This window comes from Chelonoidis abingdonii, chromosome 8 (genome assembly GCF_003597395.2).
Source record: "Chelonoidis abingdonii isolate Lonesome George chromosome 8, CheloAbing_2.0, whole genome shotgun sequence".
NCBI lineage: Eukaryota > Metazoa > Chordata > Testudines > Testudinidae > Chelonoidis > Chelonoidis abingdonii.
In genome coordinates, this window is record NC_133776.1 from 46,479,062 (window position 1) to 46,623,240 (window position 144,179).

The following is a 144,179-nucleotide window of genomic DNA, read 5'->3' on the forward strand; positions in this document are numbered from 1 at the left end:
TAAATTGGATACCCAGAAACCGAGGAACTCAACAAACACTTTTGAATACTTAGGCCACAGTACATTTTTCTGTAGGACAAGAAATCTCCAGGATCAGCGTATTTCAAACTTCAAAACCCATTTTCAAGTGTTTTTCTTAAATATAGCAGTCTTGTTGTAATGGCACACTACACCTCTGAACAAAAGCAGGAAAAACATACAGGCGACAGAGTAATATATTGCCACTTTCCCATCCCCAGGTGAGTTCAGCTTTCAGTGTACTCCCAGCATTGTCTCCTGCCTCTCAGCGACCACACTATCCCATGTATCATGGATGCTTCTGCTATTAATGAAAAGAGGCTGCATGTTAAGAAAAGCCATCTATAACATTGTAGTATAGGCTAAGCACCACTGAGCCAGAACAGATGCTCTGAAAGCATTAATAATCAGCTGTCAAAAAATCAAACCCAGGGAGAGATGAGTTTGCCATTGTTACACAGTGCCTTGGAGCCTGCAAGGCTGTGAATGGGTACAAATAGCAATGCTCAGCACATCATCCCAGTCTAACTGGCCTGCCAGCTGGAAGGCTCATAAAATACCGTATGTTAATACCTGCTGATAACTATGGTAGCTCCAACCCCAGTGCTGACCTGGGAATTGTCAATAACCATGATACATTAACCAAATGTCTCTTAGCAAGCTCAGTGCCTTCAGCTTCACTGCTTATTTACTGTAACCGTGAAAACATCTTTGGCTCCTTCCTGAAGCATTCTCCTGCAGAACAGGTCTGTCTGCCTCTGTTTCCCCTTTCAGAATCCCCAGCAACTCCACTTCAGGCTCTCTTGCTTAAATAACACCTCTCCTTAGGGTTGGTTTATTACCAAACATTGTTAAAATAATCCCCAACAAAAATATCAAATACAGCCCATTTCCCATACCAAGTGCATGTGGTCCTTGAAACCCCACCTCTTCCCAGCGGAATTCCCCCTCATTTCCCCCAAAGGATCTCTGCTGGGAGTCCTTCCATACCATACTTCAGTGTCTTCTGCCACAATTAGACTCTTTTCCAGTCTTCTGTCCCTCTGCTAGGACAGCCAGTAGATGGAACCCTGGTCTTCCCAGCCAGAATCCCCACAGTCTCTCTGCTGGGAGAACATCCTCACCCAGGGAGCATCCCTCACTCCCCCTGGCCTTTCCTCTGTCCCCCTGGATTCAGCTTTCTAGTATGGAGACATTAGCGGGTAAGACCCTCTGCTGCCCATCCCTTCCACCCTCTTCATGCCTCTGTGGTGACCAGCTTCAGTTTTCCAGCTTAAAAGTCAATAGGCAATGCCTTCTGCTACTCTCTGGCCCCCAGCCTTCTGGCTCTGGATCTCTGGCTTGGGGAGGTCAGCACAAACCCCTTTTGCTGCTCTCCTGCCTTCAGCCTTCCTCCAGGAACCAACAACCACTTTCATCTGGAACCTTCCACAGTCCCTCTCTGGCCTCTAGCAGATCTCACATGCTGTTTTCCAGACTGACTCAGTCCATGCTCTAAGGTGACCCTCTCTCACCCTGTCATGTGGTGGGAACCCACATGGGCTCAGGTCCCCTCTTTTAAGACCATCTGGAGGTAGCAGATGAATCACAGTTGCGCTGGCTCTATTCTCTCTGAGAGTGTGTTTTACACAGCCCATGGCAGCGAGCCTCCTAGCACAGGCTGACAGGGCTCATGCTGGTGCTCTAAAAGTAGCTGTGTAAACAGCATGTTGAAGTTGTGGCTTGGGACCTGAAGCCCACCCCAGAGCCTGAGCCCACAACTCCAAAGTGCTGTCTACACAGCAAGTTTTAGAGTGTTAGCCCCACTAGCGTGAATCTGTTGACCTGGGCTGTCAGGCTCACTGCCATGGGCTATGTAGACAGACCTTTAAAGAGTCAGCATCACCCTGTGACATGATCATGTCTAAACTACGCCCTGTGGAACATCAGGAATGAGACAGAATTCTAAATATGGGCCTTCTATTTGTATTTAGTATTTATGTGGCTGTGCCTATATAGTCACATGGGCATTGCTGTTGTATGTGTACTGTGTAATTTGCTACTACTGTGCTACAGGGTCCTGTGAATGTTCATGATTACTTTTATTAGCCAGTTGTAAAGTAATTTGGGGGGTTTCTGGTGCAGCTGTACATTTCTGAAGTAGAAATATTGCAGGCTGGCTTTTAAAAGTTATTGATTGTGATTAGAGCTGGTCAAAACATTTCTGTTTTAAAGTAAGTTTGATGAACTTCAAAAAATGTATGAGAAGTTTTGGAGAAAAAAAATGTCCATTTTCTTTTCTCCTCTCCTAGTGACAGTTGCCAGAATCACACCACTGAAAATGTAATAACTCCGGCCTGGAGTCACCAGCACCCCTTTATGTTCACTTAGTCCACCATTATTGGCAGACTGAGGTCTGTCTGAAAGGCAGGAAACCCCCGAGTTCTAGTTCTGATGTCAGCAGTGACTCCAGCTTAATCACTTAACCTCTCTGCCTCAGCCTCCTTCACTGCAACATGGAGATCACAGAACCTTACAACTGATGAGAGGAAACAGGAGATTTTTGATGTAGTTGTTTGTAAAATCCCGTGAAGACAAACAAGTCGATATGTAATTGCTAAGCGTTGTTTCTGTTAGTAACAATGTGTGATTGTAATTTGTGCAACAGACATTTGTTCATTAACTACTGAAATGAGACCAGCAATTAACCTCAGGTAAGCTGCTGAAGAGTAGTTAGCTAGTAACAATGACTGTTTGCTTCCAGCCTCAGTCAGACTCATGCTAGTGACCTGGAGGTGAAGGGCTCTATATCCCATTACCAATACTCTAAGGGCTAGTCTACACTGACAATGTTAAAGTGCTGCTGCAGTAGTGCTTTGACATGGCTTATGTAATCGCGGCAGAGCGTGGGGAGGGAACTCTCCCAGCGCTCAAACAAACGCACCACCTCCATGAGGGGCATAGCTCCCAGCCCTTGTGAACTGTTACACTGGCGCTTTACAGCGCTAAAACTTGCAGTGCTCAGGAGGGTGGTTTTTCACACCTCAGAGTGAGAAAGTCGCAGTGCTGTAAAGTGCCAGTGTAGACAAGCCCTTAGACACGCAAAAATCACTGAATACTGATAAGAATGTATGAATAATTAAGTTTAAGCTGATGTTAGCAGATAACTCAGCTGGGGATCATTATAGTCTCAGTTTTTCGAGATTTGATATGTTGGCAGGATATATCATGGTTCAAATTCATCCATGGTATAATTCCTTTGTCTTAAACTGAATTATTCCAGTGATTTTTTTTTCTGCCCCATAGGTCTGTTGTACTGAAATACCAGCTGCCTACTTCTGCCGATAGATGATTTTGAAACAGCATAGTTTGCCTTTGGTGAGTTATAATGGACTGACAATATGGTGCAATATCCTGGATAAATCTCATTGAATAAAGTTTAATACCTTTGAATCACAGAACATCAGAGTTGGAAGGGACCTCAGGAGGTCATCTAGTCCAACCCCCTGCTCAAAGCAGGACCAATCCCCAGACAATGGGGGTCCATTGTATTTGGGATCCATTGTATTAAAAATGCAATTGTGTATGTGTTATTGTACATAACTTCTCTAGGAGACTGAATAATGCAATTTCTGGAAAATATTAGGAATTTCAAAGCACTTTTTTGGGACAATATGCATGAAGTGGGTTCCCTAGGAAGTACTTGGGAAGAAGGAAATGCAAAAATTCTCCCTTCCAAAGCCAGCCTTTTGAAGCTATGCCCTGGGGAGAGAGACCCACAGTTTACTATTTACCTGTTCCTGGAAACTCCAGATCAAAGCCCCCCAAACTGTATAAAGGATGGACCAAAATTGTCATAGTGTGCTAGTTCTGAGCTGAAGCTGTTATGAACTCGTGACCGTAAAAGAGGCTTTTGGGTTTTTTGAAGGACTAACATAGGCTGTGGCAGGAGCAGAGATGGTGGATGTGTGATTACCGGAAGCTTATTAGCATACATGTAGGTTCTTTTATTGTTTTGAATGTTTTCTCTGTAATGCTTTCACCCAAAGAATAAGCTTGCATAGAAAGAGCTGTGTGGTAACTATAACTGAGGGCAGTTACACTGTTATCATCCTCTAAAGAGAAAGCAAGAAGGTCAGTTTAGGCAGCCTGTTTGTTGCTAGGACCAACACAGTGAAGGCAGGGAACTGCTCAGCCTGGGAATATCCCAGGCAGGAGGGAGTGAGATGTGGGTCTCTCCACCCAAGAAAAGCAACAATCCGGGAGCCAGAAGCCTGGGAGTGGAAGCACTTGCTAGATCATAGAGGGGAATACAGTTCCTCTGCATGGTGACATATAGCAGTGGTTCTCAACCTTTCCAGATTATTGTACCCCTTTCAAGAGTCTGATTGGTGTTGTGTACCCCCAATTTTAACCTCACTTAAAAACTACTTGCTTACAAAATTAGTGATACAAATACAATGGTGTCACAGCACACTATTACTGAAAAATTGCTGACTTTCTCATTTTTACCAAATAATTATACAATAAATCAATTGGAATATAAATATTGTACTTACATTTCAGTGTATAGTATACAGAGCAATATAAACAAACAATTGTCTATGAAATTTTAGTTTGTACTGACTTCTGTAATGCTTTTTATGCAGTCTGTTGTAAAACTAGGCAAATATCTAGATGAGATGATGTACCCCCTGGTTGAGAATTACTGACATATAGCAACCTAATAACTACCCTCAATAATTTGGCTTCAGTGTTCGCCAGTAGTTTATGATCTACAGAGAAATATCTTCGGATTGACAGTTAAGCCGTGAGGTGGTGATGGGAAAAGAATAGTTTATAAAACTGTGAAATATTTCACAACTTTTTGAAAAAGTGAGTTATATGGCAACATATAAAGGCCCGGATTTTGCTGCCATGTAGCTCAATCGGAGTTTTACCTATGGGAGCAGGACTGGGCCCAAAATATCACTATGGCAACACTGTATTTAACTAATGTGCTTGATAATTCATAATTCCCATTTCCTTCCCTCTACAACAGGGACCTGACAGGCCCTGAAGAAGGCACTCCTAGCGAAGCTTGAGCGAGAAAGCAAACTCCCCAGGAGCTGAAATCCCCTCATCTCTGGAGCTATCTATCTGAGCCTTGGATCCATCCCAAATGATTCTGAGTGTGCCCAGGACAGCCCCTGGAATGGAGATTCTGAATTAGGAGACTTGAGTCCATCCTCCAGGTCTGAAGAAGGATCTCCACTGCTCCCTTGAGGGCAGAACGGGCATCAGGTGGAAAATGAAGGGGTGACTATTGAGAGGCCTACCCCAACTCCAAAAGAAGAAAGAGCCAGATTTCATCCTAGGAACTGACAGTACTGGAAAGGCCCGAGGGGCTACTCTCCTGGAACCAACACCATGTGTCTGCTCCGCTCTCCCTACATCCATGGTGAGGATTTGTTTTCCTCTCCTGTGACTGCACATGTAGTATTGTCTACTTTGTGCTTTTACAAACTTAAGACTGCAGCTTTGTTTCCTGCTGCCTCTGTGTGGTGGATGGTATTACACACCCAAATACAGACCTTTAGAATTGTATGCACACCATTGCATGTGTAAAAATGCATTTCAGTAATCATGCATGCTGATTTTATGCAGACACAAATCTAACCCCCCTAATCTCTGTCGGGGCACTGAGAACCTTGAACTTCAGCAGAGATCAGCACTCATGAAGCATGTGATCTCTGATTGATCTGCAATATCTGCCAGCATTTTAACACGCACTAACTTCGTTTAGAGAAAGGGCTTGAAAACCCTTTAACGTTTTCTCATACCTCATTAGAACACACTCAGTGAGGGTTCCTCAAAGCCAACATCATCTGTGTAGCGAGCTTTCACCATCTGAAATCAGAACTCAATACATATTAATATTTCATGCTAAGTCAAAAATATCAGACCATGTAAATCCATTCCTATTTCATATGGCTTTCTTCACAATTGCTCTTACCCCGATTTCCAGAGCTATTAGTGTTCCAACACAGTTTACTCATTCACAGGCCAGCTCCTGCTAGCTGATCTTTCTGTGAAATCATAGCCAGGGATTTGGAATCAGTGCAAGTCTGAGGCATTGTCTTGTAGGGTATTTACCCTTATGGGGTAACATGCAAGGTATCTACAGAAATCATATGCCTTATCAAGACAATATCACTGTGCATAGGTGCTGAATTCCTCTCTACCTGAGGGTGCTTGACTCCCCCCGCCCCAGCGCCACCCACGCTCTACCTCTTTCCCCAACCCTGTCTCTTCCCATCCCCGCTCTGGAACCCTGCCCTCACTCCACCCCTTCCAAGGTCCTACCTCTTCCCACCCTACCCCAGTCCCACCTTGCCTCTTCCCCATCTATTTCCACCCCATCCCTGCTCCTCCTCCCTCCCAGCACCTCCTGCACACTGCTGATCATAGTGGGTGGGTGGCGATGGGAGGGATGGGGAGGAGTTGATTGGTGGGGCCGCCAGCAGATGGGAAGAACCAGGCAGGAGGGAGGAACTGGCTGCCAGTTGGTGCTAAGCACCCACTAATTTTTTTCCATGGGTGCTCCAGGGCTGGAGCACCCACAGAGTCAGTACATGTGTCACTGTGAGATGTATGAATGGGTAATATTTAAGGAGTAATGTTGCCATATTGAAAGTATGCAGTTTTGTTGAAGCTGTGTCAATCCCAAGACATTAGAGAGACAAGGTGGGTGAGGTAAAATCTTTTATTTGACCATCTTCTGTTGCTGAGAGAGACACTTTCAAGCTATACAGAGTGCTCCAGGTCTGGGAAAAGTACTGAGAGTTTCACAGCTAAATACAGGATCAAACAGATAGTTTGGCATAAGTAGTTGGCATTGACTTTGAATGGTTCCTTGAAACATGTGCTAACTACTTATGCTAAACTATCAGTTCAATCTTGTATTTAGCTGTGACACTCTCAGTACCTTTCCCAGGCCCAAAGAAGAATGCTGTGTGACTTGAAAGCTTGTCTCTCTCACCAACAGAAGTTGGTCCAATAAAATATATTACCTCACCCACCTGGTCTATCACTAAAAGCTTTGTTATCCATCATGTTGGGAGAATGGGGGTTCTGGTAGGTGAAAAATTCTGGTTTACTAAGAGGGAGGGAGTTTGGGTGCAGGAGGGGGCTCAGGGCTGGGGGGCAGGAGGAGGCAGCATGCAGAGATGCTTAGCCATGCCTCTGCCTAGGAGCAGCAGGGAAATGTCACTGCTTGCAGGGAGCCGCCCGAGATGAGCACCTCCTGCACCCCAACCCCCTGCTCTGAACCCCCTCCCACACCCAAACTCCCTCCCAGAGCCCGCACCCTTCACCCTCTCCCAGGCCGCAACTCCAGCCACACACCAATCAGACTATAAACCAGACTTTCAATTAAGATCAGAAATGCCATTTTATGGAGCTTTCTGGTTGGTAAAGTGACGGATAACACAGCTTTTACTGTATATTGAAAATATTTTGGGGGGATACTTGGAGTAAAAGCTAACCACCAGGGGACACTGTATCATGGTGATGGTCCATTCAAACAGGAGCAGGTTGTCACCATTCCATTTAGCAGGCAGTGTAAAGCAAGTCTCAGTTGTCCAGTCTTGCTCCATTCCAAGACTTGCAATGGAAAACCATCAGAGACAATTGCAAATGATTGAAAGCACCTGGGGGAAAAAAAGGAACATTACAAAAGACAGAGCACCGTGTCTCTGAATAAAGACAAACAATTGTTTCCGTCTGACACAGGATGCAGACAGACACTCACACTCTGTATCCGTTCACTGGAGAAACGACTTGCAGACTGGGAGTGTTTTTCATGGAAGTTTGGATCCTGGTTCGTGTGAAGCCATCTAACTGTGCAACTGACTGAATTTTGAAAGGAAAACCTAGTGTATTAGATAGGAAAGGTAGCTATTAAGCGTAGGCCCTACATTGTGCTTTATCATTTTGTTTAGCATTGTAACCATTTATTTCTGCTGCTCTCTCTTGGCTTTTGTTGAATCTCTGTTCTTAAATAAGCCTTCTCTTGTTTTATTACAGATGCTGTGGGGTTTAAGGTAAAACAGGGGCACACTGCTCCTTTGGGGGCAGAGGATCTGGGATTCCTGTGAGCAGCCAGTGTTAGGGGCTGGATATCATAGGGGAATGATTCAGAGGGACTTGGGGATTGGGGCGCACCTCTTGTTAGCCTGTAGGGTGAAGACAGGGCTGGCAAAGCCCAGAGGAGGGCACTTGGAGTGGCTAATAGTCTGGTGGTGTTAGGGAGCTAACATCCAGCCATCATGGGCAAGGCTACCTCTCCCTAGAGGCAGTGGTAACAAGGTACACTGAGAACCGTCACACCCACATATAAAGTATAGTCCCAAGCTACAGCTCACACTAGTGTTATCGGAGTGTTTTAGTGTATCGGAATGTATAAACACTGTTCTGTTTTTAGGAGAATCCTCATATGAGAATCCCTATCAGGCCCCAACCCAGGGAACTGCTACAACCAAGGGGAGAGGAGATGGGAATGGCGAAGGTGAAGGCCAGGAGCAGAGGTACAAGGTCGCAAAATTAACCTCCCTTAAAAATATGGGATTCTGTCCCATTTTCAACCCCTCCCTGGCTAGAGTATTTTGGGGGGGAGGGGCAGAGGAAAGAGAAGAAAGGAAGAGGATCTAGTTCAACACTGACATGGAATTTAAGCCCCGATATTCTGATATTAAATTTATTTCCACAAACAGACTGTGATATGATACGTAGGTGCTGGAAGTAGAGGTGCAAGGAGTACTGCAGCACCCCCTGACTTGAAGTGGTTCCACTATATGCAGGGTTTACAGTTTGGGTCAATGGCTCTCAGCACCCATCACTCTACTCATTATTCCAGCACCCCTGATATAACCCCTAATTTTGCCTTCACTGCAAAATCAGGCAAAAACTGGACTGACTTACTAAGGAAAGCTGGTTAAAACAAAACATGTTCAGTGACTTAAAAAACCCACCTAAGACAAATACTAGCCAATTACATTTTTTTGGTAAAAATATTCCCTCTCCTCCTGTCTCCAGTTTGCTCCAGTGTGAGATTCCTTCTTTAATACCAGAAGTAGTATATGTGAAGGCACTGTCTCTCTCCATAACAGTCCCCTTTAAATCACTTCTTCAAAGGGTGATACACTTCAATAATCTTAATACATGTTGAACAGCGATGCATTGCAATAACCTACAAGTATCTGTTCACGCTGGTATTTTTGTATTCCAGTCAGCTATGAAAATTGATGGGAGAAATACATTTACAATAAATGTGCTCCTGAATTATTCCAAACCTGTTATGGGTGTAGTATAACGAGGATGTTGGTTGTGAGCTCTCTAGTTTACCTTTAATTTTTGCCCCTGAGCAACGGAGGTATTTACTTGCTACCAAGCAGAAGGCTGAAACAAACATCTTTCCTAAATCAAGCTAGACGGGGAAATCTAGAATCTATGTAGGGTACAGCAAGCTACAAGCTGGAAGGATTGGAGGGTGGGGGATGAGGGAAGGAGGAGGAGGAAAAGATAGGAGGTGGAGAATACCAGTGGAGAGCAGCAGTAGTACAGCCCCTCAGAGTCTGAAAAGCATCACAGGAGCCTCTGGATAAAAGATTCTCAGCCTCAGCAACAAGGCTATAGTAGAGAGGATTATGCTGAATGGTGAAACATGGTGAGTAAGATTTTTGTCATCTGCCTTATTGTTAGTCGTTCGTGCAAAGGAATTCCTTTTGCTCTGACACCTACAACGAGACTCCAAGGGACAGACTATTATTTTGGGATGATTGCTTGTTTTGACACTAGCATGGAGCACTGATTTTCCCTTATTTCTTTTCTTATCTCTTTTAAAGCAATAAATAACCGAAAGTGACAAGGGCTGGCCAGGTTAACACTTCGCTGTCTGATACAACTGGCTGCTGGGCACAGCAAGTAATAAATGCACAGTTTCCCTTTCAGGTACACAACAGAGATTTCTGTGCAGCTATTTTCTCCCTGGAAATAGGCTAATGGTTAAACAGCTCGTTGTGCTGGAGTTTATGCTACTCTCCCACAAAGTGTAAGGAAAAATGTTTCGAGCCAGTACCTTTCTCTCAGCTTCAGGCGCAGAAGAAAAACTGAGCTGTGCAGGGTAACGCAAAGGTTTTGCCAGGCAGGTTTCCTCCTTTTGTAATGAATTCACCCCTCTCCCATGTTCCTCAGTGTAGTTTTCTCCCTGTTCTCCCTTGGCAGAGAGCTGCAAGTGCTAGTAATTACTGACACTGTTCAGATGACTAATCAAGGGAATGAAACTGGTGGCTAGGAGCTAGCCATTGTGCTGAACATGTAGAGATTCTACAGCTTACATGCCCTGTACAATGAACTGGGGGAAAAGAATGCTTGTTTTTCTTCACCCTTTTTGATCTTTTATATGTACCCAGCACGGTAAACACACAAAACTGCAGAGCTCTGCATACCAAGGGCTTTAATTTTACTACTGACATCTCAGCTTTAGTGAGCAGTTGGCAGTGATTAATTTAAGGTTCAGACTTCCCTGTAGCACATTGCTAATAAGATTAAACATTTAATTACAGATCCTTATAGTATTCTGATGTGATGTGTAAGATTTTATTGTGCACACATGATGGTGTTTCTCTTTAGGTCTTTTACTGAGAAAAAGCAGAGCCTGACCTAAATGTATATGCAAATTATTAGGTATTCTGGGTTACCCAAGAGAGGCAGGTGATAAAGAGGAACGATAGCATTTTAACCACTAATAATGATGACAAGAATACTCCAAGCAGGTGGTATGATCCCAGCATAGGTCTGCATGTCAGAGGTTTATTTAAAAATAAACCTCCCTTTGTAACATGAATCATTAGTGTCGTTTTTAAAAAGGAGAAATGGAATAAGATACTGGCAGAGTAATCCATCTAAGAAGTGAGAAGATGAGCAATGCTTTAAGAATCTTCTTTGGTTTACACTTTGAGGGCACATTATATCTGTCTGCCTTTAAGGAACAGAATTGTGTATCATAGTAACTGCAGAGAGAATATCATTGTGGTTCAGCAGGGAACTTCCTTGGATGTTTTTAATTATCAATAAATAGTGAAAAAGAACTGCATGTTCCTATTAATAGTAGGAAAATTCTCCATTGGCTTTGTTTTGTGACCTTTAGTAAAGGGAGTTAAGTGTTTGTTTGGGAGAATAGAATTTAGTTACTGTCACAGAGCCCCTTCAGGAAATGATATACTCTGCTTTACGCTCTGTTAATTGATCTAGAACAAGTGCTAAGCATTTATAATACCCATTGATTTTAATAGAATTATGGGCACTAAGCCCCTTACACTTCTTTGTTAATCTTTTTTAGGGTTTTGGATTGGCATCCATCACCACAGTAGCTCAGCATATCCCTAAGTTAATTAGCCAGCATGGCAAAGTCTCTAGTAGGCTTCCTGAAGCATTCAGTTCTTTGTCATTTCCTATTCTTCAAATTCTTCATTAAAAATTTGAGAATAAGTTTCACTTCAGAGCGTTACCTGTTTAAAAAACCCTCAAAATAATTTTTTTAAGCATGTACATTTTCCATTATATTCTTGTCAAAAAATTTCATCATACCACAGTTTTTATTTTGGAGCAAGGAGTACATTTTGGAAAGCATCCAAGACCCATTTTCAAAAGTGACTTTGACACTCAGACATGTAAGTCCACTGTGCTGAAGTCACTTTTGAAAATGGAATTAGATACCTCAAACATTTTACCCTAAAAACATGCATACTGGATTTTTCCTTTCAGTTTTAAAAATATCAGTAAGTAGAAAGAATATTGTCCATAAAAGTTTGTCAATGGATTTAATTAATAAGATCAAACCCTAGGAAAGGGGCAAGTTTAGACACTATATAGTATGTGGTTGGGTAGGCACCTCCTTCTCATGGTGTTCCTGTTTAAGAATAACCTATTACATTAAATGTAACAAAAGAGAAATAAAAAATTCCCATAAATACCTAAAAACTCTCCCTAACTTTGCTCATTTGTAGTCTCCAGTGAAAACCCGTGAAAACCCATCACAATTATACATATGACCAGAGTCTCCAGCTAGACAGCTAATAAGATTTTGGAACAAATGCCTGTAACAATGCTGCCTCTGGCGGGACACAACAGAGTATCAATTCAGGACAAATTGCTTAGGAGCAGGGCAGTTGCAGCCCAAGGCTGGGTTTACTTTCCCAATAGGGCACACCACACCAGTCTAACAGAGAGGACTTCGGTCTCACCCCACTGGCTAACCATAAGTCATACAAGCAATTCCCTTAGACACTCCAGTTTCCCAGTATCATTATCAGTGCCACTCATTATGGGGACAAATGGTTATGAAAACCAATACTCCAGTAAAAGGAAAAAGGTTCTCTCAATCCCAAAGGACCAAGCCCCAGACCAATATACAAGTCAGAACTTACCCACAAAACAAGCTGTTGCCAATCCTTTAGAATCTAAAATCCAAAAGTTTATTTATAGAAATAAATAAATAAATAAATAAATATAAATGAGAGTTAAAATTGGTTAAATGGAATCAATTGCCTACAGTAATGGCAAAGTTATTGGTTCATGCTTGTAGCAGTGATGGAACAAACTGCAGGTTCAAATGAAGTCTCTGGAGTATATCCAAAGCTGGGATGGGTCATTCAGTCCTTTGTTTAGAGCTTCAGTTTGTAGCAAGTTTCCTCCAGAAATAAGAAGCAGGATTGAAGACAAAATGGAGGAGTTTCCAGGGCCTTTTATATTCCTTGCCCTGTAGAAGGATACCCTTTTGTTCTTACTGTGGAAAATCCCAGCAGCAAGATGGAATTTGGAGCTGCATGGGCAAGTCACGTGTCCATGCATGACTCAGTTTGCAGGCGGCAGCCATTGCTCACATGCTATCTTGAACGTTCCCAGGAAGACTTCTTATGTGGATTGGAGTCTCCAAAGATCCATTGCCAGTTAAGTGTTTCTTGATTGGGCACTCAGTTTGCAAATTCCTTTCTCAAGAATCTGACCAAATGCTTCACTAATGCTATTTAGAATCAAACACATTGAGATACAAGTACATAGCCGATATTCATAACTTCAGCTACAAAAAATGGTACACACATACAGACAGCATAATTATAAGCAGAAAATCATAACCTCTTCATAGACATCTCGCATGAGAACCTTTGTACAATATTTGCTGCAAATATATAACAGTGGTTGCAACCATGATCTGTATGGTTACAGTTCATGTCAATAACGTCACAATGCCACATAAGGCTAATTCTCCTTTTTCCTTGTCTAGGAGAAGCAGCATTGATTCAAGCTTTGATTTAAAATTTCTAGTTCCTAAGCCAGTTTCTGCTATTAATGATAGCCATGCAACCTCACTGATGTCAACACTCATTCTCCAAATGGGTTGATTTTCCCAGGGTTGCACCGCAGAATATTGAAATTTTTGCCAAAACTTTTGTGGCCCTCAGGAATAATTTTTTGTTTCTGTAGAAAATGCAAGGCAGAAATATTTTCCAATAGGAGAGCAACTAAAAGTAATTGACATCCACCCTTAAAGTTAAAGCAATTCTAAAATCTCTACAGAAAGGCAATGTGCTGGGATTATTCCCAAACCATGGGAACACTAGTCATCCTCACACTTCCAGCATCTCTCTTGTTCTAGTTCTCAAGGAATAAACCCATTAATATCCATTATGCCTAAATCATAAGAGATCCAACACTCAGCATGAACTGGTGCGTAATAGATGGTTCTTATAAGTTTGATGGAGTGTCTTTGAATTTTAAAAACAATATTCTCCAACTCCAGAATGGTGTTTACTCCAAGACTTTATTTGTATTATACTTGCCAGCCCAACCTTTGGATTTAATTGCTTGTTTAGAAGTCTGTGAAACCTTAAGACTAAGTGGTGTGGTCAAGACCAGTAAGTGTGTGTCACTCTAGCAATCTCATAGATGGGAAAGGCAGTTTCCCCACAACAGTAGCGTAACATTTCTTTGGGGCAGAAAGGTCTGCAGCCGAGACCATGGTAGATAACAATGTAAGTGTAGTCCAGCAAAGATTTATGGCTCTTACTTAAATTAGTTTCATAAGTAATCCACTGATGCCAGAAGAAAGGAGATGGGGCAGTTTGAAGGAAAAGTACACACAGAGTCTTATTTGAAACCATAATGGATTAATTCTTAGTGGGCTGGCAGCCAGTTCCAAAGATTCCTGTCATTTTGAGTGAATTTTAATTGCAAAAACATATTTCCTTTACAAAGATGAAAATCAGTCCCCAGACATAATTGTTTTTTATTCTAGTAGGAGTAAAAGATAAACAAGTGGAAATTAAATGCAATGGGAAAATAATGGAAAAGGACTGGCGACAGGCAATGCTGCAGTTGAATACACAGGTCAGGACAACCCACAGACAAAAACAAATTTACAGAAGTCTAGAATCATTTTACAGAAGTTTGATTAGGATTCTATAACCACTGGAGGCATATACTGTAACTTTACCTTAAAAATTTCTTTAACCTTTTAAGCTCATTTCCATGGTACAGTTTCCATGGTATTGTCACAGCCTCACAGGCAGGAAAAGATAAAAATGGTATGGTCATTACCAGACTGAGATGGTAGAATGAATAATGATGCATAAAAAAAGTGTTCAATTCATATTGCTATTCTGTATTTGGAAAGAAGCAGAATGACTTGTATCACATAAGGATGAAGAACTTTCCAGTCTGTTAGTCAGTCAAAGGAGGATGTTAGAAAACATCTATGAGGGATAAATGTTTTTAAATTACCAGGGCCAGATAATTTATACCTAAAAGCCCTAAAAGAGTTCGCTAAGGAGATAAATGGCCCACTGACAGTAATTTTTAATAAATCTTGGAATACCAGGGAGATTCCAGAAGACTGGAAGCATGTTAGGATTATGCCAAATGACCCAAATGACAAGCAGAATGACCCAGCTAATTAGTGGGTGCTTAGCTTGTCATCAATCCCAGGCAAAATAAAGGATGTGGGATTCAGTTAATAAAGAATTAAGGACAGAAATACAAGTAATGCCAGTCAATGTGGTTATATGGAAAATAGCTTTGGTCAAACAAACCTAATTTCATTCTTTGAGATTACAACTTTGGTGGATAAACGAAGATGTAGTCTACTTAGACTTTTATAAGGTGTTTGGCTTGATACTGTATGACATGCTGATTTCAAAAGTAGCACTACAGAGAATCAATTAAATGCATTAAGAACTAGCTGATAGATCTCAAAACAGAATTGTCAAAGGAGAATTTTTGAACAGGAGTGTTTCTAGCAGTGTTCCGCAGGGATCAGTAGTAGGCCTACACTATTTAACATGTTCACCTATATCCGGAAGCAAATATGAAGTCACTGTTGGTAACATTTGCAGATGACACAGATTGGCAAAATAGTAAATAATAATAAGGGTGAGGCAGTCATGCAGAGAGATACAGATGACTTGGGAGACTGGACCATTCAAACAATATGCCTTTTAACACAGCCAAATGCAAAGTTATGCATCCAGAAATAAGGACTGTGGGCCATAGCCACAGAATGGGGGACTAGATCCTGGAATGCAGTGCCTCTGAAAAGGATGTAGGAGTCAGAACGGGCAAACAACTCAACATGAGCTCTCAGTGTGATGCTGTGGCCAAAAGAGATAATGTGATCCTTGGATGTATAAACAAAGTATAGCAAATAGGACTAGGAAGAGGACCTATCTTGGTTTGTGGCATTAGTTAGACTGACACCAGATTATCATGTACCGTTCTGATGTCCACATTTTAAAATTGGAGAGGGTACAGAAAAAAGAGCCACAAAAATTATTTGAGGACTTTACAATGAGAGACTTTAAGACCTCAATCCCTTTAGCTTATCAAAAAGAAGACTAAGTGGTGATTTCATTGCAGTGTATTCTTTGCTTCAGGAGGAGCTAGTATCAGGTGCTAGAGGATTTTAAGCTAGCAGCGAAAAGCATAACAAACAAAATGGATGGAAGCTGAAGCCAGAAATAATCAAATGGGAAGTTAGGCACAAATTTTAACAGTGAGAGTGATCAATCATTGGAATAAGCTACCAAGGGAGGTGGTGGATTCTCTGCCTCCTATGTCTTCAGATCAGGACTGGATTCCTTTCTGGAAGTTATGTTTTAGTGAAACAAGTTATGGGGCTGAATACAAGGGTAAATGGGTGAAATTTAATGACCTGTGATATACAGGAAGTCAGACTAGATGATGTAATTGTCCATTTGGCTTCAAATTCTACGAATCTATGAAAACCTTTCAGCATTTCCTGTCCTGGTTACCAGACCAATCATGCCTTAGACCCCTTTTGTCCCTCTCAGGTGTGTTCCTTTGCTACCATCCCTCTCTTTGGGTGCCCACATGGTTCTAACACTCTTAACCTGAAAGGCCCAACTAGGTTAAGCCCTTTAATTAGCTGGAGACTCCTGGAGGTAAAGTGACTCAAAACCAGCTTGTCCAAAACATTCCTTGTGCTAGACACAGTGAACATGTATGTAGTGAGTGCATCTCTGCCTCCAACTTAATTCAACCGGCACCTCTGCTTACCTTAGTTGCTCTCTGGCCACCAGTCCGGGTAGGACTTACTCTAATACTCCAACCGATGAGCAGCTTCAAACAGCTACCTTCCTTAACATGCTAATCTGCAGGGGGAAAAATGTTCCTTTCTTCCCTAAATGTGGCATTTCCTCCAAAAAGTACCCTGCCAAGGCTTAGGACAGGCAAAATCTGTCCTGGGAGAGCCACAGTTTTCCTAGACATAAAAATAATACAACATTGAAGTCTTCTACAGCCCAGCAGGGAGCTTCAAGCCTTTGAGATTTGCGTTTTCCCTTGGAGACCCAGCATCTACTTCTAGCACTAGAAGAGTCTGAGATCTTGGAAACCTCAGGTTCATGACATTATTAAGTTGCAGGAAAGCTTGCTTCAGCTATTTCTAGCAGGTGTTTATGGCTTCTTCTCAATTCTGCACAATTGGATTCATGGTAAACACCACTGCTCTTTGCAGCAAAGGGATGCAAAAACATCCCAACAGCCTTTTCCTAAAAACTCTAAAACATCTGTAAAGTAACTTTTCTGTAGCATCAGTGAGATGTACAAATATGCAATGGTGTAGTGCGGTAGAAAAGTATTTATTAGCATTCATTACAGATGATCTGAAGAACTCACATTTCCATCTACGAGTAACATGGCTACATCAAAATCATGCTGATAAAACCTTTATCTATCACCACAACATCATGTATTCCATATTCTACACACTGTGCATATATACAGTCACACATCACCCTAAAGTTTGCCACCATTTCCTGCCTTCCCCCGTGTTATAAATATGCTGAGTATAGGCCATACCAGAGCCTCTACTAAAAATTGCTTTATGCTGCTGGATGGCCATGGATCTGGCTGCCTGAAGATTCCCTTCCCCACTGTGGGTTCCAGGACTAGCTGATCCAAGAAGCAGTCATGTAAGGTGTCAAACTTTATCTCTGCATCCCATCCTGACATGACATGTACCAGTCAACATGGGGATAGTTGAACTCCCCCATTATTATTGTGTTTTTTATTTTAATAGCCTCTCTAATTTCCCTGAGCATTTCACAGTCACTATCACCATCCTGGTCAGGTGGTCAGTAGTATATCGCTGCTGCTATATTCTTATTATTCAAGCATGGAATTTCTATCCAGAGAGACTCTATGGTACAGTTTGATTCATTTAAGATTTTTATTTCATTTGACTCTGCTTTCATTCATATATATTGTGCCACTCCCCGACCTGTTCTGTCCTTCCAATCTATTTTGTACCTTGCTATTACTGTGTCCCATTGACTATCCTCGTTCCACTAAGTTTCTGTGATGCCTCTTACATCAATATTCTCATTCAACGTGAGGCTCTCAAGTTCACCCATCTTATTATTTAGACTTAAACTTGTCACTTTTTAGCTGTCTGCCATTACGGGATGTAATTGAATGGGACTTTTTTTTAATTTGATTGTTTCTCATCAGTTCTTACCTTTATTTTATCACCTTCCATCCTCTCCTCCTTACTAGGACACAGAGAATCTCCATTAATAAATCCTCCCCTAAGGTATGTCTCTGTCCGAGCCATGTGCTCCTCCACACCTGCCTGTCCATTCTGGGAGGATGGTCAGATTCAGCTGACAGAACATCCTCTTAGAGGCCATGGGCAGTTGCTACAATTTAGAGGAGCCCTAAGACTGCTCTAAGTTATGTCTTCAGATTGTGCCAAGCTCACGACTGGGGGGAGGGTGCAGGAAAAGCTGGTTTAAAAACCACCTGCACCTAGTACAAGTCAGGAAGGAAGAGCTGGATCCGAGGCTGGCCCCATGTTTATACACCTCCTTTGAAACACTGGCAGTTATTTATTCTGCTAGTGTAGCTGTGGCATGGTTTATCAATGAGTGTTGGATGTAACAGTGTGCTGCTAATGCATCTTTTAATGTGCAGTAATTCATTCTCAATTATTGCTGACTTTCAGGGCCCAGATGATTTTAGTTTTAGTGTATGTGTAAATGATGCAGAAGTAGAGAATTTAATTCTAAACTGAGGTTTAATTCAGTGCAGATCTGAAGGGATTTTTTTTTTTTAAAAAAACAGGCCTTTGAATAAAAATCTGGGCCACTCTTTTTGTCTAATAAGAATTTTGTTTGCACAGGAGCTTGCATGATGAGTTTGATTCTGTTCTGAATTATGCAGCTATAATCCCATTGCTTTACTTCTGATTTACACTGGCGTAGGGAGGAGGAGAAACAAGTGCTGTCTATTTATGAAATAATTCCAGGAGAGTTGACTGTGGCATAACACTTTTATGAGTATTTTAGTTAAGTGTTTATGCACTGCATGCAAACATCAACTGTACTGAACACTGTATCATACAAATGTAGACCCCAAGTTTGCAATGAACTATGCAATGCATTTGCATTTAAAAGTAACCAGTGTGCATATGTTTTGCCAATGCATCTATGTACTATAGTTGGTCATTGTACACTTAAAAAGGTTTGTCAAGCCAGTCCGACTGTCCAGTGATATTTAGTGGTGCCTTTTATAAAAGCTACTATTGATTTTTTTTATAATAAAAGTAGCACTACAGAAAATTATAGATTGCAATTTGTGATAAGGTGTACAAATCTCTCACTGGAAAAGTAGGGGTTAGAGAGCTGCTCTGCACCCAGGTTGCCTCACTCACCCCACCATACCTGCTATGCCTGCACAGGCTGGAGAAGGAGCTTTAAAAGGGAAGCAGAGCAGCTCAAAAGCAGGCAGATGAGCTGACCTACATGCTGGTCTTCTAAGAAGGAGCAACCTAGGAGCTTTTGCTGCCTGAGGCCTGAGTGTAGTGACCTGTCCAAGCCTACAAAAAAGGACCTGACATACTCTGGAGGTTAGAGACTTTATCCTTGTGTTTCTCTTTTTTGCTTTACCCTGGGGGAAGAAAAGGGACTGGTGGGAAGTGATCCAGAGAGGCAGCTGCATAGCACCCCAGGATTTAGGATGTAGCTGCCCACCATTGGGCCCTGGATCTTAGCCTGGTGGAGAGAGTGGGCCCAGGCTCCTCTACTAACCTTTAAGTAGGGACGACTACAGAAGTTTATCCTTCGGGAGGGAACCTATTTGTGGGGAGAAGACCCTGATGATAAAAGGATCTGGGCTGTGAGATCTCAACCCAAGATGGAGGGGAGTCCTGAAGCCTCCTGCTTAATTGCAAAGACTCCTCCTCCCACTGCTGGACTCTTTACACATACCCCAAAAGGCATAGACTTGTGAATGTGACCTGGCCAGAGGGCAGCGTCAGTGGAAGGACAGACCACCGCAGCGCAGATTTGTGGTAATAAAAGGGGACTCCCGACAGGAAAACAACCTGCCATACTCCCACCCAACCAGTAGGTGGTGCTAGTGCTGGCATGTCCCTTTCACACACTTCAGCAGAAGCAAGAACTGTAATTCAGTTTCAGCATGCATTCCAATAAAGGAACAGTTCAGGATGTACAGGCAGGGATTTACAGAGATTTTCCATGTAAAACAAAAATCTCCTGTGTTATATTTTACACCCCTGGAGCTTTCCCCACTTGGGATCTTCCTCACCTCTTGACCTAATCAAAGGCATACGTTAATGAACAATCACCTCCCCAAAGTAGGCCTTTTGCATAAAAGTTCCTTGGGTATCCACCAATCCTCCTTGTTCCCCAGTGCCACTTCCACTTTTAGAATAGCATCTCTTCCCTTTGAGCTGCTCTATCATGGCCTTGATCCTGTATCTGAAAGCTCAGCAGCTTGACAGTTTCAAAAGCAATCAGGCCAACTAGCTACCAACCTAGAGTGACCTGTTCTCCCTGCTGATTCTTTTAGACCTTTGCAAACTTTACAAGCAACACCCTCCCCCCCCAAGTTTCACTTGAACTCTTTTTCAAACAACACCATGAGTTATTGACTGAAGTCTCTCACAAGAAATAAAATCAGTTCTAATATTGCTGATTTCCCCCTGTCCTTTTCTCTAGATTTTCTTCGAAATATACAAAGTTCAAGTGGGGTTCTAGTTGTTTGGGAAACATACCCCAAATCCATATGGGTCTTTTGTTAGCTGAAAGCACACTGCTAGCCAGATTTTAAGATTTTGTTCTGCTGTTTCGTCTACAGAAACAAATGTGATGAAGCAGCATGGAGCTAAGGAGAGGAAAGACCTTCATAAAATCAAGTTTGCAGCTGACTTCTGAGAAAACGCCATTGGTGGATGAGATTCCTGCAGACAAGGATGATCTAGGAAAAGACAAAAGGGTAGCAGTCAAGGGGAGCAAAAGTGAAGTGGTCCAACCAGCAAGTTTAGCCACACACAAAAATGAACGATTTTCTAATACAACGACAAGGAGCGGGGCTAGTGAAAACATCTTAGTGCCATCTGGGTCTTCCTACAAACTGGTAAGAAAGAGTAAAACCCATGATTGTGTGATAGGGGTAGACAAAACAGAACAATGCAACCACAGCGATAAAGCTTACAAGGAGGGCTCCTCAGCTCCAGGAAGAAGTAAAGGGCGACTTGTCAATAGCATCAGCTTTTCTGGGGTGGGGAGCACCCTGAATTCCAGTGATAAGAAAGAGTCCGTAGTCAGCCCAAGCCAGTCCACTTGCAGCAGTCAGCAGATGATAGATTATAGAAACTTTGTGCCACAGATGCCTTTTGTACCAGCTGTAGCAAAAAGCATTCCCAGGAAGAGGATTTCCCTTAAGAGGTCTAAAAAAGGGCTCCGGGACATATTTCACATGAAAAAAAATAAACCAGAGAGCCTAACCCTGCTAGTTGAGAAGGGCAAGAGGCTGCCTTCTCCAGCGCGGAAGGGCGAGCTCTCAGGCAGGCTTGGGAAGTATCTTTTCAAACCCAGAGAAACCTTTGCAGCTGACTGCTTGGCACAAGACCTCTCTGACAGCGAAATGCAGTCCGACTCCTCCTATGACTACTGCAATGCTCTGTGTGAAGATGTCGCTTCTCTGAAGAGCTTTGACTCGCTCACTGGATGTGGGGAAATCTTTGCAGATGAGAGCTCTGCTCATTTGGAGCTGGAGAGCAGCAAAGAAGTGCTGATGAGGCGATCCAAGCACAAAGAGAGCCCTGCCCTGGGGTCTTTTCAAGGGGGAGTGGAACAGCTGGCGTCCCCTGCCCAAAACGAAGCAGCTGACTTTGCAAAATTTTGGGATAACATCAACAAGTCAGTGCGATTACATCAGAGCACGTTATTTGATAGGAGGTTGTTGAAGATACCCAGTCCTGACCTGGGAAAGACTAAACGTGAAGCTGCTGCTTCAATGACTGACCTGCTGGTGTCACCTGATAAACATCCTGACAGTTCCAAAGAAAGCTCCGTAGATACAGGGACACCAAAAAGTGACCACCAAGAATCCACCTCCACCAGTGATGAAGGATACTATGATTCATTCTCTCCTGGGCAGGATGATGAAATGAAGGAGGCTCAGACTCCTGAGGTTCCAGGTAGATTTCCCAGAGACAGTTACAGTGGCGATGCCCTTTATGAACTATTCTATGATCCCAATGAAACCAAAATAAGCCCAGTCCTAGACGATGACCTGTGTATGTCAGAAAGCATTTCAGACCAGGCCATTGAAATCCCTTTGTCGATTTATAGCTTTCATGTGGGAGCAGAGGAGAATATGGCTTCACAGCCAGCTGTTGACATCATTAGCCAGGGGTTTCTTCAGAGCACATGGAAAGGTAAGGAATGCTTGTTAAAGCTCTGTGATACTGAACTCTCACTGACCATGGGGATAATAAACTGGCTACGAAAAAACCCAGGATTGGTTTCCCCCACAGACCCAATTAGGAGTCCCGAATTACAGCTGGAAAAAAGTGGCGATCCATTGGTCTCCTGTAGTCCCAGTCTATGCCAGAGTGAGCACATAGCAGCTGAGGAGGAAAAACCAACCAAGGGAGAAACTGATATTTCTAATCCAAAGTCTTCTTTGGTTAATGACAATGACATGGTCCAGACATGTTTAGGGGGCGTGGCTGAAAAAGACCAAAGGGAGTTTTCTTGGCCTCACACAGCTAACGGGCATTCTCAGGTGAGGGAAGGAAACTGCCCTGAGGACTCATGTACTGTGTCTGGCCTTCAGGAAGCCAACAGCACATCAGGTAATGGGCCAAGATCACAAGCTACTGGAGACACTTTAGGGACCTGTTTGTTTGAAAAAGAGAAGATGCCAGTTTTAGGAGAACGCAAGGGACCTGGTGATAAAGCCCCATTAATAGGCAACCTGAACATGGAGCCTGCTTGTCAGAGCTCTCAAAATCCTTCGTTAAATGATAGCCAGGAAGTAGAATCCTGTTATTCTTATATGACTGCAGCAACTTCCCCAATGGATTCCCTAGAGACAGCAGATGGCAATAAAACAATATATCATTCCTTGTCTATTTCCTGCAACAAGCCAATGCAGCCTCTTACTCTGAGACATTTTCAAAGCTACATCAGCCCCACACAACAGGACAGCGACACTACTATAGTGCAGCTTCTGGAACGTTGTGTCACTCAAGTTGCATCCTTAAAAATCAGCTATGAAAATAAACATCTGGAAGACAAATGCATCGGGAATGAAATGAACAACATAATTTGTAAGATGTCTCAATACAAAAACAAAATATTGTTGCAAAACGAATGCAACTGTATCACCCAGAGTTTAGAATACCCTGGTCTCCCTCACACAAACCAAGATAATTATGAGACAAGCCTCAAAGCCAGTAATCCATATCAGTTGAAACAAAATAAGGAATTAATTTGCTCTAAAGATCAGAAACACAGAACAAATATCCTAGATCATATGAGTCAGGTCACCAGGAGCAAGATAAATTTTGAATATGCCCAGTTAAATAATCAAGCCCTCTCTTACATAAAAGACTTTACATTTGAACCTAGACCAAGTGACTCCAACAGCATGACATCCCTTAGTAGGCCAACATTTTTACCTCTCTTCAAATCTGTTTGCTCAGCTGTACCCAATGATTTTTCACAAGCTTGCACAAACAGTTCACTGGACAAACCATTGCAAAGTAATGAATCTACGCAGTGCAGCACAACCTCATGCAGTTACACAGAAGAATACCACCAAGGACTCTCTGAAGGGGCCACTCTTCCTAATAACCCAGAGCTGACTATCACAGACAGAGCAGTGACTGGCAAGAACCATCAATGACACACTAGTGTCATAGGGTAAGTTCTTGTAGAGAAGATTGAAATAAAAATGTGAAAAAATGAAATGTTAGCCATTCCCTTTAAACAGAATTAAGGCCCACTACACCTGGTTCTACTGAGTACTTTGTGCTCCTCACAGTTTGACCAGGTTCTTAACATCTGCTTTATAGAGATAGACAAAATAAGAAGAAAGGAAATAGAGTAAAAATTGCACAGACTCCTGAAGCCAAGGGCCATATATTGCTTTAGGTAAGTGTCAAGTTCATGGAATGAATGAGAGCTCCATGTGAAGGTGAAGGAGAAACTGGTTCTGATTCTTCATTCAGTTAAATCACGTTCACTCTCATATAACTCCATCAAAATCAACAATGCCTAATCGTAGACTGTATTATAGGTGTACATTGGGTTGTTAGTGTAATATATGGGTACTAGTGAGTATTTCACAGGGATTGTTGCACATATTTACCTAGCAATTTTCCAGAATGTACAGAAAATTCAGGAACATTCCTGATCACAACTGCAGAAACTGACATATTTGATACTGGATGTCAAAACATGGCTGCCATACAGTAAGTGTACAGAGAACCGCATCCAATCACATAATGCTAGATTTTACAAAAGTTCCCTCCAACAGTGATAATACAGTTTTATTTGCAGAATCCGTCCCCACCCCCGCGTCACTGCAAGAAGTTAAGGTAGTCTGGATATCTTGCTTGCAAATGGAACCTTAACTGCATTTTGTGAGTTTCTAACTTTTTTTTTATTTAACTCTAATGTCCTTGAAAAGTAACATGCCCTCAAAACCACAGATTATTTATCATATTTAGAACAGCAGGGCTTAGGGGCCAGAGAAGAATGGGCCCCATTGTGGTAGGTGCTGTAGCAAAAGGAGAGACAGTCCCGGTCTTGAAGAGCTTACTGTCTCCTGCAACCTGAACTCCTCAGTAATGACAATTTGAGAGTGTATTCCTTAAATAGCTATAAAATGGGACTGGGGAGGGAAGGAAGTTTTGGAGAGGGATTGCCTTCTTCAGATCAGTAAAGGGGGACCTCACTAAATGTGCACCTCTTAAGATCCTTAGGAGAGAGCCTGTCTCCCAGGGACCCGAGGTGTGCATTGGAACAGGCTCTGCCTGGCACTGACCTTCTGAAGAGCTTTATGATGCTTGTTAGGACTGCACAATCTATGCCTTGCAACACGCTTTTACAGGGTTTATGCAAGGGGCAGGGAGTCTTGTGGGAGCCTTCAGAGCCTGTGCAGTATGTGGAAGGGGGCTACAGAGAGACAAGAGGGCCAGGGGGAAGAGCAAAGGAGAAGCTCAGTGCTTCAGGAGAAGGAACTGAAGAAACCCTACCACTTCTTTGGCTTCTGCAGCAGGCAAGCATTCTGTAGCTCACAGCAGCATAAGTCCCCTCTGCTTAACCCCAAGTGGTCTGTCAAGTAGAGAAGGCAAGGAAGGGAAAGTGCTCCTTCATGTACAAGCCCTAGACTTGTTGAGTTCCTACCCCTCCCAAGCCTTTGGAAGCTCAGCCACACCTTGCTACCGTTTTGACAAGCATCCCAACAGTAGCCAGTGGTTAGCACCTTTTGAAAGCTCTCAGCAAAGAATAGGGCCGAAAACTTTCCCCCTACCCCATACTGTGAAAACCTAGGTCTCCAGCAGTCATTTGATGCACTCTGTGACTATGATTGCTAGTTAATACCTTCTGAAAGTATAATTAATTCTACAACATTTTGGTGATGGGAACTAGATCTGAATCTAGTACAGGAAGGCGCTTTTTAACTCCTTTCTCCAATTATTTTTACATTTTGTAGAAAATTTTTAACTCAGGTCCAGGGCTAAAACTGCTGATTTTGAGGCCAGTGTGACTGTGGATTCTGAAGGGGGCTAAAATCCGTTATGTAAAGCATCCTAACTATGGACCTACCATCGTCACTCCAATACCCAAAAAGAAAAAAAATCCTGTATCAACTAGCTCACCTCATCAGCTGCAAAGTGTTCTGCTCTCTACTATTGGACTTATAATGAAAATCCAAGATGGCTTCTTTTTCCACTATAGTTCACATAATTTCAGCTTGCACCTTGCCATGAAATAACAGATTGTAGCTCTTGGAACTAGCTGCTGCTGTGAGATTCATAATAGAATAAAAAAGGAAAGATTAGCAGTCACAGTTACTACAAGTAAGTCCCCAATGCTGACCACATCTGCCTAGCGTTAGATCAGTGGACTAATATATATGTTTGCTTTTTGTTTCTACTTTATAGTTTAAATTCATTCATAAGGCTCTGCTATGCAGATCTGTTAGTTCTCGAGCTTGGATGGCTTGAAGAAATTCTATTTCTTTTTACTCTCTGCTAGAAAGGGAGGGCAGAATTGTAGCTGATGTAACTGTCAGAAGTGGTAATATACTGCATCATAACACGGTATGAGATTTACTGCAAGTAGACATTATTGGTCTCAGGGCATTTTCTACTGCATCATATCAAATGGCAGCTGCTATATGCCACCACTTGTCAGTGTAGATACCTGCAGTGTTAGGGATATAATAGAGTTCATATACCACAGCACATGCCCCAAAGAGGTGTTAATATTTGCTCTTTGCAAAAGGGATATGCTAGTTTGTGACAGAAGATTTGTCTAAAAGTAAAAATGAATAGTACAAACATTTTACCAATTTAAAATGTAGATGGAATTTGTATATTTGTGGGTTGTGTGCTCAGAAGCATCATTTCAGGGAATCATTTTGCTACAGCATCCTTCATTGTTATTACACTGTCTTACTGAAAATGAATTTACACAAAATTATTAAAATGGTATTTAGCATGGATGTTAGAAATAGCGGTGGTGGTAGCTATTAACAGTGTAACATGTAGTTTTCCCATCTGGACTCATCTTCCCTGGTCATTTTTGAGCCCACATTAACAGATGGCTTATAGGTTCATTTTGGATTTAATATTTTGGAAGATGACTGAAGATCCTCTACCATATTGATGAAGGTGGGAGTGGGAGAAGGGCAGAAAATACATGGGGCACCTACTCTAATGCTACAGAGAAATACAACAATAAGAAAGTACACCTGCCCTGGGCAGGATTGCTTAAACCTAGAGAGTTTACACATGACAAAAGCTCTAAGGCTGTGATGATCTCACTATTTTAAAATGTCATGCTTGAGAAAGGCTCTGTAATGACAGTCATAGAGACTGCAGTCCTTGGTTTAGCCACAGAACAAACGCCGCACTGGCAGCATCAGTGCAGGCTTCCTACCTGGAATCTTACACCCTGTCCTGCAGGAGGGGTGGAAGGGCAGTGAAGCCTCCATGCATCCAACAGGGAGGGAGGTGTTCAAACCTAGCGGAGATGTGCTTGTAGCTGAAGATCTCAAGTACCTAGACCTCCACATCTTCCAGTTTCCCCAATGACAAATGATGCCATTGCTCCTCCCTCTTGCCAAACTGGCACATGCTTTCTCCTCAGCCACGTGACCAAATACACAGCTAGTGCTCTTCCTGAGTTCTCCAACCACACAGACCACCCCTCTTGACTTTCCTGTACCAGCTTCTCTCCTTTCACCCTCACCTCCCAGCCACTGAAGCCTGATGACTTTGGCAAGTAGCATGGCGACTGGGAGAAACAGCTCCAGATCCTCTTCATTTTCCCCCTCCCCTTCAATTCATGGGGTGAATTTGCAAATCCCATTTGTAAGTTACAGATCCGTGGAACATGACCAGTAATTCCCAGCACAATAGGTCTGTACCTAAAGCAGGAAAGGAATGGTTTAACATCCTTGTTCTGAGATGTAGAACATGGGTGTGCACCAGCGGAAGTTACTAGTAAGAAATACTTGGTAAAAGATTGACAAAAGTATTAAAACAGTTTGTGGGGCAGTGAATAGACACAACCTTACATGGCACTCTAAATTTATGTTCCGATGGATCACGAGAGCAGGTGGGTTCTAGACAATTGGGCCTTCCTCTGAGAATACCCTGGCATTGGAGGTTCTGAAGCAGCAATCCCTCAGTTTGAACAGGAGAAGCTGCTGGGATGGCTGTCTCCTGGAGGGGAGTTCTCCCTGGAGACCACACCCCAGGAACTGACAGCAAGAACAGATTATATCACCATGACTGGACAGAGGTAGGGAGAGAAGGTCTCAGATTACTGGGCCCACATTCATTTTGGGATTCAAAGATCTTAACTGATATTTTGAACTGCCCTCTTAAGTGAAGAGGTAGATAAGGCACAATACCAAGCACTTATAAGTGCTCATAATAGCTCATCTCATTCAGATGTGAGCCCTTGCATCATCTGACATGTTTGGGTGCATTTCAGTGATAGCACTAAACAGAGTGCATTGCAATAATCTAGCTTTAGGATTAGAAAGGAAGAGATGATTGAGACAAGGTCCATATCAAAAAGGAATGGCCGTACATCTTGGCCAAATGTAGATAAAAGAAGACAGTACAGTGCAGGCCATAGCTGTCATCTAGCAACCGAGAAGTGGCAATGGGTATAATATGACCCAGATACAGCAGAAAGATATTGTAAAGGTCAGATATAGATCTCCAATAAAAGGCATATTCATGGCCAACTCTAGTGCTTTCCCTTACCTATCATCTTCACTTCCATCCTGTCTACCCTAAACTAGGCAGTTGGCTCCCCTGTGTGCGCGCACCCCCCGCACCCCAAGGCACAGGAAAATCAGAGATGCAATATTTGGGTTTGACAGAAAGGGGATGTAGATTTGAGTCTCACCTAGATATTGGCTATGCTGTGGGCTAAAATATATCATTATCATCCCTAGTGGCTGTAGCTACATATTTAACAGGTGGAAAGAAAAAGATGGAACCCTGTAGAAATGCACTTGAGAGCCCTCGAGTGAGAAGAGAGCATAGTTACCCCTTCAAAACCCAGGGAAGTCAGTGCATTCCACTTCCTTCACTAGAGTTTGGGTCAAGCCCTAATGTCTTTTGGGAACTCTCAGAAGCAAGTAGTAACTAACTCACTGAAGGGGCCTTCCCCTCCATTTCCATATGATTCCACAACTGAGTAAACTGAATCTTGTGGAAGACAGCAGTATCCAACTTGGCTGAGAGAGCTAACAAAATCAGTATGGATATATGTTAGCCATATCCATTACCAGGAGAGACGGGGAGAATGAGATGAGAGATGAGCCCCACTCACAGAGAATGCCATGCCAGCAATAGCCCCCTGCTTAAAATGATAGTTCTTTTACTTGAGAGCCCTCATTGATGGTAGCATGGAGCAGGGAAACAGGTGATCTAAAAGAATGGATCTATGCTCCAATTATGGCAAGAAGAATGTGCATTTCAACAGAAATGCACCCTTTTCTGAGACTTATGGATTTATAAATTGAGCTGCCCAAGCCTGCCTGCAGGTAAGAAGCAGATTCTAAAATCTCATTTGACAGAATAAAACACACCCTACTCAGACAAAATGTATCATCAGGTACAAATTTACTGCTAGAGACATATGGTACCATGTAACAAGAGACGATGAAGAGTAAGGTGATGGGCCACTGCCTTTACTAGTACATTTGAATGTTAGTCACCATGTGCCCAGACACTAGGGCTAGATGCTAAATTAACAATTTTCTTCTTCATTAAACATTATGGCTTCCGGACTCGGCTCTGTATCACGGTACTGTCTGCATCTGACTTTTTCACTGATTTTTACTGTGTGTAAAATCAGAGCTTTGTCAGAAAGAGGGGGAGAGAAGGATTTCACCGGCATGTTTACCAGGGAAGATTTTTAGATGTACAGTTGTCAACAAAGATGCTCTCTCAGAGGACAGATGCTCTATAAACAGTGTTAAATTTGTTTCATTTTGAAGCAGAGGAGATTGATTTGCCATTCTGCCCGCTATTGCAGTAGCAGGGTTTCCATGGATACGGTCTGATAGCGGTTGTTTTTTCCCCCCTGGCAGCAGTAGAGGGCTAAATTCTGATCTCAGCAGCATCACTATAAATCTGAAGCCACGGGAATTACTCCAGATTTGCACAGACAGCAGAATTTAGCTTCTAGTGTTTTGCAGCCCTGTAATCAGGATTTTCACTGGAGGGAAACCAGGTTCTGTATTCAGCAGGTGTGCTTAAGGCACAGCGCAAGCACAGCAAACCACCATGTGTTACAAGTGAGAAGTGCAGATGAGCCAAAGCCCAAAATACAAACACATCAACTTCCTGTTCAGTGGCTTAGTAGACCCTCCTGCCAGTTAACTGCAAAACTTCAGGTCTGGTTTTGGCTACCAAATGAATTACCTCATAATATCTGCCTTGGATTGGATCAAATATTGTTTCATCCATATTAAAAATGGTTGCTGTAGTGTGAAGAACACTTACCACCACCCCGCCCCCCGTTCTTTTTCCCATGAAACCCAGGAAGGCACAGAGGAGGAAAAACAAAGTCAGTATCTAATCTATGGAGCAGATATTTTAACCAATACCAGTATATAAGAGGATTGAACAAAGCAGCTGGCTCATAGAGTAGAGCAGAGCAGAAGGACTGACTGAGGCATATTCTGTAGCTGTTTGATTTTGTATTTACCAACCAGCTAGTAGCAAACAAAGGAATTTTGTTGTTTTTTTCTTGGGGAGGTAGGTGAGGAGAAGGAGAGTTTTCAGTCTCTCCGTACTCATCTGTAGAACCCCTACCCTGCCTCTATTTTTAAGTTCCTCTTAAAAGCCCACTTCCATTGTGCTCTCTATATAAATTTTTGTTGATTTGTACTGACTTCCCATCTGGAGGTCCTGCCCTTTCCCAACCTCTGTCTGCTTGTCTGTCCGGTCATCCTTAGACTGTGAGCTCCTCGGGGCAGGGGCTATGTTTCAGCATAACTGCACCTGTATTTCCCCGCAGTCCTCCCTTGAAGACACCCACTTAAGGTTTCTGGCTCCCAGCTATCACCACTTTTGGGCAGAGACCTGCATCTTTTGCTCTCCTGGCTGGGTTTTTTTTTAAGCTGCACAGCTCCCTGGCTTACATTGTGGTAACCCCAGCAAGCCCTTCTGCCTAAAGGCCAGTGCCTGTGCTTCGCTTTCTCTCTGAAGGCAGTGAGCAGTTGCAAGTGACCATACAGTTCTTTCTAAGCAAACTCCTTTATTCTTAAGGAAAAAACAGAGAAAACACGTTAATAACCAATTACAGGTCCTATACACATACTGAAAGCTTACCAGGACTCACCCATCAGTCTTATGGGGTCCCAGTAGGCCAAAATCTTTCCAACGGTTACCCATTTGTTGGATCAGAGAAGGCCCTGAGTCAGTTTAAAACAGACTTTTTATATCAAAAGCCCTTTCTTTGTTTTTTCCAGCAACCAACAGACAATCAGAACCCCATATGAAGGCTCCCCAGGGGGAGGTACCTCCCTGTAGGCATTTATTACTTAAGTGCTTCACCTTAATCATCTCCTATTGTTCCTAGTTCCTGGAGGAGCTGTGGCAACCTTCCCCATCTCCCCTTGTAAGTTACATGTAGTCCCTGGCTTACAGTGGTACATAGGCCATTCATGCACTCAACACAAAATGGTCTCCACAGATAATTGCATGAGGTTGTAATGTGTGTCACAGGCCCTATCTTGTTGTGTATCTGGCATAGCAGAGGCACTACCACAGATGTACGCTGTTCAGAGTGGATACCATCTTGAAGTGATTAGCAGAATACTAATGTAATACAATACAGAATACCATCACAAATTAATCAGACTGGTGGTGGTGTTTCAGAGAGATTGCTTGCACAAGAGTCCTAGGGGACACTGGATAATACTGTTAGCATTTTTCTTGGGGGAGGAGGAGGAACAAAAAACAAAAAAACCACCAAACCCCAATAAAGACAACATCTTAAATAAAACCAAACTCCCTAGGCCTCCTTCAAAGGTTTAGTACTGCTCACTGAGAAACCTCCTCTATCAACTTTTCCTCCCCACCCCTGAGGGTCTGATTGCATTGCAGTTGAAGCTTGGCTAGGCATACTGGCGTTAGCTTTACCTGCACCAGCATGGCTAAAAATAGCAGCGTAGTTGCAGCAGTGCAGGCTTCGGCACTAGCTGTAAAAGCGTGGCATGGACCCTGGTACGTACTTGTGTTACTGAACCCTGTGCTGCTGCATCAACACTGCTAATTTTAGCCATGCGAGTGCAGGTACATCTATCCGAGCTGCAATCACGCCTCAGATCTCAGCATAGATCTACTCTGAATCACTATTCTAGTCTCTGCTGGTCTTCTTTAGCTGTGTTTGAGGTTCTCCCGCTGAAATTTGGGGAGCACAAGTTTTGTCACATGACATTCCTCATTTTCATTGTTTGGTTATTGCCTTTAAAAGCATGTCACCTCTGGTTGAGAGCTAGAAAAGAGGAGATCATGTGGGAGTAGAGAACATACTACCTCTGTCTGCAATGGGAAAGGTTTGCTGGCAGGTTGCAGTATAATTCAGTGGGCAATTTCCTTCCTGAACATGTAGCTATTTTATTCTAGAAGTTTCAGTAACACATAAGTCAGGATGTATCTGAAATGGTATGTGTCATAACTAGAGCGATGAGGCATTGATATAATCATGAGTCAGTGGTGGCCAGCTGTAGCACAGGAAGCATGCATAATAAACTGTACTTAGTAGGCAAATTCCCATCTCAAAGGAGCACCCAAAATTGAGCATAATTCTCCATCACTTTTATTAAGAAAGGATTCTAGTCAGTCCCTTTAGCAGCCACTTAAGAAAGCTTTCACTTTGTGTATATATATCGCTGTGGCTTGGCAAGTCTTTCTCTATTCTGTTCCAAATCAAGGCATGTGTCTCATTTAGTAACATCTATGGCTGTGGAGACAGGTTCTAAGTCCTTTATCTTATACCAGCACTTGGACTCTGATGTTGACAGTACGAGGAGCGGATAGTGCGTGACTGGAGAGTCTCTTTACTGCGTGATGCATTAAAGCACGGCTCCTCTGTCCCTCTGTGAGCTCTCTGGATGAGGGTTAAAAACGTCATGGCACTTACTGAAAATGACAGGAGACAGTGATGGCTGTTGCCTAAATTAAATAGTGGGTCTGCAGGTAACAAGAGGCCCTTTCCCCATAACCTCTTCTCCTCCCTTGAAGGCTGATGTTTATTTTCAAAGGAAAAACTGGGACATTATGAGGGGGCATCACAGGGAAGCATTTGGGGGGCATATGGGAGATGTGGGGAGGAAGAGGCTTCAATTTGTTCTTCCTATTTCCCCATTCAGAATAAAAACAAACAAACAAACAAAAGAAATTAAAAAACAAAAGAACACTGGGACACTTTACAGTCAAGGACAAGGTATAAGAAAAAATATTTATCCCTCTGTTGCCTCTTCACTGATCTCTTAGCCTCAACCTTTCCCTCCATCTGGCTCTAACCCTTCTGTCTCCTCCATGCCCACCAGTTCTCCCCCTCCCATTAACCAGCTGTGCTCAGCTCTCCCATCTCACAATCTGCCAGTTCCCTCAGCTCCCTCCTATCCTGCCTATCCCCTTAAGGCTCAGAAAACACAGCTTGGAAAACACCCCCTCAGCCCTGGAGCATCTCCCAGAAAACCCTCCAGGACTCTGACAAATCATCCCTAGGCTCAGAAGCCTTCCCTCTCCTACCTGACACCCACCACCACCAGGCTCAGAAGGCCTCTCCATCCCCATTCCTACTCATTTCTGAGCCTGAAGTTGCACAGGCAGCAGGGAAAAATTGTTTTGCACAGGGTTGGAAATGCATAAAACTAAACTGTACAATCGCTAGAACAGGCCAGCTGTAATAGATGCATGGTTCTTTTCTTAAATTATTATTACACTAAAGATGTGTGCTGACTTTGTGGAATTCCACCCTGCAGCAAACTGCAAATGATTATGCATGAAATGAAAATGCAGTGGCCTGCTTAGGGTGACCAGATGTCCCAATTTTATGGTGGGTGTCCCAATTTTTGGGTCTTTTTCTTATATAGGCACCTATTATACCCCCCCAATCCCAATTTTTCACATTTGCAGTCTGGTCACCCTAGGTCTGCGCACAAGGAGAATACAGCTAGCCCTGCACAGTAACTACAGCACTGTAGCCACAAAAGCCAACCAAAGTTCAGACAATTAAACCCCAAAAGGCAACAACGAAACCAAACTCTGCACTGTGTTCTCAGTTCACATTTGCATAAGGGGAGATGACTACACGAGGTGCAAGGCAGTGGAGAATCAGAGCCCAAGATTCAGCAAGACTAAGGGTTATTTTTCCTCCATTGCTGTGTATTTAATGTGTCTCGGGCACATTTTTTTCCTTATCAGAAACAAACCAAGGTGGCCTCTGGACTACACTATTCAGGAGATCAGATGATAAAAGAACCTACGTTCTTTAAGATGCATTTCTTTAAAGAGTAGCTATAATATGAGGCACTTACACAGCAAATTATTCTTGAACTGTTAACTAATGAATTAACATGAACAGTTTGTTACTTGCAAAGTCTAGAAATATTGGTATGTGGCACTATATTGCTAATTCCAAAACCTTACACAGGAGAAGCATCTGCTCTGTGCTACTCTACTTATAACAGTTAGTTGAATCAAACAATGTGTTGGGCATTGACTGGTGACCTTCTTATGTTTGATATATACTTGGTTAAAAAACAGTAAATGTTTTCATGAAAACTGAACATAATGAAATTTTTCCTTGACATTTCAAAATCTGGACATTTTTCACAGCTCTAGTTTGCAGTAAATTGTACTTTTCCATAGCACTTCAGCCTGTTTGTGGTACGGAATGGTATTGATTGTGCTCTCTGATCGAAAGGAAACCCATCAATAATTTTCCAAGATGCCTGACATTTGCATTAAGCGATCATTCAAATTCATGCATTTCAGACATGTTCTTTTTCCACAAAGGATTTCTGCAAGTGAATATTTGCTCACAGGAAAGCTCACCGATATAAAGCAATTTATTTTTGCATATTCACAGTACTTTTCTTGCAATTTTTCCCAGCTCTAATCATTAACATAAAAAGTGTAAGGCATAAGCTTATTTAATACTGCAGCCTGATCCTGCTCTCATCAAACTCAATGGCAAAACAAACTATTATTGACTTCACTGGAAGCAGGATAGAGCCCTGCTTATAATTGCAGACATTCACTGTAAACAATACGGCAAGAAACTGCACTAAAAATTGTCACAACTGCAACTTTGAAAGATGTTTTGTATTTTGCATTCTCAACTCTGCTTGTAAAGAAAATATTCCCTGGGTTATTAACTCTGCTTGCTGATGCTGCACCTTGGTACTGAGAAATGCTAGCACATCATCCTATATTTTGTTTTCTGTAAATGTAAAAAAAAAAAAGCCCATTTGTGGCAGAAAATAGAAAACAATTCAGGAAATAGCTGCTGTTTAGTCCACTACTATTAAATACAGGATGCTGCAGTTCACAGCACTCAGACTGACAGAGATTGGATTTCCTTTCCTTTCCCATTCTTTCTTGCTTTGAATGTACAATGAAGTTGGTTTTTGCTCTGAAAAGCATTAAGTAGACTGTTGCTATAGCAACCAACTCCCCAAAACCCTTTATAATAAGGTTGGTAGTCTAACAGCCCACAAAAATAGGTCTTAAGAAAAACAAGTCTTACAGCTTCCTGGCTAATATTCTTAAACTCTTAAAATAATTTTTATCAGAACTGGGCAAGGTTGTTTAAGTTCTGCGACAGCAGAGATTTTTATATTAATAAGTAATTTACTTAATAGCTGAGGTGATAAAAATATACAATAACCCACCTTAACTGTATTTGCCAAGAAACAGCAGGGATGTCATTTAAGATTTCTGCTTGATTTTACCAAGTCTCGATCAATAAAGAGATCGTCAAATAATTAAAGCACTGTCTCAAAAGTGCTCTTGGAATATCATCAGTAAAATCGCAAGACATTAAATCAGTCCTCTATTGACTAATTTAACAATATTTCTAGCTTCTTTCAGAATTCAAAAGCTGCTTGACTTTCAGTTCATGTGAAAACACTGATGGCCCAATTTTCTGTTGGAGAAAGGAATTATAAGGATATGAAATTGATTTCTCTCCCCCCGCACCAGTGTTTACTTAAATGGATGCCAGATAGATTCTAGGGCAGAGTGTCACAAGGGAAACACCAGTTAGAGGCAGATGATTCTAAATCTTTATTTAAAAATAATGTTTAGTGAAGATCCAGGGCTATGCCAGGTAAAAATGAAAGATTCCAAGGATTTGCTGGTACAAATGTGAAAGTTTAATATTGTGATGTATATAAAGATTGAGGCTTATTCTGCCGTGATCTATATTCTGGGGTTTGATAGAATGGTGATCAGATAATAGGACATTTATTCTTTCTGCCTATATCATAGGTAGGTTTGTGCCCCTTAGAAGAAATTTGTCAAATACCTTGTTGATAGAAAGTCTATAACAGAAATAAGTGGCACTAGTAAAATATACACAAAGAAGGGCCAGCGCTGCTGCCTAAGGGGAATAAAAACTGCTACGCCCTGAAGATCAGAGATTGGGACAAAAAAAAAATAAAATCAGCCTGTAGCTCCCCAGATCATGAAAAGATGGAGGTACTTTATGGGATTAGATACTCTGCTTCTGCAAGGGAAACACTGTGCATTGCTTTAAAGCATCCCTTGGCTAACCCAAAGCTATTATTAACAAGCTCCAGAATGAGCCACATTCACCCTTTCATCAGGAAGATATAGCTCAATAACAGACCTTTTGAATGGTGGAAAAAGGGGACAATAGAAGGACCGAATCCTACTTCTCTCATATACCCTACATTACAAATAGTTATGTCCTTAGTCTGGTGATTAGCATATCTCAGTAGAGTTCTGCAGATAGTCTCAGTGGCCTTGGCAATATTGCTGGAGTCTTATTTTCATACAAATACACTGCTCTTGAACAATTTCTGCAGTAGAGTGGCATAGATAGGCTGTCTCTTACTGTCAGATATGTAAAGAATGCTTCTACCTACCTATTGGTCCTTCAACAAACATTATGTCATAAAAATATAAACCTCATGATATGGACATTTCTTCTGCTATTCAGCCTACCCATCTCCTTTTCACCTTTCTTCTATTACTCCTGAGGGCATTCTGCTCCAAAAAATTAAAATTTCTGTGCATAATTTTTGAAAATTCTGCAAATGCGTCAAATGTGGAGGCTCCAGCATGGCACTGGGAAGCACAGACCACTGGCTGCACAGAGATGGGACATCACTGTGCAGCTACCCTGTCTCAGGACATGGACTCAGCGATGAGGCTGCATCCAACCCTGACACAGAGGAAGGACTGGGCTTGCCCCAGAAACACCCCAGAGCCCTGCCCCTCCTTGCCAGGTGCACCAGGTGTGGGTAGGAAGGCTCAGCAAGGCAGAATCCAACTGTGGAGGGAATCCAGGTGTGGGTTGAGAGGGTTCTGTGTGGGGCAATCTGGGTGCTGGTGGCTCAGTGGGGGATCTGGGGGCGGGAGAGATCTGGATGCACAGGATCTTGTTGCGAGGTTCTGGGCAGGCTTACTGGGGGGGGGGTCCAGATGCTGGGAGAGGGGGATCAGTGGGGTTGGGACTCAGTAGGATGGGGATGCGGGTGTGGGTGGCTCCTCGGGGTGGTCCAGGTGCAGGCGGAGTGGGGCTCGTTGGGGGAGGTTCTGGGTGTGGGGGCGGGGAAGGCTCGGTGGGAGGGTCTGGGTATGAGGGGGTCTGGATGCATAGGGGTTGGACGGATAGGAGAGCAACTCCCTGGACAGTGATCTCTCCCCCTGCAGCTGAGGAGCAATGGGTGCAGGAAGGTGGGGGAGTTTGCAGAGCTTCCTAAAGCCGGGGGAGAAATCTGGGGGTGCATCTGACCTGGCCCTGGATGTTGTGCAGGGGAAGAGGAAGTTCTGTTCTCCCCAGCCCAGCTGGGACTAGCAGCTGAGCCCGGCACAGGATAGGAGCTACCAGCTGTGTCCTCCCCAGTCCTGCCCCCGCCCCACAGTGATTTACCTCTCTGCTGGCTGCCCTTGGCACCTCAAACATACTGCTGGGGAGGGTTGCATGACCACTTCCCTTTGCTTCTCTGTCAGAAAATCATTTTTCTGTGGGGAAACAAAGAAATCTGCAGGGGACAAATTCTGCGCATGCGCAGTGGTGCAGAATCCCCCCAGGAGCATTCTATTACCCCTTGTTACTGAAATCCACCTTCAGAATGTCTCTTCCTCTCATCACGCATTAGGGAAAATATATTTCTATAGGGCCAAATCTTGCAGTCCCTTTTCAGCCAAACACCCTTAAAGCCAACAGAGATTTTGACTGATTAAAAGTCTGTAGGATATTGAATTTCTTTCCTCATGAAACCAAACCCACCAGCTTCCCTCATTCATATTGCCCCCCTCTGAATTTTTTGTAATTTGTTATCTTTCTGATACTGACACACACAGCACAGTAGTCAGCAATCTAGGTTAGACTGAGCTGTGGTGTATCAAGTTGTACAATCTTCTCTCTGGTCCTACAGTGAAGGATTCCTTGTGGTGAAATACCACAAACTAAAAGGTGCACTACATTCCCTTATGTCGCTAGAAGAAAGCAAAGGAAGTTTCCTCTGCCTGTATCAGATATGAAATGCTTTATTGGGCTAACCCGACACAGCAGATGGTGTGCAGTGATATTTTGGCAATCCTTCAGGTAGACAGCTGAGTAGCCAACATGCCCATACTGTCAAAGTGGAAGTGTTTTGGCAAAAGACTCAGGGCCTGTTTCTCCAGTCCCTCAGGGTATGTCTACATTACCTGCCTAATCGGCGGGTAGTGATCGATCTATTGGGGATCGATTTATCACGTCTAGTGTGGACGCGATAAAAATCGATCCCCAATTACTCTGCTGTCGACTCTGGAACTCCACCGCGCGCGAAAGGCAGAAGCAGAGTTGATGGGGGAGCAACAGTGGTCAACTAGCTGCATCCTCACAGCCAGGTAAATCGACTTAAGATACACAACTTCAGCTATGCGAATGGCGTAGCTGAAGTTGGCGTATCTTAGGTTGACTCCCTCCCCCCGCCCTCAGTGTAGATCTAGCCTTAGACTAGTGATATGTCATTTGACTGCCATGAGGGAGTGGAGAATCAGGCCCTGGGTATGACAATACATAAATCAGCTAGGCAGAGTATAGACCATAATTATGATTTTTGAACTAGCAATGAATGAAGACAATGACTTCTAACTAGCTAGGCCAAAAACTTGTTATATTTACCAATCAAGCCCTTCACCTCTATTTTATGCACTGAGGTTTAAAGAACTATTCTAAAAAGAATGCAGCCAGTCTCTTGAAGGACTGGGCTAGAGAATCAGACACAAGTGACTGGCAGTGAAGAAACGGCTTAGTAATACTTGAGGACCCAGAGAGTGAGAGAGAAGGGGACTAACCCCAGCATCACTGGGCTGTTCTTTGCTTGTACTCTGATGCAAGCATGGTGTCCATGAGCATGACACAGAAAGCTATGCACATTCTCCATGTAAGCGATGCATCCTTTGGCTTAGGCAGGACAAAAGTTTTATCTCTAGTCAGTAAAGAAGCCACTTGTCAAGTTCCAACACAAAGAATGGTCACACTTCCTGCTGCCAACTATAAATACCTCAACAGCTCACTTTTACAGGTGCAATTAAAATATAATGCAGATTGGAGTAAATTTAAAGGGACACCCAACTGTATAATCCTTTTCAAAGTAACTTTACCGTCCTAGCACCTGGAAAGCTCAAAATTGAAATCTGTTCAAATCAGTTTTGCATGTTTTTAAATTAATATTTCTAAAAACAGAAGCAGCTTCAATGCACTTGCTGATTCGTCGGCATTAGCACGATAGTCCCATTTGCAGCACAAATTTTGCAATTATATGTGCACTCCTGGAGGGCCAAAGCCTGTTTTCCTGCACGTACCCAGAACAAATGGGCTATCAGCAGGGGATTGCCTCAGAGATTTTTGGAAAGAGAATCCTCCCCAGTCTACAGAGCAATAGCCTCCGTGCTCTCCCAAGGTTCGGGTTTTAGTCAGTGGATCCATGTACCTGCAGACCCCCTGGCATTTCCATATCTTTCGCCTGACCCACTGAGACTTCTTTTTAGCACTGTTGTGGCAAGCTGCCACAGAGTGCTGTGGCCTAGAATGTGTAGGATGTGCACAGTCCCCTTCTTGCCCTTTCCATAGCCTGCTCCCCCACTCCCCAGCTGTTCTATTTCTTTTTGGTTCTTGTTTATCCACACAATGGAGGGAGCACAGGATTTGGCCCTAAAATAAGTGTTACATTCAACTGAGCTGACAGGTCTTTGGAGCTGGTATTATTAATAAATGTACTGTTCGTTGTTGTGATTTATAATGGGATGTGTCACGTATAAAGAGAATAAGGGCTCCATGTATCCTCCAATTAGTTTGGAAGCATTTTCTGGTTCTTTGCCTGGGAGGTTTCAGACAACAGTAGCATTGTTAGGAATGAGTTGCTACTCCTTAATGTTCAGTTACAAGCATTACTGGCTGAGTAAATTATTACTGACCTTTGTCTTACTAGTTTCTTTTTAAAGATGCATGAAACTTTTGAAAAATTCAATTGAAAAAAGGTGTCTGAAAGTCTGACAGAGAATGAATCAGAAGAGAGTGTGTGTATGTGTGTGCATAAGTGTAAAATGGACAAGCTGACTTGCGCTACCATACTATTATTGTACTGCTGTTTAGAGTAAGGGGCAGTACCCTACCTGGCATGTCCATACCTTGAAGATCTGCTCCACGACTGTTCTGCTAAAGGCTAGTTCAGCAAAAACAGGCTTTTTGCAACCATTCCCAGTCCCCGAGGCCTGTCCGTTAGAGTGCTGTGCCAGGATTCCTTACTTATGGGCATATAGTTGTCAATTGTCTGCTGCACATACAGTCTGAGGACGCTGATTTATAATCTTTGTGCTGCTAAGAAACTGGCTGGCTTGCACCCTGCTCTGTGTCTAGTTTAATCAGGCCATCCACAAATAGGTGGATACTGAAAAGATGTAATAAAGATGTTTCCGACATACATCCTTGCCCACATTGTACATTCTTGACACGGCAAATACTTGTTTACACAGTAAACTATACCTCAGGAGTCAACAGGACAAATCATTTAATTTTTCTAACACAGGAGTCAAATGAATATTTTTTTTGGGTTGGAAATCCGAATAGATGAGCAAGAATAGAGAAACTTGTATTTATTTGCCTAATAACTATACTTCACAATTATATCTCCATTCATCCAAGGATTTCAAATCACATTTGAAACACTAACAAATCTTCACAGCTAGAAAGTAGTTATTCAGTTTCATTCCCAGGACATTGGAAACGCAGGCCCTTAGTGTTTCAGCTAGTCACCCCAGAACTGGAGGCGCCAAACATTCATGGACATTTGAGAATTTAAGGCCTATATTCCTTGCTCATGAGGAGACAGCAAGTCAGTAGCAGAACCAGGAACAGAAGCCAGAACTTTTGACTCCTGCTTCCACATTCTAACCAGTCGACAACAATCCATGAAGATACCTTAGGTGAAAATTACTACCCACATAATCTGCTACAACTCCATTGGTTACATATTGTATTGTGCTGGTGGTAACACTGGCCCTTTATTTGTGCTTAAGCTGGTTAGGAGAAGCTACTTAAATTATGGTTCAGAGTCTCCATATTGAAGTAGAAAATGTTGCTGGATCACGTGGCCTGCTCATATCTCATAGGTTAAAAGGACCAGCTAACAATATAGAACTTTTACCTAATGTTACTGAACTCCCAGTAACTCACTATATCATAAAACTAAGACCTTAAAGTTAATTGGTAAATATTAGAACACAGGCAAGATGTCAAATTGCAGAAGAGGCTTCAGAGATGACTGTGGCAATTATAGGCCACTAACCCTAACCAGGAAAACTATAGTAAAAAACAAAAACAAAAATCAGAATTATCGGACATGTAGCTGAATGTGATATGTTGGGGAAGAGTCAATACAACTTTTGTAAAGGGAAATCATGCCCCACCACTCTATATGAATTCTAGAGTTGGCGGCAAACAAACACGTAGACAAGGGTGATCCAGTGATATAGTATATTTGGACTTTCAGAAAGCCTTTGACAAAGTCCCTCACCAAAGGTTCTTAAGCAAAGTAAGCAGTCGTGGGATAAGAGGGTAGGCCCTCTCATGGATCAATAATTAGTTAAAAGATAGGAAAACAAAGGGTAGGAATAAAAGGTCAGTTTTCAGAATGGAGAGAAGTAAATAGTGGTGTCCCCCAGAGGTCTGTACTGGAACAACAATATATTCATAAATGATCTGGAAAAAGGGGTAAACAGGGAGGTGGCAAAATATGCAGAGGATACAAAACTGCCCAAGAGCTAGTTAAGTCCAAAGTTGACTGTGAAGAGTTACAAAGGGACCTCACAAAACTGGATGGCTGGGCAACAAAATGGCACATGAAATGCAATGTTGATAAATGCAAAGTAACGCACAATGGAAAACATATGCCCAACTATACATACAAAATGATGGGGTCTAAATTAGCTGATACCACTCAAGAAAGAACTATCCACAATGACTCCTATATCTTTGGAAACATCTGCTCAATTTGCAGCTGCACTCAAAAAAGGAACCATGAGAAAAGGGAAGATAAAAAGAGAAAAATATCATAATGCCTTGATAGAAATGCATGGTACATCTATACCTTGAATACTGTCTGCAGTTCTGTTTGCCACACCTCAAAAAGAGTTATTAGAATTGGAAAAGATACAGAAAAGGGCAACAAAATGATTAGGGAGTATGGAACAGCTTCCATATGAGGAGACATTAAAAAGATAACTGGGACTGTTCAGCTTAGGAAAGAGACAACTAAAGGTTGGATATGATAGTGGTCTATAAAATCATGAATGGTGGAGAAAAAGTGTTATTTACACCTTCTCCTAACACAAAAACTGGGGCTCACCAATGAAACTAATAGGTAGCAAGTTTAAAAACAAACAAAAGGAAGTACAGTGCATTGCGTGAAGAAGTCAGCTTGCGGAACTCATGGCCAGGGAATGTTGTGAAGGTCAAAAGCATCAGTGGGTTCAAAAAAGAATTAGACAAGCTCATAGAGATAGCTCCATCAATGGCTATTAGTCAAGATGGTCAGAGATGCAACCCCATGCTGTGGGTGTCCCTAAACCTCTAACTGCCAGAAGCAGGGACTAGACAACAGGGGGAGGATCATCTGATAAGGTCATTCCCTCTGAAGCACCTGGAACTGGCCACAGTCAGAAGACAAGGTACTGGGATAGATGGACCACTGGTCCAACCTAGTATGGCCATTCTTACGTTTTTACCAAAGGCTCACCTCAGGGATTTGGGGGAAGAGGACATGTCCTCCAGCGCTTGAGGATTCATGAAGAAAGGAAGTTCCAAATACATAGAGAGACCATCCCTTCCCAACTCTGCCTTGCCTCCCCTGCTCCCACTAGCTCCTCCATCTGTGCCTTTTGATGTTTCCTGGGGCAAGGTTGCTGCAGGCACAGAGCATAGACAGTGTTGCTAGAAGCAGCATTAACCTTCATGTGGATAGCTGTTCATCTAGGAGTGGAATATGTTGTGGAAAGTGGTGGCTTCCTGCTCCACTCCCCACATCACTTCACACATATACTAAGCCAGAGATGCTTGATTGCTATGAAGGGTAACTCCCCACCTTCTGCTGCTTTTGGTGCTTTTAACTCTTCTCTCTCTCTGTTCCTTGGAGCTGAAGAGAGCACATGCATCCCTTACAGGGGACATGTGCCCTTCAGGTGATGTAGGCTCAACCCTGATTCTATTAAATCAGCCTAGTAAATCAGTAACACTTATTATCTAATAAAAGTCATGACAATAATCATAAATCAAACTCCTCCAAACAGCAATTGTCATGTCATTTATCATTTATATTTCCTGTCTAGTGCTATAATTAAATGGAGGCCACAAAAATTAAGTGAAAACAAACAATGAAAATATGAATAGCAACCCTATTTGAACAAAATCTCATAATGATGAAAAAATCCTACCCCAAACAGAGCTCTAACAGAGGAAGAAGAACTAGACAGATCATGAAATCCACCAGGGACTTGGTTATTATCAACCCTAATTCATATAGATGGCACTCACATGAGAGCAAAGGGCAGCATTATTAAGCCATCAGATAGACGTCTGACAGTTATAGGAAAGATTTTCTTGAGGCTGTATCATGGAAAGAATCTATTCCATTGTAAACAATCAAATTAATACAATAAAATCTAATATAAAAACTAGTTTACATAGCTATGATTTTACACATTTGGATCAGTATGAAGGACCCTCTCTCTTTTTGGTAAACATGACTGAAAATCCATTCCAGTTTAGTCATTTTGGATTAACACACGAGTATATGCAAATATAAGAAAAAAGTTTAGGGTAACAATTTCATTCTGTTTCTTTTCCTTTTCACTTGCTCAATTCCCATAAATTGTACAATCAAACTGGAAGTTTATTGTGTTAATATCTTATTAGCACATTTGTAAAATTCCTGTGAGTGTATGTTCATGCTTCCTTTCTGCTAGGTGGTAAAATGCGTGAACTTTAATTAGCCATGATAGCAACCATAACTGAAACACAGAGAAGTATATGATTCTTTTGACAGGCAGTATTGCTGTACCTACATCTTTGCTGAAAAAGCAGTTTCAATTTGCAAGCTTTCAAGTAAACATTATTTGGTTTCTTTTCACAGATTTCTACAGTTTGAGTTTTTCATGTTTCAGGATTAGACAACCCTTGCCCAGCCCCAACCTCTCTTGGTTTGCCGTGAAAGCATAAATCACCCCAATTTAGGTTGCAATGGACCCAGTTTTGCTTGAAAGACTCAGACAATTTGACAGATCTTCTCCCTGGTTAGCCACTGCTTCACACACTATAGTCATTTACACTATAAAGTCAGAATTCTCCACGTAGTTACATGATGGGTGACATTTCACACCCACTTTTCCACATCACAAATGACTGCACAAAAAAGTTCTAAAAAGCTGGTGCCCATTCATTCCTTTTCAATAAAATATCACATCCATATGCTATATAGATTTCCAATGAAAATTTAATGATCCTTAATTGAACCATCTGCATGAATTAAGTTATTGACCCATCATAACAGATGTTAGTCATGTTTTTAATTGATCAGCACTTCCTTTCCCGCCCCCCTACTGATAGTCAATACACACAAAGAAAGTCACGTTTAGATAGGATGTGTCATTTAATGGATGTCCAAGGTTACACCATGAAATGCCAGCTTTTTGGACTGCCAAATTTAAAAACCAAGGGGACTGCAAAACACTGGGTTCTGATTAACTGGGTGCAAACAGACCTGCTCAAATGGATGCACTGTAATGGGCCTTTAAGAGGTGCTAAGTGAATTCTGTTAAATGGTGCAGTCAAGAGGATTATAAATCATGGGCTAGATTCTTGTCTTTGATGTGGTACAGAGCAGCTAGAAACTCTGTGGACTCAAGTCCTTCAAGATTGCCTATCTGTACTGGAAATCTCCAGGTGGCGTAGAGCCAGAGAAAAGGGATGTTCCTAAAAAAAAGGGGGCATACCTGGGGTAAACTTATACTTTGGTGATCCGCCAGCTGCCAGAATGGTCTCCTATGATCTTAGCCAGCAGGGCATAAGAATAGCTTTCACTGGCTGCAGAAACGGAGGAATCTAAAGATGGCATAACACTACCTTTCCTTCACCCTGGTCCTGTGGTGAGCACAGCTTGTCTGGATCAGAGAATTTGGGCTCAGAGTATTTACACTATGTACAGGGGCAAATACAGCAAAGGAAGCATGTGAAACAAAAGTGTATTACGCAGAAATCACTGAAAACTTGTATGGCAAAGAATACTTAGCAGATTCAAAGGCAGTTTCCACAACCCCTACTGGACAAACCACCCCCTTTTATTTTTGAATTTCAATGTGATATTTCATAAAAACATTATAATGAATCCTCAAGAAATTGTAGTTTTGCCTGGTAACATTCATTACTTTTTGTGGGTGGTCAGAGCATCTTGTTTATATTGCCCTGAGTTTCTTTAGCAGAAAGAAGCGTGCTCTAATAGTCAAAAATACTAGAAAAATCAGAAAAATTGTCAACATTTGAGGGTGGCTAGGTTTTTTAGGGGAGAGGGGGGAGGAGGTGAAAAACTGTCAAAAAATCAAATTCCAGAAAGTTTTGAGCCGCTCTAACTTAGAGCTAGGAACTCCTGAGTCTGGCTCTATCAAAATCTTCCTCTATCACCTTCACCAAGTCATTTAGATCAAAATGTTTAGCCTTGGGTGACTAAATCCACATTTTAAACCCATATCCAAAATTCTGACCTCAACCTGTCTGCCTCAATATGCATATTCAGTAGGCTGGGATATCAGATTACAACTTCAGACAATATCCCTGTTTTATAATCACATTAGTCCAGAAGTCAAAGAATAATTAAAAAAATCACAATCTTATTGACCTAATTACATACAACACTGAGGGGGATTAAGTAGATCAGGTGATCAGTAATGGTATAAGGAGCCTGCTGAAAGAATGTGCTATGCCTATATTTTTATGTATTAGTGTTGTACTAATTTAGACAGAATATGTGGGCCCAAAGAGTCAAATTTGTTAACATGACCCTGAAATGGTCCAACATTAAAGAGTTTTAAACAAGGTTCGGGGTTTGGTATTCAGGGACCTCAGCCTGCTTAGTACCAGGGCAAACACACCAGTAACAAAATGTTTTAACCTTTTATTAAAGATACAGAAAAAGGAAAACACAGTAAAAGCATTTCAAATTTAAAGAATGAAGTAATCATGCAGTGTTGTTGAAGCCATGTTGGATCCAGGATATTAGAGAGACAAGGTGGATGAGGTAATATCTGTTATTGGACTGACTTCTGCTGGTGAGAGAGACAAGCTTTGGAGCTTGCCCAGAGCTCTTCTTCAGGAGTTTATTAAGTATGGCTTTCACTTTAACAACATCCCTTATTCCCTTTAGCTAGAGAAATTTTTTGCATATGACAGTCTCTTAGAAGGTATTAAAGATATTAACTGTCTGTTTGGGGAAAAGAGAATAAGTTAGTTGAAATGAGCTGCAGCGGTGGTTATTGGTATCTGATTCTTTTTCCTAGAAGACAAAACAAGACCTATGCACACAAAAGAGGAAGGAAGAGAACAGCAAAGATTTAAAAAAATGCAGCTTCCGACTCTGGTGTTGACTTTCATGCACGGCCTCACTGCTGGAGAAAGACAGGCATGGCATATGATCTTATCAGCCACTCTGAGACGTGGCAAACTTGTACCAGCATTGGGCTGTTAAGGCATTGCTTTTAGCTGCCTCTTTCTGGTCACAGTCTTACAGCAGCATTGCAAAATATGAAAAATGTGCAGACTTGGCTGGCAGAGCCAGACTCATGTCACACACAAGGAAAAACGAGAGGGACAAGAAAGTGAAGAAATAAAGGTGGGGAAGAAAAAGGATGCATGGTGGCGAGGAGTGACAGTCTCACATCCCTGGTTGTGGATGGGATTTAGACAGAGCCAGTAGAGATAGTGATATCATCTGGGTCCCTCTCTTTGGCCTAATCTGGAGAACATCTCCCTTGATGAGGACGACAAAGACCCAGCAGTGTTACAGTGCATCCCAGGGTCCCAAGAGAAGGCAGCCATGATGGTGAAGCTTGTTCTTTTCTGTTCTCCTGTCTTTCAGTCAGGCAGTGTTTGCCAATTTCCCCTCCAAAAAGTCTCTTTTTGAGGATCCCAAAGGGAGTGGTGTGTGAAATAGCCCCTCCCCTCATTATTTTATTCACCAATTAGGTGACATTTCTGACACCAATTTTGGTCCATTGATTTCTGGTCCCACACATCTGCTGTTTACCAGGCATGATCATAATAAAGTCCTTGAACTAGATCTGTAAGCCTTTTTGTTTGGACTAATTCAGTCTTTCTCCCTTTTGCACCTATCCCCCATCAACATTTATTGTTATGTGTTATTGTGACACTGTGGAAAAGTGGATAGAAGTTTATAGTTAAGCTCACAACTGGGCTAAGCCTACTAGGTCCCAATTACTACCCCATATTCATATTTTATTAGGGAGTAAGCTATTACCTTCTGATAACAGTCCAGTGGCCTATATGAAATGAGTTGGGGGCTCTGTCTTTTTCCTCATAGACAGGTATCTATGTCACAAAATTCAGGATCACAATTGTCACCCCTTTGCGAAGTCTCAGACTCAATGGACATGGACATGGAACCTGTGTAGTTCAGGGCTGAGTCACAGAGGTAGATAGGGTGGAAACCTGCATTGCTGTTGCACATGCTGTACCTATTATGTGGATAAGGATGACTTAAGTCTGTATGGCACTTAACAAGCAATACATTCAGTATACGCCTGAATCCAGAGGTTGCTAAAGTCAGGCCTGGCAAAACTCAATTTTTATTTTTTGCATAATTTTGACAGGTAACATCAATGTATATTTTTAAACATTTTTAATTTTTATTCATTTACATTTTCACAGTTGAGACAGTTATGGCTTGGTGAGAATTATTTTTATGACATGCTGAGATTCAAGGAGTTAAACCCATTAAAACACAAGTATTTTTCAGCATGTGATGTTGACATAGTAAATGTCTATAAATCAAACTAATAAGTTCTCAAGGAGCTTTTGTCTTACTTCACCTATCTGTAAAGTTTTTATTATTAATGAAAATATTGTTTTGTCAGTATGTGTGGGGGGAGTGGGGGAGGTGAAAAAACTCAATGTCGACTGACATTTAGCAATAAAAATCTAATCCTTCCAAGGCTAGTTAAAGTCATTGGAAAGATTTCCATTGACAGACTTCATTGCACCTGATGCAAAGCTCATTCAAGTCAGTGGAAAGACTTCCATTCACTTGAATGAGCTTCATCTCAGGTGCTATAAAGTCTTTCAATTGACTTTAAGGGGTTTTGGATCATGCCCTAAAATGTTTAAAAGACAAGGTTTTGAGAATCATATATGAGGAAATGCCTATAACTGCAGTACTTTTAGTTTTTTTATTCAAAAGTAAAAACAGTGGAATGGAAAACATGTAAACCATTCTTGAAGACCCACTGTTCTAGCCTGGCTGTAACCAGTGCTTTTTGATCTACTGGTGTGGAACTCTCAGTTCAAGGAGGATTTCTTTTTTCCTTTTACTAAGTTACTGCTAGCCAAACAGAAATTGAAAGCTGTCCAAGCATCCTCCCAGATACTTGCTGAGGTTGCACTGTGAAAAGTTCAAAGCCAGTAGGGGAAAAAAAAGTTGTCTAATTCAAAGTCAACATCAGTCTCAGTGCTGCAGGACAGAAGCTGGACTCATTTCTATTTATGCACACGTCAAATGCAAAGGTGCTTCACCCTATTCAGAATTTAGGGCTGCTGTCTTCAGCAAGGATGATTTTGATTAATACTGCTCCAGGGCAGGACCTCTACTGAGGATTAATGACTAGCCAGAGAAGCCGATGGCTAGAGGCACTGCTGAAGGCCATTTTCCCAAACTGATTGTTAATCCCTAGAAATGCCCTGCACAGACATTTTTATTGCTATCTAACAAAATATGAGACGCAAAACATCCTAAATACTTTTTTCATGCTGTTTTTAAAATGGCATTGATACCTCTACCTGGGGTGTAGCAGCCCAGGAGGTCTGAGACTTAAAAACTAGGCAGTGTTAAAGAATGAATACCCTGGAATTAGCCTGGCTATTTTAATTTTTTTTTATTTAGCTTATGATTGGTCATTAGTTATAATATATATAAAACTTTCCTGCTCCCTCAAATCTGTTACCTTGTTTTGCCCAATTGTATTTCCTGATCTTCTGAATTATATGAAAATCCCTCTGTTACTTAAGTTAAATCTAAATGATTTTTGGAGAAGGCTCCCAAAATGGCTAAACATTCTAAGCCCTAACATTTTAAGCCAAATTCATTTCCCACCCCAAGGCATTTTTTGTTTGTTATTTTCACTCTTCTTAAATCGAACAGGTCATTTATGTGAGAATGAAAATAATCTTACCATTCAGCTTTTAATCTATTATTCAGCAGCAAAACGGAAAGTAAAAATTGCTATCACTATCAATAATTCAACTCCAGCACAGTTTTAGTGCTAATGCAGCCACTCAGCTGAATCCTAGACTAGTGCCTCATCCATTTTTAATTCCTAGGCAGTCTGCATCATGCGAGGTCAAACATGTGAAATGTGATTAAAAATATGATTGTGAAGTGTGATAAGGTCAACTAAAGTTATTTACCTATTTGACAACATCCAGCTAATACAAATTAGAACTTGAATATATGTTAATGAGATTGAAAAAGAAAATTCCATTGCAGAATAGCAGGTGCCTGTCTGACTTAGCTAAGAGCACAACTAAGAAGATCTTGAAGAAGCTTAAAAAAAACCAAGGCAGCACTGAGAGTCTGAGCTAGTAAAGACAAATCAGGAGCTCTCTACATTCCCACTGCATTTCTAGCAATTTTATTAGATGGCAGAGGTGGCCACATGTTGTAATCTCTTCCCAGCTGTTCTCTTCAGTTTTACTTCAGGAGAAGAGTTCTTAAAGCGCTGCTCAAACTTCATCAGAACCTTTTAAAAATATCCTATGTTTCTCTAGGCTACATTTTCTTTATTTTTTTTAGTAGGGTGTTGGCAAGGAAAACAGAGGTTTGCTACCAAAGAGTTTTCATCAGCTTCCGCTGCTAATTTCCCTCTTGAAGTCAATCATTCTCTCTGACATCACAGTTGGTTGCTATGGAAGTCATCATTATGTCATAAACATGGTTAAGGAACCCTGAGGTAATCATACCCTATGACCTTGACAAGAAAGGAAGGGCAAGAGCCCCAAAAAATCCCATATCAGTCTCTTCCCAGAGGTGCCAAAGGGGTCTTTCTATCCTTCTTAGGCAGTGGCAGAGCTGATCTATTCATCCTGCTTCCCTATAGGTGGTGAGCACTGGAGGATGAGTCACTTCATCACTGTCTCCATTGGTAATGTGACCAGGGGGCTGCTGGCATCTTTGCTTGCCTTCCCATTGACAGAAGGGGAAGCATTGGAAGGATATAGACCCTCTTTCCCTCCCATGTCCTGGAGAAATAGAAAAGCACGTCCCCCTTTATTCTTTCTTTAGGTTGTTTGATTGGAACTGATAGTCCCAATCAATGTGAGATCATACATATGCTTACTGGCCAACATGTTAACCGCAAAGGTTTGGGGAATTTGAAATTGTGCTAATTTATTTTTTCCTCTGAAAATTTCACATGCTCCCATGCTGACAGAAGCCTTGGGAATTGCCTTATTTCTTCATGGCTAAAAGATGCAGCCTGTGAAATTATATGGACTATCTTGCAGTCTCTCTTCAGGTTTATTTCTTGCTGCCTGACCTTTGTCAATGAAACAGACTGAAATTCATTTGACCTGGGAGTGAAAGTGTTAACTTAAAATTAACTGTTCCAGAATGAAAAGTGGGCTGGACAAAGGTTTCTGCATGGGTCAGGGCACTACAGCACTTCATTCCTATTGCCTGTTCCTCTGATGTTTACAAAAAACTATTCATACATAAATTTGTCTATATGGAGGCTTTATAAATGTACTGAAAAGGCAAAAATGGATACAGCCTTGTATAGTACAATATCCGGGCTAACAAACCAGAGGGCCTACAATGGATTTGGTTTTTAAAAATGCTGCAGTAGAGATTATCCTAGTCACACCTATCCTATTTGACTATCTCACATATTATTTGCATTACTATACCACCTTAGGAGTCCCAGTCACGGATAGGACCCCATTGTGACAGGTGCCATACAAACAAAGAACACCCCCCAGGACTTATTATCTCAGTATAAGAAAAAGAGACCACAGATGGATATAGAAACATAGATGGAGAAGTACAGGGAAACAGAGAGACAGTATTGGTCAGCATATTAGTCAGAGGTCTTAGCCATAGGCATCAAGTTTCTAATCTGCCAGGGGGTGCGCCCCCTGGCTCCACCCAGGCCCTATCCCCACTCGACCCCCTCCCCTCAAAGTCCCACCCCTGATCCGCTTCCACCCTGCCTCTTCCCTGCCCCTATCCCTTCTTCACCTGGAGCAAACTGTGCCCCTGCTCCTCCCCCCTTTCCCCAGTGCCTCTTGACACCATAGAACAGCTGATCTGCAGCAGGTGGTAGGTGCTGGGAGGGGGAGATTCTGGTAGGGGAGCTGCCGATGGGTGCTCAGCACTCACCATTTTCTTCCCTGTGGGTGCTCCAGTCCCAGAGCATCCATGGAGTCAGCACCTATGGTCTTAGTGCACCAGGACCCTAACTGTTGTCCAGTTTTTTGTAGGCCTCACAGCAAAAGAGTGTTTTAAGGAGGGATTTGAAGGAGAACAATGAATTCATTTTGCAAAGATTTATGAGGAGCTCCTCCCAAGAAGGAGGGGCAGCATGAGAGGGGCAGCATGAGAGAAGGCACAAAGGTTTAACAAGTGAATTTAACAAGTGGGCAGTGGAGGCTGACATCAGCCGACTGGACTTAACATTTTTATAGAGGATGAGAGACGGTAGATGCAGTGGGGATAAGCCATGAAGGGCCTTGAAAAGTGGAGACAAATAAGCAACTTATGTCTGACATGATAGAGAAGGAGTTGTCAATGGAGGGATGGCAAGCCAGGAGTGATATGGTCAAAGCAACAGACTAGGAAAGCAATATTTGCAGTAGCATTCTGAATGGATACAAGCAAGGCAATTCTGCATCTGTCAAGGCCACAGAAAAGGATGTTTCAATAATCAAGACACAAGGGAGCCGGGACGAGAATTTTAGGTAGGGGTGTGTGTGGATAGATAGATAGGAAAGGCCATATCTTCAACGTGGTATGGAGAAAAAGAAAAAGTCTGGGTGTGAGGACCTAGAGGAACACTTGAGTCAAAGTTGATGTCCAGGTTATGGGCATCAGTAATGGCAGAATAGTGACATTTTCCACAGTGATTGAGAAAGCAGGGAGAAGCAGGGAGAGCTTGGTTATGAAGCTTATCCTCAGATGGACTTCTATCAGCTTGGCACATATAACTGATTGCCCGTCATGTCTGCTGACCCTAATTTTCACATTTAACCAAACACGCCTTATCCAATATTATCCAAGCTGGCATGACATTGTAAACGTAGTTAGGTCGTATTTAACATTAAATACATTACTGCCTCTAGGCTTGATTTTATTGAAAATTGGAGAATCTGGGTTACCACTTAAAATTTAATACGATTCACATCAAAATAGCAAAAAACTCAGCAGTGACATCACTCACATCAACATTAAGTACAAGTATTACCTGTAAGGTTTAAAACAGATATGGGAAGAGATTATTTACCATAATTTTATTGCAGGTTTTACTGAGTCACATTCACTCAGTTGTAGTGACAAAGACTTTGAGCATACGAGTTAGTCCCATCTTACAAACACAGGCTTGTGCAAGCAACTCTCTCACACAGACAGATAGGAAAAAAACAATCAGGTTGAGGAAGATAGGATGGAGAGGTTGAAAATCGATTTCTAGACTGTCAGTGACCTTGAGACTGTGAGATTCACTGTAAATGCTAATGCAGACTGATGGTCAGCACAACCTGCAAACCCCACAGCCAAACTGACAGAGTATGTTTAGATCCACAGAGCAGAAGGTGCAATCTCCGAGATTGTGACGCAGTACACATGAAATCATTTACAATCAGAAAGCTGTAAGATATTTTAATTTATAGGACCCCCATTCCAAAGACCTTTAAGGCACCTAACAAAGTACACAGGCTCCAAAACTACACTTTTTCCTTTGGGTACCATTTTATAGCTATTGCCCTCCAAGCTGCTATGATCTCATGTATTTATTAATTACAATTACATTAGGATTTTCCGGGAGTCTTTCTTCAGTACCAAACTGCCTGAAACTATACCGATAGCTACCACCTCCATTTCTCCTGCTGCAACCCATTGGTTGATCACTGGCTGCTACTATTGCTCTGACTGCTCATGTAGCATTAACTGTGACCAGGTAATATGTTGGCTTATTATGCAGGTCAAACTAGGTGACTATATCTGTTCCTTCTGGCCTTAAACTCTATGGTTCTATGATGATAAAGATGTTAAACCCTGTCTACATTAGAAGCTAGCATATCTTCCAGCTGCACTTAAAACACATTAGCAAAGATGTTTTATAATGCAACTCCTGCACCTGCAAAGCCAGGGGGAGACAGGAGGGGCTTTGTCTGGACTGACTTAGAGGGAAAAAAAAAAGAGGGACTCCTTTATGGCTCCCACTGGACTTGGAGGAGCACCACCTGAGCTGGTGGGCAGGGGGTAGGGTTCAGGTTAGCCATTGGTCCTTTATAGAACTGCTGAGTGTTATACAGGGTCACAGTCTGACACAAGCACCTGCATGAGTATTCAATATCCTGAGAACCCAGCAGAATAAGTCCAAGAGAAAAAATAATTCAAATAGCTAAAGAATACCTTCAGCTTTTAAGTTCCCTTTTCCAACCAAAATCACTTAGTTCTATTCTGGGAACACTAATAAGTTACTGACTCTGGGAGTTTCAGGTGCCACTCCTCTGTAGTTAGTAGAAATGGCTGGAATATGGCTAAGAAGTTGTCTGTACTCGCCAGAAATAATCTGAGAGTTGATCTCGAGCGTTCACTTGATGAATTCATTAATTCAGTGTGCTCAGCTCCAGCAATCTTGGCATACAAAGGCAACCCACAGGAAAACATCTGTCGGAAATGTGAGTGTTGCAGCAAGGACCAATTGTCCAAGTAAGGCTCTACAACTCAAAAGATGTACTGTAAATGTATATCCAGCAGTTTGCAAAACGAAATGTGAATAAAAACAGATGGAGCATGAATCACTTTTTCAGCCATTAGATGGCAGAGTTTCACAAGCAGGGTTTGCACTTTTGACTTTGTGTGCTGTGCATAATTCACACATCAATGAATTCTTAACAGTTCCAGCAGTTAATGGACTAAATTTTGAAGTGCTGGATAGTGCAGATGGTTTATTCGTTATCATGTAATCCCTGGAAAACAGTGTTCAAATCAACAACTAAAGTGCAAAAGCTTCAGAATGTCACAAAGTCACTGCTTTCGCTGAATGAGTGTTGCTGCAATGTGTGTGCAGTCTGCACAGACTGGCCACGGGTTAGCACCCCTCTCCATTTAGGATGGGCACCTGGCTCTGACAGCAGTTCTCAGGGGGGAGTCAGGAATATATCTATTCCTCACCTCTTTCAATCTGTGTAATGAGCAGCAGCACAAGCAGTAAGGCCATTTGTGCCCTCTCCTAAAAAACCCTGGCAGGTTAGCAATGCAGAGGTGCATCATAGGCATGTGTCAATGCACTGGAAGGCTAAGAATAACTCTTTGCCCCACTGAGAAGGGTCACGACAGTGTGTCCCAAATGTATGAATTTGACATGCTAGTAAAAGTCAAGAAAAGAACATTACTCACCACACGGAGCTCAGAGAGGTGGGAACCCTGTGGACGTTCCCTTCAAAGGAATCCCCCCCACCACATCTCTCTTCTCCAGCCCAACATACCTGACAAGTTATCTTCTGGCTCCCTCCAGGGGAATAATTCCACACTTCCTTCCATACCTTTCCCTGCTACATGGAAAGATTAACACGTGACAAGAGGAAAAGGAAGCTGTAAATTCTCCTCTACACTTAAAAAATATCTCAAAGGGCCAAATCTCCAAATAAGCCAGGGCCCTGGGAGCCATGAAGGGTGTATACATATATATACACTGGCCAATTTTAATGATATCTGAATCATCATAGCCTCAAAAACAGATCTACCCACACAGAAAATGGAAAGCTTGAGAATAATCTCTCCTGTGACCCCGCAGCCATCTGCTAATATCCAGGCTTCTCTAGATCATTGGGAAAAGCAACAATATCAAATATATTTTTTTAAAATAAGGAAAAAAATATATCCTTCTCTTTAGGTGGGCCTGGACAATGATGGCATTCAAGGATTGGCTTCCCTTTTTCCTACCCAGGCTGTGTTCCCTTTTCTGGTCTATTCAATCTCTCTCTCACTGTCGTGGTGTGCATTCGGCCATGGGGCTTGTAGCAACCATGGCCCAGGCACCACACAAGTTCTGAGATTTTAATAGGTACTCCCAATAGCTTGAATTCATCCAAAAGCCTGAGACAGGCAGCCATGTTCCAGAATGAGGACTCAATTTATTAGCCCTTCTCCTACCAGTGACACTTCCTGAGATTTAATAAGCACCATCACATCCTATAGAAATAGGAAATCTTTTTATACTTAGAATTTTCCCTGCTCAGTTGTGGATTCAAGCTGAAGTAACAGGTCTATCCCCTTTTCATTAAGTTTTGTTCCAATTCTAGGGCTACCAAGGGAATAAAAAGTGAAAAAAATAATGGAAACCCAGCACCAGAGCAAACACAAAACCAGGCAAATATGCTGTAAAAACATACAGTGACGGAGGAATTTCATAAAGGCTGGGGCTTGGATAAACATTCAGAAGTTTCGATACTTCATTGAATCAACTGAGGTCTCCCCCCAGGCCCAGCCATCCTCCATCTCTTCACAGAATCCCCTGCCAAATGGAAGATGAGATAAGATAGTGGCTTGTGAGAGAATGTACAATGGCCAATGATGCCACTTTGGTATGGCTGAAGGATGGCTAAAATACCTATACCTCATCTGGCATTTTGAGAAGATTATGGATAGGTCTAATCTCCACACCCAGTAGCTAAAGGGGGATTTGTCCCTCTACCTCTCTTCAGAAGTCCAATTGTTCCTGTCCTCATCAGTATTTTGTCCTCCACTCATCTGTCCACCTAGACCAAGAGTGCTATAGGAGAGGTGGTGGGGGTTAACTCAATCTCCCACCCCAATCACTACAGCATTAAGCGGTGTTGTGTGTGCTGTACGGTGGGAAATTATGCTTGTACATTTTAAGTGGAAACAGAGCATCCTGGCCACTCTCTGCTTAGTTCTACACAAAGCCACCTGCTTCCTGGCCAACTCGGTATAGGGTTGTGGTGGGGTGGTCACCCTGCCTTGCCTTGAAGGGCTTAAAACAGCCTTGGGAGAGGCCTGTGGCTGGGGAAAAGCTGGGCTGATTTAGAAAGCAGCCATAGCTGCAGCCAGTGCAAGCAGGGCCCAGCTGGCCCTTAAAAGAGGGTGGTGGGCCAGCAGGAAGGCACACACTCTCTTTAGCTTTCTTGAGAGAGAGGATCTGGCTGCCTGGGAACCTGAGAAGGGTACCTAGGATGGAGCAGTGCTGGGGAAGGGCAGAGGGAGCTGGGGAGCACCAGCCTAACAAAAACCCCAGGCTGCAAGCCTAGTTAAGGGCCTACAAAGGGTACTGGGCCTGCAGAGGGGCAGCCCAGAGATAAGCAGGGGCAGCAGGTCCAACACCCCCTTGGCGATAATGAGTGGTTTATAGACTGCAGTCTGCCCCAGGGAGCAGGGGCTAGATCAGGGGTCGGCAACCTTTCAGAAGAGATGTGCTGAATCTTCATTTATTCACTCTTATTTAAGGTTTTGCGTGCCAGTAATGCATTTTAACGTTTTTAGAAGGTCTCTTCCTATAAGTCTATAATATATAACTAAACTATTGCTGAATGTAAAGTAAATAAGGTTCTTAAAATGTTTAAGAAGCTTCATTTAAAATTAAATTAAAATGCAGAGCCCCCTGGACTGGTGGCCAGGACCTGGGCAGTGTGAGTGCCACTGAAAATCAGCTTGCATGCTGCCTTCGGCATCTGTGCCATAGGTTGCCTACCTTTGGGTTAGATGATGACTGGCAGTAGCCACTGAGGCAAGGTGGGGGTTGAGGGTTCCCCTAGGTGGGGAGACCCTGATTGGGAGTTGCTGCTGGGGGGCAGAATGCCTGGACAAAGGGCAATGTGGTCTGGGAAGGACATGGGGGCCAGCAACAGGCAAGACACCGTCCTGCAAAGGACACTCCAGGCTGGAAGAGCCAGTTCCCCAGAGGACCTGCAGGAGGTGCCCTGCCAGCAAGCCGCATCCCTCTACAAGAGTCTGCTGGGATGGAACACACACTGCTGACTTCCCATTGGTCACTGCACATGCATGCCTCATAGCACTTGGTAATGAGGAAAGAAGTTCATGGAATAATTCTGAGGAGCAGCTGGGTCTCTCTGGAGGCAGCCTACACAGCCTGGGGAGATTTGGGGGACTAATACCAATACATCAGTTCCCAAGGATTCAAAAGTCAGAAACACCATATGCCCCAGCCCAAACAACTGCCCACTTCAACATGTAGCACTGACATTTACCAGCAGTCATCTTCTTGGAAGGGGAAGTCCTGTTGCTTACACAGCCCTTTGTCATCTCCACAGAGGAGAAGGCAGCCCATTTTCCACTATGGCATTTCCAGAGCATCTTTGCATTCTCCCGCTATTGTGGTATCTGTCACTAGTTGTTCTCCAATGCTAGGCAGTGTTGCAGTGTGCCAAGCAGAAGGGGCTGGATTTCAGTGCTGAGGGCAGTATTACTATATCAGTGCAACATCAATTGCACTGTTTAAAAAAAAAGTCACAATGAACAGGAGATGTTTCTGACCATGTTGCTATTTGCAGCCAATTTCTATTCTTGTTTTTCTAGCCGCACTACTGCATTTATTCTTTCAACTTGTATAATAAAATGAGAATGCCAATAAAAATGCACACTAAACACAGCTTATTTTAGTTTTGTATTTAGAAGCAATATAAAATGAAAACTCAGTATGTTTTCTGCTTATATTTCAGGTGCAACACTGAAGAAACCAGTTGTAAATAATGATGGTTTCCCACCTGTGTGTGTAAATGAAGCAAGTCACAATGAGGTCAAACTGGTGCCATAAGCAACGAGGATTTCTCACCAAAGGACCCAGTGGAGACCCTACAGGGGAAAAATCATCCTACTTATTAACAAATATTGTTGGAGCTTATGACACACACCCTTGAATCCAGGTTTGCAAATGGGCAATAAGCATGCTCCATTTTTAAATAGCAATGAAATTATGGTGAAAGTTGTTCCATGACATGAATGAGTAATTAAATGAATCTCTTTTGTCATATTGCACCATATGATGAAGTCTTTCAGGCAACAAAAAATGCTAGTATTTTTTTTTTAATGCAAATATGTGCTGAAGCAGCATTAACTTGGTTTAGATAATTTTCATTCTTTTGGATAATGTAAATATTGTGAATTTCTACTGAACTTCACAGAAGTGCTTAAACTATTACAATAACATTTATTAATCATCTTAAACTTGATCATGCAGACTACGTTTGTACGCTGAGATTTACCACTTGGTTTAAAACATTTTGTAAATATGGAGATGATAACAACAGGAAGTATAAAATGGTCTATATTCTCCAAAGAAGTTTGTTTACTGTGTACCCTAGTTATAGAGGGTTGTGTTTGAGAATGATTATTAATAAGTTTTTACTTGTTCTGTTCTAAGAAAAACACCCTGTTTAAGTGTGAAACCGTGGTTTTATTTAATCCCAGAAAGTCTTATTTTTCTAATTTAGAACCCAGTTAGATATACCACTAACTGGACTTTCATTTTCTGTGAAGAAGCCTCTCAAGTGGGTTGAACTCAAGAGCCATTATTTTCGAGACAGTTCTAACTTGTGCTTAATTGCAAACTGTCACATACTGGAAGGGCATAGGATTATACTGGATTGAAACTGGATACACAGAAGTTCTACGGACTATAGATTGGACTGGTGATCTAATGGTTCCTTCTGGCCTTACAGTCTACGAAAAGAACATTAGATCATCTAGTCCGATATCCTGCTTCAAATAGGGTTTGACATCTGATGCTTTATGGAAGGGGAAAAAAAAATCATCCATAATTCATACAGATTTCTATGTTGTAATATGGGGTGGAGAATGAGGTGAAGGAAGAGGATTCTTTCCTGACTTCCACAAGCAGTCATTTTACACCTTGAAGCATGAGACGTGATTACCCTTTGCTTGCACATTTGCAGCTGTCAGTCAAGTACTGTAGAGAGATTTTTTAAAAAGTGGATAACATAGTGAGTATTATCTAAACTTTGCTGAATCTGAATTGGTACAAAAACAACAGAAGGCACTGAGATCAGGGACCTGTGAAATGAAATTCAGTGTTCCAGAGATAGCATATGGTTTCAAAAATGTCTCTCATGGATAGTCATGAAATAAAACCCACCCACTAGGGTCACCAAGGTTTCCAGTACAGGTCATCTTCAGGATGAAAGCATTTGATACAAAGAACCTGTCCTCTGAAGTATAGAGGAACATTTGTGACCCTCCTTTGCTGCTGAGATATAGGTAAGGGTAGGCTGCCAAGAATTGATAATTTAGAACGTAAAAAGTCTAAAATCACAAACAATTAATCACACAGGCATCCCTTCAGCAATGCTAAAGTGACACACTATTTGTGGGCTAATCAAATAATAAAACACATGGCTCAACAGAAGAGGTTGTGTAAGAACCTGTTCTTCACAAAACTGATCTCTTTTCTTTTAGAATTATTCAACTGACCTCTTTCTTCATTTTGTTTACTTCCAAACTGTCCTTGCAATACTGATGGCCAATGAGAGCACACGGCCAGAATTTCTCCACAAAGTGACACATGATGGACCCTCCCCTTTTCCCAGGGATTCTAGGCTTAGGTAAGTGGGAGGGAGCAGAAGAGAGGAACAAAGCAAGGTGATAGTAGTAGAAAAGTGCCAATACTGCAATTAGAATTAATAGAAATGTATAATAAATACCAGCTTGCTCTTATGTAAGCTTTACAAAGGAGGTCAGTATCATTATCTTATCATCCTCATTTTACAGATGGGTAAACTGAGGCACAGGGAGGTGAAGTGACTAGACCAATTCTCAGGGTGCCCAGGACTGTGAGTCATCTTGTTACCCCCTGACTCCAAAGTGAGGGAAAGTTGCTTGTGCTTAGCTGGGTGTTGGCTCCTGAACACCACCAGTCTGTTAGCCACTGAAGCACTTGCCTCTGGGCTATGCCAACCCTTACTTTGCCTTGCAAGTTAACAATAGGTGCCCTCCAATCCCCAAACCCCTTTTGAAGCATTACCCTGAGATATGCAACCCCTGGCTACTCACAGACATTCCAGATCCATTGTTCCCAAAGGAACAAAACACACCAGCCTGTGAGATTCAGCTCATGTTCAATACTCAGCTTAACATCAGATATATATTTACAATTAAATGATTAAGTTTATTATCAAAGATTCAAGTAACAGTGAGTAAGAATATTGGAAATACATAGTTACATATAAAAACAAAAACAGCTTTCTAGAGACTAAGCTTAACTAACAGGTTAATGTCCTGTTTAAAGTCTTCTGCAGCATTTTCAACCAAGGTTGGCTAGGAGTCCATTTTTATGAATGAAAGCATGCTGTCCATTTACTTCCTAGGTGCAGGATACCATGCTGTCTTCTCTGCCTCTCAGCAATACCCCCAAAGTTCACCATCTTTACTCTTAGCCAGAATAGCCCCCTGCCCCCTGGCTTGTTTTTTCCTCTGTGTGCCTTCCCTGTTGATTTCATCTCTCTTAACATTTGACTTCATATATAAAGAGGCATCCATTGCATTAGCTTAGAATGTTTAATTTACATCCTGACGGAGATACACATTGCTTACCTCCTGTCTAGAGCAAAACCATTTTTTCCACCTTTGCTGGTGACTAATACCTTGATACAGACTTAAAAAACAAAATTTCAGTATATATGTACAATTCCTGACAGAGCATCTGTACATACATTTCACAACAATATTAATGACCATAGTGACACAGGCTTGCATTTGAGAAGACACCTGCCCCATGAGGTGCCCGTAACCCTTCTGCTTCCCCCTGCTGGTTGGCATTTAGTGGTTCTTGAGTCACACCCAAGCAGTACTTGTTTCTTTAACTGGTATTTGCTCTTCTCTTGCTTTGGTTTTTTCCCTCCCCATCTCACCCACCAGCTTTGTGTGAGCCTTCTTGCCCCTCCCCCCAGCTGCCTGGACTAAAAATATCTGGGAGGCTTTTTCCCTGCCCCCACACCTGTACTTTGCCCAAATGGTCTTCCTCATAGCAAAGGTTCCCCTCATCTTCCCCACCCACCATGGCTAGATCACAGAGATTTATGAGTCTGCTATAACCTTTTAGCTTGGGCAGTATAGAGGGTGTGCTTTTTAGACCCAGAGGTCCTCGAGTTTGATTCCTGCTGTCAGCAGCCCCACCAGATGTGCTGCATTACATATGATAGTGAAAATTCAAGCCACCAGTCTATGCAAATTATCTCAGAGTTGCTAGCCTCAGTGGAATTGCACAAATGTTGGGAGATGTGCAGAAATTTTCAATGGGGACAAGTATGTAATGGGGTCATGCTACTCACTCCTTGTTGGTGCCACCTCATGGCTCATCTGGTGAATTAGCTCACCATTGTTGGTGCCTCATCCTGCAGTCAGTCAGCCCATTGCCTGTGTCACTTGCTCTGCCTCTTCCATGGCTTAGCCTTCCAGCTAAGTCACAATCATCTTCCCCTTCTGAGGTCTCACCAGGGTTTCTGTCCACACAGTCTCAGGCAGTCTCCATACCCAGTGCAACACTCCCACAGTGGATTGTAAGGGAACCCAGGTCCCATCTGCTTCTGCACAGGGGATCATCATCCCCAAACTAAGCCTCATCGCGTCCTAACTCTCCTTCAGGTGCAGCCTATGGCTAACCGTCTTCTCTTGCCAATATTAACCATGCCAGGGCTTGCATGGGGTGAATGCCCCATCAAAAATAATTAAATCCAATCTTTTTCTTTGAACATTAAAAAAACATTCAATCTTCTCATGGCCCTCCTTGAATCAGGTGGCAAACAAACATAGCTGCCACCCGCTGGTTCAGCAGCAAGTATCTAGGATAAACTGGTTACATTGTGTATACTTCATTTTCCTTGCATTTGAAGCTTCAGATGTACTGACAAATTGAACCCATATAATGTGAATGTTCTTTTTAAATTGCAATGTGCTTTGAAGGAACAGGTTCCCACTTAGGTCTCTCAGTCTGTAATGCATTAGTGTTTCTCTTTAGTCTACACATCTTGATGGTCTACTAAATTTTAAATGAGTCAAACCTAAGATGAAGGAAGGGAGCCTAATAATCTAAACCCTATGCATTTTTTTGTGGCTCAGTGAAACCAAGTACTGTATATTGTTCCTTGCCTTATATTCTTTGCACACCCAAACTGTGCAAGGAGTGGAGTACAGGTCTATGGTGAGCATATGCCTATAAAACATGAATAATTCCTTAAGAATTAAAGGCAACCTGCAAAGATTAAAATAGTAATACCTAGCTCTAAAATAATGCTTTTCATTAATAGATTTCCAAGTGCTTCACAGTCTTTATCCTCTCTGAGATAAGAAAAGTTATGCCTATGTTACAGTGGGGAATAGAGAGACTAAGTGACTTACCCAAGCTTACACAGAACATCTCTGGCAGAGCAGGAAATCAAACCTTGGTTTCTCAAGTCCTGGGCTAGTGGTGTAACCACTGCACCATCCTTTCCAAAAGTAATGGGGTTCTACTATACTCCATTTTTGGTTTCAGAAGCCATGAAAGAAATTTTGTATTTTGTTTTTTTATTTTTTTTTCTCCTAGAAATAGCAAGCATTCTTATTCCTACTTTTGTTGCAGAATTCACTGTGAGTTCTGTGCACTCAGCTATTGAAACTTTAACAGAGATCTTTTCTCCCAAGGTCATAGCGCACCTGAGTTAAATAGTGTTTAAACACTGTAGCCTGAATAAAAAAATCACCCCTTCCATCAAAATGATCAGGTTTCATTGCCTTAAAATCACTGACACTACTAGCTTTCCAGACAATTCCAAGAAAAACAGGGCATGCATGATGCAAATTTCTAATGTGAGACATGCTGAAAAAAAGGTTGTTTTTAAAAGGCCCACACCTTCCAGGGCTTCTTGGTGCATCATAAACAAGTCAAAAAGGGGCACCAGGGTACCACTAGCTCTTTCCTCTAAAGATCACCTTTAAAGAATAGGTGTCTCCAGATAAAATTCTCAGTGGAGTTCTGAGGGTTGGCAAAAAACTAGAACACTGTGCCAAATTCAGCTCACTTGTGTGAATGGGCACAACCCAATTGGTTTCAAAGGAGTTGTGACTGCTCATACCAATGATGAAAATTTAAAGTGTTAAAAATAAGATAAAAAATAAAGTTAGTGAGAGATAGATTATGTCTTAAGGGCCCGCCCTTAGAATTTTATATCTCAAGTAAAAACATTTTTAATCTGAAAGTGATGTCAAAATATTTTATGTTCTAACAAAATATTATATTCACAATACAAAAGACCATGAGTGCTGTGCTGGACTGGAGAGGGCGTCTGTTATGCAGAGGTGGTAGCGAGCAGAAGCTCTTGGGAGGGCAAATTCCTACTTTAATAGAATGAATGGTCCTGCTACACCAAGCAAGGCTCAGCAACCTGAACACAGATTTACCATGCTACATTCCTGTTTAAGCCAAACAATGTAAAATGTGAAAAAATCTACATGATGTTAGCAGTGTTGTCATGGCCATGTTGGTCCCAGTGTGTTAGAGAGGTGGGTAAAGTAAAGAGATGAACTTTCAAGCTACACAGAGCTTCTGGTCTGAAGGAGAGCTCTGTGTAGTTTGAAAGCTTGTCTCTCACCAACAGAAGTTGGTCCAATAAAAGAACATAAGACATAAGAATGGCCATATTGGGTCAGACCAAAGGTCCATCTATCCCAGTATACTGTCTTCTGACAATGGCCAATGCCAGGTGCCCCAGAGAGAATGAACAGAACAGGTTATCATCAAGTGATCCATCCCCTGTTGCCCATTCCCAGCTTCTGGCAAACAGAGGCTAGGGATACCATTCCTGTCCATCCTGGCTAATAGCCATCGATGGACCTATCCTCCATGAATGTATCTAGTTTTTTTTTGAACCCTGTTATATTCTTGGCCTTCACAACATCCTCTGGAAAGAGTTTCACAGATTGATTGTGCATTGTGTGAATAAACACTTTCTTTTGTTTGTTTTAAACCGGTTGCCTATTAATTTCATTTGGTGACCCCCTAGTTCATGTGTTATGAAAAGGAGTAAATAATACTTCCTTATTTACTTTATCCAGTCATGATTTTATAGAGCCCTATCATATCCCCCCTTAGTCATCTCTTTTCCAAGATGAAAAGTCCCAGTTTTATTAATCTCTCCTCATATGGAAGCCATTCCATATCTCTAATAATTTTTGTTGCCCTTTTCTGAACCTTTTCCAAGTTAAATATATCTTTTTTGAGATTGGACGACCACATCTGCATGCAGTATTCAAGATGTGGGCATACTGTAGATTTATATAGAGGCAATATGATATTATCTATCTTATTTTATATCTCTTTCATAATGATTCCCAACATTGTGTTTGCTTTTTTGACTTTCACTGCACATTGAGTGGATGTTTTCAGAGAACTATCCATAATGACTTCAAGATCTCTTTCTTGAGTAGTAACAGCTAATTTAGACCACATCATTTTTGGGATTATGATTTCCAATGTGTATTCCTTTGCATTTATCAACATTGAATTTCATCTGCCATTTTGTTGCCTAGTAACCCAGTTTTGAGAAATCCTTTTGTAGGTCTTCGCAGTCTGCCTGGGATTTAACTAATCTTGGAGTAAAGCTTTGTATCATCTGCAAATTTTGCCACCTCACTGTTACCACTTTCCAGATCATTTTGAATATGTTGAATAGGACTGGTCCCAGTACAGACCCCTGGGAGATGTCACTACTTATCTCTCTCCATTCTGAAACTGACCATTTATTCCTACCTTTTGTTTTCCTATCTTTTAACCAGTTACCGATCCATAAGAGGACCTTCCCTGTTTATCTATGCAGCTTATTTCGCTTAAGACCCTTTGGTGAGAGACCTTGTCAAGGCATCTGAAAATAAAGTACATAACTAATCCACTGGATCCCCCTTGTCCACATGCTTGTTGACCCCCTCAAAGAATTCTGGTAGATTGGAGAGGCATGATTTTCCTTTATATAAGCCATGTTGACTCTTCCCCAACAGTTATGTTCATCTATGTTTCTAACAATTGTGTTCTTCACTATAGTTTCAAACAGTTTGCCCGGTACTGAAGTCAAGCTTACTGGCTGTAATTGGCAGGATCACCTCTGGAGCCCTTTTTAAAAATTGGCATCACATTAGCTATCCTCCAGTCATTTGGTACAGAAGCTGATTTAAATGATAGGTTACAGACTACAATTAGTAGTTCTGCAATTTCACATTAGAGTTCCTTCAGAACTCTTGGGAGAATACCATCTAGTCCTGGTGATTTATTACTCTTTAGTTTATCAATTTGTTCCAAAACCTCCTCTAATGACACCTCAGTCTGGGACAGTTCCTCAGATTTGTCACCTAAAAAGAATGACTCAGGTTTGGGAATCTCCCTCACATCCTCAACCATGAAGACCTATGCAAAGAATTCATCCTTGAGTGCTTGAGTGCTCCTTTATCATCTTGATCGTCCAGTGGCATGTTTAGCAGGCTTTCTGCTTCTGACGTACTTAAAGGTTTTTTTGCTATTCCTTATTGAGCCTTTGGCGAGCTGTTCTTCAAATTCTTTTTTGGTCTTCCTAATTATATTTTTACACTTCATTTGCCAGAGTTTATGCTTCTTTCTGTTTTCCTCACTAGGATTAAACTTCCACTTTTTAAAGGATGCTTTTTTGCCTCTCACTGCTTCTTTTACTTTGTTGTTTAGCCATGGTGGCTCTTTTTTGGTTCTCTTACTGTGTTTTTTTAATTTGGGGTATACATTTAAGTTGAGCCTCTATTATGGTGTCTTTAAAAAGTTTCTATGCAGCTTGCAGGGATTTTACTTTTGCTGCTATACCTTTTAATTTCTGTTTAACTAACCCCCTCATTTTTGTGTAGTTCCCCTTTCTGAAATTAAATGCTACAGTGTTGGGCTGCTGTGGTGTTTTCTCCGTCATAGCGATGTCACTATAACCAAGCGGTCCAGCTATATTCACCTCTTAGACCTGATCCTGTGATCCATTGAGGACTAAATCAAGAATTGCCTCTCCTCTTGTGGGTTCCAGGACTAACCACTCCAAGAAGCAGTCATTTAAGGTATCAAAAAACTTTCTCTCTGCATCCCGTCCTGAGATGACACGTACCCAGTCAATATGGGGATAGTTGAAATACCCCATTATTACTGAGTTTTTTATTTTAATAGCCTCTCTAATCTCACTGAGCATTTCACAGTCACTATCACCGTCCTGGTCAGGTGGTCAGTAGTATATCGCTGCTGCTATATTCTTATTATTTGAGCATGGAATTACTATCCGTAGAGATTCTATGGTACAGTTTGGTTCATTTAAGATTTTTACTTCATTTGATCCTATGCTTTCTTTTACATATAGTACCACTCCCCCACTAGCATTACCTAACCCACCTTGTCTCTCTACAAGGTCTCTACAGCATAGCGTGCTCCACCCACTGTTTTCATTTTGCTTGTTATCAGATTGTTTAGCCAGTGAGGCAAAGGACCTGACCACATGCTGAGCTGAACATCCTCAGCTTCTGTGAATGATGAGAGCACTCATCACCAAACAAAATTGACCCTTAACTACATAATACTAAGAACATGCGGTGGAAGTGATGCAGTCAGAAATTTTAGACATGTGCATGCAAGGTAAGTGTCCCTCAGAAGACTGGGTTATTAAAAGGGATGGGTGGGTATCGTGAATATGTGAAAAGGTCATATTTTGGCCTGCCTCACATTTGGTATTTATCTTCTCTGTTATTGCTCTTGCTAAGTTACAAGGTCATTGGTAGGTGAACATTGGTTTACAGATGCATAGCAAAGTTGAAATTAGATTGAGGCACATTTAAAAACAGTAAAAAAAATATAGAAACATTGACATATCCCCTGCTATGGGAAAGGAAAAAGTACTGGTGGTAGCTTTGGCAGGGAAAAGTGTGCATGGATGCCACATATAAACAGAAGATTCTCTGCAAAGTTGTTCAGCTGAAGAATGGATTTTGCAATGGAAAATCTGAAATGCACATTGTTTCTAAACCATGGACTACAGTGTTGTTGAATACTTCAGTACTTATGATTGAATGTAATTAAGCTATATACATTTATATGCTATGACTACCATATTTTGCTAACTTTTTTTCTTATATCTTTCATAACTGATGTATAGTATTATGCTTTATGTATTATATTTTAGTTACCATATTCTACATTGCATATTAAAATCACTTGAATCCTATGTTATGTATGGCCTCTTTTCAACATCATTTTATTTATTTACTTTACACACCATTTTCCAGCACTAAAAATTCATTATTCAACAATAGCGAACACTTATCAGTTTTATTTATTTCCTTCTCTACAATATGGTCTTTAGCACAAGCATAATGCAGCCCTTTTCCTTCAATCTCTTCTCTGGGTAGAAGTGCGTGTGCTTTTGCACACAGTAGTTATCTGGCACATAAGGTTTTCAGATGGCAGAATACCAGTTAATATAATTTAATCCATAGGAAACTAGTTAATTCCTAGGTGCAAGCCACATGGGTAGAGCCTTGCACAGACACAACATTTGTAACTGCATCCAATCCGCGATCTGCAAAAATAGTCCACCGATATCTGCAGATTTGCAGGGCTCTACACATGGGAACTGGATAATTTCCTAAAGTTTTGCAGCTGTGCCTGGGAAGAGGGAAGTTTTCTGACCACTGGGAGGCAGTGCATGTCAAAACACTTGAGAGGAGCAAGTCTCAATTTACCCTAGTCAAAGAAACCTTCATCCCAACCCTATGAAACCCTATGAAACCCTATGTAGCAAGTACTATATCTGGTAGTAGGTGTTTTTATAAACTAGTCAATTAGCAGAGACTCATTTTCCAATCCAACTACTATAAATGCCTAGTACATTTTTAAGTGCCATGTTAATTACACTTACATTTTAATTAAAAAAAGATTTTTAATTCTTCTTTGAAGGAGGCAAATCAAGAAATTAAGACTTGGATACTGTGTAAGGGAGCATAAATTGGAAATCCAAGTTTATACACACAGGCCTTTTCCCATCTTTCTAATTGTGGAACTCCCATTAAAGTCAATGGGAGTTCTGCATACAGAAAAATGGCAAAGGATCAGACAGGGAAAATGAAGGAGAATATACTTTAATAAGGCATATTACAATTCTTGGAGGTGCTGTAAAATAGACTTTGTGAATCAAATTCTGCTCTCAGAAACCATATGTACATATGTGCCTTTCAGAGCCAAATGAGAATTTGGGCAAAAATGCTTTTCTAAGTTGAAATACTGCATATCTCAAGTTACTTTTGCATCTGATATTTGGAATGTGCATACAGATCCACATAAATATGGTAGCTTTAGAAATAAAAGCAACATTTTAATAGAGAGCTGTACGACTCAATAGAAATTTCCCTTCAGAGTTGAACACAAAATAATGATTAAGAGTTAACTGCTGGAGAATTGTTAGGTTTCACTGTATAAGACTCTCGCCAACTGTGCCACTCTATTGTCTCAGAATCATATAGGGCCAAATGGGCAAGAGTGCAGAGACCAGCTGAACGTTCACACTTCCACTAATTTAATATATATATTTAAGGCTGTCAATTAATTGCAGTTAACTCACGCGATTAACTCAAAAAAATTAATCACAATTTAAAAAATTAAACACGATTAATCGCACATATAGCAATAGAACACCGACTGAAATTTATTAAATATTTTGGATGTTTTTCTACATTTTCAAAATTGATTTCAATTACAACACATAATACAAAGTGTACACTGCTCACTTTATATTATTATTTTTTATTACAAATATATGCACTATAAAAATGATAAACAAAAGAAATAGTATTTTTCAATTCACCTCATACATGTACTGAAGTGCAATCTCTTTGTTGTGAAAGTGTAACTTACAAATGCAGATTTTTTTTGGTTACATAACTGCACTCAAAAACAAAACAGTGTAAAACTTTAGCACCTACAAGTCCACTCAGTCCTATTTCTTATTCTGCCAATTGCTAAGACAAACAAGTTTGTTTACGGTGACAGGAGATATTGCTGCCTGCTTCTTATTTACAATATCACCTGAAAGTGAGAACAGGCATTTGCATGGCACTTTTGTAGTGGCGTTGCAAAGTATTTACATGCCAGATATGCTAATCATTCGTACGCTCCTTCATGGTTCGGCCACCATTCCAGAGGACATGCTTCCATGCTGATGATGCTCATTAAAAAAATGATGCATCAATTAAATTTGTGACTGTACTCCTTGGGGAGAGAATTGTATATCTCCTGCTCTGTTTTACCCACATTTTGCATATATTTCATGCTATAGCAGTCTCAGATGATGACCTAGCACACGTTCGTTTTAAGAACACTTTCACAGCAGATGTGACAAAATGCAAAGAAGGTACCGATGTGAGATTTCTAAAAATAGCTACAGCACTTGACATGGGGCGGCTCTAGGTATTTTGCTGCCCCAAGCACAGCAGGCAGGCTGCCTTCAGCGGCTTGCCTGCGGGAGGTCCCCGGTCCCGCGGATTTGGTAGCATGCCTATGGGAGGTCCACTGAAGCCGCGGGACCAGCGGACCCTCCGCAGGCATGCTGCCAAAGGCAAACTGCCTGCCGCCCTCACGGTGACCAGCAGAGCGCCCCCACGTGGCGTGCTGGTTCCTGGAGCTGCCCCTGCACTTCACACAGGGTTTAAGTGCCATCCAAAATCTGAGAGGGATGAGGTGCGGAGAATGATTTTGGAAGTCTTAAAAGAGCAATACTCTGAGGTGGAAACTATAGAACCCAAACCACCAAAAATGAAAATGAACCTTCTGCTGGTGGCATCTGACTCAGATGATGAAAATGAACATGCGTTTGTCCGCACTTCTTTGTATTGTTATCAAGCAGAACCCCTCATCAGCATGGAAGCTGATGAAGTCCTCTGGAATGGTGGTTGAAGCACGAAGGTACATATGAATCTTTAGCACATCTAGCACATAACTATCTTGCAATGCCTGCTACAACAGTGCCATGTGAATGCCTGTTTTCACTTTCAGGTGACATTGTAAACAAGAAGCAGGCAGCATTATCTTCTGCAAATTGTAACCAACCTTCTTTGGCTGAGTGATTGGCTGGCCAAGAAGTAGGACTGAGTGGACTTGTAAGTTCTAAAGTTTTACTGTTTTATTTTTGAATGTAGGTTTTTTTGTACATAGTTCTACATTTGTATGTTCAACTTTCATGATAAAGAGATTGCATTACAGTACTTGTATGAAGTGAATTGAAATTTTTTTTCTTTTACAGTGCAAATATTTGTAACAAAAGTAAATAAAATAAAAAATAAAGTGAGCACTATACACATTGTATTCTGTGTTGTAATTTAAATTAATATATTTGAAAATGTAGAAAACATCAAAAATGTTTAAAATAAAAGTTATTCTATTGTTAACAGCATGATTAATCACAATTAATTTTTTTAATCACTTGACAGCCCTAGTATATTTGCTATCACTTGGCCTGCAGCTCCATCCTGTGAGGTCCTGAGCACTCAAAAATCGCACTGAAAGTGAATGAGCATTGAGGATGTTTAGCATTTCTCAGAACTGAAGCCTTAAAGTCTAATCATGTTAAGAGTATTTGAATGGCTTTAGTGGTAAGCATTTTCTCATTCATTTATGGAGGATTTACATCAACAATTCACTGTAATACTAACATGAACGTATACATCTATTAATGGTAATGAGGAGCTAAACATGCAAATCTCACGCACATGGATGGGAGACTGCAAATTCTCCCATGCCTGAACATTAAAAACATTGAAAACTGGACACAGCATTCAATATAAGGTGTAATACTAATAAGCCTAATGCAAGAAAGTGCTGAACACCCTAAAATTCCTTCAGTGGGTCTTTAATGGTAGTTGAGAGCACTCAGAACCTTGCAAAACCAGGGCTAATGGTAGATGCTGTAATACAAAGAGAAAGGCGCAATGAAGCTGGTGGCCCAGTAATCAGAGAGCACCTTTCTTGTCCCTTATGGAAAGACAAAGGCTCACATTGCTATGACTGTGAGTTAGCTAAATGAGCAGCACACAAGAAAATGTGAGTTTGTATTACGGTGCACAAGGGATGTGTCTGACAACTGTCCTCTGTATATATATTTTCTGCATGAAAAGAACTGCACAGATTCGCTAGGCAGAGCGATTGTGTAAAAGTAGAATGCAGTGGTATTCAGCTGCATAATGAAGTTATATATATTTGCTTACTTGCATGTTACAGCAAACCTGTATGTGAATGCATTCCAGGGAGCAGTCATCTGTAAAAACAAAACTGATATTTACAAAACGTACTGTCTTATCTAATTAAAAAAAACTCAGACTTTTTCAAATGAAGTTTTTTGTGTCTCTGTAATTTGAATGAACTTATATCACTGTATTAATAACTTGCCATAAGTGCTGTATGTGTCATTTGGATACTCTTATACTTGCCTTGCGTGTATATGGTTCTGTGACGGAGTAGAGGCTGTCTGTGTGGGGAATGGGAGAGCAGGACCAGACTCCCCCACACTCCGTGACAGGTTCAAATACAATAAAACAAAGGGGCTCAAGAACAAGACCATATGGAACAGCATCCACAGTGGAAAAATTGCTAACTTGTTTTTGAAAAGTTATCCACCCTTGATGTTCTTCTGGGCAAACATCATCTTCTAAAAAATCACTGATTAGAATTGTACCAAAAAATCTGAGCCCTGTCTGGATCAATATTTTGAACTTATTTGAGTAGCATTTGTAATTCCAAGGGTACATTTTGTGCTGCTTTTGAATGCTGTTTTCTAACGTGCTGTTTCCTAAAGAGTAAATTGATGTTTATATGTTTGTTGTACCTGTGTTCATTTTGTCAGGTTTTCACAGCCACATTCCCCACCTTTTACCAGTGGGAAAACTGAGTATTGTAACTGATCCCACAGCAGGGTTGCTGTGAGAGCTGTGGCACACCAGCCCTCTACAGGTCCAGCAGCACACTGGCGGGCGCTACACGTGCTCAGATCTCCAGGCTCTAGCCTTCGGTGGGTTTCCACCATTAATATTCAGTCTAATGGATAGGACTGCCAAAAATAAAGGCACGGCTTCTGTACTGGCTACAGTGACTGACCCAAGCAGTTCCTAACCCACTCCTAAGAGCAGTGTGGTACGGGGCAATAACAGAGGAATCTTGTTGGGATCTCCACACCAGCTTCTTGTCCTGAGACCTACTACCACCGCTACTGCTGGATCCCTGCCGGCAACAGGGCAAGTCTCTTTCCAGCTCCCTCCTACCCAGCCTTCCTCTGCAGCCAGCCCCTCTGCTGCTACTTCCCTGTCCTGTGCTGGAGCCATCATGGCTGGCTGTGGAACTCCTTTTTAACTCTGGCCCAGCTCTGCTTGCAGGCAGAGGAAGGAGACTTCCCATCTCCACAGGCCTGAGATATCTGGGAAAAGCCAAGAAGGACACCTGCAAGGGCAGGAACGTACTGCTGGGAGGCTGAATTGTGGAGCATGGACCCAAAGGGGGTGCGATACAGTGTGCTGGGGGACTGTGCACACCCACCCACAGAGCACTGGGAGAGTCATGCTCAGGGCTAGTGTTAGGGAGTGGCAAGCAGGGTGATTTCCCAGGGCCTCGTGAATAGGGTTACCACCTGGCTGGTATTTGATCGGCCAGGCCATTTTTAAAATGGATTTGCCAGTTGCCCAGAAAATAATTTAATCTGCTATGTTTTTTATGTGGATCTAAACATTTTCATTATTATCACAATACACTGGGCTATTGGATGCTAAAAGTTTCTGTGTCCAGCTAAAGATGCTGCAGTTTTCCCACTTTCGCAGTTTAAGTAAGAGATGATGTTACCAATCTTATCTAGACGTGTTATCTCTCTAGATATCATAAGTGGCCATTGAAGGGGTGGAGGTTGTGCAGGTGCCTTGTGGTTGGGGGCTGGGGTTGTGGCAGGCTTTCCTTATGGCAGAAGGAGGGCTGGGGTTTTTTGCTTTTCAAAGGTGATAACCAGTTACAGACTCCAGCTGCAGGCGCTGGGCATAGGGAGGGAGTGCCACCTCCACCCCAATTCACCTCAGAGAGCCACCCAGCCTGCAGGTCAGTGTTAATCGCTGGGTCCGCCCCCAGAGACCTTCACTCATGCCTCCTGCACCCTGAACTCCTCATTTCTGGCCCCACTCCAGAGCTCGCACCCCCAGCCAGAGTCCTCACCCCCTCCTGCACCCCAACACCAATTTCGTGAGCATTCATGGCCCACCATACAATTTCCATACCCAGATGTGGCCCTCAGGCCAAAAGGTTTGCCCACCCCTGGTGTAGTTGGATTCTTTTTATTTACCTTCTTATGTTTAAGGCTTTAGGTTTCACATAGGAAAGGGTGACACACACAACCCCTACCCTCCCACATACACACACACGGGGAGATGTGACACACACACTCCCATACACTTCTCTCACACTGGGGGGCGGGGGTGACTGACCGATCCGACTCTCCGTGCCCGATGCTCTCTGTCCTCTATGCCAGGCTGGGCCCCCAGGATGGACCCACCTCTTCTGGTACCTGCTGCCACGTCTTCCTGAGACAGCATGTGGGGTGGCATGCAGGGTCACATGTCCACCTCCCCAGATTTCTGCCAGAGTTCACACCAGAATGTGCAGCCTTTCGTCACTGTGCGGGAGGGGAGGGATGGGATCTGCTTTCAGCCGCAGGGGAGGAGGAGGGGGAAGGGATGACCTGGGCCGTGTCTTTGTAGAGCTCATCTCTTCTCCTACTTCCGCTCTCCCCTCTCCCCGTCCCCTGTGGCTGGAAACAGCTTGTCCCTTCCTGCCCACACATGTTGAAAGGCAGCTAACACCTCCAGGCTGCTGCTGGCCACTGACATAACCCAGCTGCTTCCTGTCCCCAGGCCACAGTGCAGGCAGGAAGGGGTGAAGCCCTATGGAAACATTGTGCACTAGGGCCCAGGGAACCTGACTGCAGGGGCTTCAGCAAACCCGGCCAGAGAGGTGGCTCAGCTTCTCCTGTCTTCCCCCCTCCCTGCTGCCACTCCAGAGCTTAGCTGAGGGGCAGAGAGGCTGCCCTGTGCCAGCGCTGTGCAGGGTTTTGGCACATGCAGGGTTTGGCTCCTCTTGGCCAGTGCCCCAGGTCAGAGGGTTTGGGGCTTTTCAGGGGCACCAGCCCAGCCAGAGGCAGCGGGGGAAGGAAGGATACTGTCGGCCAGGTTGTTGGTGAGCTGAGCGCTCCCAACAGGGGCTGGTTCTCTGCGCAGTGCTGGGAGTGTGGCACGCCCTGCCGAGCAGGGAGATGTAGGAGCAGTGGGGTTTGGGGGAGGGGGTGAAGGAGCAAAGCATGGAGAGGACAGTGAGAGGGGGACACATAAAGGGCTGATGTGTGGGCAGCAGAGGTGAAAAGCAACTGGCTGCTGCCTGGCACCTGCCCGCACTCACCAGTCACCACAACAAAGAGTGCATAGCCAGTGCCATCTGGAGACGGGATGGGGGCAGGGCCCTGCTGGCTGAGAGCTGGCATGCAGTGGGGGCTGAGCTGATGGACCAACAGGAGGAGCAGCTGGCCACATGCGCTGCATCTTTGCCCCACCGCCAGCCTTGCACACCCACCCCCATTATTGGCCACTGGACACCCCTACTCACTGCTGGTGGTAGGACGGCTGGCAAGCAGGGATCCGACCAGCAGCAGTACCAGCCAGTACTGATGGGGGGGGGGAGACAGAAAATGTGGGACAATTGGCCTTTTTTAAGAAAAAGGACACCTGCAGGAGAGCTTAAATAAGGAACTGTCCCTTTAAAAATGGGATGTCTGGTCACCCTACACTAAAACCTTTGGGGCAAAGTTACTCTGCTGCTTTGATGTGCTGGACAGGAGGGCTGGGAGGCAGGAAACTGTGCAGCTGAGGAAGGAGCAGGGATGTGAAAAGTGCAGCCATCCTGCTGCAGTAAAGTGTCTCAAGGTGGGTGCCCCCAAATAGTGGCCACCTCTGAAAATCTGGACCTATGGTGCTTGCACTCTCTCTCTCTCTCCTTTCCTCCATAACAATGATCGAAAAGAGCTTCCAAGGATATCTGAAACTGGAGGAAAGAAACAGTGATGCCACCCATGACTCCCCTTTGCATGGAGCTTATTATAAGCTAAAAGCAAGCTTAACACACTAGTAAATGTAAGTCCATTTATTCAACGAGGGAGCAGGGCATACATAGTAGTGTATTCACACCAGTACTGAATTAGAGTAGTTTGTTTCATGCCAGACCACAGGGTGCTGGTTGAAACCTGAACTGAACCTTCTTTGATGTTCAGAGGAGTTCAGTTAACTTTGAAAATAATTTCATTTTCTCACCCTCCACCCCAAGATTCCCTCGCTCTGGCTGGGACAAGAACCAATTGTGCTGAAATACACCAAGAGCCTGTTCTGTTGCCATTTCTGACCCAGTCAGAAGCAGCAAGTACCAGAAAACCCACAAGGCGGCTTCCTCTTGGAAGATTTCCTGCCCAGTTTTGTTAGGCTCATGTGTTCAGTATAGTTCAAATAAACCCACAATTTTAGGGTATTAACTGCTTAGCAGAACCAAAGCTCTGAATATTTGAATGCAACCCATGACTAGTGGAAACATTCTTTTCTTTTTCTTCCTACTAAATGTCTCACCTTAAAATACCATGGAACTTTGCTAATTTACATACTTTATGATACATAAAAATGTGGCAGTCTCTTGTATCTCAAAGATTCTAAACAGTGCAGCAGTGAAGATTCATATACTAAAATATTGTATTAAGAAGATACACTACACTACATGTGCTAATGCATAGACAGTTAATGAATCAAAACTAGACCGAAATGGTCAGAACAGATGACTATTGTATAAGTTGTGTTGCAGCAGCCTTTCTTTTACTGTGCTGCGCTAATTAGTAAAACCCAGTCCTCTGTGATGAATCCTAGTTGCTAGTGTGACTTAGTGAGGATTTTCCTGCCCTATGAAGTGCTAGGACTGTTAGGGTAAAGGTGCTGAGTATGCATTAAGCAGGGTTGCCACCCTTTACGAAAGTTATCACAAGTGTTACAGTTCTGGCCTATTTTGGAGGCTGATTGTGATCAGCCTGAGACAGCTCAGGAATTTTGCTTCAGTCTTTTGCAGTTCCTGCTTTGTTGACTAGAAGCGGACATGCTGCTTGGTAGAGCGGGAGACAGTGCTGGCTGTGCACCTCAGAGTGAGGCAGATGCAATGCAGCAGAGCCACTGAGTTCCCCTACCACAAGGTGGTCACTTTACACAGTTTTCAGTTTTATTTGCCACCCTCTTGAAGCAGGTCAACCGGAGGGGGAGTCTTCTCCAGACTTGTAACCTACCCAGGAATTTGCATTGATAACCCCACAGCATTCATAGTTCCTGCAGGAACCCTCATTGAGTCAGGAATACAATCACTAGCCTCTAAAGATACGTATAATATTTATCAAGCTAGTACTAAAGTCTGACTATTCTGTCTGTCCATCACATGTGTCACAGGGGTACTCCACAAGCTTAACCCAAATTGCTTCTCACAGAAGGGCTGATCCAAGGCCCACTGAAGTCAGATGTAGGAAAGCAGATTGCTATGACATATTATGTCTGTTTCCAGTTGTGAATTTCTATTGATGCACATCATTGAGGGTTTCAAACATGGAATGAGTTCAGAATGAGCTTTAGAGAATAAACTGAAAAGAGGCTTGCCTGCAGCGTGCATGCTATTTTCACTGATTTCAGTGAGAATCATGTATCTGAAAGTAAGGGTCGGCTATACTGGGATTTAAAGGTTAAAACAGATTTAAGGTAAAGTGTAAAACCAATCTGCTATTCAGTAACATGTTGCCATAATCTAATGAGAGACTGATACAAACACTTCAGAGCATTAATCTTAGCATGAAGAGCCCTGCCCCACTGTGATATGCAATTATTGCAACCCTGTGGAATTTCAAATCTTCTAATGCAAAACAAAAATTGGGCTGATCATCTGTTGATTCATATTTTAAGGCAGCTGTTCAAGGCAGCGCAGCCCTCCAGCTTCTTCAGCACAAACTGTACTGTCAAAGACGTGGTTCAAGTTTGTGTGCGGTTTTTTAATATGAAAAATGATTCATAGCAGAAGCATGATGTCACACTTCAGAGAAGTTTGTTTAGGGTCCCTTCAGGTCATATAAAGCTCCCAGTTCCACACTTCTCTTCCACCCCGCCCCCACAGCAGCTGTTCACAAGAACTTTGGACAGGACACTGCTTCTTTCAGATAAAAAACAAAACAAACCAGGACATTTCATTTCTAAGAGCAAATGAGAGATTTTTAAAACAAAATCCCTAGTTCCTCCCCCCACAGTCCTAAGTACACTGTAAGTCTCATAAGTAAGCTCAAAAAATAATTGTTAATGGGGAATCATCATCCAATTGGGAGAAAGGGAGGTGTTTTTAGTGGGATTCTGCAGGGATTTATCTTGGGCTAATACTATTCAGTATCTTTATCAGTTATCTGGAAGAATGTATAAAACCTTCACAGGTAAAACTAGGAGATGACAAATTGGTGGAGTAGTAAATGGTGATAGGGCAGAGCAGTTATACAGATCAATCTGTGTCACTTGGTACTGCAGACTTATTTGAACAATATGTGTTTTAATACAGCTAAAGGCAAGGTAGGAACAAATAATGTATGTCTCGCAAGATGAAGGATTCTATTTTGGAATACAACAACACTGAAGAGGACTTAGGGGCTGTGGTAGACAACCAACGGAAAATGTTCTCCCAGAGTGATGTTCTAGCTAAGAGGGCTAACATGATATTAAATATGTAAGCAGAGGAATAGTAAATAAGATCAGAGATGTTACCTCTGTTTATAGCTTTAGTGAGAGCATTACTGGAATACTGTGTCCTGTTCTGGTGTCCACACTTCAAAAGGAATGTTGAAAAATTGGAAAGGATTCAGAAAAGAGCTACAAGAATTATATGAGATCTGAAAAATATGGCATCTAGCGAGAGATCAAAGTTCAATCTACTTAGTTTATTCAAGAGAAGGGTAAGAGGTGACTTGATCCTGGTCTATATGGACCCACATGAGAAGATATTGCTGATAACAGACTGTTCTTTAATCTAGCAGAAAAAAAGGCATAGGAGCCCTCCTGGTATAAGAGATCTAATAATTGGAAGCTGAAGCTAGACAAATTCAGGCCTGGAATAAGATGCAAATTTTTAACAGTGTGGATAATTAACATTGGAAAACAGGTGGATTCTCCATCAGTTGGATTCTCTAAGTCAATATTGGATATCTTTTTAAGAGAAACACTATAGTTCAAGCAGGAGTTATGGCCTGATGAAAAAAATACTGAGTTGTATGGTCTGTGTTATGCAAGAGGTCAAAATAGAGCATCATAATGGTTCCTTCTTGCCTTAAAATTCATGACTGAATCTATGAAAAGGAATAGCTACCATGGTTCTGATTGTTTTCCTCCTTCTGGTAGATGTAAGGATGAGGACCAGGTAGACAAATGGACGTCAGCATATTGATAATATCTAGCTCTGTGGCCCTGATCCTGATATATTTAATTCAATGGGAGTCTTACCATTGTCTTCAGTCAGAGCAGGAGCAGACCCCATCGCTCCTTCTTTGACCCTGCTGCTAGAGCAGTTGAACACTGCTCAGTGTTTGATAAGATTAGAGCATGACTAAGAGCTAGATGGCCAAAACTCAATTCAGATAAGATTGAGGTGATGTTGATAGGTAGAGAAAGCAAGCAAAGGGGATCCCAGAGATTTCTGTCCTCTTTCTGATTGCTAAAGGGAACAAGGGGCCAGACTGAGAGTTGAATTTAAGTCTCTTGCCTTACACTGCAGAGCATTACCACTGGAAAGGGTCCCAGCTCAATAATTTCAGCTAGTTCTTTTGTGGATCATTCCCAATATATTAATGTCAAGACAATATAATGACAAAACCTCAGTGTCTGTGTAAGACTCTTAAGAATAGCTTTCTGTGTTCGCGAGACATCATTGGAAACCTCTCAGAAACACCAAAAGAGAGAATCAGTTTGTTTTCTGTAGCAGATATAGCCAGTCCAATTAAACAACTGTCTGGCTTATAAAACCCCACCCTTCGGCAGGACCTTTGGGTATTTGTCAACACATTTGTATTCAGCGGAATCAGTTTAATGGACTCTTGCTAATAGAATTTATAAAAGGAAAAGGATCCTACAGTTTGGAGATAGGAAACCCAGTGTCTTGGAAGGACATGCTATTGCTGTGTGGTACCCGAGAAGCTTGGAATTGGGAACAGACGTGATAGAACTATTGAGAATTCATCTGGTATGCAAGTTTGTCTATTTTTTTCCTTGTAGCTTCACAAGTACAGACTTACAATCTTCATCAAGGCAAGTCAAAGTCAAAGAAGAATTTAAAAAGTAAGGAAAAGTAGGAGAATTTTAAAAATTTTTTTTGAAGGGACACAGTCAGGTTCAATTGGCCTAAGTATGGGACTCCTAAAAGAGAATAGTGAGAAGGAGGAAGGGGTATCACAAATAGTGCTTTGAGATCAACAGTTGAAAAGCACTATGCAAGTATTAGGCACTAGCTTTTACACTAAAGTTTGGATATTCAAGAAACAAGTTCTAAAGTTTATTTTAAATGCAAAAAATGACTCTGAAGTGCACAGATATGCACCCATGCAAATTAGATTAAATACTGTCTCTGGAGAAACAGGGACAATGTACCTAATCAAATACTATGAAATGTAGAAATACAATTGTATTTGTGTATTGATGTCTAAGCTGAGCACTGAGGTACTGTACAACATGCTAATACGGGGCTAGATTCTCCACTGGCTTGAAGCTCGTGGAATCATTTATACCTGTGCAGATTACTTTACACTCATTTGACAGAGATGAAAATGTCTATCCAAGGAGCAAAGCAGTGAAAAAAATCAGGACTGAGGACTGTTACTAGTGAGGTCTTAAACTGAGTACTTTATTTTCCTAAGATTTCTCACTGGTGCTATCTCTGCTTCAGCTTCACTTGTGGTAGAAATAGTAGAAGTGGCAGTACGAGCAGGACACTTGCGGCTGCTGGTACTTTAACTACCATGTCATCAGCACTTAACAGGGTTAGATAACAGAGGTTTAAATGCTGTTAAACTGGTCTCTCTGTAGTTATTAGCCCCTTAAGTGGTAGCAATATTGGAAAGCTTTGGGGGAAAGGCTAGTGTAGAAACGTCCTAGTGGACAAAGCCAGAGAGGACTTGAAGAGGAGGAAGATCCAAAGATGGAAGTGAGAATTTGACTTTTCTCATTAGAAGCTCTCACAGTTTGCTGGGGACACACTGAAGGAAGAGGAATATGTGAGGTGTTCATTTTTAACCACTCTGCAAATTTAAAGCCACAGTAACTGTTTTCTATAGTGTGTTATTCTAGCTTTGATTATATTCTTCTTAACTTCTTCACACACAATATTGGGGCATGGCTGGATGGAGAGACCACTCGGCTATTTTACAGCAGCAGCGTAATTGGGCCTTTAACACCTGCACTCCAGATTACGTGCAGGAATGCAAATGGTATTCTTATTTCTAATGTTACTTGCAGAACTTCACTGAACCAATGAAGTTTAGTTCCATAGTTCTCTGCTGTCTCTCCTACTCACCTTCATCAGTCTGGAAAAATAGGGAAATATTGGCTGTTGAATAGTGACTCAGGTTGGACCCCTGGGAGCATGTTTCAGTCAAAATGAGGGCTCTTGTTTGGTAGTCTGCTTTTCCCCTCTATCTCATCATAGATGGATCTAGTCTACAGGTTTGTATTATGCCTTCCACAGTAAGTGCTAGATTCTTCCACTCTTGCTCCACAAATAATCTCATGAGTTTCAATAGGATTACTTGTGGCATGCATACTACTCAATGTGAATAAGCGTGACAGAACTGAACCTTAAGGATTTAGGTGCTTGCAGGACTTCTACTGAATAGCTGCTACTTGGTGCTTAGAAGTAGCTCAAACTCACTAACTGAAGTCTTGGCCACCAGATCCTTTTATATTAAGCCTTTCTGCAAGTGGCCATAGGCTGTCCACTTTCCACTTGAACATCAAGAAGAAGAAGCAGGGAGAAAGCAGAACTGAATGTCTCATCTGAAGGATGGATACTTCCTTTGCTAATCACTAAAGCTACCAAGACAATTAGCCCTAATGGTCAAAACAAAAACAATACATGTTATTAGTACCACTGAAACAATTAAGTTTGTTTAATTAAAATAGCAATTAAATACTGCTATTTCTCAAGCCATTTACTAAGATGTAGGCCATCAAGAGTAAAATAAGTGTGTCTTAAAGTGTTATTAGCATATACAAATGAATGCTGTCTCAAGGCATAAATGAACTCCTTCACATTTAGGTGGAAAATTGCTTGGTTAATCTCTAACATGTTTTGTTCATTTTTTGGCTGTGGAAGGACCATAAGCTATTTCAAAATGTCTTGGCCCCTTTCCATCTGCGAGACCTCATTTATTCTTTTGAAATTTGTAGCCTTCACAAGCTCAGCATCTGCAATATCACAGACAATGAATTACTGTGGCTACAAGTCCCTGGAATTAAAAAATCCTCCTCCGTAAGAACATAGTTTCTTGTAGAAATGGGATTTGTTCTGAGGAAGCACAATTGTCAAAAAAAAAAAAAAAAAGGTTTCAAAGATAACAGCTTTTGCCTTTTTCTTTTTTTCTTTAAATGAAGAAGGGCGTACTGATGCCGGGGACTTGCTCTTTAAATAAATGGAATCTTTCTCTCCTCTCTTGGCAACAGGCAGGAGTATTCTTGTGCTGTATGACAAGGCTCGCTAGCCAGTGCTATATTTATCTTGTAGCTGTACACACATTTGCAAAAGGTCGCTCAATAAGAAAAAGGCAATGAGCCAAGGGAGTTTAAACTAAAGAAAGTTTCTTCCACCATAGTCTAACTTTTGGGTTGGCTTAAAGGCAAGGCTACATACTTTTGGAAGATCAGGAAATATAATTACTGATATGAAACAAAAAGTTCCCTGAGTTGTCTGTGGAAAGATCAGGACTTTATCAAGGAGGAAAAATATCTTTGATAAAATGGAGTTAAATAGGTGCCCAAGTGCATCAATAGAAGAAGATCAAAGACAAGGGGATGGGGAGGATGCTACTGCTGATGCTGGCAATCGCGTTGTCAGTGAAGAGCTGGATCTGGTACAAATGTATCTTACTTGTTTACCGGACACCTACATGAAAGCTAAATTCACCCTGACAGCATACCTGGCATGCTGGTTAGTTCTGAAACTCTGCAAGGTAAGAGATTTAGTACTAACCTACTGGCATTAATAGTTAGCTTCATGAGTGCTTAGAAGACAAAGTGAGCAAAGCCACAATGCTGTAGAACCTGATAGTGTGAAAGGACAGCTATGTGTACAGTACAGTCATCTTAATAGCATCTTAGTAAAAGGAGAATGCAAGTATTTACAGTGTATTCAGATGGCTGTATTCAGAAATGCATGCTGCTTACAACTGAAAAGCACATAGGGAATACTATTTTAGCACTGTGAGTCACAATACACTGATCAATAGCTGCTACCCTACTTTCCAACATACTTTATCAAACAGATCGACGGACTCAAAGGTACTGTATATTAAATCTTGCCTTTGCCACGAGAGGGGGAAGCACATTGTATCCCTCTAAAATTGCAGAATTCCTCTCTTTATGCCATCAGACACTCTCACTTTACCAGCTAAAACTGAATGGATAGGAGAGGGGCCACCTTGGATTTGATAATAGTGTAAGAAGCTGCCTGTTTCTAGTGATATTACTGTTTGCTCCTTTCCATTTTGTGCTTAGTAGCACACCATAAGTGTAATTCGAACAGAATGAATTGTTAATTCACACTTCATTCATTTACAGCCTAACCAACCTTATAAATTTTAAGCTCCAAATGCGATAGTAACAGAACTGTGGTAATCGGGAACATTACTGTGAAATGTCAAAGTGAATCACAGATAACTTCATCAGATGATTTTGTAAAGAATTTGTGGTCTGTGTTCCTCTAATAAACATATACTCACGGTAATTTATTGTATGTGGAGGTGATACCCACTGATAAACTGTAGAACCATGTAATGAATTGCATTATTTCTTCCTATCCTTCCAGAAATTTACACTGTCACTTCAACCTAGGACAGGAGCTATTCAGCCCTGCACAATTGATGATTTCAGGTCAGATATTTTGTAATTCTTGGGGGTTAGACACAAAGCTATGACAGTAAAGTTTTAGTTCGGGAAGGTGATGCTTAAAACACTGGACTACAATTCAGGACATCTGGGTTTAATTCCAGCTTTGCCATAGACTTCCTGTTTGGCCTTGGGAAAATCACTTTGACTCAGATTTTTAAAGGTATTTAGAAATGAGTATTTAGACAGGTGTTGCAACCAGAGCACAACAATGCCTAATTGCCTCTACAGATCTGGGCCTTAATCTCTGTGCCTCATCCTCCCCATCTGTAAAATGGGGAAAATACACTTTCTTTCTCTTGTCTATTTAGATTGTAAGCACTTCAGGGCTGGATTGTCTTACTATTTATATGTGTCTAGTAGAATGGGGCTTTGACCCCATTGAAGTTTCTAGGCATTACCACATCACAAGAAATAAATCAACATACTTTGTAACATTTGTATCCATTTCTATTCATAAAAATATTCTTCTACTCTACTAACACGTCACATTGAGAAAACAGAATGTCCTGACAGAATTTAATATGCCCGGGGACTGTAATCCTTTGGAAAATGTTCACGCTTCTAATAAATAGAAAAAGAACTAGAACTATGTCCAACATTTGGTTTGGTTTGTTCTCTTACAGAACAAAACAAAGGCAGAGGGGTGTAAGTCTATCATAAATGTACCCTGGGCTCCAATGACTGTAATATGAGCATCTCATAACACCCCGGTAAGCTACTGAAGTACTATTAGCCCCATTTTGTTGATAAAATTTAGTTAACATAGCTATGCTAGTCAGAATGTGGAAAAAAAAAAAAAAAATCACACCCTGGACTGACGTAACTCTGCCAAGCTAACCCCTGGTGCACACATGGTTTTGGAAGAATGCTTTCGTCAATGTAGCTACAGTTGCATGGGGAGCTGGTGTTGTTAAACCAATGGGAAAACCGCATCTATTGGTGTAGGGTGTGTTGCCGCTATGGGGTTATGCTGGTATAGCTACAGAGATGCATAGTGTCTGTAGTGAAGATACGCCATGGGACACAGAGAGGCCAAACGACTTGTCTAGGTTTACACAGGAAGTCTCTGGAACATCAGGGAATTGAACCTGGGTAGGTGAATGATAGTGACAAAAGATTGGTTATATGACTGTGACTGCCAGGTCCCTTCACTTTTCATTTCCAGACATTTTAACATTTGGGAAGCAGTAGAATTTTTTTTTTTGGTGAGAGGTGTTAACTGGACTCCACTGAAATATATTTTCCTTAACTCTGAGGAATGAAGGCCAAGATTTTCAAAAGTGCTTTAGGTGCCCAACTTGAGATAACTTAAAAGGGTCAGATTTTCAGAAAGTGCTGAGAACCCACCCTCTGAAAATCAGGCCCTTTTAATGTGCCTCACATTAGGCAGCTTACATTATATCACTAACTCCAGGGTTACTACTTTGACAAAGATCTTCAGTATTTAATAAAACTTTAGGGTCTAAACAGCCTGATTAGGTACATTTATCACTCTCAGCCATTCATATCTGCCTCCAAGATTCTTGTTTTGTGGAGGGGAGGGCAGAGTTGACCTCTTATGATCCATCTTGCTTTAATTATTACCAATACTTCTTGCTTTCATTTGGGCCAGAAATACCATAAAAGACTTTGTAATATTCCCACACTTGATCTTCTGGGTGGAAGCAGGAGATGCAGAGAAGCAAAGCAATGAAAATGAAAAATAACGGACAGCAAATCTGAACGTATTGAAACCTACAGAAAGGCTTCGTTCAAGTTCATTTCCCATTCTGGGCAGAGGTTCAGGCCAGTTTTTTTATGAGCAGCGTAAATCATTGAATGTGTGCCTGGAAGTTCAACTTCCCCTCCCACCTCCCCCGCCACCAAGAAGCAGGGAGTCGAAATATTTCCAGAATATTTAATATTCAGCAAGCCATGTCTCAGGTCCAACTCCAATCCACAACCAATATGTTCATAGCGCACAGGCCGTGCAAAGGTGATATAGAACTAGTATGAAACATCCTTTATAAAGGCGGGGAATGATCTAGCCAGAAAAGCCAGCAACATCCACATTTCCTAATACTGAAACCCCTTTCATTAAGAAAATCAAAATCTTTGTGCTCAGGAAAGCTGGTCTATGAAGCAGACTTTATAGATTGAGAATTCTCAAATGATGGCAGCACCAAAAATACATGTTTTCTTTCCTTTGCATTATTAACTTAGGCCCATTTCCTGCAATGAGTTCTGCACAGGCAGACCCCTTTACCACTGGGGCTCTGTGAAGGAGGATAGGTTTGCCTGTGTGGATCTCATTGCAAGATCACTGTCTGTGACTTTAAATAATTATAAAATATTGTCTACGACTGTAAATCACTAACATAGTACATACGTAGCCTTAAAAAAAAACTATAGACAATTTAAAACAAGGTGGGTGAGGTAATATCTATTATTCTTCCAACTTCTGTTGCTGGGAAGGAGAAGCTTAAAATGAAGTGGGAAGTCAAGGGTTGGCAGGCAGTAGGCTGTGTTATAAATACAACCAGTCTCTGTCAAGTCCATGGTTGTTAGTATCTAGCAGAGTTAAGAATTTAAGTTCCCAGGCTCATCTTTTGAAGGTGTTGTGCAAGTTTCCTTTAAGGACAAGGATTAAGGATATGCCTACACTGTAATTAAAAACCCGCAGCTGACCCATGCCAGCGGACTCAGGCTCACGGGTTCAGGCTTCATTTTAGGTGGCCTCCTACAGCATGTACGAAGCTTTTATGCTTAACAGTCTGTCCCACCGTGTATTTAGCTTGGACACTCTGGTTAGCTTCTCCAGATCTCAGGAAGAGCTCTGTGAAGCCTGAAAGCATGTCCCTTTTCCAACAGAAGTTGGTCCAAGAAAAGATATCACCTCACCCACCTTGTCTCTCATATCAGCTACAAAACTGCAAACAATTTAAAACAAAGTATTTTAAAATAATTTCCTTCTGTACTTACTGCCAGCACATGATTGGAAAGTTCTATGCTTTTCCTGGAAGGGTTGATAGCATTACAGACACCTAATCTTAGGAGCTGCATTTCTTCTGCTTTGCTGGGTGTGATAATGGCACACTTTTGCCAGAAGAAACACTGAACTAGTCTTGATAGGGCATAAAACCTATTATTTGTGATGTCTTTAAAATAAAGAGTTGTTATTTGTCCATACTTGATGAAAGTGGGCAAATATAACAGCATTTAAGGCATGAGAGCAGCATAAAAATGCTGGAGGACCCCGTCAAGTGACCCTTCTCCAGATTTATGTTGGGTTAACATCATTGATTTAAAGAACCAGTGTAAATCTCTGAAGGGAAGACAGAAGGGATGCTTAAATAAGTGGTTGTGAATTCAGGCTCTGTATTGTTATGTTTGGAAATTTGCACATGTGCTAAGGAAAATGCTGCATAATCCAATGAATAAGCCACTCCTCTTCAGTGAAATCCACCTTCTAATCACACCCGGCCAGGCTCCAATGAAATGAACTTGGTGTGCCATAATGCAGCTAATAGCATAAGGAAGTGCAAGCTGTCCCTCTGTCTTGAACGTTGTGAGATCTAACAGGTGCATACAGAGCATTTGCCTCACCAGATGAAATGGGAAAACAAGCCTCTCTAACTCTCAGCTTCACTCTTGGATAGACTTAGGGGGAATACCTACCGTCAATGTATGTGGAGTTGTAGCCATGTTGGTCCCAGGATATTAGAGAGACAAGGTGAGGGAAATAATATTACCTTACCCACCTTGCCTCTATAGAGTCAATATAGAATTTTAGGCAATGTCACCATTTTGATTATGCTAAATCCACATAGCTTGTCATTTTGATCATACCAAGAGAAAATGGAAGGCATCTCCATCTTCAGATCCTCTTTAAACTCATTTAGCAAAAGGTAAAGATTACAGCATTGAGCAACAGAAAACCTACCTGGGATAGAGGAATCTAAATGACTTTCCATAGTTATGGCACAGGATCTGGAGTCAGGCAACACTGGCTTTGTATCCAGCTGTAGTGAAATCTTCCTGTGTGATCTAAATCCAAGTTTCAGTTTTCCCATCTAGAAAATGGTGATAATATGATGTGCCTCCCAGCAGTGTTGCAATGCTAAATTCAGTACCAAGGCACTTCCAGATCCTTGAGTAGAAACACAATAGAAATGCAAAATATTCTTAAATAAGCCCTTGGCTTACAAAATGGGAGGAGACAAATTTAGGATGTGTGGCCTTACTTATGGTCAGCTGCTTCTGTAGTTTCCAAGAGTACATTTGACTTTTTAGCCTTTTCCCATGGTAAGACACTTTACTCCTACAAGTAGGACTAAATGCTTTACTAAAGAACATTAATTGTTTAAGAGTTAAACTCCCATTCCTTGATCCATTTGGGCCTTCCTGCAGAGCTAAGCTTAAAAGGACAAGAAAAAACTTATAGTATGTGGAAACATTTAAAAATGTTTCTTTGATGCCAAAGCAGACAGCTTTTGTGCTCTCACAGAAAGTTTAGGGGTGGGGCAGGCAGAGGGGACTAGTGTTGTTTCCAAGTAAATGTTTCTTTTTTTATATTAGTTGCTATAATACCATTTATAAAAGGGCACTCACTGTTTTGACACCCAACTTTCCTGCATAAAATGAAGGTTCAGTCATCCTTTGCTTTTACAGACAGCTGTTACTCTAATTATTCTTCACTTCAGTTATGTTCCTGAAGAGACATTATATACTCACAGTAGTGAAAAATGCCTAAATGAAAGTGCACATCAGTGTGTGGGAAACAGGGCCCTGCTTAGGAATTTGGTCATAAAGTGCTGGCAACTCAAGACTTGTGGTTTGATGGTAAAGTCCCAGCTCCTGAAGCCAAGGGGTTACATAAGAATCTTGGCTTTCACTTAAAAAAAGGAAAAATAAAGGAAAAAAAAAGTTTCTAGCTCTCCTGACTGTGGAAGAAAGCTTGGAACCATGACACCTAAAGCTCTAGAAACAAAAAGGCAAGTTAGAACTACCTCCCAAATTTTAAAATCTTATGATTTTTGAATGGTTGCCATTGGCAATAATCGTGTAAGTGGTTTAAAGTCTGGGTCAAATATAGAAAGTTAATCCCTGCTGTGATGGGGGCAAGGCCAGATGGCTACAGTAAAGTAGTGAGAAACAGGTATGTTAGCCCCAGGCTAAACAAATCCCTGGTACCATGGTAACCAAATGGCAGTTGCTCCAGGTTAATCAAGACACCTGGGACCAATTAAGATCGTTCTAGTACTTGCTTTCTCCCATGCTTAGTTTCGTTTTAGACTGTATAGCTGTTTGGGTAAGAGAATGTATCAATGTGTACATACAGTGCCTAACACAATAGGGAGCCCACGCTTGGTTGGGGGCTCTAGATATAATACAATGCGCAGGAGTAGAAATGTGAAGGATGCTTACCTGTTAGCAAGGAGGAGGGAGTGGAATTTAAACAAAGTTTTTAATTGAGGTTATTGGAGCAAAAGTCCATTAATACTTAAAGTGGAATTTCTTAGGACAACATATGGAGGGGAGGAAGAAGGGCGATGAAAGGAGGCTTTAGCAAAGCCTATTGCATGTTCTCTGGGCTAAATTATAAGCTCTGTCAGAATACCAAAACCAGCTGTGTAAGGCTGATAACAGATGTCCTGTACGGGTAGGATGTGAGAGATTACAGGAGGTGTCACTAGACCACTAAGGAGAAGTCAGGGTCATGGAAGGTCAAACAAATCAGAATTTGCATAATGTACAACTTGGAAATAATTTCAGCAATAAGCTTATGAAAAAGGTGTCTTCAATGGGAGCAAGACTGAACCTCTGATTGCTTGAGAAAAAGGTTAGATACAGAATATATTTCCAACTTGGACAGGCTAAGTTTGAAACTCAAGATGTAATTGTGCTGTCGTGTACTGAAATGAGATCTGCAGAATTGAAAGGTTGTTTTTCAAGCTTCATTTGTTTTCAAAATATGCAATCCTTGGGGAGGTGGATACTTTACAGGAAGTTGCTTGTGTTATTTTTTTGCAGACTATCAGAATTAGACTTGTATAAATTGACTTTTAAAGAAGCGTAACATCACTGTGATAAAAATGGTAAACCAATGAAGGAAACTATTTCAAAAGGCAACTGAAACAGAGAAAAATAAATGAGAAAAGCAGGTAGCTTTGAAAGCTGGTTTAAGCAAGTTTCCATGTTTTTTTAATTTTACAGGGATAAAAAAAGTTTGGTTTTAAATTGAATGATGTATGTTTATTTCTGGAGCTTCAAGAGTTGCATATAGAGATAATCTGCTTCCACGTACTTCTCCCAAGATCCTACCTATTCTGCCTTTGCTCTTATAGCTCTCTTTGCTCCGGAATCTGCACAGTAGTCATTGTATGATCAGGGGTTTAAGAGTGCTTGATAGGAGCTGATATTAAAACCCAGTGTTGATATCAGTAAAAAGGGGAAGCTCTTCAGAGATAAACAGGACACCAGCCACAGAGACAAGTGCAAAAACTAAAGGTGAACTGCAGAGGATCTTAGGTACTGTGAGACACAAGGTGGGTGAAATGTCTTTTACTGAACCAACTCCTGTTGGTGGAAGATACAAACTTCCGAGTCATAGAGCTCTTCAGGTCTGGACCCACATGGGTACAACATCACTTTACATTATTTATGAAAGAATACAAAGAAATCCAGAGCTATTAAAATAGAATTATTACTGCATTAATACTAATAAATCACTAACAGTGAGGATCCTGTAAAAAACAAAACAAAAACTCAGTTTTCAAAGATTATTATTTCATTTAGTCACAATTTGATCCCATTGAGACAGCATGCAAATTTTGGCCCTGATCCCACAAATGCTTAAGCACAGGCATAGCTTTGCTCACCTGAGTATTCCCACTGGGTTTATCCATGTGAGTGAAATAGTTATGCATAAGCTTAATTGTTTCCATGGTTTGGGCCCCTGTCTCATCCCAGACCCCAGGTTCATCTGAGGCACAGATGGAACCTAGATGAAAAATGTAGACATGTTGGGAAATGGAGACTGAGCAAAGAATACAAGGAATGGGGAAGGATCTCAGTGTTTAATAGGAAAACACTGGTGTTTTCCTTTAAAGGATCTGCACAAGAGCTAGCCAAAATGTTTGTAATAAAACCTGTTGAAAGTGGAAAGTTTTTTGTTTGCTTTTAATTTCTAATGTAAGGTTTGGGGCATGTTCACCAAAGTTCATGAACGTTTCAGGAACCTTGGGCAAAATTTCAAGCAAATGTGGGCTGATTTATGGTTTGGGTGAAAATCTGGATGGTTTTGACCCCACGCCACAAAAAAACATTTAGCTTTGTGTTTTAGCCTTCATTTGAACTGAGAGCAAAATGGAACTCGAGGTTAGAACCCACACAAGCCAAAATTGATGCTTTGAAGCCCTGTGAGCTGAGTCTGCTCTGTTTCTGACAACTCTCGTTGGAAGTGAGCTGCAAAGCAGGTCAAGTCTGGGATACGTACGTAGTGAATGAAAGCTGTTAGCATTTCAGACCTGTTCAGTGTTAATGAGTTATATTCCAATCCCACAAGCTGATCAGTGCATCAAGCATGAGAGTCGATGGAGCAAGGAGGTCCATTCACGTAGGTCAGTTTTCAGAATCAAGGCCTGAGTGCTCTCAGTCCCTTATAAGTGGGTGTCCACAGAGGACAAAATCACCATCACCACTTCACTAATTAATACTATGCTGGCAGTGTCAGTAGAAAGGCCAACTGCCTTCTTGCCCTTAGAAGTGATTTCCCCCAAAAGAGAAATGAGATGAGACACACTGGCAGCACACATGGGATAGCCATAGTCTATGCTGTGTTCATTCTATGAATATTATAGTACTCAAATTGGCACCTTTTAAGTATTAAATTTGCTTTAATAGGTAAGATGACATTTTAAAAAAAATGACAGTCCTCTGGCACCTTATATGCATATTTATAATTTTTTTTTATACCTGCCTTTGGAAATTTCCACCACGTGTCTGAGTCAGTATTCACCCACAAAAGCTCATGCTCCAATACTTCTGCTAGTCTATAAGGTGCCACAGAACTCTTTGTTGCTTTTTACAGATTTTAAAAAAAGTAAACAAAATTATGCTTTTGAGTATGGAAAAGCAGTCTCTTGAATGGGTCCTAGATGTTTTCCAGGTCCTTTGTTTCCTTTTTCCAGTGTGCATCAATTCCCTTGAGATGTTCCCTACCAGGGCTAAAGCATTATAATCCTCTAAATTGACAGATTATATACCCAGAAGGGATGACTGATCATATAATTGGATCTCCAGTATAACACTTGGCCATAGGATTTATTAAGTCCTGTTTGAAGTAGAGCAGATCTTTTAGAAAAAATATCCAAACTGGATTTAAAAATTGCCAGTGATAGAGAATCCACCACTGCAGTTGGTCAATTATTCCAGTGATTTAATTTCCCTCACTATACTATTTGTGACTTACTTTCAGTCTGCATTTATCTAGCTTCAGCTTCCAGCGTTTGGGTTGTGTTACAGACCTCTGTCTGCTAAATTGAAAAGCCTATTACCATCAACTTTTTGTTCCCCATGCTTGTACTTATACCAAGTCACCCCTTAACTTTCTTTGTTAAACTGACCAGATGGACCTCATGAGCTCCATCTCTATACACAGCATAAGGCATGTCTCCCAATCCTTTAATCCTTCTGGAGGCTCTTCTCTAATCAACAACGTTCTTGAATTGTGGACACCAGAACTGGCCACTGTGCTCTAGTTGTGGTTGCACCACTGCTAAACACAAAGGAGTTTACCTAGGCAGACCACCTTGTTGCTTGCAGTGGTGAAATTTCTTGCAATGGATTGGATTCTGCAACTCTCATTCACTTACTTGTGGCAGTAGTCCTAATAAAGCCACATGCCAGGATTGCAGAATCAGGCCCTAAGTTGTTTCTTGGATGTAATTCAGAGAGCAACATTACTTCCCTAGAGGGAATCTTTAGAGGAGGATTTTCATAACATAGCATTTTAATAGGGATATTTTCTGTGTTGGTTTCTGTAAAGCAACAGAGCAGTATAACTTACTGCACCAGTTGTCTTGAGTGCTGTTCCTTTTGTCAGCCCTAAACTGCGTACCCATGTTTTAAACATTAGCTTAACAATGGCAACCTCCTCTGCTGCTTTACAGCATGAAAATTACTTGACTTGAGTTTTCCTCAAAGGTAACTTCTATTTAAGTCAATTAATATTTTTTGCCTCTAGCACTTGGGGTTTAACACTCCCTTGAGTGCCAGCATATAAATAAAACAGGCCCTAATGACTTGGCTGCAGAGGTGAGGGGTTGTACTCAATAGAGAAATGAACAGAAGCATCTTTAAACAATAATATTAGAGCGAGTCCATGGCTCATTAAAGGGTTACAAGGTAACAATATAGTCTAGTGTGCCAGATGCTAGTGGAGATTTCCTGGGAATACTAGCACACCCACCTGGTAAAAAAAAAAAAAAAAAAAAAAAAAAAAAAAAAAAAAAAAAAACTTTCTAAACAGCCTTGGTTTAGATAAATTCGAACTCTATCCTGATTTTACAGCAGACTATTTTTTTCCCTGCTGTAATTCCAACGACTTCAATGGAGTGACTCCTGATTTCTACCTCAGTGAAAGGAGATCATAGTCAGGCAATGTGGATTTTCACTAGTAAACCTGTGGAAGCTTGTGCATTCTGTGATTAAAATAGTGCAATGTTCAGAGTTTGTAAGTTTTCTTGTGCAACAAATTCTACAGAGAGTCTGTAAAGACAGCTTCTGACAGAAAACTGCATGTGCTCCAGGACTGATAAACAAGGGTGGCCAGATTGCCCTATCTCACCAAAAAATCTGTTGAAAAGGACCAGAGGAAACAGAAATCTCTTTGAGATCCTTTTGGAGTTTCCAGAGAAGCACCCTTTCACATGGGAAGGGTCATATTTTCAGAGGGCAAAGTCTCCCAACTTTGTGGGGCTGAGGGGATTGTGGGGGAAAGCAATCCAGGTGATACTTATTATGTAATCCCCCAAAACTGCAAGCCAGTTCACTGTGCTAGGTACAATACAAACCTGACAGTTCTGGTCTCAAAGAATTTATAATCTCAGAAAGAAAGGATGGGCAAAATGGCTAAAACAAACAGTGATCAGGATGATGCTAGGCACAGGTCTTGTTCGATTTTTTTCTTAACACCTCCTTGACCTCCCCCACATTATTTATGGAGCATTCCCAACTGCCATCCCAAGCAGCTACTAGGTTTTTCCATTTTAACTGTTACCCTTATCCTCTCCCCACTTAACCCACCCTCTCAGAAAAAGCCTGGGTAAGTAGAACACTTTTACAACGTGCCTCAAAGCATGTATAGTTATGGAGTATATACAGTATAATTATGCATAGCAGAATGAGACATCATGAAAAGCCTTTGTTTACAGCCTCTCCATCATGAGGGTAGAATGAACAGATTCACTGAGGAAATGCAAAAGCAGCTGCCTTTGATCAACTTCTGTTGTTCTCTTTGGCAAAGACATAGGGCCAAATTAATCCCTGGCATGACTCTACTTGAAGTCAGAGAGTTACACTAGGAATAAACTTGCTTGTAGAATACTATTTTCAGATCCCCTTCTCCTAACATGTACCATTTCTCTTTCCATAGAGAGCCTGTGAGAAAGGAGACTGTGCTTCTAAAAAGGTAGGATTTCTTTTTAGTCACAGACTGAATAATTTTTCATTTCATCAGACTATTGTTAGTAGTTCTGTTTGTCTGCCAATGCCACTCCTGTAGCAACGTGACTAAGTAACTAATCTTAGGAAAAATGATTTTAGTATATTTAAAATTTTTTATGAATTGACATGAAACATACAATTGTATGGCACTGGGCAAGACCCCAAAATGTTGTTTATGAAAGTATTCAATTTCTTAAGAAGGGGAAAATGATGCAGGAATGAGACCCTCCAGCAACTAAAATACAAAACAGCCACGGCCCCCCACCACCAGTAGAAATGACAAGTCGTAGTCTCTAATATTAGTTGCAAGTAAAAAAAAATGTTCTATGAGGGCAAATTTTAGATTGCATTTAATAAAACACACTGATCCTCTTTAGCAAAAGTTAACAGGATGGTTGATGTTTCATGTTTGTTAGTTTTACAGCCAAACGTTTCCCTACTATGAGCCCAAGTGGTGCCTCCCACATAAAACTCTGCCGTTTATAATTTGCTGAGACTTCCTTTGTCTTATACAAGGCAGCTGGCAGGAATACTGACCTTCCTAGAGTAAAACCTTGCCAGTGCTAACTAATCAATATTCTACTGGGTAGGCTGCTCATTATGTGGCCACTGATTATCTCTGGAAGCGACTCCTTCTGTACATGTCTCATTCTGGAGTCGCTTCCCCCTACCACACATCCTTGCAAACACAATCTTCCTTGTGTGCAAAGCCCTGGAACGAAATCCTGTATCCATCTGAAGCAGACAGACAGACTAGCCTATTCTCAGCTATTAAGAGACAATTTTGAGGTGACATGCCTTTCCCAGTCCTATGCATTTCTTTATACCAAGAATGATTTGAATGCTTAGTTCCTAGGGACTTTTTTATTAAGAGTTTTAAGTTACACCTGTGGAGTGTCTGCTCTATTTTACTTGCGTTGTCATTGCATACTATCTATATTGATTTCATGGATTTTGTATACTACTTATATTGACTGCATACATCATCTTACATGGCTGTGTACAGGAGTAAGCCCCAACTCCATCCCTCATGTGGCTGAAGGGCTGCACAGCCCAGACTATCCCCCATGGACAGGAAGGGATGAGGAGTGGCAAACCCATGGTGCTGCCCCTACTACATACCAGCGTACTGGGCTTGCAGTAGGGAGGATGCTGCCTCCTGAAATAGTATATAATCATTTACTCTTGCCAATTCAAGGGAGGAGAAGCTGTGCCTCTGAGACTCAGTGCTTTCTAAGTGCTCTCCCTGAGGCAGGGCACTTATGCATTGCTCCATGTTGTGACAAAGTTCCTCCTCTACCTTGGTGGGTCCTGCGCTTATTGGCGGATTTGTTCACCTCAGTGATCTTCCCCTCTTGTGGAACCCACAGTCTGGGTCAGCTCCTCCTGTGTCTGATCAGGAGTTGGGAGGTTCAGGGGGAACCCAGGCCCGCCCTCTACTCCTGGTTCCAGCCCAGGGCCCTGTGGATCTCAGCTGTCTATAGTGCCTCCTGTAACAGCTGCATGACAGCTACAACTCCCTGGGCTACTTCCCCATGGCCTCCTCCAAACACCTTCTTTATCCTCACCACAGGACCTTCCTCCTGGTGTCTGATAACGCTTGTCATCCTCAATCCTCCAGCAGTACACTCTCTCACTCTCAGCTCCTTGTGCCTCTTGCTCCCTGCTCCCAGCTCCTCACACACACTCCTCCTCCTCTGGCTCCTCCCTGCCTGACTGGAGTGAACTCCTTTTTAAACCCAGGTGCCCTGATTAGCCTGCCTTGATTGGCTGCAGGTGTTCTAATTAAAGTAGCTATCTCTACTGCCTTCTAGACAGATCTTAATTGTCTCCAGGTGCCTTGATTAATCTGGAGCAACTGCCATTTGGTTACAAGGGTCCTAGGGAGTTGTTTAGCCTGGGGCTAACATACTTGTTTCTCAGTACTTTACTGTAGCCATCTGGCCTTGCCCCATCACAATACTCAGTATGGCAAAACCTAGCCCTTATACTTAAATCAGCAAAGATGGCAATCCACCATTCTAGGCAGCCTAACAATTTAGAATCCACAATCACACCAGAGTATTTTGTCATTCAGTAAAGCAGTGGTTGAAAATCTGCCTACAGTGTGAATTAAGAGTATTTAAATATCCCAAGGCTTAATTTTGCAGGCTATTTAGTAGAATATAGATAATGACACTTTGTGGTACAGATGTAGTTGTTCCAATTTTAAACTTTTCAGCTTAGTTTAGGAACTGGTATTAGTCAGACAGGAGAGTTCCAAGGAGGAGGAACCCAGAGCCGGGGATGAGAGACTTATGCACGGGAAGGAAACTAGTTGGAAGATTCATACAAGAATGAAACTGAGTCCCTCCCACCCCTCACTAGCGTAACAAGGGGACTGCCGTTGATAGTGCTGTTGATAGAGACCAGACCCGCTGTTTATCCCCTGATGCTGTGCAAAGGTAGAACCAGGGCCGGCTCTAGGCACCAGCATTCCAAGCACATGCTCGGGGCGGCACTTCTCAAGTCAGATCTTTTCAGGGGCAGCACTCTAGGGTGGGAGAGGGGGTTGTTTTTTTTTCCCTTTGGCAGCAGCACTCTGGCTTCTTTTTTTTTTTTTTGCTTCAGCAGCGACACTCTTGAGGCAGCAAAAAACCTGGAGCCAGCCCTGGGTAGAACACTGCATTTATTGGCAATCTGCAAACATATAAAATCAATGGGGCTACTCATACTAGTTAGTGCACGGGTGTTGGAAACTGGCTATCCCTGATTATTGCTTCAATCCCACTCTTTTGGTGTGAACCACAGGTTTGTCTGTGGCTTGTCAGGGGCAGCTGCCTATTTTGATATGCGCGTTGGAGACAAGAGCTGGTTCAAAAGCCATCTCAGTGACCGTTGCCAGCAGTATAATCTTGTCTAGTCATTTGCATGTACCAGAGAGTCAGTGACAGCTATGTGAAAAATGGCAAGCTGGCACCAGAATAGGTATGTTTAGCCAGCTGAGTTTCCTGTCAGCTGCCTGTCTTCCAGATCAACAGAAAATAAGATGTGTGATGCAGTGAATCTATCAGGTTGTCACCAAATGTTTAATGAAACATAAATCAGGGGTTAAAGTAATGAAGAACAATGGAGAGGCAGCTTCTCTGCTGAAGTGGAGGTAACTTCTTTTGAATAGACATTATGCCAATTATCCCCTCTAGCTGCAGAATGACATTTAAGACAGCAAAATACAAATCAAATCCCTTATGAATAATGTCATATTGCACAAACTACAGCATCTCATCTCTAGAAAAAGACAAACCCACTCATTCTCCACTCTGAACTTTCCTACTGTTAAATGAAATGCAACTATATCTTTAGCTTCATTTATTTGGTTAATAGTTTGCTGATGGAATTTGCATCAAATATGCAGGCTTATTAGATATTATTATCAATAGAGATTTACAATTTCAAGTTGGATTTGGTTTCAAAAGAGCCATTAGTCACTCGTGAGTAAAGTGGTCCACTTCACTGGCTTTACCTGCAAGAATTCATGCTGAACACAAGAAGCCTCCTTATTTAAGGTTATGAAGGAAACTGTGTGACATTGCACTCTGTGATTTTATGAAAATATGATAATGAGTTTAAATATAATGTAACTGGAATATGCTTCATGCAAAAGGTCTCTTACAAGGTATCATTACAAAGATTATAATCTACTGAGTGTGGTTATCATATTTGTATAAATGTACCACTCTTGTATCTGAAACTAGAAGTATGAAATATAACTCTGAGGGCCTATTGTAATTATGCGAAGTGTGGGCCATTAACAGTGGTTTGGAATCTTGATGACTCCCATTAAGCAGGACAATTGTCTGCAGATGGCTCTGTTTTACCTGTAAGTCTTCCTGTATACATGTGGGCTGGCAAGTGAGTAATGAAGTCTTATAGGGTTTGGCTACATTGGCACTTTACAGTGCTGCAACTTTCACGCTCAGGGGTGTGAAAAAACACACCCCTGAGCGCTGCAAGATGCAGCGCTGTAAAGCGTCAGTGTAATCAGGGCGGCAGTGCTGGGAGCACGGCTCCCAGCGCTGCATGCTACACCCGTAAAGGATGTGGTTTACGTGCAGCGCTGGAGAAGTCTCTCTCCAGCGCTGCGCTCGTGATAACGCACACTCACACTTCAAAGCGCTGGCCCCGGCAGTGCTCCCACAGCGCTGGCTCGGCTGTGCTTTGAAATTTCTAGTGTAGCCAAGGCCTATAAGTGGACATGTGCATCATGTCATCTGAACTGGAATTCCCTCTTTAAACATTGATCCTTTTCTGTGAGAAAGGGTGGGTGGGAACCCAGAGAGGGATAAAAGATCTGGCCTTATGCAAAGATATATCAATGGGTTGGAACGAAACAAGGGCACCATCATGAGGAATTCCTTAGCTAACCACCTGAGTTGGAACAATGAGCTGAACCAGGGGGAAACGGCTGTGGCACAGACTAGGAAGGCATCCAATCTGAAGACTTATGAAAACATCTTTCAGGGTGAATTTTTATCTGTACTCAGTTGTATTACTGTGAATTAGGCTTAGATTTGCATTTTATTTTATTTCAACTTGGTAATTCACTTGTTCTGGTCTGTTACTACTTGTAACCTAATTAAATCTTACCTTTCTGTATTTTAATAAAATCACTTGTAGTTATTAATTAACTGAGAGTATGTATGTAACCCTTCTGCCGCTATGAGTGGCAAGCCACCAAGGGCCAGTTCAGTATCCAGGGTTCCGTTTCCACATACCACAAGGCATAACCGCTCGAGCCCCCACCGCAGTGACCTGGGACAATGACAGCACGTACCTTACACTACCACACCTCTGGGCGCCTCTAGGAGGCAATACTTCCCAATCTCGCAAGCCAACGGAGGTAATGAGTGGTAGCGAAATCTTTTTAATAAAGGAAGGAATTAATGTGGCATCCCATTGGAGAAACATTTCCACAAACAGAGTTATAAACACAAACCATAACCACCCCCCCCCCCCCAGTACATTTGGCAATGTCATTTCCCACTTAGGGTTCTTAAGTCCAATCACCCAAAGTCAACAACCCAAAAGGTCCTCTGGTGCAATGCCACCCAGAATTCAAGAGTCCTATCTGTAAAGGTCCCTCCCCCCAGTGCTGGGTGAAAGGGGCACCTTACGTGGTCAGGGCCACTGCCCTGCCTCTCCGTGGGTTCTGCTCGCGCCTTCTGCTCACGAACTGCTTCCGCCTTACCACGCGCTCCACTCTGCTCTGCCAGCCGTCCTCCACACAACTGCCCGCTCCACCAGTGCCTCATGAGCTGCTCCAGTTGTCCGAGAAAACTGCTCGGCTTACTGCCTTCGCTGCTGTGGCTGCTCCACACGCCCACAGTTACTACTCCGCTCTGGCCAGCCGCTCCACTCCACCAGCTGTCCTGTGGTCCGCTCTAGCCATCCCGTGAGGACTTGCTGCCACGGCCGCCAGCGGCTCGTGCCACAGTAGATAGCTTGTCCAGGCTGCGCCCCACCACGTTGGTAGTTGAGGCTGACTTCAGTACGTGCGAGTCAGCTCCCTAGCTCAGGTATATAGGTTTTCTAGTCCCTGTGCGGTTTTTGTTGTGCATGGTGCGTTGGGTTTAGATTGTGTGCCCCTCAAGAAGGTGCCTCTCGGTTTGTTAAGTAGAGTGTGTGGTAGAATGTTGTTTGTCCCAAGGAAAGGAAGCTGAGCATATATAAAATAAGATAGGTGTAAGAAGCGGTGGGGTGGGAGGAAAGAAATGGTTCTTACGTCTACGTGCACGCATTAGCCATAATCTGAGTTCTAGGTCTGCTGAGCAACCTGTCGATAGCTGAGTTGGAATAAAAATCAATCTCCTGATGGATTCCATGCAGTGAGAGAGGAGGTGGGACAACTGGTGCTTGTCTACTCCCGGGATTTGCGCCACGAATTAGGGATGCCTGCCACGCACTCAGGGGCTCACTGTCTAATGACCTGTGTTTTCCTTTGCTCGTTCTGCGGCATCGGCTTTTTGGCCCGCTCACGGTTAGTCTTCTCCTGCGACTTTTCCCTTTCATTCTCTCTTTTTGTACGCTCGCTCTTCCGGGCCGTTGTTTCGGCTTAGTTCGCTTGTTTTCCCTCGCTGCGTGGGTGGTTTTCATGCTCTCGTTTATCTCGTCAGTTTTTTTTTCTTTTCTTTTTTCTTTGGGCTTGTCTGTGCTTGGGCACCGTTCTGCAAGTTCGCTCCGATTTGTCTCTGGCAGCTGTACATTGTTTTTTTGGGTTTTTGGTCTTTCTGTCAGTTGGTCATCCTGTTCTCTTGCGACGGTGTTGTGCGGGACCTCGGGTTCCCCGCTCGTTCGGCGGGCCTACGGTTTCCTCATTCGCCAGGCTGGGCGTCGGCGGCTCTAGTTGTTTCCGCTGGGCTGCCTGGCTGCTTGCTGATTACTGTGTTATTTGGGGCCTGGTCCTGGCTGTCGGCGCGGCTCTGCTGCTGGGTTTGGTGCTGGCTTCTTCCTTTTATCCACGTCTGGCTTGTCTGACTTCTCTTTCCTTTGGCGGGTTTTTTCTTCGCATCTCGGCGCCTTTCTCGTCCGCGGCCTTGTGGTCCTGTACGCCTCCTCCTGCGGTTCCTCTGTTACGTTTGTGATGGGTTGGCTCCCCTTGGGCCTGCTGCTGTGCCGCCTACTTTGCCTGTTTCCTGCTCGGCTGCGTCTGTCTTGTGCGCCGCCTCTTTCGCAGGGTTGTGGCTGCGTTCTTTGGCCCCCGGCTTCCAGTGTTCTTGTTTTCCGCTGCTGACTCTGGGGTACCTGCTCGTTTTCCTCTGTTGCTTATCACTGCCGGCGCTCTGCCCGTTCCGGCTTTGTACGCCGTCGGCTGCCTGTCACTGCTTGGTGGTGCCGTAATGGTGTGGCCCGCGTCTGGCCTGCCCGCATTTCCTATTTGCATGGCACCGCCTCTCCTAGACTGCGACGTGGACTGCTTTGTGACGTGATCATCTCAGTTTGGGTGTACTTTGCAGACAAGGGAATGGTGGTGGGTCTCACCTCTCGCTGGAGCGGTGGCGCAATACCTCTTCCCTTCACAGGGTTTTGGAACCCATGTCCCTTGTCTAGCAAGTACCACCCAACTGAGGTTGAGTCATTTCTGTCACAAAGCAGTCCCACAGCTCGGCAGTCTAGGATGGGGTAGGCGTGCCTATGCAAATATTTAAGATTTCGCATTCCAGACATTCTTTCCACACTTCCCATACTTCACCACCAGATGTCAGGGTCAAATATTTGAGATTTCGCATTCCAGACATTCTTTCCACACTTCCCATACTTCACCACCAGATGTCAGGGTACAGCTCATCCTGACTCTGCTTACATGTATTAATACCTGGGGTGGGGGGATAGCTGTGCATATCTCTCTATCAGTGTTATAGAGGGCGAACAATTTGAGTTTATGAAACGGATTCATTTGGGGTTTGGACCCCATTGGGAGTTGGGCATCTGAGTCTTAAAGACAAGAACACTTCTAGTAAGTTGCTTTCAGTTAAGACTGCAGCTTTGGGGCACGTGGTTCAGACCCTGGGTCTGTGTTGGAGCAGATGAGTGTCTGGCTCAGCAAGACAGAGTGCTGGAGTCCTGAGCTGGCAGGTAAAGCAGGGGCAGAAGTAGTCTTGGCACATCAGTTGGCAGTTCCCAAAGGGGTTTCTCTGATCCAACCCATCACAAACTGATTGGATGCATATTTTGAGGACTTCTCATGTTATGCGGATTCTTTACAATACCACAAGCCTGTTCTTTGGTTACTATTAAATTCTTGCTAGCTATATTTTATTCTAATGTTTGATGGAGGAAAACTCCTGGCCAAATTAAATTATAATCAAGTTACAGCCATGACTTTATAAGAATGTAAGAATGGTCCTATTGGGTCAGACCAAACTTCCATCTAGCCCAGTATCCTGTCTTCCGACAGTGGCCAGTACCAGGTGCCCCAGAGGGAATGAACAGAACAGGTAATCATCAAGTGATCTATCCCCAGTTGTTCATTCCCAGTTTCTGGCAAACAGAGGCTAGGGATGGTGTCCCTAGCCTCTGCCCATCCTGGCTAATAGGTATTGATGAACCTATCCTCCATGAATTTATCTAGTTCTTTTTGGAACCCTGCTATGGTCTTGGCCCTCACAACATCCTCTGGCAAGGAGACTTTATAGTTACCAACTGCTACATGAAACTAGTACAAAGAAACCTGTGTTCAAAAAACAATGTTTGGTACATGTCTGTCCCAGGTATGTACAAATCTTTATCTTGAACTTCAGAGACTTTTGCTACAAGCACATTTTACAATGGCCCAAAGGAAAAAAGGAATAATGAAATAAAGAGTAAAACGTTAAATCTATTTTGTAAAACTGAATATTTCAGTTTAAGCATAAGGCCACACCAGCTGCATCTCATTTAAAACATGTAGGTGCTGAACTGGAGTTGTCATTCCTAAGGCACTCCCTGTTAAGTGTATGTCTGTATTCTGGACAGAAAAGTGAAGTTTTGAGAGTGTTTGGAAAGTTTTCTTGAGGAAATTATTGTTGCTATGTATGAGTTATACTAACTCTGCTTTTTCAAAAAGCCTAATCCTCTTTAGGAACCTGGATCTTAAAGGTGTAAATAGATTGTATACAGTGAATTTCCCAAGGCAGCTGCATACCAATCTGTGGCTAGAAATCTCTGTAGGCTTTTGTTTTGGATTTTCCTCTCAGCCAGTGAGTGTATTGATGCTCCACCTGTTGGAGACAGACAGCAATCCACTTTTATAGGGGGTGGCCTTGTTAATAAGTCTTAAGGCTTGTCTACACCGTCAAGCTTCTGCGCAGTAAAGCTGCTACTTGCGCTCAAACTGCAGACATGTACACACTGCCAAGCCACTATGTCCGCACAATCTCCTCAGTTGCAGTGCTGCAAAAAACCACCTTTGCACAAATAGCCTTACAACTCTCGTCGAGGCTCCAGCCATAGGCACCAACTTTTCCCAGCGCCAGTGGGTGCTTGCCCCCAGCCCTGACTCCACCCCTGCCCTGCTCCCTTCCGCCCCCTCTCTGCCCCGATTGGACTCCTTCTCCAAATCTCTGCCCCGGCCCCACCTCTTCCCCAAGCATGCCACGTTCCCCCTCCTCATCCTCCCCTCCAGCTCTTGCCACCATGAAACAGCTGTTTTGTGGCAGCAACTGCTGGGAGCTGCGGGAGAAGCGAGGATGCAGTGTGCTCAGGGGAGGAGACAGAACGAAGGTGAGCTGGGGCAGGGCGGGGAGCTGCTGGTGGGTGCAGAGTACTGACCAAATTTTCCCCGTGGATGCTCCAGCCCCAGAACACCCATGGAGTTGGTGCCTATGGCTCCAGCACTCTATTGCCAGTGTAGACAGTTGATTGCTTTCCACGCTGTAATTCGCCTCTGGAGCTGTCCCATAATGTCTCAAGGGACTGCTCTGCTCATTGTTTTGAACTTGGCGGCCCTGGAGACATGTGCCTCTCCCCTTTCAAAGCACCATTTCTGACAGCCCTTGCGCGCTGTATTCATCTGCTCTGGGACATAAAGCAAATCATTAATGTGGAATGGTCATGCTGTTGAACACAGAGGCAGGTGTGAGTGTGTGAGAGAGAGAAGGAGACAGACAGATTGCTGTACAGAAAGCCCAGGGAGGGAGGTGGGGGCTGATATCAGGGTTTTCCCCTCCCTTTGCCTCAGGACTGGTTGCTCCCTGCCACTGTCTGAACCTACAAGACAGCATGCTGACACACACTCTGTCCCTCAAAACACACTGTCTCTCTCCCCTACTCCGTACATACACAGTCCCTGTCTCACACTCCCCCTTCTCCCCCCACACACTTCAGTTGAAAAGCAGCTAGCAATGTAGTAGGATGCCCATGGAATAATGGGATTGGGAAACCTGCATCATGTGATGCCGTGCCTGCCCCATGAGGCATTGCAAACCCTTCCCAAAGCACTCTGCGGCCAGTTGCACACTGGAATAGCTACCACAATGCATTGCTGTCTTTGCTGTTGCAAGAGCTGCTAATGTGGATGCGCTCCAGCGTCACAAGGAGCAAGCACAGTGTGGACATGCAACAGTGGTTCTATTCCTACGTTTTATTAAAAGTGGTATAACTTGTGGCACACAAACTTGCCACTGTAGACATAACCTCAGGCTACTGGCTTCGTGTGCTTGTTGGGAGGAACTACGCTCCAGCATCTGGAATTGCATAACAGGCCAAAATAGGCACCTAAATCTGTTTTCCTTGTTCCTATATACCTGGCATGCTAGTGCAGATATTGGCATATATATATACACACACACACATATAATAGATATACATTTGAAGTTATTAACCAGTCACAGCTTCCAGTAGTCTTTGCCCATAGCCAAGAATGTCTAAATTTTTTATTACAAAAGTCAGCTAAAAGTGAATCCTAATTTAACTTTAAAAGCTAAAAAAATGTAGAGCTGGCAGACCAGTAAAGTACCATCTCAATGCCAGGCTAGGCTGGGCACAACAACTGGAGCTGCAGGAGTGTGGGAAGGACTGTGTTCATTACCCAACAGTACCCAAAATTGGGTTTCATCATTTTAAAACAGCAATCATTGCTCTTTCAGCAGGTTTGTTGCTCATTCGGGATGTTATTTTGGAGTGCAACTAATGAATTTAAAGCAATACTTGCAGGTCCTGAACATGTAAGGAATAGAATCAGAGGGCTTAGTTAATAAATGCAGGCACAATACTTTTTACAAGGCATGCACCTGCAGATTTCAAGACATTTGCAGCAGTTACTCTCCCATTATTGGCTGCTAGGTGCCAATTTCTAGAAATGCAGCCAGCCAACAATCATTATCAAGGTGTAAAACTAATACATCGCAGCAGTAGGAGTTCATTTAATAAAGAAGAGTTTTAGGTTTTACCCTGAGATAATTATACAGCAAGTTAATTTGTGACTTTTTCCTAATCATGCTTATAGAATTTTAATTCTGAAAGGACTGTTGCTACGGTTACCACCTATCCTTCAAATCAATGTACTGAAATAAAGGTAGAATACCAAATATCAGAGGGGTAGCCGTGTTAGTCTGTATCCACAAAAACAATGAGGAGTCCAGTGGCACCTTAAAGACTAACAGATTTATTTGGGCATAAGCTTTTGGGGTAAAAAATCCATTTCTTCAGATGCATGGAGTGAAAATTACAGATACAGGCATAAATATATATTGGCACACAAAGAGAAGAGAGTTACCTTACAAGTAGGGAACCAATGTTGAAGGCCAATTCAGTCCGCTCTGAAAGCTTATGCCCAAATAAAGCTAGAATATTTTCTTTGAGCATGGAGGAGGGTTATTTTAGACAGTAACTGATTTGCATGTATTTGGCTTGCAATTTTTGTTTCTTTGGTATACACTGGCAACTAAATGTGAGCTCTTTATGGTCCTGGACATGTGGGAAGACAGACAAGATGCAGGGGATGCAGTTTAATTAAGCTTATAACTTTATTAACCAAACTTATCTGGGAGCTATCCAGCAATACCTTGGAGTGCAGGTCATTCCTTCCTTAATGTTTTCCACTTGGTGGAGGGCTGCTGTCAGTCCCCACCCATCCAGAACCGGTCCCCAGCTCATTGCTCAGACCCTGCCATGCTTCTCTTGTGTGAGGTTTAAGGGGCTGGAGTAACAGGGTTGCATCCTTGCTGTACCAGGAACTTACCCCTTTTTCCTAGCATCTCTAAGGGATGCCTTCCTCTAAGTCTGCTTCTAATTCTGGTTTATCAAGCAACCAGGCCCCTATGGAACAAATACATGCACTGGAAACCTGTCACCAGGAGGTGCCAGCAACTAGTTTGGCTGCCTTTCCCTCCTTCCCACCCCCCAAGAGGCAGGTTCCCAGATAATTAACCATTCCCTCCCTAACAATATATTGCCTCCCTAACAAAAAATATACACACTCCCCCATCGGAGAGATGTCCCCATCATCCCTGAATAGCTCAGGTACCAAATATGGTATCTATGATTAGTAATTACTGACCTTCCCCATTCGAGATGTTTTACACATCTTCTGGCCTTGCCAACCATGGAGGCCTAGCAGCTCCCTGCTGTACCCTCTGCTGAAGCATTTCAGCTCAGATCAGAGAGTTACCCTGGGCCAACGTTCTGGAGCTACCCTAAATCTCTTTGTTCCCTGATGAGTAAGTCAACCCTTTACAAAATCGGAAATCATTTTCAAACAGGTGTACAATAAATCAAGTTGCTGTTTCCTACTTGCCAAAGAGTGCTAGAGGGGGATCCCCTGGTCCCAGAGCACACCTCTCTGCCCATGTCAACTCAGAATCACCTTGCTTCCAAGGCTCAGCTGTGAACCTGCAAGGGAAGTGGCTGCCTGCTGGTGGGCCCAGTGCACTATACTGAGACTGGAGATCCAAACACTGGCTCTTGTGACCCATTCTTTTGCTCATGCAAATTGGATAACAGCAAAGTTATCACATTCACCTCATTAGACACACTTTCAATGGGGGGCCTCAGATATCCTGTACACTTCTGAATGCCAGTGACCAATCACCTGTATCCCTCAAGCCCTAAGCAATTTCATGATGGGAAATCTCTATCCATTCCCACTCTTAATCTAGCCCTGGCCTGCCAAGGACTCATGACTCCCCTGGGCCTGACTTTACCCCAATCTCTTTGTCCTCTGCCATTACTGAGTCCCCAGACTGACACCACTGCATGTTCCACTGACCCCACTGCATGTTCTTTCCTCCATGCCACCTCCAGGGGGCACCTGCCTGGGGGCCAAGTGCACAATATTATCTCTGCAAATCCAGTCACCAGCTCCTGTGATCTCTTCACTTGATCCTAAAGGAAAGGATAGACAGGCAGCGTTTACACACGAGACACTGATATCCATCCCAACAGGGGCCTCCATATCCTTGTTTGCATTCAGATGCCACCCTTGATAAGCATAACCCATTTGGGTGTGGCGTGTCACTCACAGTCACTGTGTGCCCTGCTGCTGAGCTGTCCTGCACCACATGCACTCTTCACTGCTGCTCTGGCTCGATCTGCTGCGACCTGGGGTGATTTCCAGCCAGTCTTCACTGGGATCCTGCTGGTCACCCTGTGGCTTCTGCAGACAGATTGCTATTAAGTGCCAATAAAAAGGCCTACCTAGCAATCCGTCTCCTAGGTGGATTAAGACTCACTCAAGGAAGCATCTTCTTGTGGCATTGTTTACCTCGTTTCTAGTAGTGAAGCAGCACTGGTTCACTCCATGAATGAGCCTTTGATTATATCAGTTATTCTGGAGAGGATACTATAAATCTCCACTGCCTTCTGCACTGGAACTTTGTCAAATGCTTTCTCAAAAGTTAATGAAGCACAGCACCAGATATCGGTCTATGCAGACGCTGCTGTTAGTGCCAGCTTTGAAGGTGAAGATATAATCTGAACTTGCTCTTCTACAATTAGACCTTGTTTGCGCTCTTACACACCAAAGCCTATTATATTTGTCCAAGGAGTACACTGCTGATGCATTTACTACTAGCTACCATTTCTGGAGTTGTTGCAGTCCATTATATTTCTAGGAGGTCTCCTTTGCTGCCAATAGAACTAACTTTGTGCCTTTGACTGACTCATCTTATTTTGAAACACATGGTATGGACACATGACAAGTTAACCAGTTGCTTCGTAACTGCCAATTTTAGTTAAGCGGTTTTAGTATAAAGGAGGAAGGTGATGTTCCCACAGCAATTACCCATTCCCTTCAATACATTTTCATATGAAGAAAGAAAAATAAAGTTATCTTTAGGATATAAGGAACTTTTATGACAGATAACTGTTCCTTATTTTTAATTTATCTGCCAAGAACTGTGGGAAATGCAGTTTTGGTTTGCTGGGAATCATACCAACTTTATTTTTTCTTCACTTACGTTTACATCCCTTGAGTTTCTATCTCGGCTCTGATGAGATACACACTACCATGGTACTCAAGTGCCTCATGTTAATGAATTTCTTCTTCCAACATGCCTGTGAAGTAGGGAGGTGGGGAACCGAGGCACAGAGCGATTAAGTGCATTCCCCTAGATCATGCAGGGAATCTGAGGTGCCCTAACCACAACCCCATCTTTCCTCCCTTCAGGTTTGAATGAGCTCAGAAATTTAAAATGAAACCAAACTGTCATGTTCATAGCTAACTTTAGGTCAGAATGATGCAGAGTCACAGGTTTTACTGATTTCTATCCAGAATCATAAACGTAGGCATGAGGCTTGTGGCCGCTACAGAGTTTAATCTGTGTTGTGGTTTTATCAGAGAAGTTTCCTTGCACGTCTACTTGAGGCCTTGGTACATGCCCAGCACTGAGCATCCCTTGCTACGCAGGAGCCCTGTCAGCATCTCAAGTTTTGACCCGAAGGCCACTGAGGGAAAGGAGCTGGCTTCACAGATGAACTCGGAGCTGTTTATTTTTATATTTCTGTGCAGACCTTCTCCAGTCCTCTTGGGAACACCCTCCCCCACCCCAATGTCTTGGTGAGCTGTATACTGAGAAGTGAAGTGCTTCTTGTAAGAGATAAAAGTTACTCTTTGCTTCTGAGTCAAGCGTAGCTCAGTTGCTCCTGTGTCAGCCAGGGGAAGTTTCCTTTCAGGTCACCTTGTAACTGTTTCTGGTCTTGGACTATGGAATTTGGGTCTCGGCAGGTTTACACTACTGCTTAAATTGATCTAACTTATGTTGCTCGGGGTGTGAAAAAGCCCCCAGAACAACGCAAGTTTCTCACTTTCCACACCAGCGCTGTCAGCTGAAGATGCTCTCCAGCTGACATAGCTCCTGCTTCTCGCCGAGGTGGAGTAATTATACCAGTGGGAGAGCACTCAACAGTCAGCACAGTGTGTTTTCACCACATGTGCTACAGCAGCGCAGCTGTGCCAATGTAGCACTGCAGTGTAGACCTGTCCTCAGGTTGGTTGTGGTGCTACGCCCTGTTAAAGTTAGAGGAACTCCGTTAACTCTACTCTAGGGGTGTGTTCACCAACTGGCACATAACAGTTTCCAGTACTGCCATTTGTTCTCTCCAAGTTAAAGTGAGGCTGGAGGCCCTCACATATCTCCACCATTTTGGAATGCCTCTCTTGTCACATCAGTTTCTGCTTCCTCAGTCCTTGCATACTTCATGAAGGTACAAATTTGGAATCAGAGGAGCAAAAAGAACATTCCTTAAGAGCATCCTCTTCCTAGCTGTAGGCCACTAAGCTAGGGAAACAAATACTTAGAACTGCATGACCTGTACAGTCCAGATGGCACCAATGGGTCATCCCTCTAGACTTTTATCTCTGGATGCCTGAATTCAATTCCTGCCTTGTGTCAGTAACAGAAGTGAGCTTAGTATCTCAGCTTGGTCCTTGATGAACGCTTCTTCACATCACCTGCATCGCATGATTTCTAGTCAAAATGACTTCACCAGCTGAGGACTTGAATAGCAGGGAATGCTGAGAACCAGAGCTCTCTGGAGGAAGCTGGTAGGAGTCTGACTGCACTAAGAATAGGTCTAGCGGTTCCTATTTGCCACTCATTTATATGAACTCCAATGAACACTTGAAACCACCATCACCCTTAAAGCTAAATTAAGTCCATGTATTGTTTGCAGTCAATGAAGGTGGATCAGCGAGGAGTTGACAAAAGTTCATTTCCAGTACTTGGGTAGCTGGGGTTGATAAGTTTCATACTCACATCTGCCTGGCTTTGCAGTTCTCCCCAGCTACTGTCAATACAAATTCATGGACATAATAATTAGGATCCTTTTTCAATGTGGGTAAATTTCTTTTCGAGGCAATTACATGGGGCTATTTGTTCTTTTCATCATGGTTCCTTGGAGGGACATTTCATTACAATTTGGTAGGTTCTGTACAGCACACATGAAATCTTATGAAGCACTGTAAATTATAATGAGGCAAAATCAAGACAGCAAAACCTTTTTAAGTTACATGATAACAAACATTTCAAACCATATTTATTGGTAGCAAAGCTGCTGCAGGCACCATCTGTGCAACAAGTCAAAAGTGTCTGTACTGTAAAGAGAATGGGGAGATCCCATTATTTTCTAAAGATGGATTTACGGTCCAATATATGCTACTGCATACTATATGCAATAAGACATATTGGTAACCCTGGTTCAATCATCACTATCCAGATGAAAACTCTTTGGAGACTAGTATCTAAGGTAGAAAGTCTGAATCTGTTTTGCTTCAGACAGATTTAATTAGGACAATTGATATAATCACTTTTCAGTTTTGTTGACCTGGGAAGACTCTGCTGAATGAATCACAGGAGGCCAAAACCATTCCAAAGCATATTCACACTTTTTTACAGATTTAACTTGTTTATGTTTTATTCGTTGTATGTTGCTGGCTGCCGAATGACAAGGTAAGAAATAATGTAGAATGGTATCACAACTGCAATTACAATGAAAGCCTTCAGAGCAATTGCATAAAGGTATATAAAATGAAGTCACCTCTCTATCCAATTATGTGTTAAGGAGAACTCCTAAGCACTCCATTGCTTTTAAAGGCCATTTTCCTCCCTCACTCACCTAGTTTAAAATATTCCAGGAATGTTCCTCCCTACCTCCAGCTGTCTTTTCCCTTCCCTGCTGACTGACATTAAGCACATACACCTCTACCTTGATATAATGTGACCCGATATAACATGAATTTGGATATAATACTGTAAATCAGTGTGCCGGGGGGGGGCGGGGCTGCGCACTCAGGGGGATCAAAGCAAGTTCGATATAACGCAGTTTCACCTATAACGCGGTAAGATTTTTTGGCTCCCGAGGACAGTGTTATATCGAGGTAGAGGTGTATCACTCTGCATAGATATCCTTGCACTGCCTTCCAGTTCTGAAGAACCACTTTTGAAGCTAACATCTGTCAGCAGGTGTTGCCTATTGCACAGCACTGACTGAAAAAAAACCCTTATTTGACTAGTTCCTTCCTTAAAAAGAGATTTTAAAAAAATGCACATTTTTATAGTTTTCACAACCTATAAAGATAATCAGATCTTCATCACAGCTGACAAAGGCTGGATTTCTCTCCTGCATGTCTGTGAAAGAAGCGAGGGTACAAGGAGTCTTTCCCTGTCTTATTCCTCCTACATAGGGACCAGGCACAGAACTGCAAGTCCCAATACATACTGAGCAGGGATAACTCTCTGCTAGGACTAGCCATCCCCCAAAAGGCAAGAGGCATGGCCATGCCCTTCCCCACCCCTCCCTCTGCACCTGCCAGTACAAAGTGCTGGCCTCAGAAGAGTGCCTCTCTGGAGTGGAAAACCATGGGGATACAGTGGGGCACAATTCTTCCTGGGGTCCTGATGGCATAGCTCAGTTCCACAGCACCCAAAAGCAGGACAATTCCTTAAGGACAAAATCTGGGCCAAATCATTTGCTTACAGTTGTAGCTTGTTGGTGCTTTACTTTGAGGGATTGCAAGGATTAAAGAATCATAACTTGTTCAAAAGCACAACAAATGAAAAATCAGCATAACTTCTAGCATCAGGCTGTTTTTGTTGAACTGAGTCCATTCTGCTGCAGCAGGCCGTATAGGTGCAAATGTTTGTTCCTGTCATGTAGTAGCATAGTATAATATGCACAGGGTCTTTCAGCACTTGTGCTGTGGACTGGCACAAAAAGACAGCCAACTGTAATATTTGTCAAGACTGGAAAATGTTCTCTGTTAGGCTGCCAAACCTAAATGATAACTTCTGTTCATTCAGTCCCACAGAGGCTATTTCTTCAATTGTCTGTATTTTGAGTTTAAATATTATTTGTGGGAAGCAAAAAACTGGCAAAAATATTGTATTTAATCTTTTTCAGAGGTTTTGTTTTTATGGCAAACGCTCAGTTTACTTGTGGAAGACATACTACCCTGAGTTATATAAATGTTCATGTAATTCCTAATTGTTTCAGGCACAGCTCTTTATTTGCAAAATGCACTTTTGCTAAGTAGTAATTCTTTTAAAGAAAATAAAGTTCAAACCTAATTCTGGATGATTTACACATCTTGGGTTGTCTAACATCAATAAAATACTTAGATTATAACACGAGTGCCCTTTCCTGTTGTCCTACTGCGTCCTTCTACATGACTTCTAGAGCCTCACCTCACTTCTATTTACTGGTTGCAGGAGAAGCATATGCTTGAGAACACCAGCGCTCTCCGTATGAAGAACTGTTGAGTGCAAAAATACTAATAAACCAAATGCCTAATCCTGCAATCCTTAGACAGGCAATGGCTTCACTGAGTAGCATGCAAGCCCTGCATCTCTCTCACCAGCATGAGTACAGTACATTTAATGGTGGAACACACAAAAACACACTGTACGTTATGCAGAGATTAGAATCCTTCAATACTTAAGGTTGCCACCGGTTTCTACTATAATCCTTAATTTTTTAAGGATTGACTTGGTCTGAAAAGCTAGCAAGGACTGAAAATTGCCAGGTTTACTTGGAAAGCAAACAAGAATGTTTCTGCAAAAAAAGCTGATCAAACTGTTCGAGCTGAAGTCGTTCCAAAATTTCCCTGACTGGAGACAAAGAAAAACTAGACACAGTCATTCACAAACTAAAAGTAGCTCATCACTGCCCCCTCCAAGCAGTTCAGTCAGTAGAAACATAACTGTATATTTATCCAGTTGTAATGTTTATTATATAAGTATGTGCAGCTTGCCCTCTGGTGGCTGCCTGCAGTTTAAAGTGCCCATCAGTAAGGGAGAAGCTTCGCTACAGTACTGCTGAAAGAACAGGAGTACTTGTGGCACCTTAGAGACTAAAAAATTTATTTGAGCATAAGCTTTCGTGGGCTACAGCCCCACTTCATTGGATGCATGCAGTGGAAAATACAGTAGGAAGACATATATACACACAGAGAACATGAAACAATGGGTGTTACCATACACACTATAAGGAGAGTGATCAGTTAAGGTGAGCTATTACCAGCAGGAGAGAAAAAAACTTTTTGTAGTGGTAATCAAAGTGGTCCATTTGCAGCAGTTGATAAGAAGGTGTGAGGAACAGTGTGTCAGGAGGAATACACATGGGGAAATAGTTTTAATTTGTGTAATGACCCATCCACTCCCAGTCTTTATTCAAGCCTAATTTCATGGTGTCCATTTTGCAAATTAAATTACAATTCAGCAGTCTCTCATTGGAGTCTGTTTTGAAGTTTTCTTGTTGTAATATTGCAATTTTTAGGTCTGTAATCGAGTGACCAGGGAGGTTGAAGTGCTCTCCGACTGGTTTTTGAATGTTATAATTCTTGACGTCTGATTTGTGTCCATTTATTCTTTTACATAGAGACTGTCTGGTTTGGCCAATATACATGGCAGAGGGACATTGCTGGCACATGATGAATATGTCACATTGGTAGATGTGCAGGTGAACGAGCCTCTGATGGTGTGGCTGATTTGATTAGGTCCTATGATGGTGTCCCCTGAATAGATATGTGGACAGAGTTGGCAACGGGCTTTGTTGCAAGGATAGGTTCCTGGGTTAGTGTTTTTGTTGTGTGGTCTGTGGTTGCTGGTGAGTATTTGCTTCAGGTTGGGGGGCTGTCTGTGATTACCACTACAAAAAGTTCTTTTTCTCTCCTGCTGCTAATAGTTCAGCATAACTGATCACTCTCATTAGAGTGTGTATGGTAATACCCATTGTTTCATGTTCTCTGTGTATTATATATCTTCCTATTGTATTTTCCACTGCATGCATCCAAAGAAGTGGGGCTCTAGCCCATGAAAGCTTATGCTCAAATAAATTTGTTAGTCTCTAAGGTGCTACAAGTACTCCTGTTCTTTTTCTGAATGCAGACTAACACGACTGCTACTCTGAAACCTGTCAGTACTGCTGAGTTTATCATTGAGTTCTGTGTTGAGCAGTCTAGTCTGTTGGATTATACAGCAGTTGAACTTCAATGAGTATTTGCATACAAGTATTTGCCTATCACTGCTCTAGAAATGGGAGTCTTCCATCCATAGAACAGTGTGAGCAGCAGGACTAGCTTTCCCACAAAGCCCAGTCAATGTTCCTGAGACCTGTAGCCATCACATTTATGGGTGAATGAGTCCCTCCCATATGCTTCCCTTCCTACCACCTTCCCCCCAAGCTCCAAAGAGAATTGTAATCCTTTCTTTGGGAGAGCAGAGGAACTCCTCCATTCAAACATCCCTAGAGAAGGCAAATCATTCCATAAAGGGGTGGATAGACAGTAAAAGGCGGGGTCTTGCCTTACACTCTGCAGTGTCACTAGAACTGTGTGGATACACAACGGATAGTACATTGTACTCCCCTAAAGGAAAGTGTAGCATGCACCCTCCCTTCTGCTCCCCAGATCTGTGGTGTATCAGCAGGACACAATCCTCCCCAAAGCTCCCACTGGGCTGTGAGACTCCAGCCAGCCTCTCATGCAGGACTACATAATCATTCACACAGTCTGGCCCTGACATCTTTAGCCTCTGTTGGGATGGCCACCATCAAGGATGCCGATTCATGCCATTTGGGACCGCTTTTTGCACCGGCTCTTAACAAGCGGAGGAAGACTTTCTGCAACTACTGATCTTGTTCAGAGTTAAACCAGTGATGAAAAAGTCTCCCTATTTCTTTACCTCAATGCTGAGACATCCAGCTATTCTACCCTTGTGAATTTGTGTCCTGATTTAGCCATAACCCAGAGCTGAATGTGTCATAACTACCATCCACACACAAACAGAAAGCTCTATTTCCATGACCTTTTTGATATGACAGAATGTTAATTGCTTAGAGCTGATCCAACACTCTAGTCACTAAACTACTAACTTCTCCCCCCTCACCCCATCCTGCCCACAGTGGACTTAATTGGGAGATGGGTGCTCAAAGGTCTAATTAAGCAGGGGGCCGACAGGCTAATGACAGCAATCAACCCGTCGGCTGGGAACAGCTGAAGGACAGGAAGGAAGCACAAGGAGGAGGTGGCTGTTAGAGGGAAGGAGATTCAGGGTCTGAGGACAAAGAGAGCTTTCCCTCACCCTTCCTGGAGAGTGGGCCAATGGGGAAGCTTACTTCCAATAGTATGTTGCTACATGAGGCCGTACTGGTGGCGGGGATTCAAATAACACAGTGGTGCTTAGAAACGTGTAAGCGTCCAGACTGTTTGAGGTGGTCCAAAGGGAGGAGAAGACTGCCCCGGCACATTCAGAGGAGGCTCTCAAGATTTAGCTCTCTTGCAGTATGTGGATGAGATACAAGATGGCAACACCCAAAGTATCTGATTAATGTAAGTTTTTTGAAAAATATTTAGTTATTAGTGCATTTAAATGCGTAGCTGCAGCAGATTTGACCAAGCTTCTTAAAATAGACCTATTTAGTCAAAGGTATCCAACTCATGGTCTGTTGAATACCAGCCCCCACCCCTAAATTCCTAGGGCAATGAATGGCTAGAGGGCAGTGCTGTTACAGTTGCCTAGTAATGGACAGTAGGAGAGATGGCACAAGTTCAGAGGGGCCCATGCTGAAGAAAGGAAACGTCAATATCACATTCAGGTGGGGGACAGTATAAAGCAATATTGAAACTGATCCACAACTGTATATTAAGTTTAATGGATGAATGTGTATCTATTCAGTAATTTGTCTCAATGAAATAATATCAAAGAAAGCCAAGAAAAAATATTAATGAATACAGGAAGAAAACAACAAAAAAATCACTATATTTGTACTTAGTCCCCTGAAGACTGCAGTGTTTTGTTTCCAATGCATGAGCTACTATTTGGCAGGTTTCCTGAAGCACTTTGTCTATTCTTGGTAATGAGAAAGCGCTTAGGCTCCCTGGAAGGAAGGTTTTATTGAAAACATTTCATTATCAAGGACTAACTGTTTGTTAAACCTGTGTCACCCTTAACAGTCTTGATGGGAAGCACCAACTAATGAATGGCTCATTGTGGAGATGCTTTGACTGTGGAACTTCTTGTGTCTGTTTTATTGCTCGGCTTTCAGTCTGGGGTTCTTTATGCTTCCAGGGTTTAAAGGGAAATTGAAGCATATACTTTGGTTCTGCTAGAAACATACAGTGAAAAGTCTGATTTCCCTTTTCAGTGTTATTGCTGAGTTAGATTCAAGTCTTTACTGAAAATGTGCTTAATATGTATGAGTGTGTTAGAAAATTAAGAAAGTAGTCCTGAACACCACTGTAAAGCTCAGTACTTTAAGTCTAGTGTGGTATTGGTTAGTCCTCAATGGTTCTGGGCAACCGACTAGAAATACCTCCTGCTAGATACACATCATTAGGGATGCAATAACCCAAAGCCAGTATGGCTCAGTATTAGTTCAAGATTTAGTGGCAAAGTTCATAGAAAAAACCCAAACAATATCCTCATTCTTATTAAAACACTGGCCAAGTAGAACATGCAATGATCCAAGGATGGAGCAATGGAGATGGAAGAGACCGTGGTGAATGGGGAAACAGCCCACGTCCAGGAATGGACATTCATAGACTATCTTCTCCCAGGGAAGCATTACAACATTGAGGGCATGATGCTGAAGTCATCGTTTTACTCTAATAGGACTTTTGTAGTTATTTAAAAGAATATGTCTGAAAGATATAATATTCAAATTAAAGTTCAGTTATAAAATCCAGTCTCCCCTCCCCCAAATATTTGAAAATTAGGAAGTTAATAATTAAAATTCTACCAAACAAACAAACCAAACCCCAACAAAACCTTCAACACTGATCACATTGACACTCCTCCTTTGCCTATTCAAAACCAAATACCTCACCTACCTACCAGCATGCCTCCTATATTTCCAATATCACTCACAGATCCCCGCCTCCCTTACAGTAAATACTGGTGTGTGAGATACAAGCACCATCACATACGGATACACGAACCAAAATACCACACACTTTCCACCAACCAAAAAACATTAACTTCCCATGTCTTCCCTCCAGATATACAACCGATCCACTGCTTTTTGAACCAGCTTAAATGACCTCCTCCACACTCCATACTACCATATACCCAGTGAACCTTCTTTCCAATTTTATATATTACTTAGACACTGCATGATCATAATGCTGCCATATACAGTACCTCCAGCCACTTTTTAAGTTAGAGAGGAACTACAGGAATTGTTGGTGAAGCTTTTTATTGCTCATCAGTATTTTTGTTAGTTTCATTTTTCATGAATACTGAGAAGTGTAGGCCTACCAAATAAAGGACACAGATGTTATGATATTGACAAGCTAAGGTCCCTTGAAATACAGAAAGCCTTTGTTCTGCAGTTAAAGAACAAGTTTCACTGTTTCACTTGCAGACTTTGATGAAGATCAGGGGAATGCAGATGAGGAGATCAACAAGAAGTGGGACAAAGTAACAGCAATTTATAAACAGAGCAGTGAAGCTTGTCTAGGCTACAGGCAGAAGAGAAGGAAGGAGTGAATTACACCCAGTGCATGGAATGCCACAGAAACCAGATGACCCCCGAGAAAAAAGTTTTAGACACAAAATCCCAGAAGCTAAAGGATAAACACCACGAGCGGTATAGCAAGGCACACTAGGAGGTCAAACGCCTTGTGAGAGAGGACAAACAACATTATGTCGATAATCTGGCAACACAAGCAGAGGATGCAGTTGCTCATGGTGAACAAGGAACCATCTACAAAATGACACGGTTTATCAGTGGTAAACGGCAGACACCAACAAACACTCTCATCGGGAACAAACAAGGACATCTAGTAACAACAGAAAAAGAACAAGAAATGCACTGGACAGAGCATTTCAAAGAATTGCTGAACAGGGAGCCACCTAAAGAGGACGCAAACATGCAGGAGTCAGAAGAAGATCTTGATATAAACACAGATACCCCAACTAAGGAAGAGATCATTCAAGCCACCAAATCCTTAAAAAATGGGAAAGATCCTGGCAAGAATAACCTGAATGCAGAATTGTTCAAGGTAAATCCTAAATTAGCAGCATCTATCCTGGCCCCTCTATTTACATCAGTCTGGGAAAGGGAAAAAGTGTCAGATGAGTGGACCAATGGGGTTATAGTGAAGATACCGAAGAAAGGAATGCTCAGTGATTGTAATAACTGGTGTGGTATCACACTTTTATCTGTGCCAAGTGAAGTATTGTGTAAGATCATAGTCCAGCATATATCAGAGGCAGTTGATAGAGTTCTCAGGAAAACGCAAGCTGGTTTCGGAAAGGGCATGGATGTACAGACCAGATCTTCACTCTATGAATCATAATAGAACAGTGCTTAGAGTGGCAATGGCAACTCTTCATAAAGTTCATAGACTTTGAGAAGGCTTTTGATAGCATTCACAGGACCAGTCTATGGCGCATTCTGTGGGCATATGGAAATCCTTTCCATATAATCGACGTCATCAAAAGCTTCTATTTCAACGTTACATGCAGTGTTGATTACAGTGAGCTCAGTTTTGAAGTCAAAACAGGAGTATGTCAGAGGTGTGTCATGTCTGCAATCGTCTTCAACATTGCCATTGACTGGGTAATGTGGCATAACCAGAAGACAGGAGGCATTAAATGGACACTCTTCTCATCCCTTCAAGACATAGGCTTCTCAGATGATGTTGCTACCCTATCACATACCCAACACCATATACAAGAAAAAACAACTTGACTCAAAACATTCAGCCAGCAAACTGGACTGAAAATCAACCGCAATAAGACAGATATCATGACCTTTAATATTGCCTCACCATCACCAGTACGGATAGAGGATTATGTTCTGACTAATGTAGAAACATTCACATACTCGGGCAGCACCATCAGCCAGGATGATGGAACAAGCCAAGACATCTGGAACAAAATCAATAAAGCCAGGAACACCTTCAGGAGCTTAAATACAGTCTGGAAATCATCGAAATAGAACACCAAAACCAAACTCAATATTTATCAGAGCTGCATACTTTCAACACTACTTTATAGTATAGAATGCTGGGGAATGAGAAAGTATGACATCATTCCATACAACCTGCCTCAGAAAAATACACGATATCTTTTGGCCCAGAACAATCTCAAACCAAGATCTATTGAGACAGTGCAGCCAAGAGGATCTGAGCACTATCATTGCCAGGAGGCACTGGAGATGGATGGTCATGTGCTTCGGATGGAAACTGATTCCATCACCAGAGTAGTAATAAGATGGACACTGAAAGCAAACGAAAATGAGGCCACTTGAAAACAACATGGCAAAGAGCTGTGGAAACTGAGCTGAAAAACTTGGGGTACAGCTGGGGAACCATTGAAAGACTTGCCAGAAACAGAGGAGCTTCATATAATATCAGAGTTGGAAGGTCATCTAGTCCAACCCCCTGCTCAAAGGGGGAACTAATCCCCAGGCAGATTTTTGCTCCTGATCCCTAAATGGCCCCCTCAAAGATTGAGCTCACAACCCCAGGTTTAGTAGGCCAATGCTCAAACCACTGAGCTATCCCCATCACTGCCATAAACACCAGATGTATAATAGGAACATGATGATGATGGTGATCATGCTAACAGGGACTTTAAAGCAATATTCATTAAGAGTCTTAAATCGTATCTTAAAGTTTTTTGCTTTGGGCTCTCCTTGATTCTTAAAGTACTCTGAATTACTATGATCTTCATTATACCTTCACGTTTGCTCATCAACTGACTCCTTTTTCATCCTTCCTGGGATGTATTGCTTTATAGATAAATGTAAATATTTATTTATAACATAGATACCAAGATTAAAAAGAGTAAAATACTTCTCTTCCAAAACAGCATGCTAGAAAGCAATTTTCTGTTAAAATATTTTAACTTAAATCATGGGGAAAAAAATGGTAGGAGAAGCCCATCATCTGAGCCTATTTCATTTTAAACAGGATTTTTTCATCTCAGTAATAAATCTCCCTCATTGAAACTCTCCTACTGATAGCTATATACAAAGACATGATTAATTGCAGTATTTGTATCCAGAGCTGATATACAGTATAAAGACTCTTAGCTCGTTCTGCTACTTTCTGTACAAATAAATTAATGAAAAGTCTGGATCATTTTAAACAACCCACAGCAATTAATTCATGTGTGTGCTTATTTTGCTCATATTACCTCTTAAGCATAACTACTGTGGCATCTACTCAGCTATTTGGCACACTATCCTTTTGAAACATTTTGCCAGATTGATGATTACCCAAATTTGGACATGTGGCCTACACAACATAGTGAAGCCCCAGCAGGATCTGATAGGGTCAGATGCAAAGCACTTTTAAAACCCTATGATGGAACATCAATGGAGGACAACATGGAACCTTCACCAATAACAGTGGGCACAACGTGATTTATACACAAATCAGCACATTGCGCATGTTTGCTTTAAGTGTTCTTTGGGGAGATTCTGAATCTCCTCTTGAATATGTCCAAAGGACTCTGCTGCCCTTGCTTTGTAAGTTAACAGTGGATGCACCCAAGCCCCTTTGAAGTGTTCCCCTGTAGCATCCAGCCTCTTCTCCACTGAACACTCACAGAAATACCAGGTCTAGTGTCTCCAGGGCAAGAGCGTACACACCAGCTTGTAGGATTCAACTCAGGATCAGCACTTGGCTTAATATCCCAGGACTGAGATAGATTTTATAGTGAAAACAACCATAAGTTTATTATCAAAAATTTAATAGATAGTGAGTAAGGATAAGGGAAACATTATAACATGCTTTCTGTAGACTAGACTTAGCAGACTGACCTCCTGTCTAAATAGGTTTCTGTGATGGTATTTTATCCCCACTCTGAACCTTAGAGTCCAAAAAAATGGGGTACCAACATGAATTCCTCTAAGCTTAATTACCAGCTTAGATTTGATAGCTGCCACCACACAAAAGTATAGTGTTTTGGGGCACTCTGGTCCCCCCAAAAACCTTCCCTGGGGACCCCAAGACCCAAATTCCTTGAGTCTCACAACAAAGGGGAATAAACCATTTCCCTTCCCCCTCCTTTCTTCCTCCCAGATCTTTCCTGCCCTGGGTAGACTAGGAGATCGCCGTGATTCAAACTCCTTGAATCACAACACAGAGGGGAATGTTCCTCCCACCCCCTTTCTCCCCTCACCCAGAGGCAATACAGATTCAAGCTCTGTGAATCTAAAACAAAGAGGAAATTCAGCTTTCCCCCTCCTCCTCTCTCTCCCTTCTCCCACCAATTCCCTGGTGAGTACAGACTCAGTTCCTTTGAGCCTTAACAAGGGGAAAAAATCACTCAGGTCTTTAAAAAAGAAAAGCTTTTAATAAAAGAAATAAAAAGTAAAAATTATCTCTGTAAATCAAGATGGAATATTACAGGGTCTTTCAGCTTATAGAGACTAGAGAGAAAACCTCCCCCACAGCACAAATGCAAATTAAAATACTTCCAGCAAACTACACATTTGCAAATAAAGAAACAATCAAAAAGACTAAAACCACCTTTATCCTGATACTTACTAAAATTAGAACAGAAGAGATTTTTTCAGAAAGATTGGAGGAATCTGCTTACATTTCTGGTCTCTCTCAGAACCCAGAGAGAACAACAGACAAAGAAACACACACAAAACAAAGACTTCCCTCCACGGAGATTTTTAAAGTATCTCGTCTCCTGATTGGTCCTCTGGTCAGGTGTTCGAGGTTCACTGTTTGTTAACCCCTTACAGGTAAAAAAGACATTAACCCTTAACTATCTGTTTATAATAACACACTTTCTGTAGACTTAAGAGACTGACCTCCTGTCTAAATAGGTTTCTCACTCCAAATGTCCTCTGCAGCATTTCAGACAAGGCTAACTGAGGTTCTGTTTTCATGAATGCAAACATGCTGCCAGTTTACATCCCAGGTTCAAGAAAAAAGGGTATCTTTGTTGCTTTCTACATATATCCCCAAAGTTCATTGTCTGTACTCAGGAAAAAACTAGCGACAGTGGGTTTTATTCTTTGTGTTCTACTTCTTCCTTGTTGTTTTCATGTCCCCCTGTTGACTTTGTTTGTAGCCATGAAGCCACTGCGTTTGCTTACAATGCTTAATCACAACGCCAAAATAGAGAGCGCTGAGCAAACATCTTCTGACAGGAAATCTGTTTGTCAGCTGTCTTGAAACGGACATACCCATTTCGGTATACATAACTCCTTACATAGTATCTGTACAAACATTTCACAATGATCTCAATGACCAGCATGACCCTGGCTTTCATTTAAGACCTCACGGGACATTCTTTGGTGAAGAAGAATGTACCTATCAGGATATTCTTGTAGCTCCCTTGCCTGTTGGCTTTAAGAGGCTTTTGACTCACACCCAGCTTGGGTCTGAGACTCCCCTCTCCAACTCCCTGAGGTCAGATGACTCTGCAGCACTAGCAGGCAGGGATAGAGGAACTTGGGATTTTATATTGAGGCACTCAGCAGTGGGGAAGCATATTTACATGAGTTTCCCATCCCAGCTGATCAACTGCACTGTAAGTTCACTGTTGTCATTAACCTCCATTATCCCTCTAGTAGATGCAACCCTGTTCTGGAGGGTTTAGGTCCTTGATTCTCTGCGTACATTTCTCTATGTTGAATTCACTAGCAGTGATGAGATGGGATGATAGGCAAACTGGATATTTACTAGAAGACTCAACTATGACCAGATATGGACAGTCAGAGGTACAGTACTTGACTGACATCCTTTTCTGCCCCGTTATTTCCTTAAGGCACCCTTCATAACATTTAGTTATTTTAAGGCAGTTAAGCACCAAGGATGGAATATGTATATGTTTATGTATTTGAAAAAAAAATCTAACTTTTAGATAAGTACACACTTACGATATATCTTACAATACAAAATATCTTAATATTAAGATAATAATAAGGCCAGAAGGGACCATTATGAATCGACTAGTTTGACCTGCTGCATAACACAGCTCATTGAATTTCACCAAGTGATTCCTGCTTTGAGCCCAGTTGGTGGCTGAGCTGAAGAGAATTTCAGAAAAAAAGCCAGTCTTGATTTAAGGACTTCAAGTAAAGGAGAGTTCACCATATCTTCTAGCGAACAATTCCAGTTGTTAATTATCCTCACTGCTAAAAACATGCACCTAGTTTCTGTTATTCCTTTGTCTGCCAGATTAAAGAGCAGATAAAATAAATATTTAACTCCCCAGCTACATTGTTTGTTCTATAATTAGGACCCATTTAATTTCAAAGTTTTACAAGTGTTGCCTGTTTTTAATTGAAAAATGATTCAAACCATTTTTAGATTTGCTGTCAGATCAGTGCAGATTTTGATGTAGGAAAAATAAAAGCAGAGGAAATATCATCCATTGTCCTTAAATGAAAGAGGCCACTGTGTTGCTCGTTGGCTTCCACTGTGGCTTGTTGGTGTTCAGAATGGAAGTGGAATCCCCTTTTATTATGTCCTTCTGAACAATCTTGTTGTGCCAGAGAGAGTTTTCCCAGATGTTCCCCTTTCAGGAGTTCTTAAAGGCCCAGCACTAATACCCACTGAAATTTACACAAGACTCTTGCTAACCTTTACATTTATAACCCCAGATCTGTTGAGACACTAGCCTTGTTCAGCCTCATAACTTATTTTCATCTGTGAAGAGCTCTGAGCACTTTGCATAAGCAGTCATGCTCTGCTGGTTTACAAATACCCTGTTTAGACAAGAGCTGGAGCCTGATTTGTAAGTGAAATAAGATAGTGGCTGTTTTAATGATTCCCTGTGTGATGGTGTTGCCTTGGAAACATGAACTATTAAGGCTTTCAGAAACTCAGAAAACAATTTTTGTCATACTTGGCAGGAGTTTCCCCTTTGCTCTGCAATTGAGAAAACTCTGCCAAAGACTTCACCCCGGCTGGCTTTTAAGACTACAGTACCCATGTGAAAAAGGTATGATGTGCAGTTATTGGGATTTCTATTCTGTGTTGAAAGGATCCTGTGAGGTTTTGGTGTTTAGAAAGACCTTGTTCACTGTGGTCCATAAGTTAGTGTTGGGATACTGGTGAATGTACAGTAATGATGGAGAGCTCATGAGAGGGATTAGGACAGCGGGTAACTGCAGAACTAATGTGAATTGATAAGAATTGACTAACTTTCACACCAAAAACCCAGGTGAAAAAAAAAGCTTTTTATTTTTCTATGCTAAGGTGAGAGGTTTATTTGTAGAAAGCTTCACCATGTGCCAAAGGAGAAGATGGTCCTAATTTTTCACTTACTAAGATGACAAGTAATGTCTAAATCACCAGCTAAGAGTAACGCTGAAAACATGGTTGGCTCATTATATTCACTAGAGGAATATAATTCTCGTATATAAGAAAACTTATTATCTTCAGGTTTCAGAGTACCAGCTGTGTTAGTCTGTATCTGCAAAAAGAACAAGAGTACTTGTGGCACCTTAGAGACTAACAAATTTATTTGGGCATAAGCTTTCGTGGGCTAAAACCCACTACACCAGATGCATGTAGTGGAAAATACAGTAGGAAGATGTATATACAGAGTATACCTCTACCCTGATATAATGCTGCCCTCAGGAGTCAAAAAATCTTACTGCGTTGTAGGTGAAACTGTGTTATATCGAACTTGCTTTGATCCGCCGGAGTGTGTAGGCCGCTCCCCCTTCTGCCCCCCCCCCCGAAGCACTGCTTACCGTGTTTATATCCAAATTCATGTTATATCGGGTCACGTTATATTGGGTAGAGGAATACTTGAAAAGATGAGGGTTGCCTTACCAATTCTAACGAGACAATTCAATTAAAGTGGGCTGTTATTAGCAGGAGGAAAAATCACTTTTGTAGTGGTACTCAGGGTGGCCCATTTCAAACAGCTGACAAGGAGGTGTGAGTAACGGTAGGGAGAAAATTAGCATGGGGAAATAGATTTTAGTTTGTGAAATCCACTCCCAGTCTTTATTCAGGCCTAATTTGATGGTGTCCAGTTTGCAAATTAATCGCAGATCTGCAGTTTTCTCATTGGAGTCTGTTTTTGAAGTTTTTTTGTAGAATTGGCCACTTTTAAGTCTGTACTTGAATATCCAGGAAGTTGAAGTGTTCTCCAACTGTTTTTTGAATGTTATAATTCTTGACTCTGATTTGTGTCCATTTATTCTTTTGCGTAGAGACTGTCCAGTTTGGCCAATGTAACGCAGAGGGGCATTGCTGGCACATGATGGCATATATCACATTGGTAGATGTGCAGGTGATGAGCCCTGATGGTGTGGCTGATGTGATTAGGTCCTATGATGGTATCACTAAATAGATATGTGGACAGAGTTGGCAATGGGCTTCGTTGCAAGGATAGGTTCATGGTTAGTGTTTGTTTGGGTGTGTAGTTGCTGGAGAGTATTTGCTTCAGGTTGCAGGGCTTGTCTGTAAGCGAGGACTGGCCTGTCTCCCAAGGTCTGTGAGAGTGAGGGATCGTCCTTCAAGATAGGTTGTAGATCCTTGATAATGCGCTGGAGAGGTTTTAGTTGGGGGCTGAAGGTGATGGCTAGTGGCATTCTGTTACTTTCTTTGTTGTGCCTGTCCTGTAGTAGGTGACTTCTGGGTACTCTTCTGGCTCTGTCAATCTCTTTCTTCACTTCAGTAGGTGGGTACTGTTGTTTTAAGAAAGCTTGATAGAGATTCTGTAGGTGTTTGTCTCTGTCTGAGGGACTGGAGAAAATGCAGTTGTATCTTAGAGCTTGACTGTAGACAATGGATCATGTGATGTGGTCTGGATGAAAGCTGGAGGCATGTAGGTAAATATAGTGGTCAGTAGTTTTCCAGTATAGGTTGGTGTTTATGTGACCATTGCTTATTTGCACTGTAGTGTCCAGGAAGTAGATCTCTTGGGTGGACAGGTCCAGGCTGAGGTTGATGGTGGGATGGAAATTGTTGAAATGCTGGTAGAATTCCTCAAGGGCCTCTTTTCCATGGGTCCAGATGGTGAAGATGTCGTCAGTGTAGCGCAAGTAGAGTAGGGGCGTTAGGGGACGAGAGCTAAAGAAACGTTGTTCTAAGTCAGCCATAAAAATGTTGGCATACTGTAGGGTCATGCAGGTACCCATATATAACAGACTTTGTTTAAGATCAGGAATGTTTCTTCCAGTCTGTAAAATCCAAACTCAAAGCTTAAATTACTGCACACTGAAGGTCTGAAGTCTTTCAGAAAAATCATGTTTAATTTTGCTATAGGACTTTAAAATAAAAGTCCATTGATTTATCCAATGTTCTTTGTTCTCAGCCAGAGATGAATAAGTGATGGTATAATATAACCCAATACATTCTTCAAGTGTTGAGTCATGGTCACATGGTGTCACACGCTACTTTCCCCACAGATGATGCACTATTGTTGGCATGGTGGGATTTCCCTCTGAAAATCGCCAAATGTCCAGTTGAATTTCCCATGGTGACAAGGTAGTGCCACCATTTAAACAGCAGACACCTGAGAGACACTGGATGACTGGATGCAGTTAAAGCTTTACTGAACTGAGATACCCCAGAGAATATAGAAAGTCTGAATGACTGAAGATACTAAAAAGAACAGGAGTACTTGTGGCACCTTAGAGACTAACAAATTTATTTCATCATGAGCTTTCGTGAGCTACAGCAGAAGTGAGCTGCTACTCTGAAATCTGTTATATACTGTTTCTCTCTTACATTCTCTTTTCTTTACTTTCCATTTGAAACCACCCAGTGCACGGGATCTGTCTCATTAATTAAAAACAGTGGTGTGAGGTTAGTGTGGTCAACCCTCCAGGATTGTCCCAGAGTCTTTAATTAATCTTTAATTAAAGTTTGTCATGTGATGAAGCCTCCAGGAATACATCCAATGAAAACTGGCAACCCTAGGAGAGGTAGGGTACTCATCCTAAGAGCGCCCCCTAGCATCCATGCATAGTGTCACTGGTATCCTCAGTTCCAGCATCTCCTGCTGGCCATTTGCCTTTCACTGGGGCTCCTCCCTCTGGCCAAATCACATAAAATTCCAAACTTGTTATGGATAACCAGAAGGTCTAAATGAAAATTCTTTCAAATATGAATAATTATTTTGCTCCTTTGGACTACTGAAGTAATCTGATTTCATTTCCAAACCATATCTTCAGGTTTCCTCCAACAGGAGCCTACTTTGCTCCCTGGAGATTTCTCTTTGTAGGGAGTATCCCGCCTCCTGTTCAGTCTTTCCCTAGATCTGCCCTCAGGGATCAATTCTGTCCTTGCAGTGTTCCTCAGTCAGCCTATGGGACTGTCTGTACCCTTGCACACTACAGTATTATCATCATCATTGTACAAGTATGTCTTGTGAGGTATCATCTGTAAACTCAACTCGCTGGTCAATATCATCCTGATAAAATATGTTTGGCAACATGGTATGTAAAGTTATAACATTCCACAGCATGATATTATTCAGACATGTTCCAAGTCTGGGGAGTGGAGATTATGTGGAGATTCATGAATCCTTACCATTATTCTTATGTTGAGATTTGCTCAGTGTAGTAGGAGGTATAGTCAGGTGCCAGTTCAGTTCCCTTCTTCTCAAGCTGCTCCAGCATAAGTTAGAGCAGCCTCAAGGCTGCTCTAACTCAGTGGTTCTCAATCTTGGGCCACCACTTGTTCAGGGAAAGCCCATGGCAGGCCGGGCCGGTTTGTTTACCTGCTGCGTCCGCAGGTTCGGCCGATCACGGCTCCCACTGGCCACGGTTCACCACTCCAGGCCAATGGGGGCTGCAGGAAGAGTGGCCAGCACGTCCCTCAGCCCGCGCCACTTCCTGCAGCCCCCATGGCCTTAGAGTGGCAAACCGTGGCCAGTGGGAGCCATGATCAGCTGAACCTGCGGATGTGGCAGGTAAACAAACTGGCCCGGCCCACCAGGGGCTTTCCCTGAACCAGTGGCAGCCCTAGTTTGAGAACCACTGCTCTTACTTACACCAGCTGGCTATTGTCCTCAAGGGCCTAAATGACAGTTAAATTGGTAGTGTGCAAGTATGCTCCTCTCTGTCCCTATGTCTCGGAGGCTAGAGTTTGTGCAGTATCAGAGGGGTAGCCGTGTTAGTCTGGATCTGTAAAAGCAGCAAAGAGTCCTGTGGCACCTTATAGACTAACAGATATTTTGGAGCATGAGCTTTCGTGGGTGAATACCCACTTCGTCGGATGCATGTAGTGAAAAGTTCCAGGGGCAGGTATATATATGCAAGCAAGAAGCAGGCTAGAGATAACGAGGTTAGTTCAATCAGGGAGGATGAGGTCCCCTTCTAGCAGCTGAGGTGTGAAAACCAAGGGAGGAGAAACTGGTTTTGTAGTTGGCAAGCCATTTACAGTCTTTGTTTAATCCTGAGCTGATGGTGTCAAATTTGCAGATGAACTGAAGCTCAGCAGTTTCTCTTTGAAGTCTGGTCCTGAAGTTTTTTTGCTGCAGGATGGCCACCTTAAGATCTGCTATTGTTTGTGTAGAGTTTGTGTAGGAGCTGGCTAAATCCAATCTGAGAGCTCCCCGATGCTGGGGAATTCTCAGCTGACCAGTTAGAGACAAATTCCAGCTAATTTTCATAGCCCGACTAGTGCAAGCACATGGAACAGGAGGAAATAATGTGGTCTCTTATCTTTAAGAGAAGAACAAATAAAACTGGGGGCTGACATTGCAGCATTTTTTTCTTCTAAGTTTCATTAATATGTTGGGAATTTAAGAAATATATTTTCTAAGATGTGTGGGAGCAAATTTTAAAATCCCTGATTCCAGCCTCTGAGATGACAGCAGTTAGGACTTCAGTTGTTTAATAGAGAACACCAGAGTTTAAAACAAGTTCCCTCTGGCTTATCCTTAGGGGCTTATCCTAGAACCATAGGTCAAAGGGATGGAAGAAGACCATTAGATTATCCTTCTGGAAGTGCAGAAGCGTTCCTTAGATACTTCCCTATAACTCAGTACTTTGGCATTTATCATAAACCTTTGTTTACAGTTCCTTAGCCACTTTCCAAGCCCCTTGATAGCGTTTATGTATACCAGTTAGCTTTAATTAGCTGTATAAGATTTCAAGAAACCCTTTACCTAATTGTTTGATAAAATCCAGATGTCACATTATCACCTTTCCTTCATCCACTAATTCTGTAATTGTATAAAACTGTTCGTCTACTTTTTGCTCATGGTTCCATTATCCTGTAGCTGTTTAGGGATTGTTTTCTCAGTATCTATTCTATTTCTTCACCGAATATAGAAGTCAGACTTGTACAGCTGTTAATTGCCTAGTCATGTTTCCCTCTTTAAAAGATCAGTACAACATTGGCTTTTTTTAGTTTTCTGGTACTTCCCATGACTTTTTTCAGAAATGACTGTGAGTGGCATAGTAAGTTAACTTGCTAATTCCAACCCCCTAAGGTGAATAATATTGGGCCAAAAGATTTGTAGCTATTCAAGTTTTCTAAATTTCCCCTCCCAGCTTTGTATAACTAGCTGTTTCTACATTATCCTCACTTCCTAAGTGTTACTACTCTTCTTTATTTTTCTTGTTGAAACAAGGACTTCAGTGTCTCTGTCATTTGAGTTGTTAATTCCATCAACCTCCCTTTGGTCCCTTCTTTATCCCTGCTATATTTCTTTCCCCAGCCCTCTGGCTAACATTAACTCATTGTACTTTCATGTTGCCCTTAATTTTTCCTGCAAACCTTAATTGAATATGTATTTTTGATCATCTGCCTTCCTCATTTTCCATTTGCAATACAGAGGATTTTTTTGGTTTTGTTTTTAACATCGTATCTGAGCAGTCCCACCTGAAACCACGCTTGCCATTTCTTGTCCTTTGCATTCTTCCTTATCATAAAAATGGTAGTCTTTCAGCATTCCCCAGCCTCCTTCCTTCCAGTACACTATTTGGCTACTTCCTCCCATTGAATCTTACGGCGATTTCTTAAATCTTCAAAATTTGCTTTTCTGCAATCCAATACCCTTGTGCTTCTGAATTCTGTGACCCCAATCCTTACACTGGTGAAATTAAGTAAATGTGCATTCATTAGTTCGGTTTCAAACTATATGATCACTGTCAGCTCCTCTGTCTTTCACACTTATAAATCCTCACATTCTCAATCATATCCTGTCTGCTGGCAATATGTCCAGGATAGAGTCTTCAAGCAAATGTCTCTTCAGGTTGTGGTTTTTGCTTTTTGGTTTATAAAGATTTTTTCTACAGAATATAACTTATGAACTGCTTTGCTGATGAAACTTTGGCTCTTTTTGAGATACAATAGGTAGTTAAAATCCTTCTGAAGTATGGTATACTGTGGTTTCAAGTATCTTGAAGCTGGTCCAAGAATGTGGATCTGAACTGTTCATTTAACTGTTAGGATTTTCTCTTCTGTGAAAATTTCAATCACAGAAGATATTTTCAAGCTCATTTGTGACATTCACATATTTTTTAGATGAACTATTTTCCAGCTGTTTATTCTCTGGCAGGATGGGTCAAAGTAACTAGTATAAACTCTGCAGAAAAGCTACAAATTAGGCTGTTCAAAGGTGAAAAAAGTACCAGATTGTTGCCAAAATGAAGGAGAAGGGGAAGAATCCTACTCTTTTACAATCTGATAATTACAAAAAGAGCTTCTCTGTTTCCCATAACGGCATTTCATTAAATCAGTGCAAATATTTATTGTCTTCTATTTATTAATCTTTGCAAGTCTTGGACATAAATGCCCTCCTTTTGTAGGAATTGTATCCAATTTTCATAAATTAGACTGAAATGCTAATTTACCCCAAGTCAGGGGTTCTCAAACTTCATTGCACTGCAAGCCTCTTCTAACAACAAAAAAATTGACTCTAGGAGCGGGGACTGAAGCCTGAGCCTGCTTGAGCCCCACTACCCCAGGCAGTGGGGGCACAGCCGAAGCCCAAGGGTTTTGGCTCTGGCCCAGGGCCCAGGCACGTCTAACTCCAGCCTTGGCAACCCATTAAAACAGGGTCTCGACCCACTTTGGGGTCCTGATCCACAATTTGAGAACTGCTGCCCTAAGCTATTTGTTACTGTGTTGAAAATAGCTGAGATGTTGTGAGAAACAGTCAGTCCTTTTTTTTTTAATTGGTGTCCTCGCACAATAGTCCATCTTTCCTCTTCAAGAGCCCATAGTTTTGGCTGAGCAGAGGTAAATGCAACTCCTTGGAACCTATTGGGATCACTCCTTTGCCTGACTGCAGGAGTTGGTGTGGTGCAATAGGAGATGCTCCCGCTGCCAGAGGTTGAATCAGGAACTCTTGCGGTGCCCAAAGCCCCTGCTTTGTTGACCTGGCAAGCAAAAAAACAGACCTAGAAATCAGTCTAGGTCTTTTGCATGGAAGTGTACAGGACCAATGCTTCAGCATGTTCCCAAACTGCATTTTGAAAGGTCATGTGAAATCTCTTTTGAAACACTATTGGAAAGGATGTAAAACGGAGCAACTGTCAAAAGTTAGTTAAGTTACAGGTCAAATACCTGACAATGTACACAATGTTCTACTGTTGCCTTGTAAATGTTACATAGCCAGCTGTAAAGACCCTAGGTGCTATTAGCCAGATCAAGTGCTATTTCTAAATCCATACTGAAGAATTTCATAGTTTGTTCCTCCTAATTTATTAAGCACCACGTTAGTTGCAAGAGGCACTGTCTATAACAAAAACACCCCTTTACCCAGTTTATTGTCAGTTAGAAGCATGTGTTGACCATTGTGTGTAGTGGTAAATGTGATTCCTCTTTCTAATTTGCTGTCTTCCACCAGAGGGCAGTTGATAAAGGGAGAGTGCTATGCTTGCCTGGCTAAAGGTGAGACTGAAGTTAATTTGATGCTAATTACTTTGATTAATATTTCCTCCCTAACCAGATGTAGGCTCTTTCAACAATCTACTACTGTATTAGGCACAGGGAATGCCTCTGATAGTTAAACATTTCCCCCCACAAAATCCATCCTCATCCTTTATGTGAGTTTGAGACTGTACAATTATAACACCTTCAAAAGATGAGCCCGAGAGCTTAAATTCATAACTCTGCTAATCATGGACTCAGTAGAAACGCTGGTTTTATGTCTCATTACACTATACAACCCAGTAATTTTCCTTTGTCTTCTGATTGCAGAGGTGTTAATTGCCCATTTCATTTTGAATGGTTTCTTGCAACATGTGTTAACTTCTTATGCTTAACAATCTGTTTCACCTTGTATTTAGCTGTGACACGCTGATTTCCTTTCCCAGCTTAGTCCTAGACTTGAAGAAGAGCTCTGTAGAGCTTGAAAGCTTGTCTCCTTCACCAACAGAAGTTGATTCAATAAAGAATATTACGTCACACATCTTTTCTATATAATATCCTGGGACTAACACTACTACAACAATATTGCACAATTAGTCATTTGTGTTTCTGGATTAGTTAAAGGCTAAACTCTAAAATCCAATAATACCCCGGAAAGATGTATTTACACTGAACTCCATTCAGTACAGACTTGGCACATTTTCTGTAGTTTTAGGTGGAAAAAAAATGAAATGAACTGTTCTCACAGAATTCAGCATTCCTCCTTTCACAGCAAGAATCCATTTTGCTGCCCAAACAGTAAAGAACCTATGACAAGAGACTGCTATGGGATCAGCATGTAAAAATGCATGACATGATGGTACAACATTTGATGAGGAAATGAGGGGTAATTGTAAGTGATTTTACCACAGTTAAGGTATCCTGCCTTTCCTCATGAGTAAAGATAAATGCCATGAAAGATCAGCTGCTATGTATTCTATAGGTAATGGACTCAGTGTCAATATGTCCCCACACTTTTCACACCCTGTGATGGTGCGGTGTATTTTTATTGTCATGAGTTTAGAATGTTTATATTAGCCACTGAAGGCAGAGCCAAGAGGGAATTATGCCAATCTTTCCAAACAAGTGGAAATAAACCTAGAAACATCACATAGTTTGCTTGTGGCATTTAGAGTCAGTCTAATCATTTTTTTTCTTCATTTTGTCATTTTCATAAATCCCTTCTGCTTTCTTCTCCTTTTGAAATATGCTCTTAGTTACTATGAGTTCACGCCTACAGACCTTATTCAGTCAAAACCCCGATTGAGGCCCATGGGAATTTTACTGAAATAATAACAGATGCAGTTTCTATGGAAATAGATATGACATTAATATGGGTGGAGTTTAGTGGGGTCCATAACTGAAGTATACGTCATGTATATTATAATTCTATGAAACCCTCTCCCACCACCCAAACTTCATTTACATGGGAGTAGGCCTCATCTTCCCTGCTAAAAAAGGTACATTTTGTACGTCATGGTAAAACTGAAGTGCCATGTCTTCACTGTGTTTTTATTTTGGGATAGTTCATGCACATGAGTTATCCTGAGGTAAAAGATGTACCTTTTTTAGCAGTGAAGACAAGGCCTCAGTGTGACATCCCCTCAGCACAAGCCCTAGATAACAAGGGAAGAGCAAGTTATGGGCACTTCTTAGCCCTATCATAGTACCTAAAGAGCATGTGTCAACTGACAGACTGCACTTGTTTTCCCTCTATTTCCAGCTGCTAAGAAAATTTTTACACACTGCATTAATCTTCCTCTGATTTCCCAATTTCGTAGGAGCAAATCCAAAGACCCTTTTCCAGCCCCTTCCCTGAGACCACATCCCTGTCCCACCCTTTCTCTGAGGCCCTGCCCCCTGCACACCCCATCCCCCCTCCCTCTGTTGATCACTCTCCCCCACCCTCACTCACTTTCAGCAGGCTGGGGCAGGGACTGTGGATGCAGGAGGATGTGCGGGGTGTAGGCTCTGGAAGGGAGTTTGGGTGCGGGAGTGGGTGCAGGTTCTGGGAGGGAGTTTGGGTGTGGGAAAGGTAAGGGGTCAGGCTATCAGAGGGAGTTTGGATGCAGGGTGTGGGCACTGGGGTGGGGCAGGTGATTGGGGTGCAGGAGGAGGTTTGAGGTGCAGGCTCTGGGAGGGAGTTTGGGTGCAGAAGGGGTGAGGGGTTGGGCTCTGGGGGGAGTCTGGGTGCAGAGCACAGGTTCTAGGCTGGGGCAGAGGGGTGTGGTGCAGGAGAGGGTCAGGGGGTGGATGCATACCTCAGGCAGCTCCTGAAAGCAACCAGCACACCCCTCTGGTAGTGGCTCCTAGGCAGGGGGCCCAGAGGGTCTCCACCAAGCACTGCCCCTGCAGTTCCCAGCTGTGAAGTCAGTGCTCGGAAAGGAGGCAGCGTGTGGAGTGAGGGCAGGTAGGAAGCTTGCTTTAGTTCTGCTGCGCTGCCAGTGGCAGCAACCAGGGGTCCCTGGGCAATTGTGCCCTTTACTTCCCCCACCCCACCCTGTTGGTGGGCCTGAGTATCAGATAACTTTTTGTTTGCACATTACTTAAAAGACTGCTTTGAGTCTAATGTTTCTGTGAGTTAGAATAACTGAAATGATGGTCTGCTATTGTGAAAGAAATAAAATGACAGTTCTAAGTAGTTGGCAATTTCTGTTATCTGTGTAGGGTATGATGCTAGTTATGACAGAAAGGCCTTAGTCTTACAAGGATCTGAATGGGCAGATTCAGTTATAGGATCCAACTATAAGTTATTATTAGTGACTCAGGCTTTGGGAAGCACTGCACTCACAATTAGGGCTGGCCTTTCCAAAGAGTTTGGTAATGTTTGTTGTTCTTAGTGGGAGCTATTGGATTCTGAGCTCTTTTGAAAATCTGCCCAATAACTCATATCCGCAAAGAGTTCAAGAAATCTGTTTCTATACACAAGCGTGATAGGGTGTGGTAGCACTGGTGTGTCTTTGGTACCCAAAGGGTTAACTCCAGCTTGGCTTTCTCTTTGTACAGGTGCTCAGAGGAAGTGCTGCAAGAGGGACTGCTGGAGGGACAGAAGAGGAGACTACTTCTAAGAAGCCAAAGCACCATACCCAAGTGCTGAGTCAATTTCAGGTGAGGGAATCTCCTTATGTTTTACACTGGTAACTTTATTTTCATTCATGGTGAAGTAAGATGGACTCTGTGTGTGTGTGCACATGTGGAGGGGTCTGCCCATATGAGGTCATTAGAAAGCTGGGGTCTTAATCTGTGTTCTTTCAGAGTTTAAAAAGAAGAGAGGTTTTCTCTTCATGAGGGTTATAGGATTTGCAAGAAAGTCTGTTGCTTTTTCAAGATGGCTCAGGACTGGTCTCGGGAGGCGTATGATCAACTACCTTAAAATCACTATAAGTGCTTTTAGGAAATTTTAATGCAAGGGTAAATGTATAGAGTAAACATTCTTTCAAAGGCAGCCAATACTAAAACTAAATATGCAATCCTAATTTTACCCATTGTTCATAATCTTTGAAGTTTGATAGTTTTTATGCAACCATTCACTAATTTTCAAACACTGTAAACCAAAATGTAATTTTATGACTTCTTTGTAGACAATGCAAGCTACATGTGCTGAACCCCTCACAGGAGCAGGCCCTATAAAATATAACATTTAGGGTTCAGTGGCTAATGTAATTGAGCGGCTGTGTATAATGCTGCACAACTGTGAGTTGTTTGCAGGGAATTGTGGTTACTAATATCAAAGTACCAATTTCCCCCAATTAGTCCTGCTTTCATTTCAGTTCAAATGCAAGATTAATGGAATTGCTCCTGGGTAAAGCAACTGTACAATTCCTGTAGTTGCAGAAAATCATGGTCATAAATACAGTCCTGTTTGGTAGCCGATTTGCTAGCCTATTACATTCATTAGCTAGGTTTATCACATTAAACAGACTTGGTATACATCAGTAATGGGACAGTGCTAGTAATGCTCTCAGAGGTCTCCTTTCCCTCTATCTCCCATAGGTACTGCTGGGTACATCTACACTGTGAGCGGCAGTGCGTCTCAGACTCAGGGTCAACAGATTTAGTCTTGTGGGGCTGCACTATGGGGCTAAAAAGAGCTATATGGATGTTGTTGCTCTCTAGGTATCAGTGTCCAAGCTACAATGTCTACAGAGCTGTATTTAGCACCATAGTCCAAGTCTGTCTGCCCAGGGTCTGAGATTTGCTGCAGCTCACTGTGTAGACATACCCAACATTGCCACAATATCTGAGCACCTCACAATGTTTGATGTATTTACCCTCACAACACCCCTGTGAGTTAGGGAAGTATTGTTATCCCCAGTTTACAGAAGCTGTAGTATGGAGGTTAAGTGATTTAAGAAGTCTGATAGAGCACAGGATTGAACCTGGATCTTTTGAGGTTGAGGCTGGCACCCTGACCACTGGATGAACCTTCCTCTTTGAGCCAGCTGTTGCTAGTGTGGTCTCTGTTGTTAGCTCTACCTTTTCCTCTAATTCTGACTCCTTCACCACCCTTCCTCACATTTGCTATTTGTTCTCCTTTACTCAGTGCTTAATTTGTGTCAGGGCTGAGCCCTGAAGCTTCTAGGCTTTGCAGTTCCTAGCCCTGACACCTCTGGGCTTGGCAGTTCATAGTCCTGACACCTCTGAGCTTGTTGCATAAGTTATGAATGTAAAAAATTGCTTGAGCCCTGGCACCTCTTTCATTACAAATTAAGTACTGCCTTCACTGCTACTGAGTTCCTTGGGAGACTGTCTGGGGGACTTTGCTTACTTGCTTCACTCTAAATTGATCTCTCAGCTCTGCTGTCCTTCTGAACATGCACTTCCCTGACCAGCTCTTGTTCTTGTAAAGCCCCCTGACTCTTCCCTTCTCAGCAGATTCTGGACAGTAGAGAACAAGGTTTAAGCAAACTTCTTTAATAATGAATTTATAAGTCCTTCCTCTTCAATAATCGCACAATCCTTTCCTTTTTCTTATTAAAATAAATCAACTCTATAAACAAAGTTACAATGAACTAAACAGTACAGTTGAGGTTTTGTTAGCATCTGGCTAGTGAAGATCCCTTTTCCAGAAGGATCAAAGTCTCTTTCTCCCCAAACCTGTACTTCCTTTTCTTCACTTAGCCTTATTTAAAAATGCTCCCTCTCTAGTTGAAAGCAAGTAATCTTCTGAGTCAAATTGTATTGTTTATCCAGGAACTATTCAGTGGGCAGTATCTCCCTGCTCACGTGTGGTTCTTAGGGGGAGGTCTAATTTGAGAGGGAGCCCAATTTAGAACATAATTTAAAATGAAATATAAACCTATTAACAATACTCATTAAAACTGAAAGCAAAGCTCACTAGCCATTTATTGCAGATTGCCTGCTTGCCAGTTCATGTCCTCTTTCAGCACATAGCAATTAAAGGATATTAATATGCAGCCTCTTCATGCTAGTGAAATTTAAACAGCATGCAATTATCTCTGGCAATTTAAATATTAAATATTCTCCTGAAATCCTGCAATTTCAGGCTGCACATACATAAGGGTATCCCCTTCTGTATGTTCTTATAATTACAGCAACAGGCAACATACTATAGATACTTGCCCTTCTAACTTTTCTGAAGCAACACTAGATATTAAGTTATCCTGCATGCAGGACCGGCTCTAGGCACCAGCAAACTAAGCACATGTTTGGGATGGCACATTTTCACAGGCAGCATTCCAGCCATCTTTTTTTTTTTGCTTTGGGTGGCAAAAGCCTAGAGCCAGCCCTGGCAGCAGCAGTGCGTTGTGCTGCGGTTCACGCCATGGGGGAGCAGCGCCCGCACCTTCTGGTTGGGCTGGGCAGGCTCTGAGTGGGGGACACTTGGGCTGAGGGATGCCCCTCAGGGCACAGGGAGCTGCCTGCAGATGCTGCAGGGCGACTGCCCCCCAGCGCTGCAGCTAGGGCTGGGCAAAGTGGCCCGAGCTGCCCAGGGACTGTGGCACGGTAGCCAGAAGCAGCAGCGGGCCATAGAGGGCAGGGCGCTGCCGTGCGGGTCCCGCATCCTGCTCTCTGGGGCTCCGCTCCCTCTGGGGCTACCCTGCCCTGGCTCCTCAGCCCCCTGCTGGGGCGGTCCCCTGGCTCTGCCTTCCTGGGTCCCGGCCGGTCCTGGAGGCGGAAGCTCTGGCTGGAGGGACCCTGGGCTGAGGCACGGCCTGGGAGCCTCGCTGCTTACCCCGACCCTGCTAGCACCGGACCGGTTGGAGGCGAGGGGGGAGTGGGCGGAGTCAGCACTGGTGGGGGGAGCCCAGCACTGGGGCAGCAGCGGGTGCAGGTGGGGGGGGGGAGAAGAGAGCGCCCAGGGCTGGGGCGGCAGGGGGTGCCAGTGGGGTAAGGCATTAGTGGGATGGAGGTGAGAGTTCAAGGCTGGGGTAGGGGGCAGCCAAAGATTTTTTTCTTGCTTAGGGCAGCAAAAAACTTAGAACCAGCACTGCCTGCATGTTCTCTCAAAAAAGAGGTAAGATAAGATAAACTAGTGTTCATGCAAAACCAGTTGCACAAGACTTCTTGCTGAAAATTTAACTTGCTTCTTTATGAAGAGTCTCAAATGATTTCTTCAAAATAAAATAATATTTTCTGCTTGCTTTTAACATGGGAGATGATGGGTTCTCTCCCCGCTGGAGAACTTTAGCAAAATTTTTGGAGGACCTCAGGGCTGCCCAGAGGGGGAGGGAGGGGCAAGTGGGGCAATTTGCTCCAGGCCCTGGGCCATGCAGGGGCCCCCACGAGAATATAGTATTCTATAGTATAGCAACTTTTTTTTATGGAAGGGGCCCCCAAAATTGCTTTGCCCCAGGCACCCTGAATCCTCTGGGTGGCCCTGGAGGACCTAAACAGTAATATATCACAAGGCTAAGTTGTACTTTAGCTCACTTCCTCCCCCTGAAGGGAAAGATTCTGACTTAAATTATTTGCAGTTATTGTCCTAGCCTTGTGGCAGTCCACTGTTCAGGTCCTCTAAAGATCATTGCAAGGTTATCCAGCAAAAATTGAGTACTTGATATTTCTGACATTGCAAAAGAAAAAATCAAGCAGGAGAACTCTTTTGGTAAGAGAAACAAGTCACATTTCAAATATTAAAAAGGTTGCGAGTACTGGTCCAACTTGCAAGTGAGGGCATAAAGGTAGCCTCTTAAATTAGTATTAATGTTTCTAAATGAGTGCTGAGCCATCATTTAGATAGGTGCCTTCATGTGGAATTAGGAGCTTATCTGTAGACATTCATGTTTGAAAATTTGGCCGCTGCTTATACTCTGTTCCCTCGTAAACAATAAGACTAACCAAGCTCCCAGTCCCTATGAAGAGTGAATGAACTGTCATTAATCCAGAGCCATTTTATACTCCAGGCATTACTGCACTTTGCCCAAGTCATTTACTTTGATCCTGGAGTTATACTCTAACATATTAGGACAATTTACGTGAACAGAGTTTTTGCAAGGAGGATTTGGTTATCTGTAGCATTAGGCTGTGGGGTCAGTGATGATTGTTTTTAAAATGTAGCCTTGACACTAAAATGTTCAAAGGTAATTTTCTGCTTCCCTGGCTTCTTCCATAACTTGGATGATCCATATTCAGTTTCTCTGACTAGAGATATAATTTTAACAATATTGTTTCTTGTCTCAGTGTCCACATCTCTCAAATTTTCCATGTCACATCATTAAAACTGGCTATGAGAATGTCATGGGATTACAATGAAATTATTCAGCCCTTTCCTGGAGGCCAAAAAATGAAGGCTCTTGTAAGAAAAAAAGGGAATGTGTTTTTTAATGCGTCTTTCCAGTTCTTTAATCTTATTTTGAATATCTTTGCTTTTGTGAATTAAAGTGGACCTAAATATATCAATACAGTCACTTTCTGCCCTTGAACTTTGTTTTGTCTTATGCTTTCAATGTCTTGTATGTAGTAAACTCTTCATCACATTGCATCTGCAGAAAAAGAGGGGTAAGTAGAAAGATGATACAAAACAAATATTGTGTAAGTCACCATGGAAGCTTTCAGTTGCTTGGGATTGCTCATAAACTCCTTGTTGAATGCTCTATGTACAAGATATCCAGTGTTACCATCTTGAATCAATTTCATTTAGCTGCTGCTTTGTTTCATATTATACTATATATGTGATACATGAAATCATGATATAATTTGGTATCTGAACCTCTTTGAATGTTAATCTTGTAAAGAACACCAGCAGCAATCAATATGTTGCAATGGTTGGCATGTCTAGCATACGAATTGCTTGAGATCTAACTGCTTCCACTTCTTACAGCACACAGGAAAATTAGCTAGTAACTTCTTTTAAGCCCTCCCTGTAGTATTGCGGCTGCCTTCTACCTCTGGAATATAGAATTGGAACTTGTCTGCACACAAGAACTGAAGGTAGCCCCACTATATAGCTAACCTAACAGATGCACTTCCTGATATCACAATGGGAACCTAGGTCATATTCTGAGAAAAACCTACCAAACAGTTTGAAGTTTGCAGCTCACTTTTTCACAAGAGTACTACTTGTGTATTATAGGATCTGCAATACTTAAGGTGAATGAAGGCTAAAGCCTCTCATATCTGGATTTGCTGGGTGGTCAGTCAGATTATTGCAGTATATGAAATATTTCAATGCCTGTAAATCTGGTCTCCTGCTCTGTGGATACTAAGGTCCCATTATACAGTGGGTAAAACAAGGGAAGTGCTGCTATACATAGAAAGAGGCAGGGCTGCCCGGGGTGGGGGAGGCAAGTGGTGCAATTTGCCCCAGGCCCCAGGCCCTGCACGGGCCCCCACAAGAGTTTTTGGTGGGTCTTCTGCATCAGATCCTTCAGTGCCGCCGAACACATCCAGAGTGAGTGAAGGACCTGCTGTCAAAGACCCGGAGCTTCTTCTGCTCCGGGTCTTTGGCAGCAATTCAGCGGCCGGTCCTTCACTTGCTCTGGGACCCGTCGCCGACGTTCCCCGAAGACCTGGAGCGGAAGGACCCCCGCCACCGAAGACCCGAGGCCCCCTGAATCCTCTGGGCAGCCCTGGAAAGGGACAGGATGCAGGAGGCCAATATCAGTGGTTTGGGCTCTCTGTGCCATAGAGCTGGGCTCCATCCATGGTGGTATGGAAAGCTATTGGAGATTGATTAGGGTTGTAGCCAGTGGATTGCAAATCTACTTGCTGACCTTCTCTTTCAGGAAGGTTGTAGCCCTCAGCTCGGGATTCTCCCCTTCAAAGGGCATTTCTGTGGTTGGGATTCAGCCTGTTCACTCAAACTTGGAGCAAGGAAAGGATTTGACCCATTGTAAAACAGTTGAACTATCACTATCTTGGGTACCTCAGGCCTGTGGATCTATCACGAACTTACAATGTGACACATTGTGAAAAGCCTTTGAGAATAATAGGGTTTCATATCGTACATGTTGCTTCTCTGCCCACCCAAACTTAACATTGCCTCCTAAAGCTTGAAAATACACACACAAAAGTCAATATTATAAATTTCTAGGCAATTAACCAATACCACTAGTTGTTCAAGGGGGTCAATTTCCAGTGTCCTAGTCTTCTATCTTTTTGACCTTGGCACTTAGCCAGTGCAAGTGCCTGTTTATAACTACTTCAGCCTCTACCAACCAGAGCAGGCCTGAGCTAATGATGAAGATTTGAAGGTGTGTTTTCCATTAGCAGTTATCTGAGCCATCTAGCTTCCCATAAGTAAATCTTGTAATAATTTTTTTTTCAAATCATTTCTCTGCTACTGTCTGTTATCCATATTAAAAACTGGTTGCTCTTAAAATATTGTTGTTGCTAATTCATTAAATAGCAGTACTTCAGCAGGTAGCTGTAAAGTAATTTATAACCTGAGAAAAATGCAAGTAGCAGTTAATAGAGGGAAACAATAAAGGCAAACTTCATGTATTGTGATAGTTGATTCTATGAAGACACTTGCTCTGGCCCTGCTACTGGATAACAAGACTGCTTCTGCTAAACTGCATGGTTGAATATAGGAAAGGCCTAATATTCAGCTTTGTGGAAAAGCTTTAGCATACTGTGATAGTTTTGGCACCAGGATGAACTTGTTGATCTGAAATATGCGCAGCAGTGAACAGATCTGCTCTCAGGTGGTTCTAGCTGTGCAAGTTCTGTCCAAAAATGCACAGAGATGTTTTCATTAGCTTGCAGCTCACAATAAAACTCTGGAATCTGTAGGCACTCAACCTGTGCTTCTCCAAGTTAATTCATAGGACTCCATTGTGAGCCTCAGCTGCAGTGCAGGGGACATCACCATTAAACCATTGCTGCAACCAGAGTGCAAAGACTACATGAGTTAGTACCACTAAGAGCTGGGGAAGAGGTTTGCATTGTGGTTGGGCCTTCTTTGGATGGAGGCAAGCACCATAAGGGCTCAACAGAGCTCTGGATGTTTGATTTAATATGCGTGATAACAGAAGGGGTCAATTTTGCAAAGATTAACCTCCCATGGAAATGTCGCAATGAGGAGATGGAGGAAGAGTAACATTCCTGGTGGAGCAAAAGGTCTGGATATGTCATTATTTGCATGGTTTCAATTATTAACTCCTCCCCTTACACACACAAGGAAATCTGTTATTCACACTCTATGTGCTCTATTACATCCTCCTTTTTACAATTGTATGCAGGTAATTACATTATTAATCAGTCACTTAAATGCATACTTGCACTGTCACTCAAATGAATACACAGACAGAGGGCAGAGTGTGCAGAAAGGCTTCCACTGAAGTATATCTTCAATATTAAATGAGTCCCTCATGTAGCCTGAGTGGTATAAGTTTTCTGGCACTAATCAATGGTTGAGTTTGAATTCTTAGCTGTTAAATTAATAGATTCAAGCTGCAGTCAATAGATACATAGTTAATTCTTGAAACACATAGTAAATATATGACAATGAATTGGAACAGCCAAGACATAAATAGCATGAGTTTTTGGTGCTTGAATCAGAGATCCCAATGGATGGTCTCTAAAGAAGTATCCGTTCCACAGATGTAAGTTCATTTGTTCAGCGTAGTTCTTGCACTATTAAGGCATTGTTTTTGTAAAACTTTAAAATTGTGTTAATTTTTTGTTGAATGTACTGCTCACAAAATGCATGGACTAGAGAACAGCATGATGTGGGCAGGAAATCTGCGATCTTCCCCCTCACTTTCTATCTATGCACCTCAGTATTAACCTGGAACTGCCCCTGCTATTCCCCTGCCAAGCATCACCTTTGCCCACACTGTCAATTTTGCAGAATTGTTGCTTTTGTATTCTTCTGATCTGGACAAATTTGGCGGGGGTGGCGGGAAGAGGAATATTAAGATCAAATTCCCATCACTATCTAAATCAGGATTTTTAAGTGTTTGAGTTCATACTACACTGTTCTTTCAGCAATTGCTGCCTAAGGTATTGGCATTTAGTCAATGAGTGTTTACAATATATCTGAGCTCCCAATTGGTAATATGGATAGCAGCTGGTAGCAAGGTGCCCAGAGGAACTGATACTACTAACTGCATAGTTTAAATCCTTGCCAAGAATTCTACTAAATAAATTGTACATA

General features: G+C 42.3%; 2 protein-coding genes across 3 annotated transcripts in view; both read left to right on the forward strand.

Moving 5' to 3' along the window:
- The first annotated feature begins 9,609 nt into the window (after positions 1–9,609).
- Positions 9,610–68,661, forward strand: AMER3 (APC membrane recruitment protein 3). Of its 2 annotated transcripts, XR_004371605.2 has the most exons (4): positions 9,610–9,703; positions 20,713–23,789; positions 58,578–58,781; positions 67,361–68,661. XR_004371605.2 is itself a non-coding variant. In XM_032764797.2 (3 exons), the coding sequence occupies exon 2, from the start codon at positions 20,734–20,736 to the stop codon at positions 23,770–23,772; it is 3,039 nt and encodes a 1,012-aa protein (XP_032620688.1). In that variant the 5' UTR covers positions 9,610–9,703; positions 20,713–20,733; the 3' UTR covers positions 23,773–23,789; positions 58,578–65,434. The 2 variants fall into 2 exon arrangements, 1 of the variants encoding a protein (XP_032620688.1); XM_032764797.2 differs by lacking the exon at positions 67,361–68,661 and having other exon boundaries at positions 58,578–65,434.
- Positions 68,662–82,838: 14,177 nt separating this feature from the next.
- The window catches only part of ARHGEF4 (Rho guanine nucleotide exchange factor 4), a 329,119-nt gene continuing 267,778 nt past the window's right edge, over positions 82,839–144,179 (forward strand). The window contains exons 1-3 of the mRNA XM_032764769.2: positions 82,839–83,219; positions 94,793–94,828; positions 135,623–135,724. Of these exons, the coding sequence (XP_032620660.2) occupies positions 83,007–83,219; positions 94,793–94,828; positions 135,623–135,724 (351 nt within the window). The 5' untranslated portion in view covers positions 82,839–83,006. The remainder of the gene's footprint in view (positions 83,220–94,792; positions 94,829–135,622; positions 135,725–144,179) is intronic.

Coding starts and splice junctions, on each gene's coding strand:
- AMER3 (XM_032764797.2), top strand. CDS start 20,734: ATGGAGCTAAGGAGAGGAAAGACCTTCATAAAATCAAGTTTGCAGCTG.